At 29.0% G+C, this 128021-nt stretch overlaps 12 protein-coding genes and 1 long non-coding RNA gene across 20 annotated transcripts in view; 8 read left to right on the top strand and 5 right to left on the bottom strand.

Annotated features, from left to right (window-relative positions):
• Positions 1-6432: 6432 nt before the first annotated feature.
• On the top strand, positions 6433-26520 carry LOC105663371 (angiotensin-converting enzyme). The gene is made up of 9 exons (XM_012291865.2): positions 6433-6595; positions 17447-17807; positions 18464-18782; positions 21627-21851; positions 23462-23825; positions 24708-24869; positions 25577-25831; positions 25915-26090; positions 26262-26520. The coding sequence occupies exons 1-9, from the start codon at positions 6585-6587 to the stop codon at positions 26327-26329; spliced, it is 1941 nt and encodes a 646-aa protein (XP_012147255.1). The 5' UTR covers positions 6433-6584; the 3' UTR covers positions 26330-26520.
• Gnf1 (germ line transcription factor 1) lies at positions 26078-32319 on the bottom strand. 2 transcript variants are annotated; one of them, XM_012291866.2, is made up of 16 exons: positions 32138-32319; positions 31886-32014; positions 31617-31757; positions 31117-31219; positions 30662-31047; positions 30121-30300; positions 29615-30031; positions 29380-29542; positions 29091-29306; positions 28545-28771; positions 28129-28463; positions 27513-27731; positions 27272-27436; positions 27122-27197; positions 26708-26899; positions 26078-26627 (listed from the first exon to the last, which is right to left on the bottom strand). In XM_012291866.2, exons 1-16 carry the CDS (start codon positions 32144-32146, stop codon positions 26529-26531), a joined length of 3057 nt encoding a protein of 1018 aa, XP_012147256.1. In that variant the 5' UTR covers positions 32147-32319; the 3' UTR covers positions 26078-26528. The 2 variants fall into 2 exon arrangements, with proteins under 2 accessions (XP_012147256.1, XP_012147258.1); XM_012291868.2 differs by having other exon boundaries at positions 29636-30031; positions 32138-32318.
• Positions 32320-32642: 323 nt separating this feature from the next.
• Positions 32643-40760, top strand: LOC100876809 (RNA polymerase III subunit A). 3 transcript variants are annotated; one of them, XM_076536767.1, is made up of 21 exons: positions 32643-32914; positions 33165-33300; positions 33521-33670; positions 34205-34540; positions 34620-34952; positions 35036-35173; positions 35235-35432; positions 35511-35747; positions 35832-36165; positions 36232-36481; positions 37065-37294; positions 37372-37722; positions 37778-37946; positions 38605-38944; positions 39022-39209; positions 39285-39432; positions 39533-39685; positions 39753-39953; positions 40146-40280; positions 40387-40472; positions 40653-40760. In XM_076536767.1, exons 1-20 carry the CDS (start codon positions 32871-32873, stop codon positions 40468-40470), a joined length of 4155 nt encoding a protein of 1384 aa, XP_076392882.1. In that variant the 5' UTR covers positions 32643-32870; the 3' UTR covers positions 40471-40472; positions 40653-40760. The 3 variants fall into 3 exon arrangements, with proteins under 3 accessions (XP_076392882.1, XP_076392880.1, XP_076392885.1); XM_076536765.1 differs by lacking the exon at positions 40653-40760 and having other exon boundaries at positions 40387-40614; XM_076536770.1 differs by lacking the exon at positions 40653-40760 and having other exon boundaries at positions 32643-32968; positions 40387-40614.
• A 53-nt stretch (positions 40761-40813) lies between these two features.
• On the top strand, positions 40814-42050 carry LOC100874973 (parkin coregulated gene protein homolog). Its single transcript, XM_003706048.3, has 4 exons — positions 40814-40955; positions 41010-41328; positions 41404-41553; positions 41616-42050. The coding sequence occupies exons 1-4, from the start codon at positions 40851-40853 to the stop codon at positions 41774-41776; spliced, it is 735 nt and encodes a 244-aa protein (XP_003706096.1). The 5' UTR covers positions 40814-40850; the 3' UTR covers positions 41777-42050.
• GlnRS (Glutaminyl-tRNA synthetase) lies at positions 41850-45958 on the bottom strand. The gene is made up of 11 exons (XM_076536784.1): positions 45627-45958; positions 45392-45543; positions 44905-45209; positions 44437-44627; positions 43948-44206; positions 43579-43876; positions 43052-43431; positions 42660-42978; positions 42354-42574; positions 42082-42274; positions 41850-42016 (listed from the first exon to the last, which is right to left on the bottom strand). The coding sequence occupies exons 2-11, from the start codon at positions 45506-45508 to the stop codon at positions 41966-41968; spliced, it is 2334 nt and encodes a 777-aa protein (XP_076392899.1). The 5' UTR covers positions 45509-45543; positions 45627-45958; the 3' UTR covers positions 41850-41965.
• LOC100874750 (EEF1A lysine methyltransferase 1) lies at positions 45128-47188 on the top strand. Of its 3 annotated transcripts, none has more exons than XM_076536798.1 (5): positions 45128-45229; positions 46236-46374; positions 46519-46666; positions 46755-46964; positions 47040-47188. In XM_076536798.1, the coding sequence occupies exons 1-5, from the start codon at positions 45198-45200 to the stop codon at positions 47171-47173; spliced, it is 663 nt and encodes a 220-aa protein (XP_076392913.1). In that variant the 5' UTR covers positions 45128-45197; the 3' UTR covers positions 47174-47188. The 3 variants fall into 3 exon arrangements, with proteins under 3 accessions (XP_076392913.1, XP_076392912.1, XP_003706094.1); XM_076536797.1 differs by having other exon boundaries at positions 45192-45241; XM_003706046.3 differs by lacking the exon at positions 45128-45229 and having other exon boundaries at positions 46004-46374.
• Positions 47189-47335: 147 nt separating this feature from the next.
• On the bottom strand, positions 47336-48080 carry LOC105663370 (uncharacterized). Its single transcript, XR_001096852.2, has 2 exons — positions 47760-48080; positions 47336-47453 (listed from the first exon to the last, which is right to left on the bottom strand). It is a non-coding gene; the product is annotated as an uncharacterized LOC105663370 (long non-coding RNA).
• A 765-nt stretch (positions 48081-48845) lies between these two features.
• LOC100876700 (uncharacterized) lies at positions 48846-54788 on the top strand. Its single transcript, XM_012291860.2, has 7 exons — positions 48846-48980; positions 49617-49823; positions 49960-50013; positions 50207-50476; positions 50585-51386; positions 51464-51672; positions 51762-54788. Exons 2-7 carry the CDS (start codon positions 49728-49730, stop codon positions 51837-51839), a joined length of 1509 nt encoding a protein of 502 aa, XP_012147250.1. The 5' UTR covers positions 48846-48980; positions 49617-49727; the 3' UTR covers positions 51840-54788.
• A 462-nt stretch (positions 54789-55250) lies between these two features.
• On the bottom strand, positions 55251-56185 carry LOC100874635 (mitochondrial import inner membrane translocase subunit Tim13). The gene is made up of 3 exons (XM_003706045.3): positions 55949-56185; positions 55797-55865; positions 55251-55386 (listed from the first exon to the last, which is right to left on the bottom strand). The coding sequence occupies exons 1-3, from the start codon at positions 56051-56053 to the stop codon at positions 55288-55290; spliced, it is 273 nt and encodes a 90-aa protein (XP_003706093.1). The 5' UTR covers positions 56054-56185; the 3' UTR covers positions 55251-55287.
• Positions 56186-57121: 936 nt separating this feature from the next.
• Positions 57122-64491, top strand: LOC105663375 (uncharacterized). Its single transcript, XM_076528961.1, has 4 exons — positions 57122-57224; positions 57328-57660; positions 60629-62115; positions 64042-64491. Exons 1-4 carry the CDS (start codon positions 57122-57124, stop codon positions 64489-64491), a joined length of 2373 nt encoding a protein of 790 aa, XP_076385076.1.
• A 40-nt stretch (positions 64492-64531) lies between these two features.
• LOC100876590 (venom acid phosphatase Acph-1) lies at positions 64532-78206 on the bottom strand. The gene is made up of 7 exons (XM_003706061.3): positions 77583-78206; positions 77306-77431; positions 77093-77209; positions 73051-73264; positions 72752-72960; positions 69233-69574; positions 64532-65784 (listed from the first exon to the last, which is right to left on the bottom strand). The coding sequence occupies exons 2-7, from the start codon at positions 77387-77389 to the stop codon at positions 65515-65517; spliced, it is 1236 nt and encodes a 411-aa protein (XP_003706109.1). The 5' UTR covers positions 77390-77431; positions 77583-78206; the 3' UTR covers positions 64532-65514.
• Positions 78019-111543, top strand: Acph-1 (venom acid phosphatase). Of its 3 annotated transcripts, none has more exons than XM_076529410.1 (7): positions 78019-78037; positions 103531-103648; positions 105740-105850; positions 106783-107048; positions 108602-108885; positions 109224-109432; positions 110128-111543. In XM_076529410.1, the coding sequence occupies exons 2-7, from the start codon at positions 103547-103549 to the stop codon at positions 110362-110364; spliced, it is 1209 nt and encodes a 402-aa protein (XP_076385525.1). In that variant the 5' UTR covers positions 78019-78037; positions 103531-103546; the 3' UTR covers positions 110365-111543. The 3 variants fall into 3 exon arrangements, with proteins under 3 accessions (XP_076385525.1, XP_076385522.1, XP_076385518.1); XM_076529407.1 differs by lacking the exon at positions 78019-78037 and adding an exon at positions 99539-99676; XM_076529403.1 differs by lacking the exon at positions 78019-78037 and adding an exon at positions 101765-101993.
• A 13866-nt stretch (positions 111544-125409) lies between these two features.
• Positions 125410-128021, top strand: part of LOC100876254 (venom acid phosphatase Acph-1) — an 18696-nt gene continuing 16084 nt past the window's right edge. The window contains exon 1 of the mRNA XM_012291858.2: positions 125410-125548. Coding sequence (XP_012147248.1) covers positions 125469-125548 — 80 coding nt within the window. The 5' untranslated portion in view covers positions 125410-125468. The remainder of the gene's footprint in view (positions 125549-128021) is intronic.

Below are 128021 nucleotides of genomic sequence, written 5' to 3'. Positions count from 1 at the left end.
TTTGCAGCTTTTTATTTATTTATGCGTTAATAATTTATTGATACTTCGAACGTTTATAATTGTAAACAAACGTTTAGGGCGACTACCATTTTTATGGATTGTTAAATAATATTATTGACACTAAATAGCTATTAAATAATTCACAGTTATAATTTACGCTTACCATAATACAGCTGTATTATCATATTCTCGAAATATAAACAATGTTTGAAACAATTCGAATTTGACTTCCTACAATTAGTCGTATCAATATATGTCACTAGCAAAATATTTTATGAGGTACGTAAGCAAACTGTAGAAAATAAAGCAAAATACTACATACAAAAATATATAAATTTTGTAATTTCCAAACACTATTTGAATGACCACATTCTAAAAATTTTTAATTTAAAATCTTTGCTATCTTTAAATTTATAAATGTCAAACTAGTAAATTACTGAAGTACCAAATGATCGAACTACCAAATTATCTAATTATCACGTTATTAAATTAGTAGATTAATAGTTTACTAGAGTACTTCATTACTAGATTACTAGACTGTTAAATTACAAAATTGCTAGATTACTAGATTGCAATATTACTAGATTGCTATATTACTAGATTGCTATATTATTAGATTGCTATATTACTAGATTACTAGATTACTAGATTACTAGATTACTAGATTATTGGATTTCCAAAGCTCAAATTGCTTTATTTTTAAACTACTAAATTTTTTAATTATTATTGAGGTTTTACAAATTTCTAACTACTTTTAATTTGTTACAGAAATGTATATTAACCACTAACGATAGAACAATAGACGTTGTGTGGCACTTTTACTTATTAGAATTATTATACACAGTTGAGTTTAATATATTTTAGTTTATTAAACAAATTAAATATTTTGTTTCCCAAACTTAATATAAAAATGTTTATACAGTTCCTCTCTATATGAAAAACAGCTTCGACTTGGCGACAAATAAACTTAAAATACTTCTGGTTCGTTAAGGGCTAAAATGACAGTTGAATATGTTTCGACAAACTTTGATGACAAATAATGAATTTGTAACTTATTCACTCGTATCTTCGACTTGACACAAAGAGTTATTGAATTCAAGTAATTATTAAACTTAAAATAAAGAAATTTGTATAATTCAAGTACATTTGTTATTAACACTGTCTCCACTTTAAGCAATTCACTAAAAAGATACACACTGTAGAACAGTTTTTATCTAATTATTCTTCAATAATACGAATCCTACACTTGGGTGCGTGAGACAACATATGGAAATCTATACATATTTCGGACAGCGTTAACGATGTTGACTCAATACACTATTGGTAAACATTATAAATTGATTGCATTTTTAGCTAGCTAGCTAGTTAGCTATTATGAATAATACCATTACTGTTTCCTTTTGCAGTATGCAAGAAAGAATGCAAGAAAAAGAATGTTATGAGAACAGATTTCGAAATTTCATAAACACAACGACTTATTGCTTTTTTATGAAAAATACTATATTTGTTGATTTGCTGATTTCACAAGGATATACAATTACATAAGACCATTCCCGGGTTATTGACCATCCAGATATAAGACGAACACTACTACTCTTTTAATATTATTTAACTAAAAATTTCATATACAATGATTACTTTTATATTTATACTTAGATGTAAAACATCGACATAATTATTTCAAACAGTTATCATACATGAAAGATATTTTTTCAAGTAAATTTTTAACCATTTCTTCCCACATACTAACAAAACCGGTTTTTAATTATTTAACAGTCGATTCTTTTTTTGTTTTCTTTTTTTTAGATTTGACTCACTAACATTCTTCTATATAGTTACAATAAAATTTAAATTCAGAGAAAGCATTGGCTATTTTGAAATGTGAATAGTCGTGGGCTTTTACTGCGGCAATCAGAACTATTATCTTGTATACAGTGAGAGTAATATTTCATCATTTTCTTTAAAGATAATGGACAGAATGCAATTATAAATTTTTTTTGTTTTTCACTATCCATTATATATAATTTGGAATTTCTCAGATGCACCGAAAACTACTCATACTATCACATTACCTGCACTAAATATAATTATTTTATCATTTCCAAAAAACTAAACTAAATGCAGACTATATCAACAAATATTTATTCATAGTTTATATTTAAATCCAAATCTCTACAGTTTCAAATCTGAAATTTTTACAGCTTCCAAAATTTAAAATTTCCCTAATTCATAATAATTGAATTTCTAATTCCCAATTTTCAAATGTCCATAATATAAAATTTTTAATATTTATTTTTCCAAATTCCCGACTCTTAAATTCCTAAATTATTAGCTGCTCAAGTTTCCAAATTATCAGTTGTATTTTATAATCTTTAATTTTCAAATCTCCAATACTCCATAAATTGTCAATTACAAAATTCTAAAATTCCAATTTTTCATATTTTCCAATTCCAAAATTGTCAAATTTCTGAATTTCTAAGTCTGTAAAATCCTGCATTTCCAAATTCTACAACTTCTAAAACCTCTGAAGTTCAGATTCTCAAATTCCTCAGATCACAATTCCCCGAATCCTTAAGTTTAAAAAAAAGAACAACTAAAAGCGATTCAAATGTTATTATCAGCGTTAAAATCAAGATTTTTAAATTAATTAAGTAATGCAGCAGTAACTAGTTATTAAAAACAATTTTTGTTTTAATTAAATCATTCTCTATCAATAATTTGCTTAAAAAATAAATAGTTTTTCTAAGTGAATGTACATTATTATCCTACCTATAAATTGTATTTTTCAAGAAAACAGATAATTTATTATGTATGTCAAAATCTCTTCTCACAGAATTGCTCTTCTTGCATTGTTATGCGATACTATGAAGGAAAAGAAGCCATAATACAATTTATAACAGTAAGCTACCTAAAGATGTAGTGAACTTATAATTTCGACTATCAGAACTGATTTGAAGTGTTCGAAAAATTATTTAAATAGTTGAAGAGTAAGTATTTGATCAAATGAAAAACAAAAGACGAAATTATTTCATTTGAAATCCGAATGACAGTATAATATAAAACAAAAGAATGGAAAAAGAATGGATAAATACATATATAATTATTTCGAATAGCACGTAGTAAAATAATTAATATTGTAATCTTAACCCTTATTTTTCACATAGTTTATCTACTTAATTGCCAAGTTTAAGCACAAAGTTTTTTCGTACAAGATTCGGAAGCTCACTATCTCTTTCTAAACGAACAATACAACCCTGAATAAATGCAACCGGTGTATTACTTCGCAATTTTTTATTCAATTCCCGTAAGAAGAGCCCTTGAAACGAGCACGATCGAGGATGACACGTTCACGTAGAAATACACCGTGAAACCACTCGTTGGAAAAGAAATCGGAGGACGTTACCGTATAACCGGACAAGGACACTTAGATCCTACGAATCGGGAATGTAAAAAACTGGTCTCGGATGGCTGAATCGACAGTTATTAATACTAAACAACTGGGTTGTTAGTTTCGACTAGAGACAAGCAATCAAAATGGAATCATAAGACCTTGCAAAAACTCGAAATTTGTGTCCGCGTATTTGTTTGGTGCAATGTATCGACTCAAGGTTTGTGCTCGTCTTCCTTCACCTTGTGTTTATAAGTTCAACTTGAAGGATCAATTACGGCCAAGATAATGCCTCCATGAACATATTATTATGTCGCCAAACTGAACTGAGGTCGGGATAAATTTTACGAAGCTCGAGGCAGTCAAATCGACTATAATCGAATTTAATAGAGTCTTGCATTTCTCTGTACTACCAAGAAGGTGGAAAAAATAATAAAGTCATCCTGTGCATATCATTAATGATTTTAACGTTTGTTTGAATAAATCTAACGCATAACGCCCTCATAGATTTGATGATCTGTTGATTAATTTATTATAGCGTATATTTATTAAATATTGTTAATATTATTAATATTTATTGTATTAAAATAAGCATGTTTTGTATTCTATACATTTATGTTAATAATACCTACATAAAAATTTAATTCTACTTATTCAAAAACTCGTTGTAATATCAACATGATCTAAAATTGTAGGTATGTATAATAGACTTTTAACATTTTTATTTTCTTTTATTATACAGCAATAAAGAATTTATTATAATTAAAATATTTTCTCATTATATTATTTGAAAGTTGAAATTTTACCTTTTGGCATATACGTATTTATTTATAATTTTATATTGTCTAAATAGAAAAGAAATAGCAATTGTCTTAATTAAGAAATTGCAATTATCTTAACTACTTCTTTAATCGTTTCACCAATGTGACATTTATCTTTTATAACGGGAAAAATAATAAAAATCAATAGTTGAATCCCAACAATCTTCAAAAGAATAAAATACCGCCTGAGCGAGTTGTCATTACACTGGCATACTTTTATCTTCGTCTGCATTGTCGTGTAGCGATATCTAAATTTTGACTCTTTTTTTAAAAAAATATATCAATTCGTCCAAATTATTCGTAACATTTTTTAAATAAAGTACTTTTTCCAAAATATTCAAAATAACAATTGTAAAAATTATACAAAAATTAAAATGCAAAGTCACAAATGATATAAAGTACAACGTATTTACATCAATGAATCCTTTGAAAATTATTTGTTAGCAGTATATTATAGCCCAAACTAATACGGACATAACATTTTGTGATTTACAACTTTGTTCGTAATATACAATTAAAACCTGTACCTCTACAGAAACTGATCTACTTAATTAAAGTACTCAGTCTAAACTGTTCGAAAACCGATACTATTTATTACTTTGTTAATCTTCCACGTGACTACTCGAAATGCCAAAGACGTCTTTGAAAATGCTTATTGTTTTTCACTTCAGAACTTTCCTACCGTAAATAATTAAAGTATATCCCGCTAAGAAAAATTTAACCAATATGTATAAAGATATCAGGTATCAACAATAATTTAGGCAGCATTTTATTTTTTTAAAGACCGTTAGAATCTGACAGACAATTTGCATTATTTTTTCCGTTATATGCACATAATAACAAATTAATTTAAAAGAAAATCAAAATCTACGACGATGTCACACACAACAATACGTTAACCTTTGTGATAGACATTTTTAAATATTTGATTGAACTTTTAACATTTAGCACAATGATAACCTTATTATAGATCGTATGAATGCTGCTAAAATGTACCTACTACTAATGTGATTCAGAATATAAGACCTCCAAAGAAATCCAAAATGCATACAATTTTTATACTTTAACAAAATTAAATCTGTTATTTAAATTAAATTTACATTAGATTTGGCCGTAACTATTTAGATTACAACCTATGTGGACCTAATATTCTTTATGTGACGAGAGATACTATATGTGTAGGATATAGTATTTCGTATACCTCTTATTTAATATTTATAAATTATGTATAATATTATCAAATTAGTAAATTTTCAAATCTAAAAAACTTCTAAACTTACAAACGTACAAATTTTCATATTCCCACATTTTTTAAATCTCAAATTCACACGCTTTCAAATTTTCAACTCTCGATATCCGCATTTCTATGATCTTCAAATTTACAGATTTCTACAACATAAAATTTTAAGAACAATACGCTGAGGGAAAAACGCGTTTCGCTCGTTGCTTGAAGATTTCAAAATTTCTATATGGCTTAATGTTTCAGGAATTTTGGTATTTGAAGATTTACGTATTCGGAGACATAGGAATTTGGGAATCTAGAAATATAACAGTCAAACAATTTACGGACATATGTATTTGGTAAATCTGAATTTCGAAGATCGAGGGAATTGTGCATTAAGGCATTTGGTGATCGAGAAATTTGGAAATTTTAAGATCTAAAGAATTGAAAATTCCAAGACGATTTAAAGATTTAAAATCCTAATGAAGGTCTAAAAATTTGGAATCTAAAATCACTGAGACTAAATTTGGCTACCTTGGAATTGAGGAATCCAAGTATATGGATTTCTTGATCCTTGTTGATCCTTAAAGTCCTACGTATCCAAATTTTTATATTTCCATATTCACAAATAGATTTAGATTTAGTTGCAATATTTTTCATAATGACATTAGATTTATTCTTGAGCGTACATCCATAAAATGAATTTATAAATATGGTTTCCCTTGTTTTAGACTTTTCACAATAACTAGTAATAAAAATTGGAAAGTCCTGCAAGGGTCATCACAAAGACTTTTGTCCAGATAGATTGAAGGTCCGCTACACTATGTATTGTGGCAAGGAAAGAAAACAAAACCACAAAGGGTAAGACTGCTATTACAATGCGCGAGGATGACTCCGTCAATGCAAGCAACAGAACAAGTCCGTTGCGCGTAATGTCGTTCGGAGTCAGGGAAACACCGCAGGATAGAGTGGGGACCTTGCATAAAAGTTAGCGTATCAGCCTATTCGACATCACTTGGCGAGAGTTTGCCAACCAAGTGTATATCTCGATTGTACATGAAATCATCGGTATTTGGTTAGGCTCGTGAAAGTTGCTCCTTAATCGTCGATTGTTCCTTATTGATTCGTCGTACTTCAACCAACTCTGAAGGAAATGCTGTGCCCGTGAGTATCCAGAAACGTTTTTATTAGAATTTATCGTTTTAACAAATATCGTGCCGTGATCCTAGTGACTGTCACGATTACGGTCGAGATTTCCCTTTTTCTGTGACAATTGGAAATGAGCAAAAACCTTGCTCAGTTGGTTTCGTAACAGAATAGAGTCACGTTGACAGTTAACTGGCGGAGCCTTTGAGTCTTTAACGGATGTTTGTTAATTTATTAGGCTGTTAGTGCACAGTTAAGCAATCTCAATGCTTTGTATGGTTATAGAAGTTGCATACGGAGATTTTTACGTTATCATTATTTATTTAAGATTCCATTCAGCAACTTCTCTTGAGTTTGTAATTAGCAACCATTCATAGTAAAAATCGAACGCTGCATTTAGCTTTGTAATTTTGGCTAAACATTGAACTGCACGAATGTAACAGTTTTGTTACGTGCTTTATAATATTCCATGTATGTCATATTTAAAAGAAAATGTAAAAAGTAAATTTTATGTAAATAAATTTAAGTGTTTAAATATAAAACTAAATTGTGTCAAGTATCTAAGCTAAAATGAATAATTGCAGCGTCTTATACAAAACATGGCTCACACTCAAAATTGTACACCTATAAAACTGTTTGAAAGATTATTAACCTTAAACGATTTTGTAACTTTCGATAAGTGATTCTTATCTGTTAGATATGAAGTAGAGTGTTTTTAGTGGTGCACACAATTTTTGAGAAATTTAACTTTAAACAAAAATTGTACATTTTCAACTTTAAAAATGTTTCGTACTTTTGCAGTAACAAATATTCAGTCTTTTTTGACACAAAACAATTCTATAATAAAAGAAAATAATAAAGTCTTCTGAATAAAATAATAAAAATTACAATTACATTATGAACATCTAAATTTATTTAAGTAACGATCAAATTGAAAGGGACAACTAAAACGTGCCAATCTTTTTTGATGGTTGTTCAGATTATTTCAGGAACTAGGCGTTTAAGAGGAAATCTAACTATAGTACATAACAGAACAACATTTCTGTCAAAGGAAGATATAAAATCATGTTTCAATTACCTAACCGCGTGTCGTGTGTTTCGCTTTCAATACAGATACGAAGTACAGTGGCCGAATTATTATACTCAAAAACATCTTTTTAAAAATATGTAACGGACTCGGCTTTAATGAATTTAACATTATTACCGATATATTCTAAAATAAAAGGCGGGTGTGAATATAAGTGTATGTTAAGTATTTTTGTTCTTTGCCTCTGTTAGTGGTTGGATGTAAACCTTGACTTCAATTTAAGGGGGGCAATACCTTTAGACCGATGAAAATAAGCTGATTTTTATGAATTTTTTTTGTATAGGATATCTTTGTTTTGCGTTTTTGAAATTTCAGGTATAATTTATTATAATTATTGCCTATTACACAATATTTTTTGTTTTTAAATACATTTAAAAATGGCGGAATTGTAACAATCCTTTCTGGAAGTGTTTGGGCGCGTCTCGTGAATCGGTGTCGGTTCTAGCTTTAGATATATTGGTCTGAAACAAGTTTGCAGACAATGTTTCGAAAACTAACATTTACAGTTAGTAGATGAACCTCAGAAATGTGCAAAATGTGTAAAATTAAAAAAATGGCGCGCTTTTAAAGAAAAACTTTGAATTTTACTAAAAATTTCTGCAATATTTTGCAATAAAAAAGGACTTTAATGTTCAATTTATTTCATATGTTAGATACTATTGTCATGGATATGTGCAAAAAATTTGAGCACGATTGATAAACTAGTTTTTGAGTCATCAGCCACACCAATTGTAAAAATGTAGTTTTGAGAAAAACGCGTTTAAACTTTCAGTCCTCCGCACTGAACGCGTGAATACTCGCGACGCTAATCGGCCATAACTTCAAAAGGGCTTCGTATTTCACTTTAAAATTTTGAGACAATATTTTTAAGATGTTATACTAACATTTTATAGAAAAAAAAATTTTTCAAGATTCTAAAGGTATTGCCCCCCTTAAGCAACGGTTTACATGCTAAGTGCTGGATTTTTACGTAATTAGGGTTGTAAATAAAAAATTTGAGTAACAAAATATTAAATAATTGCAATTTCTCGCATAAGATAGTGTTCGACTTATATTTAGGTGCTCAATTTTTATTTGTAATTACATTTGTTATTGTTAAAAAATAATACATTGTAACAAAATATACAATAATTATATTGTACAAATAAGAATATATTATAAAATCAGAATAAAAATATCTGTTTTCATCCCACGATTAAAGTTATAAAATATGGAACTTTGTTTAACTATAAGAATTTGACCACATACACGACAGTATTTCTAAATATCGAAAGTCATGTTTACTGAGTATGTTTTGCAATTCCATTACCGTATATTATTCAAACATAATTTTATACCTTCTCTTCAAGTTTTTCTCAGCCCAAATGCTGTGCTATTGTGTGCTATAGTTAAATTCTCTCCTAAACTCCTAATTTCTGATACAAACCGAAAAAGTGTCAGCAAAGATTGGCACATTTGTAGTGTCGCTTTGAATTCGATTGTTATTCAAATAAATTTAGATGTTTATAATGTAATAATAATTTATATCATTTTGTTCAGGAGAGTTTATAGAACTCTTACATGTCAAAAAAGATTGAATAACTACTATTGCATAAGTACAATACAATTCCAAACTTAAAAACGTATAATTTTTGTTCAAATTTTAATTTCTCATTATGTGCAAAAACGGCTTATAAATTCAATTAAAAATAATTTATAATGCTCGATTATAAGAGGTTATAAAATCGTTATTGAAGCTTAGAAAATCAAAAAATTATTAAAATTAATAACTTTTTGAATAGTTTTTTTTATTTGTACAATTTTGAATATAAGGCATATTCCGTACACGCAATTGCAAGTGTGTAATACTTAACCAAATTTGGTTTCCTTTTTGCATAACAGCAAAATAAAAACTAGATATAATATTATGAAGTGAGCAACAAAGCTATTACAGTCACACAATTCGATTTTCAGCCAAAATTGATATAATCACTCTGCGAATAACTACATTCGAGACTATCATTTTTTGCTAGAAAATGAATTATTAAAGTTAAACTAATAAGAATTTTTAGTGAAGTTAAGCATTATTTCAATAAGTAATATTTTACCGTATTTGTCACTAATTTTAGGTTGCTTTATAATGTAATTTGAGCTTCCTAAGGAAAAATATGTAAACAAATCGTCAATTCAGTTGCCAACCTAAAATCAATTAATTAATACACAAATATTTGAATTTTTCTAAAAAATTAATTTTAAATAGCCTCCCCCTTTCGCTCCCTGTCCTTTCCTACATTTACCGGTCGGCGCGAGCCAAATGTAAACAAAGAATCGACACCTCGACTCGATAACTGCAACGCTTGGGACCCGATTATGTTGCAGTTATGCAGTCTTTATTCTATTATGAAATATTTGTTTACTATCATATAAAGTTAATACTTTATATTATTCAATAATTATTATTCAATAATTATTATTCAATAATTATTGAATTTCCAAATTTATTCAATAATTTGAATTTCCAAATTTATTTTTCTTGAAAACCCTAAAAATGGGCATATAAATATTTATCTAGTAAGACGTCAATATAATGTACATCCTTTGAAAAGTAGTACATAATTTCGCGTTATAGAGAATTGGCAGCTTTGGATCAATCCTTAATGTTGTTCAACATTAATCTGTATTAATGTGTATTGGGCTATTTTTAAATATTTTTTTTAACTCTGTCAATTTATTATAAAGTGTCGAAAAATTTATACAAATTCTTTTTTTGCGTTTTTTTCAATAAGGAACGCAAGGAGTCTAAAAAAAAATATAGTCATATTCTTTGAAGCTTCCCTTTTAAAATGTGCCTTTATATACTTCCGTTTCCAATAGGCGAGTCGTGTGCTTTGCTGTTATGATCGATTTTTTTATACCACTGGTCTCAAAGCAATACGAGAAGACTAAATGACCCTGTTCATACCTAGCAAAGTATGTTAGTACTTAGTTTTGGCGAATCACACATTTTTTATTAAATAGCTTCATTTATAGATATTGGTTCCTATATTTATTGCTTATATTCTACAAAAAAGGCATCATTACTTGATAGAATCAGCGAAAAAGTGGTGGTTTCTTTCTATCGCAAAGGGATAATGGTGGGTTGTGATCAAGAGTATGGGAAACATTGTGTGTAGTGGTCAAAAAAAAAATGATAACTATTTCATACACTAAGCACAGAGCCATCATTATCGTACGAGCAAGTCCTACTTTATTTTCTTTATTTGATAATGTCGCAAAGCTGTGAAAACAAAAGTTTAGACCCTGCTATCAGTATGTCTAATATATTCATTTTGTATTACATAATTAAATGTTACGTTCGAAAAAGATGATTCTGCCCACTCAAATAAATCATCAGGAGTGAGAAATTAATTTACTAACAGTCTTTATAAGCTAGCGTACATTGCAAGTCTTTTAATGCTCCCTTCAATACCATAACATGGCCTCCCTATCATGAGTTGTACAAGAATGCCATTTTGCAAAAATACCGAAATCGCTGAAATGATTAGTTGAATTAATAAAACTTTTTGGCTTTTATATTGCGTAGCTATCTCGTCAGACATGTTTTCTAGAACCTAATAACTTTTACGATTTTATTATTTTTAAACCAATAACCAAACAAACAGTTCACACTTATATCACTTTAAGATTAACACATTCACGCCGGGGCGAATATTAACATTTTTCTTCGTGGGGCGGGGCGACATTGTTACTCCTTTGAAGCTTCGAACGCGCTAAATACGAGATCGAAACAGTTTTGGAATGCTTATAAATAAATAATTGTTATCAATTTAAAATATTGAATGTTAATGCTTATAATACTCAATTTTTGTTTATAACGTTGACAAAAAATAAAATATACTTATTTTTTGAAAACCTACTTGTGATGCACGTCGCCCCACGGGACAATTAAGTGTGACCCACCAGTGGGTCACGCCGGCGTGAACGTGTTAAATCTAACATAACTATAAATATATCATTGGCCAAGAGTGAGTACTAATATACACTTCTAGGTATGAACAGGGTCATTTAGTCGTATACGAAGTTTCGTCGTATTGTATTGAAAACGGTGGTATAAAAAACCGATCACAATAGCGGAGCGCACGACTCGCCTACCTAAAACGGAAATATACCGCGTCCTTTTCCAATTTAGTGTGACAATTTTCGAGGCTCCATTCTTCTGAAGGACTCATTTTGATGAGGAAGTTTCAAAGAATATTACAAACAAATTGACGAAATGAGAAACAATATTTTATAACAGCCCAATTCTTTATGAATACAATAATAAAAATGTAGTTAAATCAAATGAATAGTATCTGAGAAAAAAATTCGTAAGTGAAGTCTGTTTTCACCAAAATACCCAAAAATTGCAAACTTTGAAGACTTGTAATTTCTGAACAAATTCGAATCCGACAAAATGATGACTTAAGCCACCTTTAATTTTATGTGGACTGTAACAAATTTTAATTAAAACAAAATCGCAAATGATGAGCTCAAAAAGTAATCGATTTTACATAGAATGACCCTATTTCCAATATGCTTATATTTAAAATAATTGCACATAATATGGAACGTTTGCTTTGAATAATTTATCCCAAATTAAAGAATGTTTTCTTCTCAACAAAATTAACATTAAAACACAACGAACTTAATAAATATTCGTAAGTTAACAGTTATCTATGCAGAACTTAAGGTCAAAAGCAGTGAATTAAAAAATAGTAGGTAATGTAAAACGAGTAAAAAATTTCAAAGGAAAACTTTGTTTTCATTGCAAAATAAGATTTCATTTTTGCTAGGAAAATAAATATTTTAATAAATAAATGAGAGAAATAAACAAATGTCTGCATCTTTTTTAAAATCATCTTATATGACATTATTTATAATGTACTTAGGATGATAAAAATATAATTCTATGTAATTTTAACAAGGAACATGTACTCAATATGAAGTACGTTCTACATTGTATATTACGTTAACTCACATATATACTACATACGTATTTTAACAGGAAAATATTAATTATCTTATGAAAAAACAATAGATGTAAAAAATAATGTAAACAAACACGTTTAGTAATGAATCATGCAGAAACTTTATAACTCTACCCTTATTAAAAAAATTAACTATTTAACTTACTTCTTAAAAATTGTTTAGTATGAAATATAATAATGCTTCGATTTCAACAACTCGTTTTCAATTGAAGCTCAAACGTTAATATTTTTGTTCACGTCTTTGTACATACCGAAATATTTTGCACAGATATTGCTGTTTGTTTACTGAAACATTGCGCATATTATATTAGGTACAGTTACCTATCACGTTGACGTTATTATTCTATCATATTAACTGTACCAAATGAAAATAATTGTACCTAAAATCACAATATTTGTACAGTGCAGGCAAAATATTTATAGAAAGTGACTTTTAATTATAACACAAGAACATTATTTTGAATTTTTTTTTAAAAAACTGAAGGATTATAAAAGGATATATATAGTATGAAATATTCCAAGTGATTCCATTTTGATGAATTATCGTACAGTTTCAAAAATAAAATCTTAGAAAACCGGCAAGCGTAATCTCTTCAGCATTTTGTGTCCGATAATTGAAAAGAAAATTATTTACACATTTTTACTTATTTTATATGCTTGAGTGTTTTGCTTGCGTTGTATTAATGTTATATAAAAGGTTACATACTTTATAGTCAAAGTCTTTTATTAAAATTATTGCACTTATTAGACTTAAGTGCAATAATTAAGTCTATATATACAAAAGCTAGACCAGTGTTCTAACTTTTGTATTTATTAACTGTAATGATACGTCTTAAATGAAACCAGTTCAATAGTTAGTTTTAATAGTTGTTTCAAATATTCCCAGCTCTGCCTTCTATGTCAACATTATCATATACGTCAGAAACACAGATTTCGTTATAATATCTCGTACACATAAGCAGAGATACATATTCAAAGAATTTATATACTGCGTATATGAGTATTTCTAATCAAAAATAAGTAAAAACAATTAAAATTATTAATAAATGTAAACATATTAGAATTTTAAATATTCAGATATAAAAAATCATAAACTACTGTGGATACAATTTTTTAAAATTATTATATGTGAAAAATAATATTTGAACAAGTAGTTTAAAAATTGTGCTATCTCGATATTATTCGAGTGTTAAAATTAAATTTTTTCTATCTTTTAATTATTGCAGTTTCATATGACTTTACAAATTTTTATCTAAAAACAATAATCAATAGATACATATTAAAATGTAAATTGATAAGGTAAATAAAACTTCTCGTTTATTTGTAAATCACGTTAACGTCATATCAGTTATATGAAACATTCCATGACAAAAATATAACACTATCAAGAGACAAGCAAATAATCGATAAATTCGATATGTAGTTAGATAAAATCTAATTGCAACATATCGGAAGATTAATACTTTTTTATAATAACACCGTTTTTTCTATTATTTTAACAAATATTTAAGTTCATTTTTATCGGTTTTTAAGTAAATATCGGTAACTCGTTTTTACGACTTATTGTAAATCTAAAAATTAGTGACCTTTATGTATGTAGATTTAATTTAACGAAAAGCGCAGTATATTTTATCATTAGAGTGTTATCGTTAGTTCTTGTTAATAAAAATTTATCTATACATATGTTGAACTTCAAAATATCGTAATGAATTACATGATAACTGTTTATCTAAACAGACAAATATTATACAACATTTTAAATAGAAAAAGGATGATATATTCAATGATTTTTTAAATGAAAAATTAGTTTTACTTAAGTTGACCATTGCAAATACAATTAAACATCAAAAAAGCATGATTTTCCAATATTTACAGTGTGCAAAAAATAGCTAAATTTTTTAAATAAAAAGTAATGAATTTTTGCTGCAGCTTCATCCGTCGCAATATAAGAAGAGTTCTCCATGTACAATTTAGGTTCGTGCACAGAGAATAGAAGCACAAAAGAAATTTTTTAATGTCATCACAGTTTTGTCAATCTATATGCATAAAAATTTGTTTCTTATTTCTACTTTACATCATAACGCTTTGTATTAGCTATCTACTTTTCGTTTCTATATAAATGCTTAAAAATCTGCGAGCAATACCATGTCTCGAAGTTATATACATTTTTGTGTGCATAGTTTTAATTCTCTAAAACAAGTCTGCAAGATTTATATCACTCCTCTTATCACGTTACACCACTATGTAGCCGCTCATTAGAAGCACTTAACTTTTAATTCAACCCTTTTATTATTGTAGGCGTATTGTACGTCGTTTATCTATCTTGTGTGTTCTTTGCTCGTTTTCTCCTTTCATTGTCCCTTAATTTCCTCTAATTTTTTAATCAATCTCCATGTATGTGTTGAATATTGTGAGCAATGAAAAATATACTTTATTTGTATGATAAAGTGCGTATATATCAAAAAGTTTTACGTCCGTAACAACGAAAGTGGATCAGTTATGACCTAGTCTTATAAAAGTACGGTGCTTCGATTAAAATTAAACATTTAAGTTTTTTAATAGAAGAGAGTCATTTACACTGTAGTTTGAAAGCTTGAAAGCAGTCATATAAACAGAATTATGAAACGATATGTTATATCTGCAATGGTTTTTTATTACAATAAAAATTTTGAAGAGAGTGATTCTACGAACTGAAACAGGTTATTAAAATTTTCTAAATAAAACGAAAAAAATGATAAAGGAAAAAATCGCATGGTGTAATATGTCCTAACTTCATATGACATTTTTTATATAAATTCATTTTACATATAAATTCATCGTCAAGCGCAATAGTACTTTATTCTTTGACGCAACCCATTTTTTTGTTAAAGCAATCCATTCTTTTTATCCTGCATATAAAAATATGAACCCCAAGTCATTGAAATGTCAATACTTCACAAGATATTTGATATTTAATGTCAGAAATGTATTTCATTACAATAAATGTTCGAATGTTCCACCACTGCATTCGAAGTATTTTCTGAAGCGTGTTTTATATTTTTCACTACACTCTTTAATTGATTTGTATTGATCATTCAAACGATGCATTTTGGTACGCTTCTTCAAGTCGCCAATCAATACGAAAGAACAAGAACTCACTTTATCTTTTAAAATGAGAAGAAGAAAAAAGATCAATGCATTTAAATTGTTCGATTGCAAATGAACTAAAGCATATATTGAAAAATATAAAAAAAAAAAACGAATTAGAAAATGTTTAGCATGTAATTATGAGACATTTAAACACCGTTTGTAATGAAATGATGTGTCTTACATAAAATGTTAGATATCTTGTAAAATATTGTCATTTCAATGTTTTTGAATTAGTACTTTTATACACACAATAATGAAAACGATCGATTGACAATAAAATTCAGTTGCATTAAAGAATAAAGTGCGCTTGACGTCTACATCGGTAGAATGATTTTTTCTTTTATCATTCTTTTCTATGTTTACTTGAATATACGTATACATGACATAACCAATTTAAGTAACAATAGAACTCATTATTATCAAATGTTTGCATGAGTAAAATAATCATCTTTATTTTTAATAATTTTCAAATAAATTTTGTGCATTATATTAATTGCGTTTTTATATAATTACTTCGTCTAACTGTTTCTCTTAAACTAAATAAAAGGAAACAACAGTGGTTGTTCACACATAAAATTAAAATATAAAATTTAACAAAATTTTATTTAGACAAATTACTCAAAATGTAAACGTTTTTTACAAGTAACCATTTTCAGTATATTAATAAAAGAATATTTATCGAACAAAAAGATATGATTGCTTCTCAACTTTTGAACGATAGTATATGTAAAAACACTATAATATCTAAAATCAGCTTAAAATTCAAAAAACGAAAATGAAATGAAGTATGAAATTATATTATAATACTTTTAAAATAACCGTCTACTCTGTAGATTAAATTTCATTTAATTCAAAATTGTTACATTTGTATATTTAGTTAAATAGGCCAAAATTATGTGTTAAATCTCATCGATCATTTTTGATGCAATATTTATACCTTAATAATAAGAAATTAGTATCATTATGACATGGTTATAGTAGAGCCCTTCAGGTTATGAAAAAGAAGTATTTTGTACATACCAAATGATGCGCGTCAAAAGTATAATAAAATATTTATGTTTATTGAAGGCCTTTGACAATAAGAAGTTTCACTACAGATCCTCATGGATATTTCAGACAACGATTTCTCTCATTTCTTAAACTGCAATTTCTTTTCTGCTTTCTAACTCATGGTAGACATTCTCTGAATTATGTACTCGTTAGAAAAATAAGTATAAGCAAACACAATAAAAGATCCTTAAAAAGTTACATCAAATTTATTTCACTTTCATAACTATACCTTTTTAATTATATTTAATTGTTTGTAGTCGTATTTATTTGTGGCTTATGTTATATATTATTGTTGGAAATTATTTAACGTTCAATACAAGTAATAATATTAAAAGGGTCATTTATCTATTTTATATTTAAAAAATCATTATATCCGTAAAATTCCTATATGTATAATGCTGACTCAAAATACTAAATATCGAAAACAGTTAAGTGCATAAATACGATCGCAAAGGGTTAGAGTTTCAGAAGATGAAGCAGTAAGATTGGTAATTTGGAAAATATTTCAAACTATAGAAACTAAAAAAATTGTCAAACAAAATTTACGCAATAATACTAAAAATATTACGTCACTATTTGCGTTATATTTGTACATAGATTGCTGGTCGCAGCCCTTGTAACGCTCGCGTTCGGAAATCCCACACCTCAGGATAATGGATCCAACGCTACAAAATCATCCGACGAGCAATTGGATTTAGCTAATGAATTCCTGGAACGGGTAGATAAAACATACGCGGAATGGAATAACAAGCAAACATTGGCAGATTGGGAATATGCGTCGAACTTGACCCAAGAAAACTTGGCGAAAAAGTTGAATGTGTCCTCCGAAGCGGCACGAGTCACTAAATCTATCTGGCAGGATGTGATCAAGTTCCCTTGGAGGGGTCTCAAGGATGAAAACACCAAAAGACTATTCTCGAAACTCAGCGTACTGGGCACCGCAGCACTTCCTGAAGATGTAATAATTTTTTCCGAACTTGTAAAATAGTTATCCTATCACTGATTATCCTATCACGAAATTTTTTCTATATAGGTATAGAATAGTCTGTTTTAAATTTTTCAAATCTTGCACAAAAGTGTGTTTAATATCATATACAGGATACGTATAAAACTATCAAAGGAAATATTGAATGTCAATGATACATTCACTTTCATTCTTTAGCGTAATTGTGTTTTGCATAAAACAAATATTATATCTCCCTTGTAGAAAATGTACATTTTGTATACATTGCACACATTTTAAACAATTACCTACGACATATTTATTCTGATGGATGGTTTAAAACATGCAGTTAAATATTATGGCCACAATACAACAATTTACCATTACTATTTCGAAAGTTATGAAAATAATATTTTTCTAATATAATAATTCTTTGAACTAAAACAAACATTTTATATAACATAAGAAAAAATTGTTCATAATCATAATCTTAACAACATATTTTTTCACTGAAATCCATGAATATTTCGACCCAAATTTAAAAGTAATCTTGCATTCACTGAAAGTAAAATTTCACAATAATTTTCTAAAAATGAATACTTTGCAAAATTTGAAATTTTGTTCATGTATGTATATTTTTTATTTTTATACATGCTTGAAATTTATTACAGTTGTTCCAAGAGTACGAAAAAATTATAAGTGACATGGAAAACATATACGCCACCGCGAAAATCTGTGATTATACAAATCGAACCAAATGTGATCTCGCTCTCGAGCCAGAACTTACGGAAATTTTAATGAAAAGCCGTGACCCCGAAGTACTGAAATATGTTTGGGTAGAATGGAGAAAAGCAACCGGTGAAAAAATCAAATCATTGTACACAAGATATGTAGAATTGAGTAATATGGCTGCTACGTTGAATAATTTCACTGACAACGCAGCCTACTGGATGAAAGATTATGAAGCTGATGACTTCCCTGAGCAAATTGGTAAGTAATATAATAAAATTTTTAATAATTAGACTGTTCAACTAGCCAGATAATAATGGTATCAAATAACATCTTCTGTTTGGTAAAATTCACTCAATACGAGACTGATTTTATATTTAAGCGTCAAATTGTTTAACAATTAAGATGTATAAGTTAGCACTTTTAAATGAATATTCTGCTAATACATTTGATATTTAGCGTAACAAATAGACATTTTTGTATAATAATATGTTATGAACAAAAAATAATTAATATTCTATTATGATTAAATTTCAAATATAGACTTGGCACAGAAATCTTTTATCGACAAGACAGACCAGATTGTCTTCACTTTCTTAAATGAGCTTTCATTTAATTTTTTTATACTTTCCTTTAAACTTCTTTTCTTTATTAAGACAAATTTTTCACGATACAGGACACAAGTACTTTGATTTGATAACTATGGTACAGTATTAAATGTACTTTCTATGACTCTAAAATGCTGGAATTTGTACTACTAAGTACGAAGTGTAAATTACAAGCAACAAATATATTGCTTTATAGTAATATGGAACACGTAGATTAATGACGATATAAAGTTTTGCTGTTTCTGTCCACCACAATGAATCTGTTATTTTGAAGTTCATTATTTGGTCAACAGATTTGAGACCATTTTAGAACACCATTATAGACAAATTTTTATAAAATATCTGAAGTTTTTCAGTCCTATTACTTTTAGTACCAAAATCTTCAAAAAAATTTACCACTGAACTGAGCAGGATTACCTTAAATATTGGTTCCAGGGAATTGAGCAAAATAATAATGAATACTTGTTTTAGATATGTTGTATTAATGACTTGTCGAAAAAGGATATTTTTTATTACAGACACTTTTATACAATAAAACCATTCCAAGTGTCTCTCTCATTTTCATTAGCACTTGTAAATTTTATACATCATACTGTTACAAAATGACATGTTTGTTTTAGATGTAGGCAATGAATGGTTTAAATAATACTTAATATTAAATTTTTAATAGAATTTATTTCTTCTATTCTAAAGTAAAATTGTAAAAAAAGTCACTATGAAATATTTAAACAGGAGTTAGAAAACTTCAACAAGATTAGTCTTCGTGTGAGAGTCCAAATCTTTATTTATTTTATTATTTATTTTCATATAATGCATTGTAATAAGTTTACAGATAACACTTTTTAAAGATACAAAACAAAAATTCATGTTGATGCCTTTTTTGTATTGAATACTGCTTTCCATACACTCTATCTGATAACAGGTATTATAAAATGTAACTAAAGGTAAGCTTTGCAAAATGTATATGCAGTGCTTATTTTAAATGCTTCTATAAAACTGTGGCATACAACTGTAATTTACTAGAAATTGTAAAAAAATTGTTAAAGTCATAAATATTACAATAATGTTTTTTCCTTTTCTAATATTTTGTTTATTTCTTGTAGAATTTGCATGTCCTTAGTGAAAGTATCAACCGTGAACTTATTATAGTGTAATGTGAAATATGTTTATAGTTTATGAATATAAATATATAATTTAAAAACAAATTGAAATAGATCAGTGGAGATTTGAACACCTGCATAAAAATAACATTATCATTGGTTTCGAATACTTGACTGATCACTACACAATCTCCTTACTACAAAATAAATTGTATAATAGAAAAGATAAAAAGATGACATTTTATATGCAAGTAATATAGAGGATACACTGTACTTTGTAAACATATATAGGTCAGGAAGTCAATTGTTTCTGTAATATAAACATTTCTATATGTTGGCGTTATGTTTGACATTCTTTTTCGAAATTGCATATGGGAAAACAAATAAGATGATCTCTCACTATAACCATTTAAATATATAATAAAAACCAATGTTAGTAATTTATTTGAATAAATGCGTCAGAATTTTTTTCTGCCCATATGTGAACATTATGGAATTTTGTAATTTCATTTTACACAAATGCAACTTCACCAATAAGTAAAATGCAACATATAAAATTCGAATTTGAAATACATTTTATGAATAACCATTATGGAAATTCTATTCTTGCTTGATTGCTCAGTTGGAGCGAGTGTTTACTTTCGTTGGATATGGTATAAATAGATTAACTACTCATGAAGTGTTCTCCAAATAAGAACAATACCGATTTTTATGACATCATATACTCTTCTTACACTACTTCGAGATGTTTTTTTTTTAATTCTTAAAGTGCGATTTATCGGACACAGATACAAATCTAGGTGTGCCAGAGTTTCAATGACTTGTTCTAAAGAACCTAATTCACAAAAACAGTGATGATTTTGAAACAGCGCATGAGAGGGAACCTTCCAATTAGAAAAGTTTTTCACGATATTGTTAAAGATGTTATACAACTAAAGCATTTTCATTGACTCGAGTATGCATTAAATGCAAACATGCCATTTTTTCATTAGAATAGTATGCTGACATTTTCAGCGTATTTATAATAGATTCACAATCATCAAATGACATCTGATTATGAATGAAATCTTTTATCATGGAATATGCATGGCAATAAAACAAAGCCATTCAGAACACGGATTATAAATAATGATGTGAATACTGTATGCAATGATAGAAATCAGTGAGTCAATCATAAAGCTTAGATACAAAAATGTTTATGCACTAAAAACGATTAACTTTTGATTTATGTTTACTAAAACTTTTTTCACCCAACATAGTGTATCCCGTGTATTATATAAATATTTAACAGTCTTTCCGGAATATCCTGTATACAATCTTCTTCTACAGTCATCACCTTATTTCTACATAAAGATTCATAAATTTAACTATTAATTTATAATTAAATACATTTATAGATGTACTCTGGGAACAATTGAAACCCCTCTATTTGCAAATACATGCGTACGTTCGACGAGAACTTCGCAAAAAGTATGGAGAAGACGTCGTTTCAAAGGATGGTCCTATTCCAGCACATTTATTAGGCAATATGTGGGCACAAGCTTGGAGTAATATCGCAGATTTTACAATTCCTTATCCAGGAAAACAACTGCCAGATGTCACTAACGCCATGATCAATCAAGGTTTGGTTCTATTTTAAACCATATGCAGAGTATCCCACACAATTGGGCCAAGGTACACTAGACTCTCGTTATGTTCGTATGCTTTACATTGCCGGTTGAATGAGTTCCTCTTCATACGGACTTTTATGCACATTAATGGCGCTCTTAGGATCAACATAACGAAAATCCATGAAAATAATTGCAAATCAAAGACTGATCCGTTTTTTTCTGATTTACAAATGCAATCACAAATACTTCGTTAGATGCTGAACGTTTAATTATCACGCGCTATATAATAGTGCGTTGTATAGTAACGGGTCAGATCACCGCATATTTTATAACAACGCATTATATACATGTGTAGGCATTAGATCGTCACGCATTAAATCATAATAGATCGCATAAATACACATTCAATCGCAATGTATTAAATCGATAGGCATTGTGTTGTATTGAGAAATAAAAAATAAACAATAAGTAAAGAACATCAATATTGGTAGCGCTATGTCAAATGTTACCTTGGAAGAAATTCATTTTAGTGCATGCTCTTGAAATATGTTTTCATTTTATTATCCTAAACAAATTTTTCCATATTATATGTCACCACCATTAGACTATAGTTTCAAAAATATGCAAAAATATATTTTCAGTGTAACAATTATTTACAAGAAGACTACAGATTTCGATAGTCAAATATGTTATCAAAGTGAATATCCTAAGTAAATTTTGCTTATACATGATGGGTTTCTAGTAATTCTTAATTACATGTTACACTAAATTTTAATCAAATTTACCTCATATTAACATAAAAATCGTGAATACGGTTCCACATATTCAAAAAACTAAAGTCGAGCAACAATTATGTATGTAGGATAAAATTAATTAAGATGTAGCTTTTAACAATATATTTTGTCTCGCAAAATAACACACTTAATTTTTGGGACAAGGTCTAATACTTTGAACTTTATAACCATGAGAGACCTGCTTATTTCTATTTTGATCTCAAAATGTAGAGTATTTTTATATTTAGTAACGAAAAATAGCATATTGTATTTTTTCGGTACGATAACAAACATATTTTAGTAGTATGTATCTATCGCGAAATATAATATGATTTAGTACTATTCTATTGTACCATATAATTGATATGGTACAAACATAAGTAACACGATAAAATAACTCTTTGCTTGTCAAAATATTATTTATTGACAAAACATACAAATTTGTTGTTTATAAGAACTACATATGTAGTAATATTTTATCCACATTTCCTGACATTGGCTTTCATACAAACACTTTTTATGAGCAGAATGCAGTATTTTACAAAATGACATAATTTTTTTATTCCCATCTTTCAATTGATTTCCCATCTAATCGCAGCCTATTTCTAAATCTAAAACGATTTTAACGAAAAAGCAATTCAATTTTTATTTAATAAATCTTTGAAAGTTAATTTTCTGATAAAATATGCTTTTTCACGTGACAAATTAAAATATGCCAGTTTCCGTAAGATAAATGAAACATTTTACATTTTGTAACGCATGATACTATGAAGGGTATCAAAATCGGAGAGAAAGACAAATCTCCAAATAATTAAACACTTTTATACGAAATTACTCACGATTACTTAGGATACAATGCCACAACGATCTTCCGTGTTGCTGAAGATTTCTTCACCTCGATAAACCTTACCGCAATGCCGGACTTGTTCTGGGAACGCTCAATTTTGGAGAAACCGAAAGATCGTGAACTGATCTGCCATGCGAGCGCTTGGGACTTTTACGACGGCAAAGATTTCAGGATCAAACAGTGTACACGGATCAATATGGAAGATCTCTTGACCGCACACCATGAGATGGGTCACATAGAATATTACTTACAATACAAAAATCAACCTACCGTTTTCAAGGAGGGTGCGAATCCTGGATTCCACGAGGCTGTCGGTGATGTCATAGCACTCAGTGCATCAACCCCAAGTCACCTGAAAAAGATCAAGTAAGATGAAGCATCTGTATAAAGTTCATATCATTTTATGAATTTTTATGAAGGAAACAAAATCATGAATGTAAGGATTTTAGTAATGGACAGACTATAAATCATATAAGTTAATTCTAAGAAGTTTGAACAATACTTTACAAAGTATAAAAATAATTGGAAATTTTTAAACTTTTGCAATTTGAATCGTTATTTAACACTGTTACTTAAGATTGTTGTATTTAACGGTTTTACATTTTGCATTGTTGTACTTAATCATATTACATTTTACATTGTTGTTGTATTTATTACTGTGCAACACTTTTAATCATAAGGTATGTTCAAAAAGTAATATTTGCAAGGTTTCCTTAATATTACCTGCATTAAGTGTCAAATTATATACTGATACTGTACTAATTTTCTTTCTTTTAAATATGATTTACTCTTTGACAGTAAATGTAGTAGTTAAATTTAAACAATACTTACCCAAATAATAAATGCAGCAGTTAAATATACCAAAATTGAATTTAATCATTGTTAATGGTTATAGCTTCTTAAAATAAAAGTAAACACATTTCCTAATACATATAATTTATACCTTATTTACAAGTATAAGGATCCTTATATCATTGGATCATTGTATTTCAGTCAAACAATTTAATTCTTTGCTCCATGTAGTTTGTGGCATCTGTATATCTTTTTATGAAAAAAAATGTAATTTTCGGAAAAGTTAAATTAAAAATGTAACAGTGAATATATTTCTTAATCTTCATCTTAAACATTCAAAACGTACATCGGAATATTCCAAAAATACAGAATTTTACTATATTTTGGAAAAACGTTTGTTTCTATACCAGTTTCTGTGTATAAATGCCATCAAATGAAAAAAAATGAATTTTTCAGTTTATTAGATGATGATTCGACTGACAGAGAAGCCAACATCAATCACCTATATCTCAAAGGACTAGATAAAATAGTCTTTTTACCATTTGCATATATGATGGACAAATGGCGTTGGAACGTATTCCAAGGAAAAGTTACTCCAGATAACTACAATTGTAACTGGTTAGTAAATAATATTAAACAGTAGTAAATTAAGTAAAAGAAATAATAAAAACATAATTGGATTGTTAAAGAATTATAAAAAATATTATAAAAACTTCTGTAACTAGAATCATTTGCACTTTAAATACCTGAATTTAGTTTTTCATATGAATCAAAATTAACAATTATATATATAGCAAGACTCCTTTGTTCGAAAACTTTTGTATTCTAAGAGCTTGTTTAGAAAATGATTATTTTTTATGACCAAGCAGCTTGTAATGGATTATTTTACAAAATTCTAAAAATTCGAAGTGCCTATGTATTAAAGTTCCTAAATTCCTAAGCCCACAAGTTCCATACCTCAAAAGCCCAAAGTTTCAAAGCTCTACAATTTTAAAATCCCAGACCTACAAAATTAAAAAATTCTATAGTGCTAAAGTTAAAAAATCTTAAAAATTAAAACTCCCAAAGTTGTAGGGTCCCAAAAATACCAAAATTCAAAAATTCTACAGTCTCAAAATTCCTACATTCCAAACACTTACAACTCTGACATTTCAAAACTCCGCGGTCCCTAGATCCCAAAATTGTATAGTTTACAATGTTTATTTTTTGACCTGTATTTATACAATCTTTTTGTTTAAAATATAATTGCCTATAAAATTCTGGAATTTTATGAATCTGTACTGGGTCAGGGAACTTGCATATTACCTTGATTTTTCAATTTTTAGGTGGGATCTTGCAGAAGCTTTCCAAGGTATCGAACCACCAGTAGATCGATCAGAAGACGACTTTGATCCCGGTGCGAAGTATCATATAATAGCAGATGTAGAATACATAAGGTATTACGTTAGTTTCGTCGTGCAATTCCAATTCCATAAAGCACTTTGCATAGAAGCAAAACAATACGATCCACAGAATCCAGACTCGAAACCATTGCATCAATGTGATATTTATAATAATAAAGCCGCAGGAAACCTGTTAAAGTAAGATATTCTATTCTTATTTTTATATAAGTGATTTATCGGGGAATGTTAAAGTTTATTGGAAATTTATCATTGCAATATAGATCTATGTTAGAACTCGGTTCCTCTAAACCTTGGCCAGATGCAATGGAAAAGATCACAGGTCAAAGAAATATGGATTCTGCTGGTTTGTTGGAATACTTTAAGCCGCTAACCGATTGGCTCACAGAGGAGAACAAAAAAACTGATGAATACATTGGATGGAAATCTAGAGCAAAACGTATGTATATGTATTTACGATAAAATACAAATTTCTATTATTCTGTAAATGTACAATTGTATAATTAAATAATATTTAGTATAAAAACATAACAGTCTGTTCCTACGCTTATGATATATTACATGCTAATCATTAAACATTCAATTTTATTTTAATTTTACTTATTTTCAGAATGTGTACAAACTAGATCAGAACTTGCAGTTGTTGAAACGACTGAAACAACTGAAGCTATTAAGTAGAAATAATTTTGTTTGAAAGTTTCTACTCGAAAGAAAAATATGTGTAAAATTCATTACGCGCGGAACATATCAAGGAAATTCATTTTATACACAATTAACGAGTCAAATTTATAAGTGACACGAATTCAATGTGAAATAAGCACATTTTGAAATACTGCATTATTTTTTAAATAAAATTCACATTCCACTGAGATTTGTATTACTTCCCTTTCCCTCTTCCTCTTCCACGTTTACTAGGCTTACTGTTAGTACTTTTATCCTTTGATTCTGTTTTCTTACTTGCGACCGGTTTCTTTGCCTAAAAGTGCAATTTAATCGATTAAAAAACGTACATTTCTATGAATATGTAATTTCATAGTAAAGAAATTGCTCAGTTACCTTAATCATCTTATCTGTTTCGACAGAATCATCACCTTCATCAGAATTTTCCCCTTCTGCTTCTTCTTCTTCTGCCTCTAAAGAACCCTCATCTTGCAAATTTGATGCTGCTTTCTTTTTTGATGTTCCACTTACTATATATGGCACAGCTACACAATTTTTATTATAGGCCTTTGTAAAAGCTGTTTTTATCTGCAACATAATTTTTACTGCATTATTTTACGTTTTTCATATTTAATCATTCATGACTAAATTAAATTGAAATAAATGTTTATAATAAAATAAACAATTAATACTACTAAAATAATGGTCTTTTAATCATTAATAGCGGAAAAATAGAGATATGCAAACTGCTTGCAATATCTCACAGCACCATGCTAATTTGCAAAAAACTAATCTAGATTTGTAGCGTACCTTACTATCTATAACTTGCATTGGATCTCTATCACCAGGCCATAAAGAAATTTCTATTAAAGAATCCAAGTCTTCCCTATTAACAATATAGATATAAACACTTAATACTTAGTATTTTCACAAAGTTATAAATTTCAATAGAAAATTAACCTTAATAAATGATAATGATTCATGACGTTTATTGATGTATCTACATCAGCAGTTGCTAAAGGCCTAACGATAGCATTTCTGAGAGGTTTGACATAATCTAAATTTATAGCTTCCTTACTCGCACCAGTAGTCAAACGCATATGGACAGTTATTTCCTGCATCAACCTGTAAATCATATTGTTAATAATTTCACTCATAAAGCAAACGAATAATAGAACAATAACACTGATTGTATCATTACCGATTAAATTTACCAGCTTTAGAGTTACGGCCAAGCCAAGCTGGAAAATTGATTTGACCACTAATACGACCAGACATTACTGTTCCAGGTATAACAGAAGAGAAACAAGCTTGTACTGGTAAAAGGGACCATGCATTGTTACTTCTTATAGATTTGTCAACAATATCTCCAATAGCTAAACTTTCAGCGCATTCTGCAACTCGTTCTAACACTTTATTTCTGCATAAATACAAAAGAAAATGACAATAAATAAAATTTATGTGCACTTGAGCATAAACAATATGATGTGTTCAAAAATTTCCTAAATTGTATCCTTCAAAATTATTATGTAAAATATACTTCGAGAAAATTATACATATATTTAAAAGCAGCGATTAATGAGAATAATATAATATAATAATTCTGAAATTTAGAAATTTTCAGATTTTTAAATTAAACAATTTGCAAATTAACGAATTTTTAATCGCAATATAAAATAATCTCTGCTTACATTGTTAATTACTACAATTCCGCTTATAGTAATATTATATGCAAACCAAGAATTAACTGCTTACTGCTTAAAAATACGATTCTACTTAAAAAAAAGTGTATAATTATTTATATTTCTTTTACGTACTTTGACACCTGAGGTGTGACCAGTAAATAATTTTCTTGTACAAATAATGGTGCAATGCTGTAATCATGGAAAAATAAATCACTTTTATCATGTATATTCATGTGCTTATGTTCGTCAGCAGAAAATACCATTCTCACAACATCCCAAGGGCCTAATTTGAGATCTTTATTTATATGTTTCTTCTGAGATTTTTCTTGAGAAGCTGTTTTATCAACAAATAGTGCTAAATGATTTATAACTTGTCGAATGTCTTGATTAGTTGATTCAATTAAACGATCAAGATCTTCTGTTGATATATTAATATGTTCTTTAAAGCAAATAGTTTTCATGGCTCCCTGTATAAAAAATTATATTCAATTAAAAATATATTCTGAACAACGAATTTAGCGATTAATTCAATTTAATATTTTTTTTACCCTAATTTGTTCTAATCTCGGTTTTGAAAATCGAAGATCATATGTGTAATTAGAAAGCGTCCTCATTTTAGGATTATTTCGATCATTGCATATACAAATAATAGGAATATCAGTAGATTTGATTAAATTAATTAGTTCTTGTAGACCGCCACGATCTTCATTACCAGCCATTCCGTCAACCTCATCCATTAACAAAACGTGGTTCGAGTTGGGCTTACTTTTGCTATCTGTAATATACAACAACTTAAAGATAAGTACAATTTCTTTAACATTTAAATAAATTGTACCTTTAAAATAATTTTATGAATGCAACCCAATATTTGTATTTATTATACAATAATGACTCTATAAATGTATTCCTTTCAATAAAGAAAATCAATTTTTTATATTGAGCATTAACGCTGTTTAAATTTATTTTTAACTTATTATATAAAATAAAATTTTATTAATCTATTTTATTGATACCATTCGTCATTAAAATGATTAAAATGGATTAATAAAATTTCATAAATTTTGGCAACTTCCAGCATGATTACGAATACATACCTGTAAAATAATCTTTTAGTGTAGTATTAGATAGAAGGTCTGATACTTCTTCTTTTAAAAGTTTCTTGCTTCTTGTGTCTGAAGCATTGAACTCTACTAGATCAAAACCTAATTCATTGCAAACAACTTGAGCAGTTGTTGTTTTTCCAATTCCAGGAGGACCTGATAATAATGCAGCTTTGAAGAAAGCTCCATCATCATTTTTTGCCCAAGGACCTGATTTAAATAAAATTGATTAAATAATTTTTGTTTATCTAATTAAAATTCTGCATAAGATTTAAAATCTTACTAGGTTTAGCGTGTTTAACTTGGCCACTTTGATTTTTATGCCAATTCAATAACCAATTATGTAATTTCTTAGCATTACTTTTATCTCCCTGTTGACCCAAAATTTGTTTCATAGATTTAGGTCTGTATTTTTCGACCAATGCTTGCGATACATTTCCATTTATCTAAAGTAAAACACAAATAACATAAATATTTATAAAATTACAGTTATCTATTTTACATTCAAATAATCTAACGTGTGAAATATCTTCTTTTACTTGTATATCCTTTATATAACTTGTTTCCTTTTTATCTTGTATAACTGATTTATCTTCCCTTGGCTGCTTTTTAATCGGAGATGGTGTTTTTACATGTTTAGTATGGTGTTCTTTTTTATGAGGTGATTTCTCTAATAATTTTTGTACGTCCTTTTCAGTACTTTTTTCTTTCTGAGGGGAACATACTGATTTTCCTACTTCTTCAGTTTTACCTTTTGCCTCTTTTGACGGTGAAGGAGACATATCTTCTGATTCTGCAGATTTCCGTTTAGTTTTATTTTTTGAACTCGCGCGATGAGAAGGATGAATTACATTATTAGCTTGACCAGCAGGCCTAGTACGAATCATTTCTAATAATTCATCCTCTGATATTTTTTCAATGTTTAAACTATTAATCTAAAAACATGTTTATGTTAGTTAATATAATTTATGATTTATGTCGTACAAGAATCAAAATGTTTAAATGTATTAATAATTATATTTACTTTTGCTAACTTTGATGCTCCAGGTTGATCACCTATTATAACATAATCAGTTTTCCTTGAAGGTTGATGTAAAATTCGTCCACCATATTTTTTTATAAGCTCTTCAGCTTCTTCCCTCTCTAAAGAATCCAAAACACCAGTTATTACAAAACTTAATCCTGCAAGACAATATTCAGCACCCTGAAATTTCAGTATATTTCTTAGAACATGTTTATTTATATTCATAAATAAAAGAGTGACCCCAAAAAATGGACTGTTTTTTGATATTTTAAATTACTAAATTGACATAAAAATCTGTACATCAAATATATACGTTGACGCATTAATAAATTTTAACTTCTTTGACTCCTCACATCTTAGAAATTAATTGTCAATTCAACTTGTGATGTTTTATTAAAAGATGATCATATTAAGCATAAAATTCAATTCTAAAATCATAATATCAAAAATGGGTGAAAAACCACCTTGTTTTTAAATCACTGTTTGTAAACCAAACAATCAGTTCCCTTATGTAATTATGCATACAATGTTTCTTACTTACAACAGGAATTTCTTTTGATCCTGGATTTCTGGCACCCCCTCTTTGAAGATATTGCTGATACATTTGAGCATGTTGTTTCCTTTTTTCAACTCTTTCCTCGTATACATCATGTACTTCTTTCTTTTTAGGAGATACTTTCTTTTCTATATGTTCAACTTCCATTTTAGAAATAGGTGATGTACTTTTAGGTCTTTTGGTGTGCTTAGATTTATTGCTACTTTCAGGAACAGTGTGCTTTATATCTTCATTCGAACTGTTACTAGAATGTTTTTTAGTCTTTGGTTTACTTTGTTTTTTATTTTTCTCTGGTGTTTTTTTCTTTTTAATATTTTCTTTATCTTTAACCAGAGTTTTTTTTGTGTTTTCATTGTTAGTATTACTTTCACCTAAATCAGAATGTATGTATTAACACAATGATTAATAATACATTAATAATACTTTCTATATGTCAATACCTTTATCCACCTTACTTTCTTTTACATATTTTCGTTCAATATCAGAGGTGTCTAACTGACACAAAGTAGCTTCAAAATCATCATCGTTGTGAGCCTTAGCTTCCTACAACATTAACCCTTGAATACTAAGGTGAATTTTAAAGACATTTTAGTAAAATAGAGCAAAATCTAACTAAATCCCGTTTCCTGCCATTTTAAAAAAAAATAAAAACCAGTTACTGTCTTGAAACTATTTGTGTTTATTTACACAAAGAATGATCATCAAGTTATATAATATATATATACATATAGTATCATCGTTAGGCAAAAAATCATTATTTGTTTCAAAGGAAATTTAATTCTTATTAAACTCTGCTTGTTTTTATTATAGTTTAGCTAACTCTTTATCAAAATTAAAAAAGAATACTATGAATACTATTACATTGAATATATTGAAATTAGATTGAAATGAGACTAACATGTGTTTTGCATTTTCTACTAATAATAGATTAATGTATTACCTCTTTTTGTAATTGTTTTGATATCTTAGGTGCTTCTTCTCTACTTATTGGCTTTTTACCAAATATATCACCAGGAGAAACGACTCGTGCCTCAGTATCAGAATCAGATTCTATAGCACTTTTCTTTAATGTTTTTGTTTTCTAAAACAGAATGTTACATATTATATTCTCTATGTTAGAAAGAAAAATTAGAAATATAAAATGTGTATTTTAAGAATGAAATATAATCTGAAATTTCGATCAGCCAAATTATGATAAAATATTAGAACCTTGGATGGTTTTATTGGAGATTTTGATTTTTCATCATCTTCATCCGACGAAATTAATCTTCTTTTCTTATTTTTTGACGAAGTAACACTGGAAGTCTTTTTAGCAGTCTGAAAATAGGATCTTATATCCTGAAAAAGATAATTGCGTTTTACAAAACTTATGATTTAAATACTAATAACAAATAACTTTAAAAAACATATCGGAGTAAAGAATATCTAACCTCGTTAACAACATATAACTTCACAACTTACCCTCGACATATTTCAAGTATAGTTAAATTTAATATAAGAGAAATATGTTTAATTATTGAATATCTATCTGGAAGAGATAAATATATAAGTACAATTAAAAATATTTTTACTTAATGTATATTTTTTATTTTTACTTGATATATGAATCAAACCGCGCTTTTGCGCATTCAATGGTATTGTTATACAGTTTCTCTAACCAATCAGTGCGACAGACGGACAAAATATTTTTGCGCATGAGCAGCCGTAATGACCAATTGCAGCAGCGTACTTATCGTTTGCCGAAAGTAGTAAGGTAGTACTACAAACACTAAAACTTTAACTTGATAGATATAAAACAAATTTGGTGAATTACAAAATTTGGTAAATTAATATTAATATTTACGCGTATTCATGCACATACATCTCCCGTAAATTACAACAAATTTTACAGAATTATCCACGGGCGATCAAGGAACATCTTTTTATTCATATATGTACTGCACTGATACTATTTTCGTAACGCGTGCGCAAATAAACCTGACGCATGCGCGAATTATCTGGTCTCTCACGCATTGCCAATCATTTTGATTTATAAACAATACAAACTTGTCAAATCCGAGATGGCACCACTAATAGAAAATAGCACGTGTTTGAAGAATTCTCTGAATTCTTTTAACTGTTTAGACAATTTTCATGAGATTAATTTATTTTAAATAAAAAATTGTATATTAAACGATAACTTTTAACCTTCAAAATGGTAAAAGAACAATTTAGAGAAACAGACGTAGCTCGTAAAATGTACGTATTTTATTTTAATTCGCTTAGAAGTTAACCTTATGTCTGCAAATTTACGTAAGTTAATATTAATTGTATTTTTGAAAACTGTAATACAAATTTTGTGGTACAGTTTCAATAGAATTTTCCTTTACATAATTTGTTTAAATTATTTTATTTGATTGGTATTTATTTTACAACATTGTAACTTTATATATTTAGTCAATAATTACTTTTAATCAATAGATTTTAAATATTTGTATATGCTAATTAGCTCTCATGTATCGTTTGGAGTGGACAGTCGTCACAACATGGAAAGGCAGGCTCATATGCATGTTGTGGCTAAAAATCTTTATAATCAAGATGTTGAACATACTCCAGTTCCATATGGTGTTCTTGACAGAAGAATGGTAATTATAAACAGATGATTGCAATTTTGAATTTCTAGATTTTCAGTTTTTGGTATATATAGACTGCAACATGCATTAGTTTAAGATAAATTTGCTTAAAACTTTAGCAGTGTTGCAATGAAAACTGTTATTTTTGTAGCTCACCATTTTCATAATACTGTTTGTGATATTCTCTATACTAATTATTATTAAAATAATAATAAAATAAACAAACTTCTAGGGAACTTGCAATAACACAACCAATTGTGCATCATGTGGTAAATCCTTGAATGAATGTATTGGACATTTTGGATATATCGATTTAGAATTACCTGTGTTCCATGTTGGTTATTTTAGATCGATTATTGGTATTCTACAGTCTATTTGCAAAGTACATTATTATTGATTTTATCTACATATACAATTGCATGTGTACTTATGTTAGTACTAAAATTTTCTAGGAATTCCAATTCTCTTTATCTAAAAATATCTATATTTAGACCTATTTAACTCATTGCAATAGTTTTCACTTGTTATGAAAAATTCTTAAGTTAAGAGGTGCTGAAATAAAAAACTCAAAAACTGCCATATATTTCATTATTAATAAGGTTTATGAAACTTAGGTTGGTTGAAAAATAAGTTGATTTTGCTAAATTTGTACTAATTAATACGTCAAAATATAAAATTAGCACTAAATTTAATAAGTTTGCTATTTTGACCTCTAATTGACAATTTGACATATTGTTGATCAATTTTTTTCAATATTTGATAGACAGTTTAGGCATAGTTCATGAAAAATGGAAATTGTGAGAATAAGCAGAAACAAAACTGGAATTCTTAAAAAGTTTCAGCATCAACATAAATATCAGTGTGATTGTATGTAACCTATTATTAATAATAATAATACTTGTATTCCAATTCATAGAATTGTGCTCATGTTATGTTATCTGAAGCAGACAAGAAGCATTATTTAACTAGAGTGTTAAATCCTAATTTGGGATACCTAACACGTAAAGCATTGCGTAAACAAATTTTAGAGAAAGCTAAAAAAACTACAGTTTGCCAAAATTGCGGAGATCTTAATGGAACTGTCAAAAAAGCTGGTTTACTTAAAATAGTTCATGAAAAGTATAAAGCTAAGAAAAAAATAGATGCTATTGTTCAACAAAAGTTGGCAGAGTATAATAATGTACTTGAAGATAATAAAGCATTAGAAGGAATACTTCAGAATGGGCTAGTTAATATATTAAATCCATTAGAGGTAAAAGTTGTCATTAGTTATAATTTATTAGTACAAAAATTAGTATAAAAACAATATAAAAATAATATTATAATTTAAGGTTCAAAGTATTTTGGAAAAAATACCAGAAAGTGATATTCCTTTATTAATGATGAATCCAGAGTGTGCATTGCCAAAAGATTTAATATTAACAAGAATTCCTGTTCCACCAATTTGCATTAGACCTAGTGTTGTGTCAGATTTAAAAGCTGGTACAACAGAGGATCATTTAACTATGAAACTATCAGAAATTGTTTTTATCAATGATGTTATTCAGAAACATAGACAAAGTGGTGCTAAAGTACAAATGTACAATGAAGATTGGGAATTTTTGCAATTACATTGTGCTCTTTACATAAATAGTGAAATGTCTGGTATTCCACTTAATATGCAAGTAAGTTTTTAGTGACATATTGCAGAATTACAAATTATACAATTTTCAATCCGTTATTATTAAAAAGCATTGAAATCTTCTAGCCAAAAAAATCTGGTAGAGGGTTAGTTCAAAGATTAAAAGGAAAACAAGGTCGTTTTCGTGGTAATTTATCTGGAAAACGTGTGGACTTCTCTAGTCGTACTGTTATTTCTCCAGATCCTAATCTTAGAATTGAACAAGTAAGTTTTAGTTGACATTTAAATAAATTATTAATATTACAATAACGTATTTTTTTATTAGGTTGGTGTACCTATTCATGTGGCAAAAATTTTAACATATCCTGAAAGAGTTAATCCTTCCAATATAGAATTAATGCGAAAACTGGTAAGAAATGGTCCAGATGTACATCCAGGTGCAAATTTTATACAACAAGGGAAAACGCAATTTAAAAAATATTTAAGATACGGAAATCGACAAAAGATAGCTCAGGATTTACAGGTAGTATTTTAGATTTTTTAAAGTTTAAAACTATGGTATACTTACAAAATAAGTAAATGTATTTATTTTAATATATAGTATGGTGATATCGTCGAAAGACATCTAAGAGATGACGATGTAGTATTATTTAATAGACAACCATCATTACATAAATTAAGTATTATGGCACATAAAGCGAAAGTACTAGAGCATAGAACATTTAGGTTTAACGAATGTGTTTGTACCCCTTATAATGCTGATTTTGATGGAGATGAAATGAATTTACATTTACCTCAAACAGAAGAAGCAAGAGCAGAAGCGTTAGTTTTAATGGGGGTAAAATGCAAATTATTTTATATTAACTATATTACATATAGTTATATACAAGAAAGGTATTATTTTGTACTTTTAATTTTTTAGAATAAATCAAATTTAGTTACACCTCGTAATGGAGAATTGTTAATAGCAGCAACACAGGATTTCATTACTGGTGGATATCTTTTAACTCAAAAGGACATGTTTTTAAATAAATCTCAAGCAAGTCAATTAGCAGGTTGTCTTTTAGCAGGCCTTGATATTGCTATGTCTATAGATTTACCTGAACCTGCTATATTAAAACCGACTGTGTTATGGACTGGAAAACAAATTTTTAGTTTAATTTTAAAACCTAATAAGATGTGTAATATCAGAGCTAATTTAAAAACCAAAGGAAGAGCTTATACCACAAATGAAGAATTATGTATTAATGATTCTTGTATGTACACAATTGATTACTTATGTTTTAAAATGGCAAAAGAATAATGAAAGTGAAAAATTCTAGATGTTATCATTCGGAATTCAGAACTATTAGCAGGATCTATGGACAAATCGACTTTGGGTTCAGGTTCAAAACAGAACATATTTTATATTTTATTGCGTGATTGGGGTGAAGATATTGCAACAACAGCAATGTGGCGATTGGCCAGAATGGCAAGTTTCTTTCTCATGAATAGAGGTTTTTCTATTGGAATTGGTGATGTTACACCTGGACAAGGATTACTTAAAGCTAAACAAGAACTTTTACATGCTGGGTAAAAAAATATTTAAATAACATAAAATAAAAATAGTTATAACATTTTTTAATTAAGTTTGTGTTTTTTACGTACTTGTTTAATGTTACATTCTATTATGTTTCACATTTAGCATAAGAAATCTATTTTACTTCTTACAGTGTTTTTTATCATTTAAAAATAACTAAATATTATTGAGTGTTTCTTATTCATTTATTATGTCTTACATAATGGTGTTAGTATTGTAGCGGTTGCGGACATCGTCCTTGTTTTTTAATTAACTAATTAATATTTGTGTATTCTATCCGGAGTTTGATTATCTGCGCTTATTCTTTTCTTGTAAATGTTATAGTTATGCTTATTAGGTGTATATTTTGTTCTTGTTTCATAAAGTATGTTAATTTTTCCATGATTTATTCCACTCTCTTTTTAATTATTTTTAATATGTTTCTCATCTTTTATGATTTAATTGATCGAGTTTGTCTGATCATCGTGTGTATTATAAAAACTAAAAACTAATTTGTTGCAGAACTAAACTATCGCTTTTATGCAAGTATTTCAATACTCTCAAATAAAATCACACGTTAAATTTGTTATGCTTTAGGTACTCTAAATGTACGGAGTACATTCATCAAATGGAAGAAGGACGTCTTGTATGTCAACCGGGGTGTACAGAAGAAGAAACTTTAGAAGCCATGATTTTAAAGGAGCTTTCAGTGATTCGTGACCATGCTGGTAAAGCATGCTTAAAAGAGCTTCATCCAAGCAATAGTCCATTGGTTATGGCTTTATCTGGCAGCAAAGGAAGTTTTATTAATATATCGCAAATGATTGGTATGATTAGTCTGGTGTAACAGAAATATTTGTGAAGGATTTATAGTATTTTTGTTCATTAATTTTCTTCTAATTAGCTTGTGTGGGTCAACAAGCTATTAGCGGTCATCGAGTACCAAATGGGTTTGAGGACAGAGCTTTACCACATTTTGAACGTCACTCGAAAATTCCTGCAGCAAAAGGTTTCGTGGAAAATTCATTTTATTCTGGTTTAACACCGACTGAATTTTTCTTTCATACAATGGGCGGAAGAGAAGGTCTTGTAGACACAGCAGTTAAAACTGCTGAAACTGGCTACATGCAGCGTAGATTAGTTAAAAGTTTAGAAGATTTGTGCCTTCATTACGATATGACAGTTCGTAACTCGGTAGGAGATATTGTACAAATATTATACGGCGGTGATGCTTTAGATCCTACATATATGGAAGGTAAGATATTGTTTTTGATATTAATAATAGAATACTAAGATAATAATTATAATAGGAAAAGATTGCCCCGTGGATTACAAGAGAGTGTTAGATCATGTAAGAGCAAAATCGCCATGTAAAAATGAACAGTCATTAGATGGTCCTAGTGTAATTACAGCGACAAATGAATTATTAAGTTCTGAAGAATATGAATGTCTCAGTAAGGAATTCAAACAGGAATTGGCGTAAGTAAAAGATTTACATACATTTCTCCATTCCACTTACAAAGAAACGTCATAGCTACGGAACAGTCAATTTTAATCAAACTTTTCTTTTCTTTTTTAAAATAAAACTAGAATAAGAATAAGCAAACCTGTATTCAAGCGTTTTTGGTAATATCCATTATTTTCAATAGTATTTAACATTTATTTTTCTGATATACTAATATACATTCTTAACAGCTATTGTAGTGAAATTTGTAAAATAACAAATTTATATTTCTGTGATTCAAGTATTCAAATCTTTCAGTTAACAAAATTTTTTTTTCCTGTTTTCTTAATTGAGTTCAAAATTTTTTCTTCTTTTTGAAACTCAAGTTTAATAAAAATTGAATAACTTTTTTATTCAAATACTAATTTACAAAATACGAAAGTTCAATGACATTGATAACAAAAAAGGGAAAGTATAATATAATTTTTATTAGTCATTTTACCTCCTTCGTTACTATAACCATTGTAACAATATTAAGAAAGTAGCAAGTCAAATTAAATTAAATATAAGATACGTTTATAAGCAGTAAATTTCTAGGTTCGTAAAAAAGAGTTTAATTTAAAAAAACGATTGCGCAGTTATCGTTTTTTTCATGTTAAATACTATAAAAATAATTTAATGTTGCTGTTGCAGAACATTCCTTAAAAGTATAGCACGTAAAATAGCACGTCTCCGACATAATGCTCCATCAAATATACCTGTAATTCTACAACTTGAACGACTTACAGTTTCTCAGTTAGTCGAATTCATTCACATTTGCAAAGAAAAATACATGAGAGCTAAAATAGAGCCAGGTACCGCTGTAGGTGCACTTGCTGCTCAAAGTATTGGAGAACCGGGTACTCAGATGACCTTGAAAACGTTCCATTTTGCTGGCGTAGCATCTATGAATATTACTCAAGGTGTACCACGTATTAAAGAGATCATTAATGCAAATCCAAAAATTAGTACTCCTATAATTACAGCAGCTTTAGTAAGTTAATTTTTCGCTTAAAGTTCATTGTATACCAGTATATTGTAAATAATGATATTTTCTAATGTTGATTTTAGGAAAATGATGTAGATCCAGAATATGCTAGGAGAGTTAAAGGTAGAATTGAAAAAACTACTTTGGGAGAAGTTACTGAATATATCGATGAAGTATATCTACCAGATGATTGTTTTTTATTGATAAAGTTAGATATCGACAGGATAAAATTGTTAAAATTAGAAGTAGACGTTAATTCGATTCGTTATTCGTACGTGTATAGATTTATATTTTTTCACAGCATTATACATATACTGTATAATTTAATTTTAATAACTTTATATAGCATTTGTACATCAAAGTTGAAGCTAAATCCAAAATTAGTAAATGTGAGAGGAGATTCTATTATCACTGTGAGTCCCAACAAAAATAAATACAGTATAAATTATGCCCTCACACAACTGAAAGAAACGATCCCGAATATTGTTGTAAAGGTAAAACAGTAATTGTTTTTATATAATAAACATTTTATGTAATAAAAACTTTAATTTTTCTAAAATTGTACTTAAATTTTTATTTTTATGCTATTTATAGGGTTTGCCATCAGTTTCTAGAGCTGTCATTCACAACGATGATTCAAGTGGTAAAACCAGGTATAAGCTGTTTGTTGAAGGAGATAATATGCGAGAAGTAATGGCCACTCTTGGTGTTTCGGGTAAAAAAACAACTTCAAACAATACAATAGAGGTAAGCAGAGAAATTAAAATTAAAATATTTGGCTAAAAAAACATACATATAATATAATGTTTTTTAGGTTTTCAAAACTCTAGGAATTGAAGCTGCAAGAGCAACTATAATGACAGAAATTAAATTAGTAATGGAAAATCATGGAATGAGTATTGACCGAAGACATCCAATGCTTGTGGCAGATTTGATGACTAGTAGAGGAGAAGTATTAGGTATTACAAGACAAGGTTTAGCAAAAATGAAAGAATCAGTCTTAAATTTAGCCTCGGTAGGTTTTCTTACATACTTTAGATCAGTGATGGGCTTATCAAGCGCTTATTAGAAAGATTACGGGAAAAATGTGTACAATCCTTAAATTTACCAATTTACGAACTTTCTTATATTCAAACGCTAATTTGTCCATCACTATTTTAGATATGTTGTACTTAGATAAAAATACTAATAGAAAATTATTTAATAGTTTGAGAAAACAGCCGATCATCTATTTGATGCAGCTTATTATGGACAAAAAGATGTTATCTGCGGTGTGTCTGAGTCAATTATAATGGGTATTCCAGTTCCATTAGGGACGGGAATTTTCAAATTACTTCACAAATATCCTTTGCAAACTTATTTTTTTAAATATAAAAACTTGATATATTTTTTAATTCAAATGTTACTAATATTTTGAAAAAAATTATTTTCCTTAATAATAAAATACAGCTGACAAAGAGGAACCACAAAAGAGAAATTTGATCTTTGATGATCCGCAGTATCACAAGAAGATTACAAAAACTACCGCGTAAATGTAAATTAATTGTTATCTATTTTGTAATTAAATATTTAATGTATGTACATATATAAGTGAAAGTAATATTTTATACTTCATAGTTTTCGTTCATTTAAAGTTTATTTATCCATTAAATTAAAAATATACTTTTGATGAAATATACGAGTTATTATAATTTATTAAATAAATCATTCACAGTTGCTAGGGAAACAAACTGTTTGATCCATATCTATTAAATATTGACTTCTTGTACTATGAAACGTTCAGAATGTAACATTAGTAAAGAAACGTCCTTTTTTGGTACAATTTGTTTTGCGTGAATGAAATTGTGTAATACATTTCACAATAATCAGTCACTTAAATATTTAAAATTTTCATAAGAATAAAAGCATCGGAATGGTAAATGAAACGGAATTTTGGACTGAAATTCGAAAAGATATACCACGATACAAGAAAAGGAAACCCCGAGTTGTTCCTGCATTTACTATTCAAGCTTTACAGGTAAAATATAAAAATACGTTTAATTAATTTTACATGTAATGATAATTTATTTAGGAGAACACTATAGTTGAAAAACCTCCTCGATGTAAATTATATAAACCTCAACCACCGAAACCATCAACTTTTCGAAAATTTTACGAATGGGGTGTGTTTCCACTTTCATTGGAAAAAGATATTCATGGTACGAAACTTAATTGGAAAGTCAATATCGAAGATTTAGATTTTCATCATTATTTGCCGCTGCTTTTTGACGGTTTAACAGAAACTGAGCAACCGTATAAATTTATAGTGGAACAAGGAATATCTGACATGTTAGAACATGGTGGTCCTAAAATTTTACCTGTTGTACCTCAATTAATAATTCCTATTAAAAGTAATTTTCCATTTTTTATTTTGTTCAAATAGTTTTATAACAATTCTGTGTATACATACAGAATGTTTATTTTAGAGGCTTTGAACACAAAAATGCCGGAAATTATTTGCACAACACTAAGAGCAATTCAAAAACTTGTACAATCAGCAGATTGTGTGGGAGAAGCTTTAGTGCCGTACTTTAGACAAATTTTACCAGTTCTTAATTTATTAAAAGACAGAAACGGTAAGATTTTAATTCACGTTTATATATTTATTTAAAAATTAAATAAAGTAAATCTGTTATAGTAAATCTTGGAGAAGGCATTGACTACTCACAGCAAAGAGGAGAAAATGTTGCAGATTTGATACAAGAAACTCTTGAAATGCTTGAAACATATGGCGGTGAAGATGCTTTTATAAACATTAAATATATGGTTCCTACATATGAATCATGTATGATGAATTGAACTGTATTTATTATCCACTTATTGTCTAATAGTATTATATCATTATATGATTAAGAAAAAGAAAAATGAAATCTATAATTTGCATTCTATAATTGCTATTTATAAATATTATATAAAATATTACAAAATCTGTAAAATATTATGAAACTAAATTGTTCATACATTGCATTCACAATATATTAAATTTATTTATATTTTTCCTGAATCCTCTTTGAGCGTTACCGTTCGGTTAAAAACAAGCTGTAATAAACAAAATAAACGGGTATAAATTGAATTTACTATAACTAACATTTGTTAATAATTACCTTCCCTGGTACTGAATCAGGATCTACAGAGAAAAAGCCAACACGTTCAAATTGGAATTTATCAAAAGGTTTTGCTAACTTTGCCAAACTTGCATCAGCATATCCAGTAATCTCTTTTTTACTATCAAGATTAACATCACTTAAGAAACCATTTGGTACTTCATGCGGATCTTCAGGGTTCTTATGTTTAAATCTAATAACCATACCACAAATATGTATAAAGTGTCGTAATATTTATGTTAATAGTACTGTTATATTAATATAATACTTACAAACGATCATATAATCTAACGAATGTTGATATAGGCTTCGAAACCCAGTGTATAAAAGCTTTAGGTTTATTAGTTTCAGAGATAGGTTCTTGTTCAACAATCAAATTTTCGATGTTACCGCTGCTATCTCTTACTATTTCTTTGATTCTTAATACCAGTCCTATATATTTTAAACCAACTGATTGATTTGGTGTTAAACGCCTAAAATCTTTTTCTGCTTTCTATAAACGTGATAAAGTTTTAATAAAATGATAATAAATAAGATTTATTTTAATAGGTTACTGAAAGAAAACTGTTATTATGTACCTCCTTAAAATCAGAACTTTCAATATACACAATTTCATCAAAAATAATTTCATGTTGGCCTTTTTCCGGTTCGTTAGGAAAATCAAAAACGTTTAATTTGATAGGATTTTTATGAGGAAAATTATTGATGGTTACTTTGATGGGGTCTAAAACGACCATATGTCGACTCGCAGTAAGATTTAAAACGTCTCGAACAGAAGCTTCTAAAACAGCTGGATCTACAACTGCTTGAGCACCGGTTACACCCATTTGTGCACAAAAATTATTTATAGCTTCTGGTGGAAAGCCTCGCCTACGAAGAGCTGTTAATGTAAATAATCTGAAAAAGTATAATAAATACTGAACATCAATAATATATAAAAAGTTAATATTCAAACAATATTGAAATATACCTAGGATCATCCCAGTCAGATACAATGCCTTCCTCAATCAACTTACTGATTTTCCTTTTAGAAACAACCGTGTAACTTACATTTAATCTACCATATTCCCACTGCACAGGGCAATAGATATCTAAGACATTACAAAGCCAATAATATGACGATCTCCGTGATTGAAATTCTTTTGTACAAAGAGAATGAGTTATGTTTTCTATACTATCGCATAAACAATGAGTAAAGTCATATGTGGGATAAATACACCACTGATCTCCTGTTCTGTGATGTGGAATATACTTTATCCTATATGCAACAGGATCTTGTTTTCCTTCTTCTAAGGTAACTTTCATACGTAACGTAGCTTCACCTTCTTCAAGTAATCCATCCTTCATATCCTATTTTATACAAATTATAAAATTAATATACATAATAATTCATCAAAGACGAAACATAATGTATATTAAATATTAACTTAATTTTTAATGTTTGTTTTTTATATTGAAATATAAAAATGTAATTTATTTGAAGAAGGAATTAATTACATTAAATAATTGCAAACTTTCTGAAACAGGCCTGTCACGCCAAGGACTTGGAGGTGGATTAAAACCTTTCATTTCCTCACTAGATTGATGACAAACGTATGCTAATCCTTTTTCTATAAGCTGAATAGCCCATTCATGTAGCTGTTGAAAATAATCGGATGAATGAGTAATTTTAGCAGGTTTATAACCAAGCCACTCCACCATTTCGCGTATTCCGATAAAAAACTTCTCTTCTTCCTTTTCTGGATTTGTATCATCATAACGTAAGTAACACATACCATTATGAGCAGCTGCATACCTGCAATGAAATCACTATTTATAATATTTTTTTAATAAACTTAAAAAATAATATTAAAATGACAAATATACCCAAAATTAATATTAATTGCTTTTGCATGACCAATATGCAAAATGCCATTAGGTTCTGGTGGAAATCTAGTTATCACTTTACCACCTGTTATTTTCAAATGTTCTTGAAGTAATTTATGTGTATTTGGTGTTACAACATATCCTTCGGTTTTATAATTTTCTCCTGGTTTATGAAAATGAACTTTAGTCTTCATTAATTCACTAATTGTTTGAGCACCTACTATTTTCTCATTTGTTAATGATACATTTTTCTGGTCCACTAGACAACAAAACAATCATAAATTTTTTATGATTAATTCATTTTTATCAATTAATGTAGACTTTCTTGAAGTATTCCCAAGAGGCATGAGACAATGATTAATACTCTGTTAAATTTTTATCTTGCTCAAAGGGAAGAAGCAGTCTTTTGAAGAAAGAGCTTATCATATATGTATTTTAGGATTAGGTTTCTTCTACTTGGGAAGACCTAAACTAAAACATAAAATTTACCTTTCTCTTTCTCTGGTGTTTTAGTTTTAGTTTGTTTTGTTGATTTAGGAGGTGGAGCAAGATCAGAGTCACATTTTGGACCCAGTAAGTCAAGCATTTGAACATCAAATTCATTTTTTATTGCTTTTCCATCTGCCCATTTCAAAGTACTACGTACTTGTTGCATCAATGGACCAACATTAAAGTGATATCTGCAAAATTGCATTTCATTTCATAAAATTGTTAAAATGTTTGAAACTATGTTAAAGTTTTAAATCATTGTACATTAAGATATGTTTAATTCAATTAGCACAATTTTGTCCCAAAAGTAATTGCTACTACCAAATTTTGCTACTCTGTAAATTATTAAAGAATATTTTGACAATTTGCAAAAAAATATTATTTAAAATGATAATTTTTTTAAGTTTAGTATAAAATAATACTAACTGTCAAAGTTATCCCAACTTGCAATAGTAATAAAGAATATACCTTTTCTCTAATATTTCTATTTTATGCGCATGTATAACTTTTTCCACTTCGTGTTCAATTTCTTCTGGAGATACAGTAATACCGATACCACATTGTTTTTCAAAATTAGAAATATCAACATTTTCCTTTATATGACTGAGTAGATAATTCAGACCAGCATCTACTCGTTGAATCGTGTCCAATTTCTTTTCAACTATATATTTTGTAAGAAATGGTAATTTGTCCGAAATTTGATTTTTAATTTTTGAAGCTAGATGATATAATAGAATACCAACTTCGGGGGAAATAGTTCCATGTATTTTGGCCTGAAAATACAGCACATATGGTACAATCAAATGTAACAAAATAATATTACATTTAACAAAATTACTTTCTATTCAAATCAATAACAAAAAGAAGGAAATTTCTAATGAATTTACTTTATTGAAAAAGATTAAATAATTGCATCATAAAAAATAATTCAAAGACGTTGAATCAATTTGCTAACCTCAGTTACGGCAAGTTTTAAATTACTGGAAACTTGTTTATTTTTTAGAGTTTCTTTAGCCTTCTGTTCACTGAGACCAATAGATTCAAACAATTTCACGTCATCTTCTGGTTTCATTGTAACACTTTCTTTCCTTCTGTTCAATTTATTTTCTGAAGCCGGTAACTTCTTACAATATTGTACAGTATAAAATAAAATATGTCTAGGTTAGGTTACATTAAAAGAAGATATATACCTTTCAACGTAATGGATTATTTTATATTTCTGAATTTTAAAGGTTATGTAATTCATTGTTATTAAGTTTTGAACTATATTGAGAAATTATATGCATCTTTGTTATTTCTGTACTGACAGAATATAACTTTCAGATTAACAATAGATATTATTAATTATATTTATTTAAAAATAGTTCATTGTTAAACTTTTACTATCATTAGTTTTACACATATTTATTAAATAGAATTAGATGCATTTTGAGCCAAACAGAACGATACAAAACACACAAAATGAATAAAAGTACATTGTCTAATGAGCATGATCTTTGATGAAACGATATCTATGTATAATTATTATTAATAAAATCAAATATCATGTATGTATAATATAAATATAATATATATTATACAAATTTTAATTACTTTTTTCAAAGTTAATTAAAATTTATATTATTAAATTGTACAGTTAAATAATATAAAATTGTTAAATTTACCAGTAATAAAATAGACAATAAATTTTGTTTTCAATATTTTGTACAATTCATGAATTTTTGTGATTAACTGTCACATTATAATTATATGTGGTTATATGTAATATAAATATAATAATCAATAAAAATGAGTGATAGCTCTGATGATGATCTACAATTGTGTCCTACAACACTTGCTGCTTTAAATGAATTTCTTCAAGAAAAAGAAGAAAGAGAAAATCAATTAAAGCAAAATTTAGAAAGTCAAACTTTAAATATTACTTTCGATGAAAATTGGGTAAGTCTTTTATGAATCTTTTCTAGTAGCAATATTTCTTATTTCTTATTATATTTGTGTACTAATACCATAATATAATATATGCTTGTTACTTTTGTATTATCTATCATTAATCTTTCTAATGTTACATTTTTTTAATTACAGCAATTAAGTCAGTTTTGGTATGATGATGAAACAATAAATACTCTTGTAAAAGGTGCTATAAATTCTACAATGAATAACGGAAAGATTGCTTTAATATCTTGTCCTACACTTTACAGTGCATTAAAAAAAAGTAGTAACAAACGACAAGGTACAAGTACAAATTATTTTTAATACTTAATATATTATATCAATATATCAAAACTTAGCTCATAATAATATCTTTATTTTATTAACAGTCATTCTTTTTGAATATGATGAACGTTTCAAGGTATTTGGATCTGACTTTGTTCCATACAACTATAAATATCCCTTAAATATACCTAGAGACATGTCAACTTTGTTTGATTTAGTCATAGCTGATCCACCATTTCTCTCTGATGAGTGCTTAACAAAAACTGCTGTTACAATAAAATTCTTAGCTAAAAAGAATATTATACTTTGTACAGGTATTTTTAATAAGTTTAAATTTTTTTCAAAATTTATTGCTAAAAATGATTTAATTATTTAAATTCATTTTGCAGGTGCTGTAATGAGTGAATTAGCAGAAAGATTATTAAATGTTAAAGTATGTAATTTTATACCACATCATCGAAATAATTTGGCTAATGAATTTTATTGTTATTCAAATTTTAATTTTGATAAAATGTTAAAATAAAGATACAAAAACGTATGTGTGAAGTTTAATATTGAAACTATTAAATTAACTAAATAATCAATCCTTAGATTTCTTATTTTATATTATAAGATTTAAAAAAATACTGTTCTTAAAATATATATTAAATTTTTATGAAGGTAAAGGATACAGAGAATAAAGATATAATAGATTAAGTTTTATCCTTTATTACTTAATTGTTTATATTTTTTTCGAAATGAGGATTTCTCACAAGTAGTGTATTCACTCTATAAATCCATTGGTCTTCTTTTTTTGGGGTTTTCTAAAAAATAATGTAAATTTGGGTTCTTTTGTTTCAATTAATAATTTAGAAAAGCGTATCAAAATGCATTATTTAAAAAATGTAAAAAAAAACATTAAAAAATGTTTAAAAACATATTAGAAAAAAAATATAAATATTTCGTAAAGTATTGGCATTTTAATGACCTTGATATAATACTTTCATACACAGCAATAAAAGGAACTGATCAATCTAATAAAAAAATGTGGAAAGTGTAATTGCACTTAGCGGATGTATTGGTGCTTCAATGTAAGAAATACGGTCATAAAAATTTAGAAAGTATTATACCATGATTTTCCTTTTCCTCAAGGTGTCCCTGAATCATTCTGCATTTACTTATGAATATTTATATTTCAAAATTTTAATGGGCTAATGACCATAGTAATCGACGCCCACAACATAATCAATCAATCAATCAAAATTTTAAATTACTGCCTTCTGTAGTATGCAATTTTTATAATTAGAAACTAAAAGATGTTGGTAATACTGATGCATCTGTAAAATGTTCAAGTATATAAAATAATAAATTTGATACCTGAATTTATGATATATTATGTTTAAATATTACAATATTTATTGCACATCAAACTCCATTTTACGTTAATTATATTATCGTTTAATGCGATAATTAATAAAAACGTTATAACAATATTTAAATGCGTTGCGTTTACAGTTAACGGTCTAGGGATTTTAGGATGTGGGTAAGTAACCTGTGGAGCGCTGAGATGCTCTGCTCGCGGTGTGTAGAAATAACTCGAACAGATTTGAGATGGAAAAAAAACTAAGTCCAACTATTTATTCAATAAATGATAAAGTACTTTTTACAAGAGCGAATTGGAGCGTATGAAATACAAAATTTGTCTACTCGTTCTGCGCTTGGCGGAGGAGATCTTCGGGTGATGCGGATCGATGCCCCTTCTTCGCTGGATCCTGGATCCTCCCTCAGGATCATCCCTTGTCCAATGGTGGAGGAGTCCACCCCGTCCGATGTGGGCCCCTTCTCTTAGCTGTGGTCCACCCTCAGCCGCGTGGTGGTGAAGGCTCTGCCAAGACGCGGGAACGTAATAGCGCACATGTGCTTAGGGAAAGTGTGGAATACAGAGAAGACGGAAAACAAACAAGTCCTTGTACTAGGCGAAAATTTACGACCCTCTTCGAGTGTATGAAAAGACAGGATATTCATGGAAGATCTCGTAGCTTTCAAGAACCGAACGCGACTTAGTCGAAAACAACGAATTCGATACGGTCCCTAATAAATTAATCCCTACAAACATTCGAAGTGAAGCTAAGTTTATTCTCTGGATTCCCAAACTTTTCCTAGCATGAACATCCACGTCGAGTGGCTTTAACAATATAAGCTTTGTCTATTGTACATGATCGCACGCTCAGATGGTTTAAATTTCGCTCTTAATTTATGGTCATCGATATAACAAAATACAGACGCGCTCTGTAAATATTCTCACGGCCGGGTCGCCATACTACATTAACTGTATTCAGGATGATAACCATGTAAGTACGCTCGCGTTACAAATGTATAGCTTGTTTGCCCGAAAGGACGTACTTGAGTCGCGCAACTCAAGTAACTTCAGTATGTTTCCCACCAGTTATTGTTGTTCCAATATCCTACGTTTTCAATTCATTCATCAGTTATACACATAGTAGACAAAACATGTATATCGATAAAAAGAAAATGTGATATTACGAGAAGTAAATACTTATAAAATAAAAGAGATTTTGTACAAAATTTTTATCTTCATAAAAGATTATAATACATCACATAATCAAGTTTATTTAGATTTTGTCTTATTTATTTTTATTTCTTTTTTGTATATATCTTTTTAATTCGATTTATGAATTTAATTAATTTCGTGCCATTCTTAATTATCAGATTAGTGTCTGACCACTTTTTTTTGCCACTCAACATTTACAAAACTTTTAACCCACTGGGTACATACGCACAACACTGTAAAAGTCATAAAGACGCCTGCGCGTTATCCTTAGTTACGAAGGATGCTCGAACCAATTAGAACAGACATGCGCAGAACTATACAAAAACTGGTCGGATAATGAGTATGTTCTCTTGGCGGGCGAAGTATATACAGCATTTTTTTCCTTTTTCAAAATTTCTACGTTTAAATTCCCTAGACAGCGAAAAAATAATCTCTAGATAAACATTTGTGGAAAGAAGACACGCGATGGAAAGCATAAATATTTACATTTCTTGAGTGTTTGCGAGAGTAATTTTTATTTATAATCATGATAGACGGCAATATTTCCATGGAGGAGGATACCGAATTACGAGATTTAGTGGTACAAACCCTTGAGAATAATGGTGTCCTGGCAAAAGTGCGGGTATGATATAAAAATATTTAAAACAATACACGTTTTCTGTAGGTTACACGAATCATATCAGAATTTTCGTTTATTAAAATTTTAATTTATTCTCCGTTTGATTTGTCTTGTCTTAAAATGTTTTATAATGTTATAGGCGGAACTCAGGGCAAGTGTGTTTTTAGCTTTAGAAGAACAGGAATCAGTTATGGTATGTCAAAATGTTTTATAATGGCATAACAACTTTCAGTACACATTATTACATATGTTTGTTTGTCAAAATATTTAGTTTTATTCTTAAAAGAAAAGTATATAATAATTAAATATAAGAAATAATATAAGAAAATATTGTTTATTTTGATAATATATATTATGATTTTTAAAGAGGGAAATTGATATTTCAGAATCCAGAACCACTCCTCAATAAAACTGTAAAGCAGTACCTGGCTAATTCGGAAGGAAAATTGTTGTTTTCCTTAGTTAGGGAGTTCCTAGAATATTTTGGTCTTGATTATACAATATCTGTATATGATCCAGAAACATACTTTGGAAAAGAATATAATTATGTTGGAAGAAATAAACTATGCGAAGAATTAGGTATTGAATCTAACGAACCATTACTTGGAGAAATTTTAAAGAATAGCATGAACAGTGCCTTTAATAATACACAAAAGGTATTTTCTTCTAGATTGTATATAACTTTAGTTTTTTTTTTAAATATAAAGTGTTATGTCTAATTGTGAGTCATGTTATCACTATTGCAATTATGAATATTATTACAGAATGAAACTAATAACAGCAGATTTAATAAAACAGATGAAACTGTTGCAAATATTGCTAATGCAACATTTGAAATTTCCATTCCAAAAGTAGTACACAATGAAACTGCATCATTATCAAATGATAATGATGTTTCAGATAAAATAGAGGGTGTTTCACAACAAAATTCAAAAGTTCCAATAAATATGACAATAATGGATCAAAGAAATGAAGAAACATCTACTAATGTTTCAATGGATGAATCAAATTATGAAAAACTGAATGATCATCTCAGGAATAATACAGCTTCTGAATACAATGAAAAGGATAGCGGAATTGATAATAAAGGGAACAATAATATACATTTTGATACACTCCCTGCAAGTCAAAATGGCACAAGTCTAGCGATGAATCATACAGAAAAGGAGACTGAAATAAATACATCCATCCAAACAAATTTATTAAATAAAACCGAGCCTTTAATTAAGTTTGATGAATCTATAGTTACTGAAGCGCAAATAAATCAAAATGAAAATATAAATAAGCAAAATAATATAAATAGTTTGGAATTACAAATAGCAAATAATGTACAAAATAAAAAGTCAGTTAATACTGGAAGCAGTTTTGGAAAAACTGTATACTTCGATGAAATTATTGTTGATGGGAAAAGAGAAAATATCAATGATGTATGTAATACAGAAACCTTTTTACAAGATTTACCATCGTTAGATAAAAAACCTCATTCTATACTTAGTGATCTCCCACCATTAAATGGTAAAAAAACTAATATTAGTGATCTAAAAGAATTAATGGATATTGGACTTGGTATGTTTGAATACATTTTTATAATTAGAATTAATCTTTTTATTAAGATGTATATAGTACCATTATGCAACTTTCAGGAACTGACGGTACAGATAACTATGAAGAAGATTTTGTTTCATCTGCATCTGGTAGTGCTTATGACCAAAGTCCTTCTAAGGATCATGAAAAAACAGATAGCCCAATAAAATTACAAACAAAAGATCGGGACAAAATTCAAAGTGCTCATAGCGAGGATATAAGTGAAGAAATAGAAGATATGGATGATATACTCAGCAGTACATCATGTGTGAGTAATTTTAGTATGAATTGAAAGTTCTTTCTTTAACATAATATTTTGTATACATTTTGAATATTGCACGTGTCATTCCATTTTAGCTTGAGGATATAAATATGGATAAAAATATATCAAGTTTTGCAACGGGTATTACAGCAAATTGTGCAAAAGAACTATAACTATAAATCACATTGTTACAGAGTTTCTGTAAGAGCTTTAAGATGCTATTTCTTTTACAATATTGAAATTTGGTATCCTATGATAGGGCAACAAGTATATTAATGCAAATTGTTGTGAATTCATGAATTTGCAGAGTTACTTTGGTTTCTGACATGGCACTGCCATTTGTGGCTCAATACTTATAAGTTTTCACATAAAAGACGTAGAAGGGAAATGTCTGAATATATATTTATAAGTGGTTATACCTTTTATACTTTATAACACTCTCTTAACAGAAATATAGTTTCATAAATTTTAAATTTTACTTTAACAGTATTTAGAAATCACAGTTCTTACATACTTAATAAATCTAGTATTGTGTTTCTAACATTTTTGCAAAAATTTTATACAGATTTTATAAAAAGGAATCAAACACTGTAAAATAAATTAAACTGCCATTGCTCTCTACAGAAAGATATATATAAATTCTATTATAATTTAAAGTATTTCAAGTAGAAATTTTCTAAAAGTTCTTAAAAAAGTATGCATCTGGATATAAATTATATGTGTATTAGTAAGCATTGTAAGCATCACTTTGTGAGTTATTAGAGAATAGTTACATAAATATTAAATAATTATATTATACAAAATTGGGCTAGTAACATTTTACAAATTAAATACTTAATTTTTTAATTCGGAACGCATAAATCTATTTTTATGTTGACAGTTCTATGAAATATCACTAACTAACTTATAGTCTTAAGATATTTTTATTGTAACCATTTTCAGACAAACTGCCTTCTACGTTATTCTATAAATACGCCTAGTATTATTACTATTAAAGCCAATTATCTCAATGTTAACGTACTTTAAGAAATGAAAATTAATCAGTTGCATTAATTGTTGTTGAACACTTAGTTATATTTTTCAAAAAGTTTTTGTAACATTATGTTATGTTTATTAGAATGATTCCTGTGTCTGATTTTATGACTGAAATGTCATTAATTACCTCATTTAACTAAAGTTACTGGTATAGTATTGATAGCAATATCAGTAAATCATCCGTCTAAAAATGGATTGCCTAAAAAGTACATCAAATTATTTTTTTCAAAGATAATGGTGCTAAATGCATAAAACTAAAGTTACTTATAAAGGTTAAAGTTACTCACTGGAAATTAGGTGCTAGTCTTTCTCTTGCATCTATGGTTTGTAATACTTACATGACTAATGAAAGCACTAAACTAAGTAATTCAATTTTTTTTGGGCAATCCAGTACCTTGATAAACATATTGATATAATATAATTATGTCCCATATAAGATGCAATAACTAAGTACAATTCACAATGGATCAACTGGATGCTTGACAAATCAAAATCTGTAACAAATGTACAGCCTGCTTCTTTCACAGAACTTTTTAGTAGCACATAAATAATGTAATATCAATAGGAAATATTGTAAATGATTCAAACAAAGAAATTTCATAGTCTAGTAATGATGTTTTAACAATTTTTATTGATAAAATTAATGCAACTATGATATTTAAATATTTTGTGCACTAAATAATTAGAAACTTTTAATTTTAGTTATAACAATAATATTTTTAATACAACAGGATTGTATTTATTTAGTATTGATGGAAGATAATTTCTTACTTCATGTTTATCTCTGATTTATTTGAAAAATCATTTGTTAATTCAAAATTTAAATCAACAAATCCATTATTAGTAACAGGAAGGAAACAATCAAATTTGGAATTTTTGCTTATGCAATATTACATATATATCTAGAGTGATGAAATCACTTAGTTTGAATCAACTTTTATCTCTGTGTATATATTAAAGCAGGTGTGTTCCTGACCAATCAACGTGGTTACATTTTAGTATCAATATAATATATAATTTTATAAAACCAATTTCAGGATAATACTGAACATTCCTAAACTTTATAAAATGTAAAACATAGATACATTCCATTGTTATTAAGATTATTGCATTTTTGTTGTATTGTTAGCATTAGCAAAAAATTTAAACAATAAGTATTTTTCATGATAAAATATGAGCAAACGAAGAGAGAGAGAGAGAGAGAGAGAGAGAGAGAGAGAGAGAGAGAGAGAAAATAATAATTTAAAGAATGTTCTACACTATCATGGTACATTAACAAATTTTATTTTACATTTTTATAAAGCAAGAAAGTGTTTCTGTAAACATTTCCACTGCAAGGTATACAAACATTTTTATACATATATAGTTTCAAAACGGGTTGCAATCAATTATAAATTGCTTGGTATACAATTACATATTCTGTGTGCAGTTTATTAGATACAGAAGTCTCGTTACATATATACATATTTTTTTTCAAATATGTAAGATATACCTATACCATGTGTTATAAGTATGAAATTTTTTATCTTATATGCCAAACATATAAGCGAATGCAGTACAAAAAAAGTTAGGAATATATTTTTTCAGATCAGAAAGGTTATTAACAAATTTGTTTTTTCATATAGATATATATATCTTTAAAGCTGTTTTTATAGTAAGAAAATACCCTAATTAATAACATCAATTTGTTATGTTACAAAAATATCTGTATTAATCTGTGCATACAATGATGGCACTTGATATATTGGTATTCAGTTTAATTATAAATTTTGCAACTGCTGGTATAAAATAGTTGTAATTACTGTTATTTACTAATTTATAGCATCACATTGAATGGATTAAGTATTAATGAATTACTCACAATATTTTTTCATAATGTCCTAGAAATTTACTTTTGTAACCACGTTGAAATATTGGTAGCTATATTGTGCCTTTTAGTGTGTATGAATAAGAAACAATGCAAGTGCATACTATGGAATTGCGGGATTTACAGAACACCTAAGTTACTTATTTATGATTTTGAAGTATGATGTAATGATATTCATGTATATGTTATTTATTTTATAAAGATTTTTCTCTTTTGCAAATATTGTTGTGTTTAATTACCCTCTTGTAATCCTAATTTATTATTATGACTTTAATAATTGATTTTTCTGTAACATTATAAAATACTTACATATATAATGTGCACAACACAGATTATAAATTTAATGTATTTTTTATTCATTATATGATATAAAGGTTTTATAAATGAATATTACAGTATTTTGTTATTGCACAGTATTCAAAATAGATTTTATTCAATTTTACATCTAAAAGCTATATAAATATTTAGTTTGTAACGAAAATTAATTTTGATTTAATGTCAATTTTAACTAGCACCTTTATATACAAAAGTACATAATATTTGTAAATGGTAGATGTATAATTAATTATTGTGTAATGATCTTATAATATATATATATATTTTCTTATGATAATTCTAAATATATTATAATCATTTTATTTAAAACTTTTTTGGAAAATAGCTGATACATAACTACAAAACATACAACCAAAAACAATTTATTTAAGAATTATACACTGTTACATTTTATTAAATTCTCTTTGTACTCTAGAACTATACGTTTTTAATACAAGATTATATGTTTCCATATATCGGTCCATACACATTGCTACACATTTCTGTAAGTAAATCAGAATGACTTACAAAATTTATATTAATTAACAATTCTGTTCACAAAATTACTTTTCACTTACTGAGTAAAACTTTAAAAGTCTATCTCAAAATTAAAATGCTACAAAAACACATGAAAGAATTTATATGCTATAAATATTAATAATAATATAACTTTATTTTTTAGAACCCTTATATTATATAAAATAGTATGAAATTTTCAAGTATTACTTCATTGTTTATATTTTAAAATATTGTTATATACTTATTATGCTTAAATAACTGTCAAAATACTGATAAAAATTAGAAAGTTTCGTATCCAAATAAGATTAAGAAATATTGGAGTTAGACTTTTAAAACTTTAAGCATAAAAGGTTAGATTTTAGTAAGGTTATCTCTTACAAATGGAAATGATTACCTGTTCGGAACTATCCAGCGAGATGCCAGGTTTGACTATACACTTTTTAAAGCACTTTTCTGTCATTTTCTGAAAATATAAGATGAAATATTTGCCGTTCATTCATCTTAAATATATATAATGAAAAAATAAATGTACTTCAGTGATCGTACCGAGAGCAACTCATGTGTAGTTGCAATTGCAACTTCTTGTTTGATTTGTTGCATAAGATCATTTTTTTCTTTATCTGATAAAGACTCGGATATAAATGAACTCATTTTTACAAGTAATTGTTAAATCTTTTTTTCTATAGTAATAAAATCAAAATCACTTTATACCATTAATGTTCCTAACCAACCTATCTTAACCGGTCCGTTCGATAAACCGGAAGCACGTGAAGCTGCATTATAAAATGCGATTTACAACGAAGCGTTTTTGAAAACTACAGAGGGTATTTGAAGGGTTGATTGATAAGTGTGACTAATTTCAGGCAACATCTTTAGAGTTCATTATTAGATTTTCGAATTTGTAAATCTACATATTTGCAAATTTTTAGAAAATGAATTGTCAGAAGTTCAAATTTTCAAAATTCCAAGTCTCCGTAGGCTTTTATTCTTTTTATAATCTTTTATTATTATGAATACAGTTATTCATTATGGTTTATTTCTTATTTCCTTTGAGACCATGATTACATATACTGATAATGAATAAGAATGATGTTGGGAATATATTTAAAAAAAAATTTCACATGTAATTGCTTTATTTAATAATGTATTTACTGCTAGCATTATAGATTTTTTAATAAAGGAGTTGTCACTCAACCGTTCTCTTTTTTAAGAGAACCAAGAAAGTAAAAGTAAAAAGTAGTAATCACATGTAAATTTGCCCTAGTCAAAGAATTCATCTCCCGATCTGGTGCGCATATTTTACGCGCAACAGAACGCATAAAACAGGTTAAATAGTATCATCTTTGTTAACGATAATTATTTTTAAGAAACGTAAAATACACGCTTTAAAATAAATATTATTAAGTTATAATTTTATGTATATTTTTGTTATCAGCAAATCTAATACAAATAAATAGCAATTCCGATTCAAAATATTAAATTTATATCTAGCGCGTAGAATTTACTCGCTTGCGTTATTAGACGCCTTTCTCTTTGTAAGTTTGAGACATGCTGTTTCAGATTTGATTATACCGCTCTCGTGAAACGTAGTATATAAATTTGAATCCAATACTTATTTTTTGTAGTTTAAAGAAAATGAGTTATATATGAACTTACATTTAACAAGCAAGTATATTTACTTTAACAATATTGATCAATAATCTTGTAGTTTTAATAGAAATGAATAACGTTGATACAAACGATAAACAAATAAACATTCATACTAGAATTCGGAATAAATTACTTTTTCAATTACACCAAGCGTACCAGAAAAATTTGCATTGTTAGTCATCTAATATAGGTTGTTGAATAGTTATAAAATATTAGATGCAGTACATGTAGTTATTTATACAGTAATATATTTCTATAATTAATTAATAATATAGATGACTCTCTGTATAATGCATCGAAAGATAACGAAGATTTATGTTCACCTGATATCGAGGATCTTGTACTGGAAATGAACGAAAAGAAATTAAGCAATTTTGAGAAAAACAATGATATGATTTGTTATCGATGCAAGCACCTTATAAATGTACCATCAAACCTTTTTGAAGTTTCGGAAAAGTTAGCAAATTACGCAGAAGAGTATGAAGCTGATTTAAATTTTGTGCAAGCTATAGTATGGTTAAAATCAGCTATAAGATCTATGAAAGATGTTTCCATTGAGCAGTATTATTTAATATTTCATAAACAGTGGAATAACATTCAAAACACAAGTAATCAAATTTTTTAAATATTTTTTACCAAATATTTGTCTCATGGTTAGTATTTTTTTGACATCAAGATAATACTTCTAATATATTGAAAATTTAATACTTTCAGTCAACTTTCGTTGAACTACAAAAAGTAAAAAATTATAAATTCACTTTGTTTTTAGCAAATCTACTGTTATGGATAATACTTTTGCTTTCTTGCAGTATGAAATGGGAATGTAAGAAAGACACTGGTATCAAGAAAGATTTTGTAATTTTTACATACATAATGAATTGTTATCTGTTTTATGGAAAATACTATTTGTGGTACAGGCAAAAATAGAAATTTACTTAGTTACTAAATACATAAATGTTTTTTTTAATAAGCTTAGAGATTACAATAGAAATTGTTTTTAATAATTAATTACTGCTCCATTAAAAGTAATAACTGACAAATTCAGATATTAATGCTTTTAACAAGGTTTCTATTAAATTAATATTAATTTTATTTTATACGTTAACAATTATTGTTTTTCATTCTTAAACAGTTGAATATATTTTGTTTTTTTTTCATAAAAGCTGTTCACAAATATTTTGTATACATACGCACTGATATTCATTCTCGAATAACATGTCGGCCATTTGTAAATTTGGATATTGTGATTCTTAAAGGCACGTTGTGTAAAAGTAGTATGTTGAATAGGAATTCTGTTAAAATATGATCATAAGATAAGAGAGCACATGCGATTATAACAAACTTTGATGTCTTATGCTATTTATTCTTGCAACTGGAAGTTTTTAAAATATATTGAGAACATTCCACACCATTACATTGCCTGCTGCAAAATTATACGTTGGACGATTTTTCTTTTCTTTTCGAATATTGCATTGATGAGAATTAAAGTCATCTGAACCATCTTAACCAAATTTTGTTTTTTGCGAGCAATCTAGAAAATCGTTAATTCAAGTTGAAAATATGTATATTTCTTCAACGCCTAATTCCAACACAGGTAATGTAATGATATGGGGAACTTTGAGTGTACATATTTTGTACATATATAATAATACAAATTATTTCAATTTAACTATAGCTAAATTACTATTTAAGCTATGAAAGAAACCAGCCATAAAAGATTACAGTATTTAAATTTTGAAACGGCCGACATGTTTTTTGGATAAATATCGTTGAAAATATATGGAGGATATTAGTGAATAGGATTTACGAAAAGAATAAAGAAATATTCTATTGTTGAATAATTGAAAATTGTAACTGTTAAAATATGAGAAGAAATTGATACAAATTTAATTAGAAACTCATTAAGGGCATTAAAATCTGAACTTTGCAGTGGCTTAATCATAATAGGTTAATCGCACTTATTAGCTACAACCAATTTTTACTGTAATTAATCAGTAAGTGGTTTTCTTGTACATAAATGAGTTTAGGATCGTTCCTGACGGAGGTGCACAAGGAATTACAGCACCCGGGCAGCCTAAATCTATGATCGATCCTTTATATTATATGTAAAATTGTGGTTAATAAGAATAATAAATACAACTTTTTTATGATTATTGACGTTTCAGCTTCTTGGCATAATTAAATTATGTTTATATACAGCTGAAAATATACGTGCATACTCAACGGCAAGTAAAACTATAACTGTTTTGTGTATCTTGACACATTAAGGACCGCTCATGAGTTTTCTCGTGTTTCGCGTTCCGTCTGTTACTGATGTTTTACACAATATCATACTTTAAAAAAGTACTAGAAACTTCGGTGAAATTTATTTTTAAATAAAATTTTTTAATAATTATTATAAGACAATTTTTTTTAATAATACGTAAAGTGCATCCTATTTTACAATTTCTGAAAATTTCGTACAAATTAATTTTTTAAGTAAAAAAGTTATAATAATTATTAAAAAACATAATTTTTTTTAATAATACCTAAAATGCATCTTATTGTACAATTTCTGAAAGTTTCACAAAAATTGCTTCATAAATAACAAAGTTATGATGATTTTAGAACGTACAAGTTTGCCTAAAAACGTGCGGTCCCAGGCGTATGTCATACAGATTTCTTTGCGGTCCTTAATGTGTTAAGTGGGTAGGAAACATCATTTTAACCTCTAATTTTCGTATAGGCGATAAAATTTGTTATATGCCAGGAGACTATAAATATATTTAAAATATTTAGTTGTTATAACGCTAAGGTAAAATTTAATTTCAATTTTTATCCAACTTACAATACAGCTATGTACGAAAACAATCTATTTTGCCTTCATTATATTTAATACTAATAGTTGTCCTTATAATAAGTATACGTGAAATAAAATATTCATGTCAAATTTCCATCTTAGAAAACTTCGTCTTATCGTATGAAAATAAAAATTAAAAAATGTTTCTTTTGCATAATAACTATTTGAAACTATGTATATATATCGACGTTTTTCATCTATGTAGGAATAGAGAAATAAATATTGTATTTTAAATTCTTAATTAAATAATGGATAAAAGTTAAATGAGCTTCAGTGTTGGTTTCGCATCAAGATAACCAACTGCAGGAACGGTCTTGTATAAACTTATTTTTCTGTACAAACCTAGGAACCAATTACCCTCAAAAAAGCAATAATTTATTGTATATATAAAAAGTGCGATATTTTTCTGATAATATTGTTGTTATATCCTTCTATAACATTGCAACTGGGAAAAGCAATAGTACTTACATCCATAATAGTAAAAAGTGCGATATTTTTCTGATAATATTGTTGTTATATCCTTCTATAATATTGGAACTGGGAGAAGCAATAGTATATCCATAATAGTAAACTAAATAAAGATGAACAACGTTATAATTTTGATTAAGTAGTGTATTTACACTTTGAGAATGAGTGGTTTATCGATATGAAATCGGTTAACTCGTTACAGCTCAATGTTGAATTAAAGTTTGATTACAACTAATGTTATACTCAAAATTGTAGCAAATCATTTGTAGGAGAGGATTCTGAGCACCAAATAATAACTGCTGGAACAGATGATCAAGAAAACAGTGGAGCTTCTGACAGTGATTCAGAGTACCACAACAACATCGATTTATTATCCAATGTAAAATCAACAGAAATACTTGATTTGTCACAATCTGGCCATCGACAACAATCAAAATCAGATGACAGAGTTTCCATTGGAAACAGTTCTTCAACCTTTTACTCTCCCTCAAATTCTGAAAAATCCTTGAATACTCAAAACTTTACACGGAACGAACCAATTTTGAAATGTCGCATAATTGCAGATTCGGATGAAACACATTCATCGATTTCAGACATGTTTAGTGATTCTGTAGATAATAAAGTTAATAATAACTCAACGTGGAATAAAGATCAAAAGTTGCACAAAATTAATCTTATTGTTGATAACTCAATAGAAGAACTTTCATTGCTGTCGCAGAACAATATAAATTTGCAAAAGGAGTTCCTAGAACCGGAACATAACCTTGTTGTCGCTTCCAATGAAAATAATTCTTCTTTGACATCTGATTCCACCATATTTGATGGAGAATGTTCTTTTCAAAGACAAGATTCCGATTGCTTATGTGGTAATGATCACGAATGTGTTTTCGAGTCATGTAAACAAATAAATATACAACAGTCACAAGTGTCTGATTCAAATTTACATAATAAAAATTATTCTCTTTCTTTGAATCAGATTGATAATGATATTATTAATTCCCTCCAAAAAGACAGTGCTTATGACACGTGTCAGCTGCACGCGGAATGTACTCCCTTAAATGATATTCTTCAAAACGAAGATAGTAATATTTTATTTAATCAGGAGATCGCCGTTATTACTCCTTATCGAAAAGACAATAGCGTGCACAATACGGATGATTTGGAAAATATTACTACAAACGTGATTGATAGAGACTGGATTTCTGGCGAATATAACTTATCTGGTCATTATAGAAATGATGAAAATATAAATCAGATTAAATCCCATTGCGCTGGAAATCAAGATATGCTATCGTGCTCAGAGAATGAATATTCACAAAAGGAAATAGATATAAGCGAAGACAAAGAACATGAATCAGGTAACAATAAGAAAAAAAGATTGCAAGTTACGCATGAAATGGAAGGAGAAATACCAGAGACGAAAAAGAGATTTCTTGAGAGAGATTTAAAAGAAAAAGAAGAAAAAAAGATTTCTTCCGAGTGGTTGAGATTTACGTTGAATGCTTTACATGCCGATGATGTAGCTTTTCAATCGGTGACGGTGATTCTTTCAGTTTTGCAAAATGAAAAAATAGCTAAGCAGTATATGAAAAAGAAATGTTGGAAGAACACTTTGGAGGAACAGGCAGTAGATGCAGTATTAAGTTTCTGTGAAGTTTTTGAAGCTGAAAATAAGACAACTGCGTGCACACAAGAAATAATACAGGCGGTAACAAACACGCTAAATAAAAGTATAGAAAATACTGAATTGAATCAGGTGAATTTATGAACTTATTAAAAAGAATATTATCAGTTTAGGGAAAGTAGGATATTTTCGCAGAATAATTCTTACTACGCTGTATTTTTGTTTGAGTTGTTATTTCAGCGTTTTAAATAGTTTGTCAGAAGTCCTCCTCGATGTGATTCCTCTTAAACCTTTGATTGAATGTTACAAAAATCGTTTTTTGTGAATGTTTTATTATTCATCAATTTTATGACAAAAATAGTTATAAAGCTTTGGAAGTTATTTATAAAAGTGGTCGTATGAATGTTTTTTCTAGGAATAACCATTTATACATACATGTATGTATTGATGGTTCCAATTTTCATACTTTTGACATTAATCATGATTTTTGAACCGTATTATTGAGCGCTATTTTTAACGTGATATTACCTTTAGGATTATTCCGTGATGTTCTTTTAAATACAAAAAAAATTATGGTTATTTCTCATTTTGAAGATTTTTTGTTGGCTTGATAGTGTTTATGATTGCGCATAACTTTTGGAAGGTCTCTTTTAAAACATGACATGAATAAGTACATCAGGTACTAGTATATCAAGTAAGTATGTACTAGTATTCTAACACACAACGTTATATTGATTTCTTTTTTCTCGAACTAAATCAGCGCCATTAGTATAAAGTGCGTTGCAGTTTTGCATCATCAAATTTTCAAATAAATTGCAATAAAAGATAATTTGATGTAAGATTATGCCTTATCATATATATATAAGAATTGTTCATCATCCTCGATGCGGAAAACTTAGACCGTAATGGATAATTCTTTCCACGTTTTTACTCTTCGGACTTACCACTGGGACCGTAGACTCCCGGCAATAGGTTTCGGCAGGCAGAGTCAAATATGCGGCACTTGCCGCAACGATAAGACCGTTTTTATGACTTACTACTCAAATTGAGACGTCTCTGATAAAAATCAGTAAATGTCTAGGTGTTATATCTTGAAAACTAATAAAAATCGTGTAAATACATTAAATCTTAATAAATTCATTTTGGAAAGCACTATCGCGTGATCGAAATAAAATATATAGTTCCATTTAAAAAACGAAATTTTACCGTCATATCTTTTATATTAATGACATTAAGAAAATTTTCTTTACACCAAAACATAGAGCCCTTTTATCCTGCAATTTTCATATAAGCACTTTTTCGTGTCATCAATAGTTCGTGAAATATCGCACTGTCACACTTAGGCGTTTTTTTTTGTTTTATGGAAGAGAGAAATCCTTGATGAACACCTGGAAAGATAGTCCAGGTAGTGTGAGAATCTCACCTACGGCGCCCACCTAGTATGGACAGTTTCAGCGCCTACCCACTAAAACTCTCTCCCTCCGACAAGCTCCCTCATCAGTTGAACATGGGGGACACACTTGTTAGGCGTGGACACCCTGTATATAACTAATAATTATTATTTATCTTTGTTTCATTCACAAAAAATATTTTTATTTATGTTCAATACGTGCTTCAACTTTAGTAATCCATCCTCAATCTTCGAAATTAATCATTTTTAGTTGTAAAATATGATATTTCAAAAACGGTTATTTCTACTAAAAAACTTTATAGAGCCCTTTTTGTAGTGAACTTACTGAGTTATAAATTTTATAATATCAATTTTTGTCATAGAACTGGTAGATAAAAATATGATATGATGAACTGGTTTTTTTAGGTTTTAATCGTGTTTAAACTTTTTAATTTCTTCAGAAGTTAATTTCCTGGGAATTATTCCGCAAATTGACTGTTTAATTTCTCAACGCTTTAAAATGTTTCATAGTTAGTAAATAAATTATAGCTAGTAAATAAATATTTTGTTTATATTTATTTATAGTTAGTAAATAAATTTACATATTACATTATAATTATCTTAAATTACATTATAATTCTTGTTAAAAATTATTTTCTTGTATCTAGGTTACAATACTCACCTATCACGTATCCATTATCTTAGAGTTATGCAATTCTGCAAAAATTTGCACTGAAACAATTAATTATTTAATCGACAAACTAAAATCTTACGAAAGTATTTTAATTGGTCTGACGAAAAGCAACAAAGCTGATGTGTATGATACAATTAACCAATTACATATTCTATTGTATGCTTTGAATATTTGTTTACAAAAATATTGGCTGATATTTCTGAATGAAGAGCACAGTCAGTTTGTGGAGGAAACGGTACTCTCTATTACTGATTTATGGAAAAAACAATTAACATGCGAAGATGTAATAATAGAGGATAAGGCAGAAATTAGAGAACGGAGATGGTTAATAGTTTTAAATGATTTCATGGTGATTTCCGTGGAAAATTGTAGTCTATTTGTGGACAAGTTGCAGATGTTAATCAATTTAATTACACGTAGATAAGTAACGTAACTTTTAATCACAATGGTATATTTACAATATTATGTAAAATTTTAATACATCGCGCACAGAATATTCTTTTATCTACTCTTTGTACATTATAATAAATAAACGATCATATAATACATCTCTAAAATGTATACTATACATAGACATACATATATAATATTATTTTCGTTCTCCTTCCATCGCATCATCATGTAAGTACGACTTATCGTTAGCCAGTATGTGAAGATAACGTGTGCTTGAAGACAATTAATATTTTCAATATTTCCGAATTGTTAATAGATATTAATAAAAATTTTCAAATAGATTAATTCGAAATTTAAAAATTCAAATTACTAAATTCCGAAGTTAACATATTGCTGAATTCTTAAATTCCAAAATTGACAGATTTTTCAAATTTTCAAGTTCTAACATTCCCAAATTTGTAATTTTTTAAATTTCAAATGTCAAACCTTTCATATTCTCATATGTTGGAGTAACTCAATTTCCAAATTTACAAAATCACAAATATTCAAATTTCTAAATAAAAAATTTTTTATTTTTTTAATTTATATATTTCTATATATTGAATCCTCATATTCCCAAATCCTGAAATTCTCAAATTTTCAAATTCAAAATTTTTCGAATTTCCGGATTTTTAAATTTCTAAATTCTCCATTGATATACGTCTATTATTAATATGTATAACAGACTTGCTCCAGTTTCTTCCTGAGTTTTCGAAAGATCAAAAATAAGTGATGAGATATTTTTTTTCTGTTTATGCTCAATTTATCCTTAAGTAGAAATGTACACAAGTTTTCTTAATATGTTATAGCACCTTTTTGTGTACTTATACTAACCTTGAATTGTTATAAAAATTATTGAAATTTCAATTAGTGAAATGTATATTTTACAAGACTAGTGTGTAAAATTTAAATATATACATACATTTTTAATGCGATCACAAAGGGTCGTTTTTGAATTTTTCTTTTAAAAATGTTTAAAAATTAATTAGATTAATCTAACAGTTGATAGAATTGATTAAAATATAAATAAAGTAACTATTAGTAACAAACTAATCATAATACTTTTTAATTTATACGATGTAGTACTACTATACATCGCACTATCAATTATTACAAAATTATGTTGATCTGCAAATTCGATCTTCTTCCAATGACATAATGTATGCTCATTTTGTGGCAACAGATCGAATATTGAATCTAAAAATATTTTCATCGGACAGATTTTCGTGCAGTTATTTAACTTTAAAGGTATAGTCTCTCCTTCCACTCCTGTGTAGTAATTAATCTGAAATGATAATGATTTATTTGTAAATATTCGAAGTGAAACTTTTCTCGATTTTAAGACAGCTTTTGCTCTTTCAATTTTTGGTTGGGGAACTCGAAATTTGCTTACCACAACTATCTTCGTCTTATTTTTTTAAATTTCCAAAATAAGTTTCCAAATTAAAAAATCTTCAAATTCCAAATTGCTAAATTAAAAAATTTTCCAGTTTGCACCAAAATAAATTTTTAAGATTCCGAATGTTTAAATTTTCGATTTTCTAAATTCTAAAATTTGTTCAATTTCGTACATTTCTAAATTTGTTAATTTTATATTTTCCAAATTTTTAATTATTCAATTTCCAAATCTCAAATTTCTAAATTTTGCAATTTGTAAATTTTCAAATTGCCAAATATTAACATGTTCAAATTTTTGAAATCCCAAATTAGAAAAATTATAATTTTGGTGTTTTACTTTGAAAGTATGTAAAAAAATCTAAAAATTTCTTAATTTCTAAATGTGAAATCTTGCCAATCGATAGTTAAGGAGTGGTGTGGACTCTTTCTCATATTTAGCCGTTTATTTTGAAAGTAGGACAATTCCATTTTTTGTTATTGTGAGATATTTATGCAGTTGCGTTTCAATATATTTAAAAATATTGGTTACCATGAATAGACAGATTTATTGTATTTTGTAGTGGTAGATAATGCATGTTTATAACCCAATAATGTTTGAAATGTTAGCTAAAAGAAATAAAGGTTTTGTTATACCCAAGTGCATTTGCCACATTTTCAAAATGATTAAATTATTGTAATTGTTAATGAAACGGATAATATTTCAGTTGTTCCGACATTTTTTCTCTTTATTTCTTTGAATCATTTTGATCTGTATTGTCTTCATATTCAGACTCTGTCTTCAAGATTCTTTTTTTATTACTACTTCTTAAGGGTCCCATTTCGATAAATATAATAAAAATAATAGTATTCCTTAGAAGTGAAAATTTTATTTGTTACGGATAGAACTGGCCAATTGAGACATTTCAGAGCATGGAATGAAAATTTAAAGATAAACATAAGATTTAATGAATTTAGCGGGGTTTTCGGGGACGACTGGTCAAAAGCAGCAGGCATGGCGAGTTTCCATGTCTCGAAGCCCTACGTGCACGGGGAAACCTGTGGCCGTATTCGTCGAACACCATGAGTGTCTCGGCATGAAAAACACCATCGTAGCACCGGGGGTAACCAATCCGCCCGGGAGTGGTGGTGCTCACCAAAACACCGAGGGCCACTCCGCTCGGGAGAGGTGAGAACCCGGGCGGGGGCGAGCTTGCTTGCCCCGCGTTCCGGCTAGCTGTCTGCGGGATCGGTCGCACTCGAAGACGATAGATAATTAATTTTTCTAAGAAATGTACACGTGCGTGGTGCACGTGGCAGTGGCACGTGGCAAAAGTGGCACGTGGCACATGCTCTGAAATTCCGAGAAAAATGCCAATTAATAAGTATTTGATCCACCGCAAAATGCCGGCGAACCCAGGTGCGCACTTCGGCAGAAAAGAAAGGCACTCCTCGGCGACGTCGCCTGATGCGTAATTTTCGAGAAACGAGTACAAAGGCGCGGACCGCTCCGTTTGACGGCGGATACCGGCAAGTGCCGGCGCGACATCGGTATCGGTGCGCGGCGTGGCGGCGCGGCGGCTCGGCCGCAAAGGGCGGGCGGCATCGCGAGGATCGGTCGTAGATGGATGACCGCGAAGCCAAGGTCGACGGAGGGCACGTGGCAGATTTCGAAGAAATCGGGTGGTTGCTAGGAGACGTCGCAGGGGAGTGAAACGTATAAAATAAGCGAGGGCACCGGGCCCGCGCTTCATTTCCTTCATTCTCTTATATTTGTTGCTACGCGCTTCATTCTTTATATTTGTCGTTACGAGACTTCTCTTATAATTTGTCGCTACGGACTTCTCTACTTCCAGATTTATTTCGTATTTGGCATTACGGATTATACTTTATATCTTGTTGTTACGGGACGTACTCGTTTGTAATTACGGACCTTACTTATATTTTGCAAAGACTTTCGTTGCGGGATCAAGTATTTAGGCATTGGATTGTAATATTGATGTCACTCGCAGACTGAATTATAATACGTGTGTTATATAATAATCGAAATAAACTGTGCGTATTCACCGTCGGAAAAATTGAGTTGTTCTGATACATTATTGGAGTAGCGTTATTACCCAGAAAAATATTTTTATTTTGTTATTATTACCTGTCAATTTCACTTTCAGATGCATCACAGTTATAAGTATCGTTGAAATTTTTTTGAACAAAAAGATGTATTATTCAATCTTTCGAATAAAACAAATTGCAATTCGTAAATAATTTTCAAATGATAGTGAAAATGTTAAAGGATCAAATTGTTGTCAAAACCAAAATCGTGTTGACTTTTTAGATTGATCTGCATCACATTCTCACATACTATATTAAGGTTACTTATACCACTAATATTATACAATTTGTAAGTTTTTGCAGTATTGGCATATTACGAAGGTTTACCTTAGTCAAATTTCACTACTTGCAAAATATATACATTTTTCCAATACCGTTAATCAGTCAAACTTCCATCGCTCAAATATAAGGGAAGTTTAATTATTTTAATTATAGATTCTATACGGATAAAAATATCATATTAACTTTTATTTGTTACTATGATCTCCTTTTTTCAGAGATGGACTTGCCCTACTTTTAAAATAAACGGCTAATATATCACGATTTTAATCAGTCGATTGTGGATAAGAGAAACCGTGAATACGGAAGTTCTGTTTTATAAACTACATATTATGACTTGCTATGGAAATCAGAATAATCCATCGCATGGTATACAGAGTAAATAAAATTATGTTTCCGAATAACTTTAAAAATTTAATAGAATACATAATTAATGAAGAATAAAAATTATAAAGATTAATACATTATTTTCTGATAAAAGCATGTATAACTTTCTAATTCATGGAAACATAAGGGATTTAAAAACTAACAATGATTAAATAATTCTGAAAAATAATTCCCTATTTAAAATAAGTTTTTTGAAGTAACACCTTCTGTTCACTTATTTAGAGGTGTCAATAATAAAGATTCATAATTAATAAATTTCATATGATCTCTAGCTATCGAATATTATCTCGAGTGCAAAGAGTATTATTGTCAAATAGAAATACAATTGTTATTATCAGGTATCATTAATAAAAAAATATGTGAGATATTACATTCTTTAAAATCATTTTTTGATTTAAAATAATTATTCTAGAAAATAATTTTTTGAAATTATTTTTTATTTTATGATAAAATTTTGCTTTAAAGATTTTATAATATGTTCTTAACGAGTATTTAATTCAATTTAATTTGTTAAAAGATGTATTCCTGATTATTCTGAAAATTAATTCGAATGGTTTAATTAAATAATAATGACCAGAACTTACCTTCATACCGTAGGTTTCAGTTTCATTATCAAAATACATTTCGAATATTATCGAGGCAGCCTCGTTAGGAATATGTGGCGACCACAAATCCAAACTTTTCAAAACACCTATAATGTTCCTCTCGTTTCCACTGTACATCATGAGCTTTCTTTTTTTCGATATTTTTCCACTAATATACGACAATGAATTTGTTAAAATTTCTTTCAAGATCGTCCCTCCGTTTAATTGTTTTTGCAGAAGAGTTTGCGAAAGGAGGTCATACTCCAACAAGGACACGTTATACATCTCTCCATGGGGAAATACGTCACTCGCCCAATATGGAAGCGTCTGATTCAGATCTGCCTGTTGTTAATATTCATTTTCACTTAAATTTTTAAATAGCAAAATATATTGCAGAAGATTACAAATTATTATACGTATAAATAGATCACTTTTTAAATCAAAATTTGAATTTTGTTAACATAATTGAGTCAGAATTCAGTGAGAATGACTCTGTGATCATTAAACTATTATCCAACTTGTATCTACTAATTGAATGTTAGTGTAATTTTCTACTAGGCATGGTTCGCAGTACTGATTGATAACTACTTGTGAGAGCACAGTACACAAACTGGTACAAGTGCAACATATTTGTGGGCATTGATAAATAGAACATTTTGTATATGAAAACTGTTTATATTCAAATCTTTAAATTTCTATATTTTTAAATTTCCATGTTTCTATATCTTCAAATTTTCAAACTCTTAAACTTCTACATTTACTTCTACGTCCACACTTCTAAATTTCTAAATTTATATAAGCTCAAATTTCTAATTCTTACATTTTTAAATCTTTAGAGTTAAAAATTTGGATAGTTTTGTAAGTTTAAAATTTTTTAATTTAAAAATACAGTAGGGAAATCGTGCTATATGAAATTTTTCTCACGTACGGTATACATTGTATAATCTAAAGTAACATATTTGAAGTGATTATTGCTGTATCCAATTTTATTTTCTATGTTATATCGAATAGAACGGTATTTTAAAAATAAGTGGTATACAGGGTGTTACCTGTAACGCTACTCACGATTTTTTTCCCACTTGCAGCCACCTTACGAAAAAATGTTTAGGACAATATTTGCAGGGTGTGAAGTGCACAATAGATATTAGTAAAGCAAATTTTTAAAACAGTTTGTTCTCTTGGCAAAGTCAAGGTTGGGTTTTTTAAATAGGAACATACATTTTTTTTTATTCATAGCTTTAGAGGACATCGAGACGAATTCAAAACATATATTACATGATATTTTTATTAACATATTACTCGATTTACAGAAGTGGAAATGTTAAGTAGTTAGCTTTTGACTTTGGTAGTGTAACCATTATTTGGTTCCAAAGAGATTACTGAATGTAAACACGCGACTAGAATGTAAGAAACATACACTTTAATTACATGTTCAAAATGTATGCCGTCTTCCATCGCGTAATATTCCGGTCTTTTACTTCACATTTCCACTTCTGTAAATCGTGTAATATGTTAGTAAAAATATCATGTAATATATGTTTTGAATTCGTCTCGATGTCCTCTAAAGCTATGAATAAAAAAAAATGTATGTTCCTATTTAAAAAACCCAAGGTGACCTTGACTTTGCCAAGAGAACAAACTGTTTTAAAAATTTGCTTTACTAATATCTATTGTGCACTTCACACCCTGCAAATATTGTCCTAAACATTTTTTCGTAAGGTGGCTGCAAGTGGGAGAAAAATCGTGAGTAGCGTTACAGGTAACACCCTGTATATACGTAGTTGATTCAAGAAAAAAGTATTATGAATGGATATAATAATATTTTATTTCATTCAAATTTAATAAAAATGTAATTATATAAATTTATACGATAAGGAAAATATTATAATGCCCCACTAAAAGCAGATTTTAATTCTTAACTGCAAATAATTCGTATGTTTTATTATTTCGTTTGAAGAATCGTGTTATATGAAAATGGCAAACTCAATTTCTTTGGCGTGTTATAGAAATTCGCGTTGTTGGAACTTGCGTTATATGCGAATCTACTGTATTGTGCTTGGATAATTTGGAAATTTAAAGACTTGAAATTTGTATTTGTATAAATTCTATGAGCTTCCAAACACTCAACTTTCTTTTGGATATTTTCTATATTTGTAAGTTTCTATTTTGAAAATTGCGAAATTAAATTTAGGGCTATAGAAGTTTGAAAATTAAAGAGTGTGTATCGATAATATACGTTGCATTCTATTTTAATCGATTTTATGGCTTCACGCTTTATTCGTATTACCAATAATAATCTGGACGACATTAACGATTTATCGATAAGATATCGATAAGATATCAGTAACCAATAGTAACATAGTCAGTGCAATGAAAAAGTAGTTTCGTGTGATTTCAGTAATCTGTTACTGAAGAAGATTCGAATTGCTACTTGCTTATGACAAAGTTATACGAGTTGAACAAAATAGTGAAAGTACTTTTTATATCAGATCTTAGTCCAATAGAATTAAGCAAAATAGTTTCAAAGAAATATTCTACTTCACTCTCTTGTTGTTTCTATGCATTGTAAACGCATAGAACCATTCTTTTTAAAAAAAGTAGACTCTGTATGGTTTATTTTGTCTCCTCTTCATGCGAATATTTTTATATTACTATTAGCTAGTTTTATATTATATAGAAAATAATTGTAGTTTAAATTTTAATGAAGAAATTTCAGTATCATTTTTTTATGTTACATTGTTCTAGAAATATTAATTTATCATTAAAATGGCAACAATTTCCAGTGAAATCATCACTTCCACTTGTGGATTAAATTCAATTGCGGCCCAACGCAATATTATCAAAGTGTGGTATGTGTGTGTGTATGTACTATGTAATTGTATGATCGACATGGGTGCATAATATGAATGAAACTTGCGTATGGTATGATTGAAGTTTGCATGTAATGAAGGTTGCTAGAAGATTGTAAGATTGTCTTTTTGGTGTGATCGAATGTTTTGGGAGCAAAGAAAAAAGAGCATTGCTTCGTGAGAGATTGTGAGATAAAGACGCGAGAAATTTGTAATTCGTGAAGTTCCATTTGTGTTGCATTTAATTAATTATAACTAATCATACTTTGCTAATAAGCTTCATTAATCTTTCTAATTATTAAATATTATTCTACAATATTAACAAAGAATTTTCTAAATTGACAAAGTTCTCATTATTTTATCCAACTTTATTGGCGTTTTATTAAAAAATATTTTTATTATTGACGTTTTATTAAAAAATTAGTATTCAAATAAGTTTAATGTAGAGAAAGAATCCTGGAATTAATCTATTTGTTAAAGTATACGATGCAATCCTCGTTAAAATACATAATGTTACCTATATTAATTTAGGAAATATTTGCATGAAAAGGAAATAAAACAATATTGTACTATTGCACTATAACGTACAAAATTTTTCCACTATTTTTGTCAACCGTCGTATTTTCGAGTGTGAGTTATTAATTAAAAATGACCATCAAATATATCTTACTTGCGTTTCAAGAACAGCATATAATAAAGCCACTTGAGACGGCTGGCTAATTTCCATACCAGTGTATCGAGACAAAGCCTCGAACAAAGTTGAATGATCCTTTATTGTTGCTCGCACTTGATCCATATTCAACACTTTCATCGTTTCAGAAGCAAAACTTGGACAATACATTCCGAGTAACAGAGTATCTTTGCACATGGACACGTAATCTACAAGGCAATATCGAACAATGTGAACATTCTTTAACATTCCTCGCGTTTTCTTTTCGAATTCCTCTCGTATCAACATTCTTTACTGACCTGTTGGTATCGGCTGCCAGTTTATATCGTTATTCCATTTCTGAATCTCCGTCGGAGGCCAAAGACCTGCATTCACTAATTGGCCAGACATCATCGATAACGGATAATCAGCAGTTTGCATTTTCATCGTTTTTTCCATATATATGCCACCCAAAAATTCATTGTAAACCTCACGTAAATGAGCTCCTAGGTTGTACATGTTAAGCATACCAGCCTGTTGAATAAAATTAACCCATTAAATTCTAAAGATTGAAGATACATAAATTATTGTCAAGATAATACCTACAGCAGGATTTGTGTATTCACGAGAGATCGATTTCAAGATCTTCCATGGATACAAAATCCATGAATATAGATTAGTGTCAAGACAATAACTGCAATAGGATTCGAGGGAGATCGATTTCAAGGACATTTGCAGGTACCGAAATCCATGAAGATAGCAAATTTTTACGCATATACACAACTACATTTATACATATACTTGCGTTCTTATTAAACATTTTTAAAGTTTTATATTCTAAAACATCCAACTAATACATTCTAAAATTCTCAAAATCCTACAATTACGTTCTATAAATTTTAAAGTCTTCAATTTGTTATATTGTAAATTTTCAAAAATACTCAAGTTTCTAAATTTTAAAAGTTTCGAATTTTCAAATTTCCGTCTTCTCACATTTTCAAATTAGAAAATTCCTAGCTTTTTACATTTTCAAATTTCAAAATACCCAACTTCTTACATTTGCAAATTTCAACAGTTCAAATATAAAACTTCCTAAATTCGAAATTTCTAAAGTTTTATGTTTCTAAATTCGAAATTTCTAAAGTTTTATGTTTCTAAATTCGAAATTTCTAAAGTTTTATGCTTCTTAATTCTTAAATTTCTAAATTTTCAAATATTCAAATTGGAAACGTAAAACTTCTCAAGTTTCCAAATAAAAACTAAAAATCTTTTATTTTAAAAATATTAGCTGCACAACTGATGGTGCTGCGGGAATATTTTTCTGAAAGACATAGCTTACGCTTAGAAGCTGTAGTACTAATAGTTCAATTAAAATATTCTATCTGTCCATATATTTCATATATAAGTATACTTTACTATATAATATATTATATAAAATAAAATACATACGTCTGTGTATAAATAATATACTTATATATAAAATTACAAATATAAGCTGTAAATATTTTATATATGTATAAATATATACATATAAATATATTTTTATTTATCTCGTATATATTTCATATTTAAGTAAATATTCAAGAAGTTAAAGCTGGAAGATTTAGATGTGTGTATATTTAAATATTTGAACATTTGAATATTTGAAAATCCAAACATTTGAAAATTTCTAAATTTAATCATTTATAAATCTATAAGTTAGTAAGTTGAATTTGTTAAATTAATGAATTTAAAAATTTGAATATATGTAAATTTTAAAATCCTTCAATTGTGAAACATAAAAGTTTGTTAATTTAATAATTTATAAATTTGAAAGTGTAAAAATGTCTATATTTCTGAATCTAAAAATTTGGCAATTTCAAAACATTAAAAATGTTGTAAATTTGTAAACGTAAAATTTATTATGATTAAAACTCTTTTAAGTAAATAATTTATTGATACTACAAATTGTTTTAATTAATAGTTTATTAATAGTAACCATTCTTCAAATTAAAAGTTTATTTATTTCTAATCATGAATATTTGTAAATTAAAAACTTTGATAATTGAGAAATTCCAAAATTTTTTAATCGAGAACTTGAAATTTAACAATTTTAAATTTGAAAATTTGCTGTTTCGAAAATATGAATCACGATGTTTAATTAAGCAAATCTATTTCTTTACCATTGGATTATACAAAATTTTGTGTTGAATATAATTTAAACTACTAAATAAAAATTCGACATAAATTTATAAGGTGATAGTGTCACTAATCGCAAAGTCTCATATTATTATTTACTTAACAAATATTTATGATATGCGATTAATGCGTAGTAATCGCGTTGAGATGAGTGGTAGTTTCCCTCGTTTTACATAGCCATTTTGCCGAAGGATGCTGCCATTACTCACTATTATATGTACATATACTCCATCGTAAATGTTAATGTCCGATTACGCAATATCACGTACTTTATACTTAATGGTAAATGTATCCATTGTCGATGTTAAATATCCCATTACACAATATCACATGCTTGATTATTTATTGATACTTAATGTTGCAATGACCGATCCGCTTCTCGATCCAACTGGATCTAGTAACGATTGTGTTAATGCAAATAAGTATTTTACATACGAGTATACACATGTACTTACATGCAAGGTGTTTCAGTAATTCCGTTAGAAGGAGATGTCTCTGTTATTTTTAACGAAACAGGAAAATGGCCTCAACTATTATGTCATGTCAATAAAATTATACTGGGATGCCAAATTGTTATACTCAAAAGATTTCTTTTTAAAAATATGCGACAGTCGCGACATTATTTTGTTCAACAGTGTTATTGACACTTGATATGTATTAAAATACAAGGCGGGTGTGAATATAAGTGTATGTTAAGTATTCTATGTTTCGTTCTCCTGTTAGCCGTTAAATTAAAATCTTAACTTCATTTTAATGATTGCAACTTCATCATTTATATATATCTTAACTTCATTCATTTATGATTGTAAGTAAAAAATAGGAAGTAACGAAATATTAATTAATTGTATTTACTTGTTAATTAAATAATTAAGTTAGCTTGTATATTTGATTAATCTACAACTTTTAGTTTTAATTACATGTATTATCGTCAAAAAATGGTAACAAAAATTGATCACTTTTAGATGTCATCATCTGCGATTTTGCTCTAATCGAAATACTGTAGTCCGTGTGAAATTAGGAGGGGTTTGAGTCATCATTCTGCCGGTTTCGAATTTATTAAGAAATAACAAGCTTTCAAATTTAACAATTTTTACCCATTTTTGCGAAAATAGGCTTCACTTATGAATTTTTTTCTCAGAAACTACTCAACTGATTTAACTAAATTTTCTTTTGTTTTATTTATAAAAGACTGGGCTATTTTAAAATATTTTTTTTAATTCCGTCCATTTGTTATAAAATGTTGCAAAATTTAAACAGTTCTTTTTTGCGTTTTTTCAATAAGGGGCGTAAAGGGTAAAAAAAAATATGATGATTTTCTTTGAAGCTTCCCCTTCAAAATGAGCCCTTCAGTACGATGGAGACTCAAAAAATGACGTTATGATCGGTTGTTTCATGCCACTGGACCCAAAGCTGTGCGCGCACCGACCCATCTGTTTTATTCCAAGGTTATAAATTCTTAAACTTTGTTTAAATGTAATAATTTGATTTTGATTTTGTCAATTGGATTAATAGCAAAATATATGTGCTAATATTGTACACATACACAGGTAGTATGTCATAGCTAATACCTTTTGTTAAATACATATAGAGGAAATACAGATGGTTTGAAGAATATAATGCAGACTATGTTTTCAGCTAGGAAAGGTGTAGGCAAAATTCAATATGATGTTAAATTCTCCCAAAGTTATAGCTCACTCAATATAGGTTTGTACAATCATAACCCGTTTGGTAATATGTAGTTCGTTCAATATTGGCTCGTACGATTAGGATTCATTTCATAAGGGCCTACTAAATATCGACCCATTCTATTAATTTAAGCAGGCAATCATTGCATGTCATATTTACGATAGTCTACAGTCTAAGGTATGGAACACTACAGATATTTTTTATAATTTGTGCCGGTCTTGTTAAATATGTTATTTAGTTATAACATAGCATTATACAAAACGCAATAAAAGAAAAGATTAATACTTTTCACTCTTTCTATAATAATTGAAATACTTTTCTAAGCTAAATCAAACAATTTGTTTTCTTTGAAGCATATACTGTAAACTTATAATTTTTACGTTTACAATTTTATTTGTCCAATATCAAACGTCTTTATTACCTCGAAAATGTTTTCAGAAATCAGTATTAAATGTTTTTTAATGATACTTGTATAGTTATTTAATTTTGTCAACTTACGTTGGGCATGCTGCGGGGAGCGTTGATAAAGTGTTCGTATGTTAAACTGGTTGGTGAATCCGTAACATTACTGCTTATGAGATCCAGAATTGGGGCATACGTTTTATGAGCAAATACCTGTAAAATTTATTCCCGAAATTTTTATTGCTCGAACAGAGAACAGTTAAATATTATTTATATTCGAATACAAGTAAGATTTTATGTTGCACTTACAACTTGTAATAACTGTAATTCTGGGATGCACTCAACCACCGTCAAGGCACAAAACACGTTCGTCATATGCAAAACCGTTTTCATTCTTGATTCTTCTTATTTTTGTAATGCAACGATGAGAAGATTCTAAAAATAAATTCAACCTCAATCAATGTGGAATGCATTCGACGGAAATTTCACTTTTGTTTTCACACAGAACTTTATCGTAAATAAAAACCAAAATGTGTGAATTAATCACGAAAAGAACGTTCAAGTTTGACTTAGAATCTGCACTTACTTCCGTTCTTTAACAGAGCAACATTGCTTGTGTACACAGTTACACGAATACAAAAATTTGATAGGGTAAATTTAATCGTGATCCCTCGAACGAAAGAAATGCCACGGAGTAATGAAGACGACACCTGTACCAACTTCCCAAGTAACCGCATCCTAGAGTCTTCTTCTCAGTCTGACGATAACAATCAGATAAAATATTTCTTGAGATGTCTACCGAGTGTTCGTGTATCAGTTGTGTTTAATTTAATCGGTAACCTTCGTGCAAAATCGTCGGTTTATCAAAGGTAGCGATCTTCTGGACTTTGTGTAATTCCTAGCTATCAGTTCGTTTCCACTATAGAACTTCGTAATCAAAAGATCACGGATCTTATAAAATGTTCTTGAAAGCGTTCTCAGTCGAGATTGTTTAGGCCAACGACACTCTGAACCCCCGGTTTACGGAAGACATCAATCAGGGTAAGATTACTTCAAACCATTCATTATTTCCTCTACGCGTTAACTTTTCCAAGTTTAGAATTTTACCCTTTCAATATTCTTATTTATTTGATAATTTATTTTTAATTTGGCATGTTCAAGTTTATAATATTTGTTTAACGTTATATGGAATACGGTATTAATTTATTGTATAACAAGTTACTTTTCAAATGGTAATATGTGATATAAAAACCTATTTTGCTTACCTAGTGACTTTTATTTCAAATAATTATTCTAAAAATTTGTTACATCTTCTTAATAACTTCAGTGACTTTCAAAGATGTAACAAGTTATAGGTGATTCTATCACATTGTTAAATTCGAATGATTTTTGTAATTTCCTGGTTGATTTAATTTCATACGTAATTAAATTTTTGTTTAATATTATACAATTTTTATCAATGGTTGAAGCTTGCAAAATTTGACACACAATAAGTTATTATTGGTGATCATTCGAAATTTAATGTACTTCTATATTTAATGTACTTCTATATTTAATAATAGACAATTCCTTTTTAAATGATTTTGAAAATCGAAGCATCTGGTATATGATGAGTTATTATTGGTGATTGTTTGAAATTGTTAAACGCAAATATATCATTTCAATTTAGGAAAGTTGTGAAATTTAAAAATAGTCGACAAAGAAATAGATCTAACTTATTCTTTCGTTTTTATTTTATTTGATTATTTCCCGGATTTTTTTAACTGTCAGTTGTCTTCGATGATGTTAAAACATTTGTAGCTTCAAGTGTATAATAAGTTATGGTTAATGTTCATATTAAAATCGCCAATTTCAGACAGTTTTGTAAATTTGGTTTATATAAATTTATGTACAATTGTGATGTAACAACAGACTACTTTTGACAACTTGAATGCGATGAATTATTATTGGTGATTTTTGAAAATTGTTTTTAGCTGATTTTCTGGTAGGTTCAGATTTACGGTTTTCGTTCAGTCCTATAAAATCTTGTTTCATTAATAAATAATTTCTCTTCACATATTTTTGGAGAACTTGCATGATTTGACATACACCTGGTGATCATAATGAACAAAGTGATGTTTATTGTGATTTTAATTTGTAATACTCAGCATAGAATGTATGTAAATTATTCTTCAGTAAAAACCTATTTCATTCAAATGAAAATTTTAATTAATTATTTTAGAATTGTTGAAATTTCCAAAATACTTCATGAACTTCAATCAAGATATCAATTTTAATGATTATTAAACAATCGTAGTTTCAAGTTTTATAGGTTGCTATTGATGATCGTATCAAATTGTTAAATTTAAAGAACTTTTTCAGTTTAATGAGTTCAGATTTATGACGTGTATTTAGATACTATTGTATAATCTTGACATATTGATAGACAATTAGTTTTTTAAAAGCAGCTGGTACATATTATAACATATTGTTATAATAGTCGATAGCAAAAGTCAATAACTTATGATCGTTTAAAATCGTTAGATGATTTTTACAAGATTATGGAATTTTATTTTTTCAATCTTTGATAGACAAAGGAGATTGATATGACAACCAAACGCAATCATTTTCAGTCATAAATGAAATGTTATTGTACTATAGTCTGAAGACTAAATTGGAAACATTGTACGATATGTGTAATAAATTTAAAAATACGTAATTAAGGTTCCTAAAACAATTTCCATTACTAATATTTTTTGGTGAATAGAATATTTTTAATCAATATATTATGAATCTTGCTTTAAATATATTATGAAATGCTTCAAAATATACTAAAAAGTGGAAAATGTAATAAAGAATAGAGAATATAAAGAACAGTTCTATTTTATCTCTAAGCTGTATAAAGAAATCTTCCACGTTTAATATTTTTTATTTTCGTAAATGTATCAAAATGATTGCACTCATTAGGTTATGCAAGATGTAATAGACAATTTCATTTTTAGGAAGTAACATAAGACTTAGAAATTTATTTTATTAGGACGCTGTCTGATTTTTGCATGCATATTGATTATTGCGGAAATTAATTAATCTACAATGATTTTGAAAGATTTGTAACTCCAGACAAATAAAATGAATCATCGTCAATAACCGTTCGAAATTGTTTAATTTTTTATCAATTTTTATCTTGTTAATTCTTTAGCAAGTCAAGTTTTGAAATATTTATAATGTTTTATTGACGCTTAATTTCACACAATAAATTTTTCCATAAATTGGTACAATACCGGTTATTACCGATTATTACACTTCTTATTTGTTATATTCTTTATATTTCAATTCCTTCCTATTTTTCGTTATTCTCGTTAAACATTTTATAGCAATCATAACTTTGTTGTAATATCAAATAGGGACGTATTTCCGATTTTGAAAGAGAAGAAAAGATTTCTTTTCTTAACTTATTTTGTAGTGATTTATTTACGTTTATATTTTGAAATATTTCAATGAGAGACAATTTGTTATTTTCACATACAAATTTCTAAAATATGATGAGGTACAATATGATCGAACGATAAATCTCCTTTTTGTCAAATAAAATAGATAAAGATATACATGAAAATATTAAAGGTTTACACATTTTTTATAATTTTATCAAAGGTAGTTCTGATCAACGATATTACTCGCCAAAGAATAAAATAAAACAACTATCAGATAAAGGTTCTTTCATTAAAAAGATTTTACAAAAGTACTTGAGTGAAGATCGAGATAAATTGCATCATATACACTTGATTATTCGTGGAACAAATCAATGTTTTTAATCTTAACAATTTCTTTCTTTTTAGTACTTTAACGTCACGTATTATCGTCACCTACCGACTGCAGTTGCGTAGAAATGATTAATTTAAAAAAATAGTAGTTCTTGGTAGATTAATCACATTACTGGTAACTAATAATGTGTTACGCAATTTTTGTCAATTTGTGTCTTCTTTTTGATTTGTGTCAATATTTTTTACCGAGCAAAAACTGTTTCGTAATCCTTCAGTTATTTTTATTTTACTTTTATTTTGTCTTTCCTATGTTCTTTTTTTCTGTTGTCCTGTACATTTAAGAAGAATCAAACATTTTGGAAAAATATTTTACAGAGATTAACTCATTTCAAAGTAATATGTGTTATATATTTTTTAACACTTTGATTGTCTTCTCACTTATACGAGGTGTGACACAAAAGTAACGAGACTAGTCCAATAAATCATTGTACCTTCAGAATCAGTTCTCCGTGACATTATCACCTTCAAAGTAGTCCCCTTCACCATTCACACACTTTTGCATTCGGTGCTGCCATTGCTGGTAACAGTTCTGGAACGTGGTTTTTGGAAGTCCTTTCGGGAGATTCTCCGTTTCTGCCTGAACCTCTTCAACTGAGGTGAAATGGGTTCCCATTAAGCAAAATTTAACTTTAGGAAATAAAAGAAAGTCGCATGGAGTCAAATCAGGTGAATAAGGAGGATGCCCCATCACAGTAACATTTTTACTGGTCAGAAACTGCTTGGCAGATAGTACCGTGTGAGCGGGTGCATTGTCCTGGTGCAACAGCCATCCATCGCTTCACAACTGTGGCCTTTTTTTCCTAATTTTTTCACGAAGTCTTTTTAGTAGTTCAATGTAATAGTGTTAGTTAACAGTCTGACCACTGGGAAACCACTCAATCATTACAATTCCATTAATGTCGAATTTTGATTTTGACATGCGTGCTTTTTTGGGTTTTGGGGATCCTGAAGATTTCCACTGCATCGACTGGCGCTTACTTTGTGGATCATAGGTAAAAATCCATGTCTCATCACATATTACAAAAGAGTTCAACAAATTTTACAAGAAACTTGATGTTTATTCGCTGTTCGGTTTTTACGTTAGACATTTTTCCGGCAGAATGCAATTGCACGTGTTCACTAAATAACGCAATACTTCCAAATGGTATGACCGATTCAATCGAAATTGGCAACATGGATAGAGGAGGTATGTGGGATGATGCCACAAAAACAATTGCTGCCAATTACATTGTTTTTTCAAGCTACAGACGTAGTCTCGTTACTTTTGTGTCACACCTTGTATGTGGGTGACGTTTAAATTTTCATACGAATCTATCACCTATGTTATTCAGAGTTCAGAACACTTATTTAATTGGAAATACTGAGTTAACTACTTCGAACTATGAACAATAAATACAACAAACTGTTGTGGAAATATTTCGCCAAATTTAAAAAAAATATAAATATTACATTATAAAATTTTCAGTCGTATTAGTGTCAACAGTGAACGTGACAATCTACAATAATTATTTTAAATTACTTAGAAATTTATTTCACAATAATACATTCTGTAAATACACTAATACATAATATAATAATAATAATTACCAATAACCAATTTGCACGTCAATCACTATAATAGTTCTACCATAATCACAAATTAATTGTTGTTCTTTCTTGGACAATCACTATTTAGTAAAAAGGTTATTGTGACATTTCATGCTCCCCTTTATATATTTTATAATTTAAACACTTTTAAGCGAAATAACTTTGTTGAAGTAATAATCTATAATATTTCCAATTTATTGATACATGAATCATAATAAAATATAGTTGTATTCAAATAAAAAGTATCTGAGCTATTGAAATATGATTATACATATTTCATTATTTTAGAATAGCATTATATTATACTTTTCGTTCTTCTAAGAAAAGGGTCAATTATTGTACAGGAATTCATATTTGTATATAGTATTATTTCTATTCACTGTAATACGTACTAATTATAATCTATGAAATACTTATTTTGTGGTGCATACGAGGAAATTCTTCTCAATATGATCTCATTACTAGGATCCCTTTTGATATAAACAAGGAAACTATTGTAGTTATGCGGATACCCGAGATTATGAGCTCAAATTATGCCGGAAATATCGTAAAAGCTAGCGATATGTAGATACTAGGATGTGTGTGTACCCGAGATAATATCAAGTGACACCGAGCGAAAAGAAGATATGAACACTCGATTGCAATGTACCCTTCCTTTAACAAAATGAAAGGATAATAGCTTTCTTTTAAGGAAATTTAGGAATGTAGAAATTTAAGAATTTTAACTTTGAAACTTTAGGGATTTAGCAACTTAGAAGTTTAAAAAATGTAGTGCGGAACGTATACAATAGTTAACGCGGTAAAATATTTAGTTAACGATATGCAAGTTATACAGAAAATTTTTGTATGCATTATGTCATAATATTGTTGTAAATGTGTATCAATTTTGAAAAAAGGAAGAAGTGAAAGATATTACAATGGTCTTGTTTGGAAATTAAAGCAGTATAGTCTAATAGTAGGTAACTTAAAAAATCATCATAATTTTCTTTTCAAGAATAGAATGATTATATTATATAAATGTACATTATAAAAATTATATGATTATTTAAATGTAATCATAGGTACTATCATCCGTATAACCTTCGCATAATTTTACGTATAATGATTAAGAATTTCCTTCCAAAATTATTATTCCTATTTATTAGTTTACAAACGTGATCTTCAGACAAAGTATCTTTTTATTACGCTGATTATGTTCTTTCCTTTCGGATTAAGATATTTGAAAGACTTAAATACTTTACTTCAGTACGTTAGATTTTAGAAGTTTAGAATCTTAGGAATTGGAGAGTTTGGTACTTCGGAACTTTCAAACTTCGCAATTTTACAATTATTGAATTTCAGAATTTTGGAATTTAAGAATTTCGTAATGTTGGAATTTTTAGACCTCCGAACTTCAAAATTTTGGGATCTCGGCATTTTGAAATTTTATTATTCTGGAATTTCAATATTTTTGGACATTTTAAAATTGAGATTTTGGAATTTTGGAACTTGAAACTTTGGAGCTTGGGGCTTTTGAGATTTTGGAACTTTTAGGATTTAAGACATTGGATACTTCACAATTTTTTAATTTTAATATTTCGAAACATTGGAACGTCGGAACTTGAATATTTAACATTTGAAATTTTTTAATTTTAGGACTTCGAAAATTCAAAATCTTTTATTTCTAGTGCTTTGTAACTTTTAGACTGAAACTTAGATTTTGGCACCTTGAAACTGTAGGATTTTAGTATTTTGGTACTTTAAAATTTCAGAACTTTAGGATTCTCAGATTTTACATGTCCAAAATTTTGTGACCACGGTGTATTAATATGATCCATAGTAAATCCGACAAGAAATTTTTATAATGTTCCTCTTTCCCCAATGCTGTTTAATGTTGTTGACGTCATAATGTTATAACATTAAAAACTTAATAAACGCATGGGAAGAGTACGTGTTTTTCAATTTCAAAAATATAAAGTCGTTATTAATTATATGCTCTTTTATGTAATGTAATCTCTATGAGCTTCAAAATGTTAGATGCCACCACGACATTCAAAGACTTTTATATAATAGTGTTTTATGTAAAATAGACTTTTATGTAAAAGACTTTTGTTGTAATATGTAGAGAAAGGTGTACATCGACATGCACGTTATTTAAATAACACTTATGGTATTTCTAGTTTAAGGTTTGATGAAAATGCTAGCAGAAATGGGTATCGATTTCATCGATACGTTTGATACAAAATGACTGTTTTGTTTGTGGAATACACTAACGATGTTACGAGTATGTTGTTCATTAGAGGATATGCAGTTTTCAACATCTGCCACTTTCCTTTTATACAGACCTATACCATGCTACTTTGTTGGCTACGTACGTATGCCACTTTTCTTCTTATATAGAAGACGTTTTCTCTTATATAGATCGTATTCAAGCAAAAGTTGTACGAAAGCTGAAAATTACAGAATCTTCATAATATAAGCAATCGAAACGTTTAGTACCAATTTGGATGTGAATGAAATACTCGTTAATGTGCAATATTATGCTGTAAATTGAAGAACTCATAAGTCTGTGTTAACAATATATATGAAATATTAATGTATAGTATAGTCTTGTTATATTGCCACAGGTAAATCTGTAGGAAGAAACAAGTCTTGCAATTGGTAATATATTCAATTGATTGAAATGTTGACTTCTTCGACACTGCTACGGTGAATTCGTGTTCACAACAATAATTCGAAAGCATGAATATCATGCGTGAAAATTGGTGGCGAAATGGGATTATAACATGAGTCTACTGTAGTTATTGTCATGAAACTGATTTTAGACTGTTGTCAAAAATATTCAAAATCAATATTTAAACAGTAATAATTTAATATTTTCTGAAACATCGAGTTCACGTTTATTATTTTTATAAGAATGGAAAAATAATAATTTTCATTGATAGTAGATATTATACATATGTATTAGGCAGTTTTTATTATGCACAGTGCTGTTTAAAAGTTTGAGAACAATTAAAGAAAATTTTAAGAAATATATTACACACTATGTATTACAGCGAAAATATTATGTATTGTGGATGTGTATATGTTCATATGTTATACGAATCAACTTAAAAGTACAATAACAATTTCTGCATCATTAAAATGATCTCCATTTCTTTTAATAACCTCTGACAAGAGCAAGTTCTGAGTATTCCATTATTTAATTTTTTCAAGTATTGTATAAGTATAAGTATTTTGTTATTATTCCGTTTAAAACGTAAAAGAAATAGAATATACGCATACACGAAACTAATTGTAAGCAAAGGAATTTGTAAAACGCTAAATGAGAAATCAGTTATTTTTCTATAAACTGGTTAAAATATTTAATAAACTTTTACAAATGGTCATTCACGTACTAACAATAAACTACTTTTTTAACAAAAATATGGCTGCATTCAAACTTTTGAACAGTAATATAGAAAATAGTTTTTTATTATGTTTATAGTAGAATTTAGGTGATTTTGAAGCAAAACACACGAAAATAGTGCGCATTGTTTAGTGGTAAGCTTAATCCATCATATCTCTGAACATTCAAATATTCGAATATCATAATCGCTTCAGGGAAATGAGATTAACGTAAAAGTCAGTAATAAGAATGTTTTTCGCAGATGGCAAAAGTGATAAGCGATAAATATTAGGAAAGATTATTGTGCTAATCGTCACTCCAACTTTTGTAAACTAATTTTACAAGTATCAGCAAAACGTGAATGGATCATTATCAACGTACTGATGGAACATAACGCATAATTATTATAATCGTTTCCGGAAAAAGCATGGACGTAAAAATGGAGAAATGTTAGAAAATTACTATTTTACTAATCGATAATCCAATATTTTTATGTTAATTTTATCAAAACCATCAAAATAAGCTAATCGTCTTATTAATGTATCACCAGAATGTAACGTGAACATCTTATCAGTGACAAATTTTAAGCTTAATGCTTCTTTCTGTTAACGTGATAACATTCTTCACCACGTGCGAAGCATGCACTGAACGTTTTATATAACAATGTACACCTTCCTTGTGTACTCTTCTAGATTAAGGAAAGTAGTCTAGTCATCTTGTTCTCGATCACATTACGTCAAATGAGAAATTCCCTGATTCATTTTAACGATAGATAAAACATTTTGTACTGGTTGCAATGACGGTTGCGTTTAATCATGATACGTGAGTAATTATTGTGAAATATTTTTCATGCATCCATTTACGTGATCTTTTTATCATAATTGTCCTATCATTGAGTAATTGCATGGAATAATAAGTGGTACTAACTTTTTATGGTTTTATACATCATCTCTTTTTCATACACATGTTTCCTTACATATATCAATTTTCACTGTCGCATTCAACGTGTATGTAATATGACAATATTCATTTGAAAATATTAACGAGAATATTAATTATTCTACTTTCAGTGAATATAGATGCAAAAGTATTTATTTATTTTATTTGGCCCTATGGATTTAGCTTTTAACTCATTATTACAAATTTAGTATATATTATCTTTATTGAATTATACGACTTAAGTGTTGTATACCATTGTTTGTTTAAATCGTTAAAATTAATATTAATTCACAAAAAAACAGGCCACTTGTTTAAATACCGGAAGGCGTTCATTGAAATATGTAATAAGTAACGCGTTAACAAAAAAGAATTTATTTACAAGAACAAGATAAGAATTGTAAATATACCGTCGTATTTATTGGAATCTAAAAATAATGAAAATAGATACTGATTGCGATTTATATCTCTTACGCACTTTACTCGGAAACTATTGTATAAATTGAGCTTTTGGATTTATCTGCGAAATTTAAAATATGTACATTGTTATGTACGATAACGTATTGACTACCATTTCTCATTCTTTCTTTTATTGTTATATCTTTTAGTTGTACCAAATAAATTATACCAAATTAATTATATCAAATTTATGGTGTTTACATATGGTGATCTCTTATATTAATTAACACGTTAATTCGCATTAATTGTTATGTATGGTTTTTAACGTAGTACAACTTGTACTGTAATTCCATTGAAATTTAAAGTGTTTTATGATATAATATTAAATAAATCCCTTAATTATAATTCTGTCAATGATTTACGAAAAAATTTACATTTAAAATTTAAAATTTAAATTTATTTATTAAATTTACAGTTTAAATGTAAACAAAAGATAGCAGAATTTACAAGGAGAAAATTCTAACTGCTGTTTGCAGATTTTAAAAACTTTCCAAAAGTTTTTAAGCTATGTGCTTTGAAATAATTTATAAAATCAATTAATAAGTTATTCTGTTGTTTCTAATAGTTCAACAAAGAAGCTTTTCAAATAAATGTGGATTAATATCAAATGAAGAATTTGATACGTGATTGATATATGATTTAAGGTGTGAGACGAGTTATAAAAAATATCATTCTTCTATGAAAAAAACAAGAATCACTTTGTTTATTTTAAACATTATACATTTCATTATTATACTGTTAAACCATAATGATAAGTGAATGGTCTTTAGGCCAATGAGAACTAATGGTGCAGTAACATATTTTATTTCAATTAGCTAATACTATAATACTGTGATTTGTTATCCTACAACTTAGTCCATAATTTTCAAAATAAATTTTTATAATTGCATAATTATTTTTAAAAGTGTTTAATTGAATTCTTGTTTCTGCAACACATAGTTATGTGTTTTGGATTTGAATATGCAGTTTATGTCAAGACAATGCACATTTATGTAGATGAAAGTATATTTTTTAAAATTCTTTTTGCAGTCATGATTGATACATATTTGTGTGTATACCAGATGCACGAATAGAAATGTGTGAATGGATTCCAAAATGTCGTAAAATTATTTCAGTATTGTACCATTTATTACTGATTTGTTACGACTATGATGTATTCCACATAAACGTTGATAAGGTATATTATTGTAACAAATTTTTTGTTTTTGGATGTACTTATTCAGATATCGTCCCGAAAATGAACTAAAGAAACTAAATCTCGCAATCGTAATACGTAATGGTACAGTTATGGAAACAGGTTCATTTCTTAAAGAAACGTTAATATTATCTATATTTACGTATGGGTGATGTAGATAATAATTGAAAAAACCCATTAAATTATTTTAATGTCAAATAATTAATATGAAATATGATATTGTATCATTAAATTTACCTTTCTTTTCTAATTAAAACTTATGTAATGAAAATATATTATGTTGTTTAAAAAGTACAAATAAACTCTTTTTTTTTATTAATTCTCTTCATTTAAAATCAATGGGCTTATGTTTCAAATATTTTATTGTTGAACTAGTAAAAATAGTATTAAAAATAGTTTTAATATCGTCGCGACCGATGCATGGATCATGTTACAAATAAAAAGCAATAAAATTTAATAAAACTATAAAAATGATAAAAGCAGGATTGTTTTGTAATGTAAACAGCTTTTTCTCGATTTTATAGCTTTTTATGCAGATAAATATAAATTGAAAAATAGAATCGATAAGAGCTTTGTTGCTTCATATTTATCTTACTAACATTTACTTCAGGCGAAATTCGTATGAGAATAACGTTTATTTACTCTTATCGTGTACTGTTAGATTATTTGATAAAAATGATTGCAATGAAAGTAAGTGTAAACACATATCTTTAATGTTTGAGCTCGCACTTAATAATCTCCGAATTGCATCGCAAATTACATATCAAATAATTGCAGAGGTAATATCCAGTTACAATTGACATATTATAACGAAAACATTTAACTTTATATGCGATAAAACAACACTTCGTATATTTTATGCGGAATTTTCAAAACATGAACGTTTTACGCACATTTCACCATCATTATTATTTACAAGTACTATCCCATTTTTATTTGCGTATGTAGAAGACACAAAGTATTAATCGCGTGTTTTATGGTCTGTTGAATCTGCGGTAGATATTCTCTTTCAATAGTTCGCTTTCTTCTTTATCACTATAGTCTTGATCATGGCAATATAATGGAAGCTATTGTATATAAATATTTCATCAATATCATTAATACACAGTAATTAGACATTCAGTTAACAGCATAATATTGCAAATTAACGAATGTTTAATTCCAGATTTCATATTTCAAATTGGTACTGAACCTTTCGTTTGTTTATGTTATAAAGATTCTGCAATTTCCGATTTTCCTACATCTTTTGTTTCACTATTCTACATGTGTAGGAAAAAGTGATAGGTGATAAAAATTGCATATCCTCTAATGAATAATATAACGCTGTAAATGTAATTCATAAACGGAGCAACCATATTGTATTAAACGTTTCGATGAAATCGATAATCATTTCTGTTAGCATTTTTATCAAACCTTAAACTTGAAATAAGTAAACCATAAGTGTTATTTAAATACTGTGCATATCAAATATTCATAACAGATGATATATGCCTTTCTCTACACGTTACAATACATTGCAACATGAAAGTTTTATTTCAATTACATGTACTGAAAATTTAATTTTTTTTTTTATATTAACTGAAGTTCTTATATTTTAATTTATGTAATGTAATATGTAATAATAGCAGTAATAATTTATTCTATTTAACTAATAAAAACATCTGAAACTAGTTTTATAAAAAGGTAGAAATATTTAGAATAAGTTTTATATAAATTAATCGATTGTTGCAATACTATATGTAAATTGGGCTCAAGTTCTGAGAGATCAAACGTGTTTAAAATCTTCCACTAGCTTGGTTTGAAATAACTTGCTTAATCGATGATGTTGCATCATTTTAAAACATTCTATCTGCTATAATTTGTCTTGAATGCACATACATAACACTCTTCGTCTATTATATGTATATTAACATATACATATAGTTCATTTGTATGTTCATTGTAATCTTAAAATCCATTGAATCAATTCTAGCAAACCTTTGAATATTTGTTTTCTTCTTATATCTGAAGTGATATTTATTAAGTATATATGCTTTTATAATTCATTACCATTAAACGAAAAGTGGATTGTGAAATTAAAACGTGACACTGTGACCAAAGATGCTATTGGCAAGCAGTATTCAAAACAGTATTAAATTATTCCGCTGGAATTATGTGCCACAAATGTTAATTATATATCAAAATAATGTATATAACAACACATTGATAAAATTCAAAATTTGAAGAAAGACATACATATTCCTAATTCTGTAATGAAAAAAGTGGTAAAAAGAATATAAAAAATATCTAAAAGTATATGAATGTTTGTCTCACAAGCAATTATATATGAAACTTACAGGAACTGAAAATGCACAAAATCAAATCATCTGGATACCTAACGACAATGAAACTAAAAATGTAATTATACAGAAGTACTACGAAATTTAATCATGAAAATATGAAATTTTGTAATTGATTTTTAATAATAGTGACTTCTGCTCTGATTCTACAAAGTCCAACAATAGGTGTGAGTACATATAACTAAAAATTTGTGTCTATGAATTTTCGATGAACAAAATATAACCATTCTCAATATAGTTAGTAATTAACAAGTTAATGTTATAAAATAACGACATTAAACTTAATAGGCAATTTGATCACTAACTAAAATTTTATTAGTACACAAAAAATTATCTATTACGATCTTGAAAATAAGACGAAGGTAATCCTACTTCTTAATACTCAGTGTTTCAACTAATAAATAAATCATATATAGACTACAAGAGTTCTTATAAGATCAATGTCATACCTTTTTTCCCTGACACGTGATTTTCTTTCACAATGTGTGTACATTGCAGTTTCGAGTTTACATACATCCATTTTAATTACTCATAATGACTCTTCCACACACTGGGATATCAAAAATATACATGTTAAATAATTTTAAAAACTGTCAGAAAATAATACTTATGCAGGGTATGCCAATAAAATAAATACACAATTTATTATTGTATAAATCAATAGGTATGACGTACAATTGTATTATATTATAATACAGCTTAAAAATTATAAATGTTCAAATTGGTCATCATCAATATCAAAATGACCTGGATATATTTGCTTTCATTCTCATGATCGATATTAATATTTATGTATGTGGACGTCCCAAACGAGTCCTCAAAATAGAAATTTTACATAATTAAAAAAAAAAAGGATTAATATTTGTAAATTTAGTTACATCAAAATTTTTTCTTGAAGACTCGTTGTGAACTTTACATATGTATACATTTTATTTTCACATTCTTCATATTTCGAAAATATGTAAATTTAGAAGTTTTAACAGTTAACATCGAAAACTGTTTATTTACGGATGCCGCTATACATATAGAATAACTATTGTACATTTCATATCATGCATCTAATTTAAAAAACTTATAACTTAAAACTTTTAAACTTAGAATAAAAGCGTGGTTTCTTGTACAACTACTATTAAAATATGATGAAAGATGTTTGTGTGCTAATACAGAAAAAAAATTACTAGTGCTTGCAAAAATAGTTACTAATACGAAGTATGTAGAAAATTTTGTAATGAAACAGAGAATTCATTATTTTGATTAACAATGAATATTTATTTAAACAAATAAACAACTAAATAATACAAATTATGTGTAGTTTACACATAAGTATATTGTTTGTACTGTTTATCTCTATTTTATGTTTGTATTTCCTCGTGTTTTTTGTAGTAATTGTTAGAAGTGTCTATAATACGGGACTGTAAAATATTTTTCAAACCGTAGAAAAATTTAGATCAGTATTACCTTAAATTAAAATTATAACTAATATAAGAGTACTTTGAAAGATTCTATTTTGACAAAAATTAGCAAATAGTTTGAAACTTTCGTCCGATAATGAAAATAAATTAAAACGGAGTCTTTTGGAGTGTACAATAACTTTTGAGACTGACTGTACCTATAAGCTGATCTCTTGATCGATCGTAAACTATCAATCACATCGGAATAATGTATTACTTAATCGTTGTTCATTATTTCAATCGCATTATGTAATAACAGGCAAACGAAATCACAGAAACGGACTAAGTTTTCTTATAAATTCTCGGCTTATCTTTTAGTAATCTTTCGTGAGGCGAGCATCGTTTGTAAGGAGCTGCAGATTTTATGGTTTAACGATTTGACCAATCACCTGGCTACAATTATAAGATTTTATTTTTTCCATGCTTATAAAGAAGCGTACGAACAGGGAGCATACTTCGAGGCACCTTGAAATATTCAATGAGTCGACCAAAATTATTCATTTCTCGTGATATCATTCGTAATGTGGAAAGTTAACAGTTTTCTCACTTTACTTCATTTTTATTTATATCGTGAACAATAGTGATATACAGTTTAGAAGATATCGTAAACAAACGAAGGCAAATTCGGAGGTAACTTATATAATATTGTTGGATTGTTATCAAAGCTAGTGACTTTTTGTAAATGAAAGAAAATTGCGGATGTTGAATCGATTTATTCAAGTATCGATTTTTGATCGATTTCTTTTGTTCAATATTGAAATCGACATAGTGCATTCATAATGTATTTAAGAATTTAATGTTGATTACCTTCGCTTTTAAAAATTTTCGACATCGAAATCTAAAATTCTTCAATCTGTCGATTTTCAAATTTTAAATCTTTAAATTTGTAATTTTTATAACAAATAATATAACATGAAGTAACATTTATTTTTTTGTGAAAATTGGAAAAAATATATAAGTAATCTTGTTTAAATATACCGTAATGCATACATATATTTTCTATATGTTCAATTATTTATTTTTTATAATTAATTGATTCCTTTTCATATTTAACCGGAAATTAATAAACGAAGACTTGATGTCAGTAATTAACTGTTATTAGTAAGTACTTTCTAAATTTATTCTGTAATTATAGATTAGTCATAAAACTGGCTATGTCGAAGTGCTCTGCTATTAAAATTGCTCGTGTTCAAGGATCGTTATCAAAAGATTCTATGTTGAATAATGTTCATTTATATTTCAAAAATTACACGAATAACTAGTTTTAATTTTTGTGTAATTTTTTCAATAGATATTAGTATTATTATATAGATATTATAGATATTAGTATTAGTATTATATTTTGCAAAAAATATATTAAGTATTCAAGGACTGAACTCCATAAATAATGAATTTTTACAAGTTTCAATTTCGATAACTCTCTTTTTTCCTTTATCTAATGCGCATAAAGATAGTTATAAAGATAACAAAGTAGCATTTTGAAATATATATTGTTTTGCTAAAAAACAAAACTTAGATAACCTTGAGATTTTTGGTCAATGCATTTTTCAATGTCATTGGTAACAATAAATGTATTGAGGATGATTTAGGTAAATGGGACACCCCGTATAACGCACATGTTATTTGTCAAGAAGAATAACGCAATAAGCTGTGTAGCACGATGAACTGCAATATCGTAATTTATATTTTGATGTGAAAATTTGTAGTATCTATTAATTATAATAATTAAAGAAAAAGAATTCAAAGCTTTATGTTTGGTAATAATAACAACTGATTGAAAATTTGCTTGTGAAACAAACTAAACTTTAATGTGTTATTTGGAAATTTGGGGAAATTACGATTTAGAAATTTTGAGAGTTTGGAAATTTTCAAATTTTCAAATTTGCATCTTCTAGTCTACTGGAATTTAGAAGGCGAAAAATTTAGAAATTTGGAAACTTACACATTTCGGAATTTGTTAATATGGATATCTAAAATAAATTCATAGATATTTAAATTTTTAGAAATTTGAAATAAAGTAAAAGTAACGATACCAATCCCCAAGGAAATGTAATAAGTTAGGAACGACTATAAAATGATAAACTCGATCAACATTCGAATTCTTGGAACATTTCCGTGAAAATAAGTGTTTGTGACGTCAATTGGGAATATTTCGTGAACAAATATTTCAAACAAACGAAGTTATCTGATATATTTATCAAAATTTTGCATGCTCTAATTAATAAAAGAATTGCATATTCATGGTATACCATGATAAATACTGTTTGATGTAACTATTGAATCAAGGTTTTTCTATTTTAATATAACTATGAAAAGCCAACGACAATCCATTTTTTTCACAGCATGTTATCCTACATAATAAATATATATACAACAGTCTTCTGACATTCTTGTCCTATCACCATTCAGTACTGACAATGCTCACTCAACAAATACCTGTTAAGAACATTCCTTTCTTAAGTAGATGTATTATTGACACACGTACATTTATTCTACTCATATAATACTCATATTGCATATAAGTAGCAATCTAAATAAATGAAGTTGTATGACCTTTTTATTTCAAAATATAAAGTGTAATGGTCGTTGGATTTTAATAGCTGTTACAAAGTAATAAATTAATTTTGTCACATCTTTTACCACATTACTATCATATTACTCTCACGAATACGTTACTGTTTGTATTCGTGAAAAGAGGTTGCTTAAAAATCCAGTTTATTCACAATTTTAAGGAAACAATTGTTAGTACATAACAATCTGTGTTATATATATTATCTAGAATTGCTTTTACTCTCATATAATTTATAACAATGATCATTGAACGGTGTTTAGTATATGAAATCATTTTGTGGAATGCTTATTTAAAAAAAGAAATGATATTTCATATGCACCAATTGAATATGTATGTAATATTGTTATCTGATACAACCTTTATATTGTCTTGCGTACATTATATTATTTATATTCTTTTCCATTACGAAATTATATTACGTATAATTATATGTATAGCGCGTTAAATTGCAGCAAGCAATTATTTTGTAATATATAAATTCAGTAATAAAACGAACTGAATTCTAACCTACTTTGTATGACATAAGTTTATTCATATTAATAATTTCTTCAAATTAGCAGGAGTTGAGAAAAAATAGAGTTTCAGACCATTTTAATTACTTATAGTCTTTTTATAAATACGTGTAAAGAAGTGTTTATAAAAGTTGTATTGTACGGAAAGGGTCATAAAATACCACTGGAATGTTTTGTAGATAAAAGATTTTTACACGTTTCAAAGCAATTTTCTTCTTACTACAACTATGTTTTTATTGTATATTTCAAATCTTCAAAACGTTATATATATGTAAAGAGGCATTGCCATGGAAAATGAAACAAATCAACAATTTGTGAAATATTCGAAACTACATATATAATACACCAGTAACATTTAAGCAATTTTTAAACATTAATGTTGAATATCTTATCATGCTGAATATTTTGAAACATCCATCGATTAAAAGATTATTTTTTTATTCTACAATTATTTTAATTCCATTTAAAATTACATTTTTTTTATGTATATCTCTGAAAGTAACGGACATGACCAAAATTCATGGCTTACCGTACATGCAGCTGTAATGAGAAAGCGAACAAACAATATCTCTAAAGACATTAAATCGTGTATTTAATAAACCAACATTTAGTAGGGCGTTCGCGACAATAAGAACCACTGTTTTTTTTGCAATTAAAAGTAGAGAAAAAATTATGCTGTAATTTATTAACGTCACGATAACCCACGTCAACTGTTTATATTTACATTATTTTTCGAGAAATAAAGCTAACCTTTAATTTTTTAAATGGAATATTCTAGATTCCTTAATATATAAAAACGTGTATCATTAATGTGTATGACTAGGATCTTTAAGGTCATGAATGGTCAGATATAAAAGAGACAAATTGTATAATAATATAATATTGTATTATTGTATTATTACAGTATGCTGTCACTACAAATTAACAGAATATATAATTCTGTTCACTTCCTTTAAAAATACATTTCTGAGCTCTATTGATTATAATCAATAAAGAAATGTACTTATAATACTTTGTATTAATGTTGCACTGTATATGGATATATATGCTTCTTTTATAGTAGTTTGAAAATGATATAAATCTCTTTGTGGTGTGGTATAAACAATATCTTTAACAAATGGAGGATTCTTGTTGGCCAAATGGGCATATGAAGTATTCACATGCCCATCTATTTCTTATTGAACATATTGTTTATAAAACTTGTTACTAGTTTACGTCTATAAAGGTGAGGTCTTTTGGTAAGCAATAGATATCTGGTATGAGAAACGGTAGTAAACATTTTCAATGATCCTGAAATTCATTATTTAAAAATTTTAGACAGATTTTATCATTTAAAATGTCAATAAAAAAGTACTGACCAACTAATATGTTATCAACATTTCCATACTAAACATTTGTCCTAAATTACTTAAAAATTTTGTCTTAAATTGTTTTAAATTGCGGTATGTAGTCCTATCAATTTGTTATAACATACTAGTAAATACAATATAACAAAATATTTAGTGGGTTTTTCATTTATATCTATACAAAACCTCGAAGGTCATGGACATAAATGAATTCGTTCTAATACACGTTTTCAGATGACATTAATGCAAATATGACAAATTGATGTAGATCACTATATTGTTATTAAAATATGATTCAACTGTTTCCTTTTCCACTTTTTTAAAACCATGCAATATACAAAAAAACATGGTCCAATTTTCGTATAACTTCAGATAATCGTAGTTTTGTGAAACATTGTTGAAGTTCAAAACATTTGTTATACTTTTGAAGCTTATAATCGATACTTTAATTCTTTCGTTGCAGCAGAACTATCTGTACACCATCGATGAATATGTAATGTCATAGTTCCATTAATGCACGCTGTATACTGTATATGGGATTGAAATGTCGCATTTTCAGATTTCCTTTACTTCATTAAATATATTTGATAAGGCTAATCCACGACTCAAGTAAAAGAAATGTTATAATAACATTATTAAATGCATCAATAAATACAACTTTTTCAGACTTCTTGTTTTCATTATAATGTTATTGTTGCATAATACTTGTTGTACAATATCCACAAACAATAAATTAACAGAGGAATAAATACGATTCACTAGTACCAAATATTTTATCCTGAATGTTAATTTGGTACGTGGTACTCATGTGAATGGGAGCTAATACTGAGTTAACTAATACTAATTGTAAGCATGACTGGATATAAACGGCTGTCGCCATTATGAACCATTTTGTGTATGTTAGACATAAACGATACTTAGTGTAAAAAATCTTTCATTCGATTTTGAACATATGCTTCTCTCTCATTAGTTTCTAATCAAAAGTAAAAACATTATATATTTGCAAAAACTTTCATTGTTTCACGCATTGTTTGGGATTAGATGAATTTTGCTGACAAACCTCACGAAGTTCATTACAACATATGGATTTTTCCGTGTAAATTTAAATAGAAATATATTACATGAGAAAATTACTCATACACTTTTGCTTGATTACCGTCAGAATTAACATTATGGACTTCCTTCGTCTATTTAAAATCTGGGATTCATTTATTTCCCTTAATAAGCGTCCAGATAAACTCTCAAATTATGCATACAAATTACGTTGTATTTAACTATCAGTTAAATGACCATTAGTATGTATCAGTTATTTAACTTTCGAACACATTCACTATTTGGCTCTCTTTCTTTAACGCACACAATTCGTTTATTTGAAAAATTTTGTTTCGTCACAGTTAATTCGATTTTATTTTCTAGGGATTAACTAATTACCGCAATATTTTTTTAAATATAATTCAATACATATTCACTTTTCGAAATAAATTTTGCGTAATGTATATAATAAAGTTAATCATTATCCTCCAAAAGTGAAACAGTATAGAAATATTATATCAGCATAATGCAACAAGGAAATTTAGTGGATTGAATCATTATAAATACTTCCCGATTCGTGTACCATTAATCCGTATTCAGTAATTAAATGTAAATTATGTGGCATTGAAATGTATAATACTTGTTACACACAGGGAATATCAGTCTACGAATCACTGGTTTTCTAGAAAAATGACATAAATATGAAAAATACATTTTTCAGGAAACCCATTTGAAACTTATTGCAACAGAGAATGCTTAAAACATTCTTGCAAGTTTAATGGAAGTATAATGATAATTAATCAGCGTTTTTGATTGTTGATAATTAAAGATAAATGTTTTATGTCTTTTCCTTATTTTTGTTTCAATTTTCTATAAAAGATATTGATCAATCAAAATGTTTCTTGAAATGAAAAATTATTATTTATTAAATTATTGAGTATATCTTATTTATTAGGAAATCAATTTATTAGATATGAAAAGAATATGAAAAATTTGGATCTATACATTGAAAAATCTGTACATTCAAAAGTTTAGTAACATAAAAATATTACATTTATAAGTTCGAAAAAATAAAAGTTTTTTATTTCCAAGAACTTTGCAGAAGACTTAAGAGACAATATTTCAAGAAAATCCGTAAATGATTAATCTAATATTACACTTAAAGGAAACTACGGAAACGGAAATTTCACACAGAAATTATATGCATTCTGAAATAGTTGTACAGTCATAGTACTGGAAATAATTCATGCTTTTTGTGGAAACAGTGGCATTGCCCTAATGGACGTCATGATGTTAAAAACCCACATAGATTGCTAAAAAATTAATACTATGTACACTTATTTTTCACAAATTAACTATCATAGTAGAAATAAATAATTATAGTCAGTTTGTAGGATACATGGTAAGGGGAATTATTAAAAATTAGAAAAATGAAACATAAATAATAAATTTGATGCAAATTATAGTCACTGTAGGTGTTTATACATGGTATGCTCCGAAAGTAATGCAAATGATTTTTTTTAAAGGAATTTATTGCACCAATTCTTACAAATACTCAAAATTCTTCAAAGTACTTCCCTTGGGCTTGTACACATTTTTGCCAGCGACTCTGCCATGAACGGTACGCGTCCTGGAATGCGTTTTCCGCAACCACTTTTAGGGCCTCAGTCGCGACCGCTTGGATGTCTTTTATCGACGAGAAACGCATTCCTTTCAGAGGTGTCTTGATCCGGGGGAACAAAAAAAATCTGCCGGTGCCAGGTCAGGACTATAGGGGGGTTGGGGAAGCGTTATCACCTTGTTTTGGGTCAGAAACTCACGTACTCGCAGCGCGTTGTGGCAAGGCGCGTTGCTGTGATGCACTATCCAGGTAGCGGAGATGTGTTTTCTCGTCCTGCTTATCCTTTTTCGCAGTCTTTCCAGCACAACCACGTAGTAGGCGGTGTTAACTATCTGTTCTTCAGAAAGAAATTCTTTATGGACTGTTTGACGGACTGTTTTGCTGGTTGGTGGCCGCTTTGGGCGTTGATCGTTGTGAACCTCTTCCCGCTCTGCCTTAAAGGCTTTTAACCACCTCGAAACTTGTGAGTACGACAGAACAGAGTCCCCATAAGCCTCACGAATCATTTTAGTTGTCTCCTCAAGAGATTTGTTTAGTTTAGCACAAAAGCTTTATCGCGTAACGTTGTTCCGATCGTCGACGCTACTTTTTCCGTGACACGGTCACCAAACAGGGGGTCACAAAAATTCACGTCCTGTCCCTTTCACAGCTCGGAGAGCCTTGGGACCGGGTTCGTTAGAAAGCTTAGCCCCCCCCCCCCCCCCCCCCCCCCCCCGAGATCCCATCCCCCTCCGACCAACAGGAGCGGCACAGGGATTTCGTTTGCATTACTTTTGGAACACACCATGTATAATACATATGTAGGATATACTATATAACTATCGCCACCATCTTCAGATATTTCCAGTAGTTTAGCAGAAAAACTTTTGCAACAACAATTAATAAGTTTAAATTCTAGAAAAGGAAGTTTCAAAAAGTATATTTTATACTTATATTTTTATAAGAGAAATGAGCTTTGTGTTTTTCGTTTATAATTTTTACTATTATACTGTTACACTATCTACTGCACTTACTACATACTATTATCTAATCTATTATAACGTAGAAACGTTAACTAAAGACATAAAAATATTACCATATTGTACAGGTTGTTCATTTTTCTACGAACTTTTGCTTTTCTTACATTTAAAACTTTACATCTCTTTGCACGTGTAATTTGATGCAAATAATTTTCACATTTTTAAATGCACTTCAAGGTTGTTGCCCTTGTTAAACACGTTTTGTTTAAAGTTACTACATTATGAAATTAAAAATACATAGTGCCGTTTGACAAAATCGAAACGATTAATCGAGCTTTCTTAATTTTGATAAAAATTACAAATTTCTGGAAATATTTTTAAAGCAACGTACAAACAACTTAAAACTGATCAACTTCTAATCGGAACATTTTTTGTTAAGTCACCAAAGTAGCTGAAAATCGTAACATTGTATACCCTATATACTCTATAGGGCAGTGTTACTCAACCTTTCTTAAATTGTGACATTTTTTCATGATATTGAAATACCCTGCAACTTATCATTCTTTAATCAAGTAAGGTAAATATAATTCAAATAAAACGAGACGTTAAAACTATACAGAATTTTCTAAATGTAATTCTACATTTATGATATTTAAAAGAATATATGAATCCGCAACGAAAAATTTATGAGAAATTAATGTTACATTATTTCATTGCACCTGTTGCAAATATGCAAGATAAAAAAATATATTATAAAATTCTGGTATGTTATCAAACTTTTTAACTAATAAGATTACGGAAAATATTTCTCTTTTTTTCCAACAATAATTGGTTGTCCTTTATAAAATGGTACTCAGCAATATTAGGTATAGCACTATCTATTAAGTAAACTTTTGAAATAGAATATATTTGTTTATACAGTAACTTATAAAAGTGTTTCTTGCAAGTGATACTTTTACTTAAGAATGTTATTTGAATCAATATTGCTTATAAGAACTTAAAAACTTATTCTTTTCTCCAAAATTAAAAACATCGTACAGTAAAGGGTTAATGTAATATTGTAATGTAATATAGTAATAGTCACATTGAAAGGAATAAAAGTAAAAATCTTCAATTGAAAATAACCGTGATAGCTCGCAAAGAGGTAATCCCCTTGGAGGTTAGGTTTATACATACGTTAGGAACCATTGCTATACACAATAGATGTAAACAACAATTATAATATTAACATCGATGCAATTGTTCAAAATGTTAAAACAATCTGACGCGTAAATATTCATGTCGTTAATGACTTCTATTTGTCATAGAGAACTAGGAAAAAGATAAAGGAATGCTACAAAATTACAGTAGGAAACTAAATATTATCGTATGTATTTAATATGGTCGTGGTTAAAGAGAGGAGTGCGGAAACGGCAATAATCGGTAGGAAATTGTGTTATTTTCATAACGTATGCACTCATAATAACCAAGATAATGTATTAATTTTGTGGAAACAACGTCATCGTCCCAACGAACGTCATTGTAATCAAAAACCCTTGAAAAGTTTCCTTATCGTTTAGTATGTAATTGTATTATGAAAGCTCGTGCGCGTTTCGCGGGGGTTAGGAATGGGGACTTCCATTTCGTGTTCTACGGCATATTCTAATGATACCGAAACCGACAATTGAGAAACCATTCTAGGGAAAGACATATTCGTTTGACGTGTTACTCTCCTTTAAAATCATTTGCACATAGGCAACATGGCCAGTATCTCAGTGGATGGTCTCACAATCGGCACTTCAGTATTATTAATTGCCTGCTACACAGTAGAACAACGATACCGTAAGTGAACCGTAAAAAAGTAATAAAAAATTACGATAAAATCATATTACAAAAGAATATACTACGATTGTAGAGTATCTTACAATTTTTCTTTTTTAGCGATAATTTACATATGGAGAACATAAAACGTTGGGGGCATAGAATGACAAGAAAAACTGAACCGCTAATACACAAAGTTATTATTTAAGAGCATTTCAACATAAAATTGTAACATTCGTAAATGATTTTATGAAATTTAAAATTATTTAATTGTTGTCGCAAATCTCCAAATTATATTATTCATTTTTAATAGTCAAATAAACGAATATAAAATTTGTTAATTATTAAATTTCAAATTGCAGAATCATTAGATTATAAAATTTTAAATTATAGAATATTAAATTACGAAACTTTTGATTATTTAATATTAATTATTAATTTTTAAATTGTTAATCATATATTATTGATTTCGAAATCACTCGATGTTAAATTATTCAATTCTAAATTATTAAGTCACTAAATTTCTGAGTGTTAATTCATTAAATTACTAAACTTTAAATTGTTTACTTTAGACTATTAAACCTTATTCTAGTAATTTTTGAATGACTAAAGTTAAAAATGTGCACTTCTTAATTATTAAATTACTAAATTGTAAATTATTGAATTTTAAATTATTATTCTTAAGCCAGTAAATTTTAAGCTACTAAATTCTACAGTATTAAATTTTCATAATATTTCTGAAATATAAAATATACAATTAAAGTAACATTGCAATTTAAAATACAAAGTAAAAATATAAAATGCGTATTTTTGAAGATATCAAAATGACTAAGTCAGAAATAAATTAAACTGAGAACAATTAAATTAAATGTTTAATAATTTCTTAAATTGAAATAATTACGTTATACAGGTAGAGTAGTTTACCCGTTGTCGAATATGCGAATAAGTAAATGATACTAATTAAGAATGATGATTTTATTAGTTCGGTTTTGTTTATCGTGCATTTATTTCATTCCTGACAGTGACTTCGCAAGATTTAGTAAAATGGTTATTCAATTGTTCAATTTGAAACTTACCTAATAAGATTAACCGTTGGAATTCTTGATAACGATTTTCTTATTCAAAATGCAGGAAGATTAATTACTATTAGTAGTATCATGCAATATACTGGCGTTCGTTAATCTATTGCCCCGCGTTCGTTGCATCTAATATGCAAATGAGGACCGCGTTTGCATAAAACAATATGCATAAAACTGTACTTAATTGCGACAACCAATGTTTTATGTTGCACTTACGGCTGCAATTTACAACACATTTTTCAGGGACAGTTATTACAGATTGAATACTTGAAGTTGTCAATAGTGATTATTCTAATTGGCAAAATATCCAATTTTAAATCCAATTAATTAATAATAACTGCTCGGAATAATTCAAATGAAAAAATATTTAAATGGACTAATTTAGAGATTGTAATTAAAAATTGAATCATGTTCGTTGTTAAATTACTAAATTGAAAATCTCTAATGTTTTTATGTTAACACATATGTTATATTTTCAGGCAATACACCCGCAAGATGATGTCGCCCAATCGTACCTTGTTAATGTGTGCAATCATTGGTTTAGCTGTGATAATTTGTGTCACAACTGTTGAAGCAGAACTTCAACTTGTGACCGTGGTAAGAATTACTACTATTTATATTATATGTATATTTGTAACTATAAAGCGTTGACTGCCATGGGGGTCACAGGTGATCGGCACCACAAATTCAAGGTAGCTGAATAATTAACCCATTAATTCTCAGAACTGGAAAATACAGGTTGTCTTACATAAGTTTAGTATCTAAATGATTTTCACTGCTATTAAAGATAGAAAAATATAACCAATTGGATTTTGTGCTATATCAGAAAATATGTTAGTGGTAACAAAAAAGGTAATTCGAAAGTCATTATGAATGACATTTCAAGATTAGTGTTATTTTGTCAGAAAACGAATCAGATATCAGATTTAAGTAACATTTTATTGTCTTTTAATGCCAAAATAATGGTATATATAAATATTTTATCTTCAATATTTTTCAAGAAAAGAAGAGAACTTTTTATTTTTCAAATATAACTAGTGCAATTAGTAACACGTTTTACTTTGTTATATCACTGTTGACAAATTTGCATGAAACGTCACACACAAGATAATCCATATCTATGGATACATCTACATTATTAATTCATTCCAGAATGGAAATCGATAAGATATATATCCGTCATTATACATATAACATGTCTATTTTCCTTATTTCACCAACACAAAGCGTTAGTTAAAATGATACAACATATTATATCTCCTTAATTTTTGCTGAAAATCAAACTATGTGATGTGACGATTTTGTAATACATATAATATTCTACCTCTATTATTGTTTGCTTTTATATAAAAAAGAAATGATTGGCTTGACATCTATGAAAGACTACGTCTAATTAAAATTTGTTTAATAAGTTATTCATGTTTTCGATTTTGTACTCTTCAATACGCGATTCTTATAGATTTTTATGCGCTGAATTCGAAATTGCAAACTACTTTATTCAGATTTAAAATAAAAATGCTTTTCAGCTGTAAATTGTTTTATGATGTTAGTTTACTGACATGAAATAATTCTATAAATAATTGTGAACAAAATAATGTTATTAGACTACATTTACTACAATGTACATATATTACAAAACAGTTAATAGATTAGAAATATTTAAATAAATGAGTGTGTCTAAACATTTAAATAAATGAATATACTTAAGTATTTAAATAAAACAAAATTCAGTTTCTTTTTTGCATAATGGCAATAACATAGATATAATATTATTGTTTGTGTTATAAAGATATAATATTATATTTGTATATCGTAACTGTTAACGAAAGTTAAGAAGATACAGTGTGATGTACAAAAATTGATATTAACTTTATATACAAAACTTATGAAGCGTTGATATTATTACAGTAATAATTATCATATAATTTATATTATTAATGTCATTATAAAAATAATTGTTATGATTAATTTATTGATACTTCGTCGATTTACTATATTCAGCAACGGAAAAGTAAATTTTTCTTTAGTACCAAGTTTATATTTAGGATTTAGTCGTACTGGAATCTAAGAATATGGGTATTTGAAACTTTCAAAACTTGTTTTTTGGAAAATTTTTTGGAAAACCTTCGATATTGAATATTTGCAAATTAGAAAATTTGCAAGTTTTGATCAGTCAAAAGATTAGAACTTTGCTAATTCAGGGATTTGGGATATGAATTATTTTGATTATTATTGTTATTATTTTAAAATGTTGAAATCTGAGAATATAATATGAGAACTTGAAAATTAAAAAATTTGAATATTTAAAAATTTAGAAATTTGGGAATTTAGAAATTCAGGAATTTTAGCATGTATTTACTTAAAAGCACAGATTCTATTTACATATCATCTAAAAAATAGAAACATATTACGACTAACATTATTTTAAAAGCTACAAAGCATTAATAAACAAAATTGTCTTAAAAACAATAGAAATCTGCATAATATAACAATACGTTCATTTTTGCCAAGGTGGTCAACGTGTTACGTGAAAATCATATTTTTTTTTCAGATGTAAAATTTAATTCTACCGATACTCAATAAAGTGAAAATCATCGTTCATTTTAAACGTTTTGAAAAATCTTAGTTAATATAATATACCAACGTAACGAGTCTTGATTCTTATGCATAATTCGCACAATTTCACAGTTGTTTAGACACGGTGATAGAACGCCTGATGACACTGATAATGAGAAGTATCCAAATGACCCATATCTCAACTCCGATTTCTATCCAATGGGCCGTGGACAATTAACTAATGTAAGTATTTATGATTGTATTTTTGTTCAAAAGCATTGTACTGTAATTTATTATACTCATTGTTAACTATTTTTAACTCAGAAACTTCATTTAGTAGTATAATTTAGTATTTTTCTGGAAAAAAGGAGTTAGTTTACGCAAGCTATTTTAGTACAAAAGTACTTTAACAGTCATTATTTTAAAAATCCTAAGTATTGTACAAGTGGTGGTACAATCAGATAAAGACAAAAATATTGAAAACGTAAAATAAAATTCTTCTTTATAATGCTTGGCTTTTAAAAAAAATGAGCTCGAAAATTTGTTCATATAGTTGTAAAAAAAATATTTGCGGCAAGCAAGACGAAATTGTCGAAATTGTCGAAATTTTAAAAACAAAAGTTTTTTGTTAATTTAACTGTTAATAGGCATTATAATTATTAATATCGCCAAAATATCTGCCATTATTTTCATTAATATTGTTGATATACGTGCTAATTTCATTATGGCATAATAAATTTAGTCGAAAATATAATAAATAAATTATAAATTATACATAAGTAATAACATCATAAAGAACTAACAAAATTATTTTAAAAAAATAACAATTTTCGAAATATAATAAATTCTCGTTATACTACTGCCTTCACCCGGATTTTCCTTGCAAATAATGGTGCTATAGCGTGTCTAAATTCACAAAGTTTGCAATATCAACAAAAAGAAGGTTCTTCAGCTAATTCAATTAATGTCATGAATTTTTTACTCTTACAATTTTGTCTGCGACGATGTAACAAGAGCCTACTGTATTACGTGTTATAAAATTTTATATATAACTGAAACGTATTACTAATAAAATAATTGTTAAGTAGAATATTGATTACAATTTGTACATTATGAAACGTTGATTATGATTGTACATTATAAAGTTCTTAATAAAAATGTTTCATAAATTTTAGCAAGGTAAACGGCGGGAATACACCCTTGGAAAATTTCTACGAATGAAATATGGAAGATTTTTGGGAGACATTTACACGCCAGATACAGCTAATTGCCTTAGTTCAGACTATGACAGAACGAAAATGTCACTGCAACTAGTGCTGGCAGGACTGTTTCCACCAAACAAAGAACAAAAATGGAATGCGATGTTAAATTGGCAACCAATTCCAGCAAATTATGTGCGACGCTTCGAAGACAACTTCTTTCTTGGAGAAGAATGTCCTATGTAAGTATAAAATTCGTTTTATGTTTAAGGAATGCAGAAAAGGGGAAGAGTTACAGACAGCATTGTAACATTAAGTAACAACGTAAAAAAGAAGTTGGGAATATTACAATTATACTACAGATGTTGCCACTCCAAATTAAGCTCCTTATAAATCAAATTAATTCTTTTTTCTCATTCAGTTTTCTACAAAAAAATTCGCTCTTTTAGAGACCAATTTCACCTTTCTGAAAATCAAATTCATTTCATACATAACTTAAAAGAAGATGTACAATGTCATTTTATTATTTTGATTTTTGAGTTTGAACATATAGAACTAAGCAAACTTTCGTTTGCAAATGGATTAAATAAATTACGAATAATATTAAAACGTTCATTATAAATTGATAAATTGTAAGCACTACATTTTCCTCGGAATGTCCCAGGAACAAGGCAAAAATTATTCATCGACAGTTATTCCTCGCAAACGATAGTGCGATAAAGAATTTATACTTCCTTTTATGTGACTGTGTCAAAGGTTAGGGAATGAAATGTTTTCTTAATTGCTGTAGTAAATATTCATCGTATAGAGTAACATGAAGATAATTGTATTAATGTCCGCTAATTTCCAATATTTATCGTAAATTTTTTTAAAGATTACTACAGAGATTGAACAAATATAATGTGAAGGAAGCATGGTTCACGTGTAAAAGCAACGTAGGCTTCCTTCTAATAAGAACACAAATTTTTCAATTTTTCAATATTTCAATTTGCGATTTAAATTTTTCAATTTTAATAGTTACAAATTTTTTAATTTGTAAGTTAGTAAACCCCCACATTCTCAAATTTATAATTTTTTAAATCTTCAAATTTCTTGTTTACAACACTTCTATGTTTCAAGTTCCTCAAATTTAAAAATTCAAAATCGTTACATTTCTAGATTTCTACATATCTAAATTCTCAAAACTTTAAATCTGCAAAAGTCTCAGATAATCAACGAGTTCTTCTTCTTCGTTATCATATTTTTCCTCAGGAAACTAAATTTGCTTCCGACGGTAACATGTTCCATCTTGTATACATATATACGTGTTTCGACAGAAAAATAATAATTATAGCCAGAAAATAAATTTAGTAGTCTTTGAGCACTCAAAAACAAACACGTTTAATGATGAGTCATGCAAAAATAATGTTTTATGGTTTACCTATATTAAAAAATTCAATAATTTAACTTGCCTTTTAATAACTTTCAAAACACGCTAATGCTTCGTATTCAACGATGCACTTTCAACTGAAGCTGAAATGTTAATATGATTATTTTCATTTTGCAACGAAATACTTTCTGTAAAACTTAAGCTAAGTAAAGTTAAATCGTAAGAAAAAAGAAATATAGCTACCCGAAAGGTTGCAACATGAAACTAGTCTATTAAAAGTACTGTGCTATTAAAGTTATTAACTACAGCTACTGCATCTATCATATTTACTAATTTTTTAACTTTTGACGTTGGTTGTCGCAATGTAACGGTCTTAAAACAAAACTATTTTTTCAAGAATACAGATAACGTTATCTTCGTTTTTAGGTATTTAAATGAATACGATAAGGTACTGAGGTCAGTGCAAGGACAGCAAGGACTTTCCCGATACAGCGAGTTCATGAAAAATTTAACTGCATGGACTGGAAAGAATATAACTACGCCATGGGATATGTATTACATGTACCATACATTAATGGCTGAATATTCTCTTGGTCTCACTTTACCAGATTGGGCATATACAGTGTTCCCAAACGGTGAATTATGGAACGGAACAGTATACGCGTACGATGCTGCCTGTGCAACTACTTTACTGCAAAGACTAAGTGGAGGTAAGATTATAATCCATTACTTTCCTTTTCTGTTCCCTTTTCTTGATTATTCTTTATCGCGACACATAATTGACCTCGCTTCTCTGAATTATCAATTAAATGTCAAATTTAAGTCATTCTCAATTCTTAAATTTTGATTAAGTATAATAACACTGTACAATAGCCAACTGATTTCGTAACGGCTACTATGAAATTCTTACAAAAAATCCAAAAAAAGTCAAAATTTGTTGTACAGTGTAATTAGTCTAATTATCCTACAATTGTATTTGATTAGTTTGATTAGTTTAGGCATGTCTACACATTTTGAATTTTATTCACAATTTGAATATCACATTTAGGGCCGTATCTTCGGGACGTCACGAAAATAATGTTAAACGTTATAACTGGCAAACCGGGGAACGAAAAGAAGATACATCTATACAGTGGACACGAAAGTAACATTGCTGCTGTAATGCACTGCCTTCAAGTATACTATCCTCATGTTCCTGAATATTCCAGTGCCCTGATACTGGAACTTCATAAAATAGAGTACGACTACTATGTGAAGGTATGTAACAATGTATTAACGTACAATTTTAATCTGCCTTTTCGTGTTAGAATTAATTTCTCAAATAGTAAGAGAAAGGTATCTTCAAATTTTCAAAACTACCCGTTCAAAAATCGTCAAATTTACGAATTCCGTAATTTATAAATGATTAAATTTATAAAAGTTTAGGTTTTGTAATTTTCAAATCTCCAAATTCTAATACCTCATAATTTGTAAATCTCAAAATCTCTAAATTTCCAAATTCTGCAAAAACAATATTTTCATATTCTTAAATTTTAAGATTTTCAATTTCTCAAATTTTCGAGTTTCTAAATTTCCAGAGTTTAATGACTCAAAATTTTTAAATCTTGAAATCTCTAAATTTTTTAATTCTTAAATACCCTGACACCAAACTCTCAAAATTTCCAACTTTTCAAAAACCTAAATTTTAAAATGCCTAAATTCTAAGATACTCAAATTTTTATATTCCCTTTCTAAATTTCTAAATTCAAAAATTTTCAATATCAAAATACTGGGCTATTCTCTATTTTATTGTATGATTCAGTGCAGTGACTTGAGATTATCAATATTTATTCTGCAATTTATAACATGTTAATATTTTTTTAATAAACCTTTTTATAAGAATAAAAAGTGGTACTAATTTAAATAAACCAATTAGCACAAAAACCTAAATATGTTTTTATTTACACTTACAGGTCATAAACTACTTGGGAATACCATCGAAGGGAGTAGAACTTCAACTACCCGGTTGTGATAAACTGTGTCCATTCGATACATATTTGGAATTGATAGAAGATGTACTTCCATCCGATGATGAATTGATATGTGACAAGGGTCTGACTAATGATTACGCTAATACCAGGTCTGAAAATGAACGCGATTCAATGAAATACAACTTAATCAGGACTGCAAGAGCATACGGAAATGAGTAATCAACAGTTCAGTGTCACAAAATTAATCAAGTAACCTGTCAACTGGGTAATTTTTCGATGAACAGACAGTCATTCATTCTAATTTTTATCGAAGGAATTTAATAAAAACAAATAATTGCTCCTAACACAGATCTAACTTGAACATGCTTAATAAATCAATACTGTGAACATTTGAATGATGTAATAATCGTACAGCAACTACTGTTTAACAAATTTCTATACTAAATTTTTGTTTTGTTTAATATTTTAGTGTTTTTATCGTTCTTTTTAAAAGCTTAACGACTTTCAAATCTTTAACTCTTGCTCGTCAAATTGTGGGTTGATTCTGATCTAGAGTTTTAAAAATGTATAATAATGTCTAGACCAAAGTTAGTTGCTTATTTATTAATAGAGGGATTTCATATATCAGAAAATAAAATTAAAATAAAATAAAATTTTCGCTGTATTAACGATTCATATTTGAAGGGTTAATTAAGAAATACAGTTTTATATGTTGATAAAATTATTTTAAAATTTATTTTCTGATAAATGACACGGTATCCATCTATCTAAGGGTTTAATTTTGCATGTTCATCATTCAAATGACGAACTAGACCATCTTCCCAGTTTACAGGTTGAATATGGGTATAAATGTGAATTGCATTTGTGCGAATTGAACAGATGCGGCGAAAAATTGAAACAAAGCACATAAATAATGTAAAATAGTTATTTTAACGTATTTTTATGCGCAGCATGTAAGGTGGAACATAATTCTAAAGTCTTCAACATATTCTTTTCACAATTTTGATATTATGTTATAAGGAAATTAAATGTGAGGAATGTAATTTGTATTTTGATTGTGAAACGTGTTTTTGTAATACAATTATTTAAGTTTATAATACTTTGCATGGAGAATCTTCATCATCTGTGAGATTCCGAATTGAACTGAATGAAGTATGTATTGAAATTTGTTTCAATTTACAAATGATGATAGTACACGTGTGATTAATTTGTATTTATACGGTTTATAGTACTTAACGCAGGATTGCTTTAATAAGTTATTTATTTTTTAATTAAAATAGCGGTCAATATATTTGTACCGTCCTTTTATGCCGGGAAAGTGTGCAATATTCATTATTTATATTTATGAAATAAAATTGTATAGAAGTAATGAAACTAAAGCTTTAAGTAATCGTTAAATTTTGTTTTGTGTATTTATTAACTGACCTTCCCAGTCTTGGTAGGATACATACATCCAATGAATACTTGTGATCCTACGCCGAACATACAGTGGCGGCCATACATATACTTACGTACGCTTACTAGAAATAAATATTATTTCCTCTACACTTATACGTTACACGAGTATATGAAAATCAATTATATTTTTTATAGACCTACAATATGCATAATAAGATTTCAAAATAGCTTTCTTTAATTTGCTATAATCAAAAAGTTTTTCATATTTTTATGACGAAGTGTCAAGTTTTCTGCGGACACATACTTAAGTACACATCGAAACACCTATACTTTCAAATGTTTATTTAACTTATAATTATAATACATTAATATTTCGTATGTAGACCCTTATTTTTTATAACTGCAGCACACCTTCGAGGTATGGATTCGATAAGTCGAACACATCTGTTAGCAGGTATCGAATTCCATGCTTCCTGTACAATAGTGTACAATTCATCAATATTTTTAGGTTTCTGCTTTTGTACATGTTTGTCGACATCAATCCACAGCATTTCGATTGGATTCAGATCCGGAGATTGTGCTGGCCAGTTCATTACGCGAATATTGTTGTCACTCAAAAATGTCTTAACGACTTTAGCGGAATGTTTTGGATCATTATCCGCTTGGTAGACCCATTCCTGTGGCATGTATTCTTCGGCGAATGGTAGTAATACGTTTTTTACAATATCCAAATATGCGTATCTGTCCATGATTCCAGTTGTGCGATGAATAGGACCAATACTTCTTACTATCATAGCCCCTCAAACGAGTACCGACCCACCACCACCTTTTACAATCGGTTTAATACAATTTTTATGAAATTCTTCTCCTTTGCAACATCTCACGTATACTTTGCCATCAGATCCAAATCGATTAAATTTCGATTCATCTGTAAAAATTACTCTGGACCACTACTGAGGTGTCCAGTTTAAATGATCTTTCGCAAAAGCAATCCTAGCCCGACGATTTTTTTCTGAAATGAGCAGTTTCTCTTTGGCAACGCGTCCGTATAGTTGAAACTCATTAAGTCTTCGCTGGACAGTTCTAACACTTATTTTTTTATGGAGATCTGCTGCTATTTCTTTGTGGGTGGCAACTGCAGTTTTGAATCTGTTCGCTTCAAATAATCGGTGAATCTTGCGATCTGTTCTTTGATCAGTTTTTCGAGGTCTCGCTTTACGAGGAATGTTGTCTGGTGTTCCATGAAGGACAATATGTTGTATAGCTTGATGGCAAGCCATAACAGAAATCTCTAATTTCTCGGAAATCTTTCGGTACGACATTCCATTCTTCCGAAGCTTATTTTGCGCCGCCTCCGAAAAGGTTGAAATGTATTTAATATACTACCTAACGAGTAAATAGGTTTCATTCATATCTGTTACGTAATTGTATGATTGAATGAAATAGAAATTATTTTATACTTTTTAGTGCATTTCGAAGTCAGTGTATTTTTTTTCTTAAAATTATTTTATCCATTGATAAAATAATAATTTCTTTCATTATGTATGTTTTATTATTTATATAATGACCCTTAAGGTTTTGTCAATTAATTAACTATTTAATAATCAAAAGTATGTACCTTCTATTTATTACTAGATGTAGATTTGATCACACAAGATAGGAAAATTTGATGACCACAGTTTTCTAAATCAAATAACTAAAATAGTTGCAAATATAAGTTTTCATGAAAATGAAAGTTACAAAATTTTAAATGTTTTAGGCATAATTGGTTATAAGACAAAAGCTCTGAAACATAGAATTTATTTCAAGGATTAAGAGTGGAACATGTCTTTACATAGTATATACAATTTTTTGTGTTGTACGCAAAACAATTTATTTTTACGTGAAACTATTCAATTAGGCGATCAGGAGTAACTCTGTTCTCTCCCATTCGATTGGGATCCAGGTATTACATGCGAATTCTCCATATCAAACGGGCGACCAGGAATAACCTCACGAATTCTTCTTTTTAACATACGGGCGTCCAGGAGATGCTCTGTCCTTTCTTGACCGACAGACCACCAGAAATGTTCACCACGAACAAGCTCTGGTACTCTCCCCTATTCTCCAGGCAGGCGTCCAGGTATTTTCGCTGAACTCTCCTGCCGGAGCCCCTAATTTAATTCAAGAACACCCGTTGGTTGTTTTATACATGCCGGTTGTTATCCGCAGCCGCCGTTATCAACAGGCTCGTTATCAAGTTCGCTTTACGCGGCTTCGCGTAAAAAACACGCCTCACCTTTTGATCATTCGTGGACTTTCGATGTCCTAGAATTTTCTCAACGCTATATAATATTTGATTTGCGATTATTCTTGAATCGTGTGGATTTATAATTTATTCATTTAATATTTTATCGGAAATTACAGGATTGAACATTTTGGTCTTCTTAGTGATTTTTTATCACTCGCGTTTTATATGATTCTTCTTCTCGCTTGCTACAATGTATATATTTTTTATTCAAATTTGAAATGCGTAGAATTAGAATTGAAATCGCTTCCCATAACTTCGCGTACCCTGTATAATATTTTGTTTGACTTTAAATGTTCTTAATTTTCAAGTTAAAAGAATTATCTATTCAGCGTGAAATAACTTTATCGGCAGCTTTTCGGATGAATTTTACTTTCAAATCGAAATGTATCTTAAATACATGTAAGGTATTTATCAGGTTGACTGTAGTATAGGAAAATTTGATCATTCGACCAAATATTTTAGTTTATATAGTATTCGAATATCCTTTAATGCATTCAACTTAAAAAGTCTTATAATAATTATTTAGAGTGTTATGAAAAAATGAAGAATTTAGCAGTAACTTCAGAAGAAAAGAAAAATAGATGGACGATGCATTTATTACTTGCGTACCGATGAAGTAAATATTTTTGACATTTAAAACTACAGATTACTGTATAGATTCAAGATTAAAAATACACTATGTTCCTGTGCTATTACAGTAGTGTGGAGTGTGGAATTGATTGTAAATAGTTTTGAATGTTGTGTTCGAGAGTTATCGATATGATTAACAAATTGATAGCAAGACAAAGAAACGCTGAGAAAAAAAACGACAGTTCGTTGACGAGTTTCAGACATGAAAGACGTTTCGAGAAAGTTGGCGAAATTTAAAGAAACGAATAGAAATAGCGATTGAGCATATATAAATTCCGTTTAAAAATAGTTAATTAAATGTATTGTTGTTATTAGTGTTCGTTTTGTTGCTTAAAATAAATAGTTTTGTGTGTTTTATTTAAACCTTTGATTTTATTCCCACAGTAGTGTTACTTTCTCTTGAGCGATGTAAACGCGTATTATACTACACCATGTTTCAGATGAAATGAAAGAAGATTTTTAAATGATAATTATAATTACTGGATAAAACGTGTGAGGATGATCGTCTGACCTCGATGATTTCCAGACCTTACACCCACGAACTTTTATTTAGAAGAATATGATAAAGAAAAGATTTACAATGAACATATGTAAAGTGAAAACCAATAATGCAAGTAATTAATTATACATTTAAGGAACAGAAAATTAAAAACACGTTACCGAGGATACCTGCTTCGATAATTATGCGGCCATAACTAAAAAGTAAAATTTTTCCATTGAAAATTTTTTTCCTGTTTTTCTTCCAAGCCATGCCGCGCTGGTGCAAATACTGTTTACAAATACAATACACATTCACATCACTCGACAAAAGATAACATTGTTACAACAGTAAAGAAATGCAAAGGATATTCAAACTTGAATTTCTTAAAATCTATGTCAAAAATAAAAAAATTTATTCTGCACTAATCACATCTCTCATTTTCCCATAGGGAATAAAATTGCGCCCGTTTTTATTATTTGATGCCGCCCTGTATTACTATATTCCAAACATTACCTATAAAATCAGGAAAAGAAGAAATATAATAAAAGTACTAAAAATACTTGTAGTTATGTATGCCTTTTCATCAACGACCTCACAAACCACTTATATGAATATTTTTAATTAGCAATTACCATAGAAAACAATATAGTAATTTGTAGAATAATGTTTATTTAAGCTATGTATGTTCGTTATTACAAAATAGTAGTAGCAGAAATGTTACTTCTAAAACAGGTAATTGGGCAATTTCTCGTCATAACTGTTATCATTCTAATAAGCATGACACGTGTGGATTTTCAAAACACAGCCCATCAAGTATTCTCAATTCTATTCCTAAGCCGAAATCGAAATAATGGATTGTTTTAAATTGTTTATTATTCTTATTTCACAAATAATACGAGATACCTAATTTTATTTTGTGTTTAATTCAAATAAATCATTTTTAGATCATTTAAATGAATTTAACATAAAATCCGTTATTTATTTATGTCAAGAGCGCAGTTATTTACGACAAGGAAGGATCCTTTGCCGATTTCGAATTTCTAATTTTTATTTCAACATTTATGCTCAAAGAAAAAAACTAAATTACGGTCCAGGATTTACTTCCCTTTCACAGTCGTCGGTAATAGACATACCATAAACGATAGGCAAAAATATTCAAGCGGTACATACTACCTGCATGCGAACTTAGGTTTTTCCACAACACGTACCCAGAAGAAAGAGCAGAACAACCTCCGACATCATCCACAAATTATGATTGGACAGTGATATTTCCCCACCTTAATTTTAGTTATCACCTCCGAACACGCGCCCACAACCGAACATTTATAAAAAGCACAAATCGATAGTTTTAAAACAAAATTTTTGTAACAACAGACAACCAAACATCAAATAAATCAGTTATTGTAGAAAGGCAAAGTTAGCATTTGCTCCATCATTAAAAATTCTGTACATCAGTACATACGAATTTAACAATTTAACACAGAATATAGGAATTTGTATACTTTGCGTTTGCTTTTCGTTGTAAGTAGTGAAGTAAGTACATAGTAAGTAAAGTAGTAGATCAATCATTTATCAAGTGAAAATAATCTCTATACAGAAACAGTTTCTATTTATTTTACTTTTAATGCAGATAAATCTTGAGAATATTTTAAAAATTATTTTATTAAATAAAATAAAAAATAAAGTGCGAAATTGTTTTGTTTAAAAAATCAAAATAAACCAGGTAAAATAATATACACATTATTTTAACGATTATTTTTCAAACAATTAAACTACTGAACCTCATTTAGCTTAACCAGGATACATATGTAATTTTAAAAATTAGCAGAAACATTTTGTATTTAAAATACAGAGTGTTCATAGATTTACTACCTAACGTATTTTGCATAAACAGTAAGAAATTCAAAACAATGGAAATAGAAAAGGTTTTTAAATTCTTTACTGGCAACACGCGGACATGCAACACCTTATACAGGGTGTCCGCGCCAAAGTGTGACAGTGCGATATTTCATGAACTATTGATGTCACGAAAAAGTAACATCAATGAAAAGTGTTTATACGGAAATTGCAGGGTAAAAGGGGCTCTATGTTTTGGCGTAAACAAAATTTTTGTAATGTTATTAATGTAAAAGATATGATGGACATTAGACATTACGCTCTAAGTTTTCTACATCGAGGATGATGGACAATTCTTTCCACGTTTCGTACTCTTCGGACTTACCGCTGGGACCGTAGACCCTCGGTTATCAGTTTCGGCAGCCAGAGTCAAACCCGCGATACTTACCACAACAATAAGACCGTTTTTATGACTTACCACTCAAATCGTGACGTTTCTGCTGAAAATCAGTAAATTTCTAAGCGTTATATCTCGAAAACTAATAAAAGTCAGGTAAGTACATAAAACCTTGATGAATTCGTCTTGAAAAGCACTATTGGCTGATCGAGAAAAAATATATAGTTCCATTTAAAAAACGGAACTTCACCATCATATCTTTTACATTAATAACATTAAACAAATTTTGTTTATGCCAAAATATAGAGCCCCTTTTACCCTGCAATTTCCGTATAAACACTTTTTCGTGACATCAATAGTTCATGAAATATCACGCTGTCACACTTTAGCGCGGATGTATGTAGTTGCATAAAATGCTATGCATAGACTTTATTATATCATAAGCGTGTGTCAAAGCGAGTTCAACCATGAGTCATACGATAGCTTTTAGGTCAACCCAAGGTCAAAAACAAAAGAAATAATTCAAATATTTCGTATTACTATTACTTACCAATATTTCTCATTAATATTTTTATATTTCGTGTTCAATGTGACTTCTATTAGCTAGAATACACATTTGATAGTTTTATATGATCCAGCCGAAATTGTTACTATTTTTATTGCAAAATGTACAAAATTATTTCATAATTATTTTACAAGGCGTTTAGTGATATTCTAGTGCGATATACGGTTATTCGAGACAAGAAAAATTAGATATGGTGCGTATTTATTACGAATGCGATAAAAATAAAGGACGGAGTAAAGTAATGTTAAGGACTATGGATTATGCAATGAAATATTACCGGTGATACATTAACCCATTCGAGACGATGATTTTTTTCGAACACGGTTCCCAAGAGCGAAATTTTTTTTTCTTTGTATTTTACATGTAAGAAAGGCTTCAGATAATTTTTAGATTTTTTGGTACACAGTAAAACCAATGCCAAATTTTGTTTTCCTGTACTTTACAGAGTTCATTAGTTCCAGAAAAATTTTATTTCGACGACTAGTTTACTCAGAATAACTGATTTGCACATTACTGTTATTGCACACACGGTGTGCAGGATGTCTTATAGTCTCGGAAATCCATTGCACACACGGTGTACAATCGGTCTCGAATGGGTTAAACTCGTGATATGCAGAGGTAAAAATTACACGCAGTGTGCAGTCGTCGCGTCCATTCGATCCGCGTGACCGCCCGGAAGAAAAGAAGGATTCGAGAAGGCTGCAGCGACACGCACATAAAAAAACAATGGAACAACGCGATATCGATATAATTAACCACACGGTGATTGCCGCGTATTTCGAATGAACATACTACATAATAAGTAAAGTATTGGGAAGAATTTCCAAATAAAGAGATACCAAGTGAAAACCAGTTTGTTTTAATGGCGAAACATCTTAGTGAAACACGTAGAAAATAACGAAAACATTTATTAACTTGGTAAGACATAGAAAAAATTATTAAGATATAAGCTGAATGGTAGTGTCTATTTTTCTACGGCTACATTTTCTTCACGAACGCAGCAATGCATTTTAAATATTCCCTTTATATTCTTTTCTTATTTATATGAATTCCTTGGCACATTTCGGATAAAAAAGTGTTAAGATAAAACGTTTAAAACACCAATATTTCTTGAGACATATTACAGTTTTCACATTTTACAGTTAAAGTCATGTACTTACTTTGTCGAAGAAGATATTGAAACGTTCCATTGTCACATAATAAGCATTTCATACAACGTTCTTACGTGTATGTTTTTCATAATGAGTATATGATCATTGCTTATGTTTGAGCAATGTATGTTAATTCTTTTATATCTTTCACAGAAGCAGTTGCGAATGTGTGAATTGTGTGTAAGCGCGTATCTTCCACGAAACGTTTAACATATCAAACATGAGAGATATCACACGAATGTACATTTTTTAAATATTATACCTTAATACTTTATTATGTAAAATACGCTCAGCAGTTAATATCAGTAAGAAAAGAAGTGCAATTCCCTTTGAAAGGCAAGTATATAACTATCCACTCATTTACAGGATATTTTATTTACATGATTTCGCTTTTACGCATTTTTAAAATAATGTATTATAAAAGAAACTGGCAACAGTAAACATTATGACAACACCAACGGTAAGGGTAGAATTTTTATTTCTTATTCATATTTTTAATATTTTGTCATGAAATTTTTACGAATAAATTTTTATTAATACATTTTCCTGATTGAAATGAGACGAGACACTATTTAATTTGAACTATATTTACTGGTTTAATTAACAATAATTTCGATATACATGGTTTTCTGAAGAACCCATTATTATCAATGTAAATCGTAGGATAACGTATTTGTGCTTTTGGATAGTTTAAAAATAGATATTATTATTCTATGCAACTTTTATCTACACCGTTTTATTTTTATAATTCTTCCCAAATGTAAGATATAACATATGCCAATCAATACTGCCAATTTCTGGGAGAAAGAATAATACATATAAGAAGTCCGTTCCAGAAGATTAAGTGTTAATACTTCTATTATAATAATATAAATACACATATGCATAATATAACAAAATTGTATATAAAACTTATTTTGATACTGGTAAAATAAATTGTGCAAATGTAACAAATTAGTATTTATAATTTTTTGCAGTATGGTTTTCAAGAACTTTTTTTTCAAGATTTTTTGAACTTTAAATTCTGTTTTTATTTTTAATTGATTAAAGAACAATCAAAATTGAAGAAAATTAACTATAATTACATTAAGGATAGGATTTCACAGAATTAATGGCAAAAAGCGGCATATTCTATAGGTAATAAGTACGTAAAATTGTCTCATAGATATGCACCTAAAAATACACTATTTACAAAATAACTAAAACTAATTGTGTTATTTTTGGGTATGCTCCGTTTCAAATACACTAGTCAAAAAAATGAAGGGAACAGAAAAATCCCTTAAATTTTTAGGTCATTTTCAAATTGCTCTGCCTCCGTTGAAATTCATCACAGAAGACATCCAGAATAGTCATTTTGAAGCTTCAGATCTCTAGCTTTCGACCCTTTATCTCAACAATTTTTTGAGCCCATTATTATTAACAAAATATATAAAAAATCGCGATGAAAAAATTTTTTTTCTTTTTTTTAAAGCTTGCAAAGCTCCCTATAATTTGCCTATAAGTTCCTCCCCCTATAATTTGCACGTCCATGAAGTTCGTTTAGACGATCGGTCGCTAAGTTATGAGCTACCAAAGCCGAAATGACGCTTTTTCCCACTATCGAACAGAAATTGTAAATACGGTTCCAGAAAACGGAGAATACACCCTTTAAGAAGGCTATATCAGTTTTTGATTAGATGTTTTTTTTTATGCTTAATATTGATGTAAAAAACGTCAAAAAACGGCGTTTTTTCCTCAAATTACAAAAGTTACGGTATCTTTATAAATAAGTATTGTAATGATTTTGCCTAGGTTTTCTTTTAGCTCATATTGCCCACAAAATGTGTGCGAAGTTTCAAATGGCTCCGATTCTTTGTTCCCTAAGAAAAGATGTATCAAACTTTGAAATTTGAACGAAAAGTGTTAAGGAAGCGTCATTATTGCTCCTATCCGCGACTAATCCGTTTGTTCGGTAAAAAAGTTTGTGTCTCTGCATTTACCGATACTTTTGCTGAATTTTTAAAGAATGCTTTGGTCTGAGAAGGTCGGATTTACGCTTCCTCTTGTGTGTGTGAGTTCGTGCGTATGTGTGCCGTGTATATGCAGGTACATGAACGTGGGAGCGCGCAGGTATGTGCGCCTGCAGCAATGTTTGCGCGGGTGAGTGTAATTTTGTTTTTTCAATAAAAATTCGAGGACTTGTAAATTTAATATCGAGTATTACCACCACGGTTGTTAATTACATCTTGCAAACGTTCGCGCATATTAATGCATCGCCGTAACATGGCTTGGGGAATTTGGTTCCAAATTTGAAGAAGCGTATTTTCCAGCGCACGTAAATTCCGTAAATGCGGATAGTCCGTTCGAATAGCAAGCCGGTATATCAATGAAATTTTAAGTCCGCATGTCTTACCTATACGTGAATACACTTGAAACCGATTTAGATTAGTCCAAGACAATGCTCGACCACATACAGCGAACGTTTCAAAACGGTTCCTGTCGCAACATCGAATTAACCCTTTCGCTTCGGCAGTCCGGTCCGCCGAAGTGTCGTCACCGTACGGAAGCACGCGCCAGAAATGTGCACAGTGCGCGTGGTTTTTGTATATACATTTTTTAAGTCTTAAATAATTACTATGCTTAATAAAACAATTGTTGCTCTAATATAGTATGTATTCCTCACATTTTAAGATGAAAACAGTTAAACAAAATTATATTCGTTACTCTAAAGACATTAGACTAATTACAGTTGACAAATTCTTAGCTATTTACATATTTAGAATTTTTTATTCTTAAAAAAAGAATAATACCTTGAGCCGATCTATTCTTAATTTTTATAGAACACGATATGTATTCGTAGAAAAATGAATATAATCCACAAGATCCGATATACATATATTTTGGATGCGGTTTTGATATAACACCAAAGAGTAGGTGTACTTTATTGATATATTGGATTAATCGAATATATCAATAAAGTACACCTACTCTTTGGTGTTTGATATATTGGATTAATCGAATATATCAATAAAATCAGTTCAAAACGTTCTGCCGATAACGAAAAATTTGTCATTGACCACAGATGGTACTTGTATACACATCATGTGGATGCCGGATATATCCAGCGCTCGTACGCACAGGTCACCGTGTGGATGCCGGATATATCCGGCGCTCGTACGCACAAGTCGCCGCGCGGATGCCGGATATATCCGGCGCTCGAAGCGAAAGGGTTAATACGCCACCAGAGCCAGCAATAAGCCCAGATCTCAATCCAATTGAGCACGTTTGGGATATGATGGGGCGTCGATTGCGAAGTAGTATATTAAATACATTTCAACCTTTTCGGAGGCGGCGCATAATTAGAAGATTTTCTAAAACCTGTCAACCTTTGGACAGCCGAACATAAGCAAAGCTTGTATAGCTATTTTTTTTCTATACATATAACTCGACAACACGCCGCGAAGTAGGTGTTAGTGACTATCTAGATTCATAGAGTATTCGACGGAAAGACTCGATCGCCGCATATACTATAAAGATAGAGCCCATCTGCCGCAAATTTGGTAATTCCCACGTCGTGGGCTCCGTTTATAGGTTCTTAGATCCATGGCTTCCACACGCGAACGAAGTCGATTCAATTTCATTTATATCTGAAACGTTGCGAAATGAAGATGCAGTCGTTACATTTACGTATATTACCAGATATATTTATAATGGTTCGTATTCTTCCTCAGGATTAATTAATTTCCAATACGCGATACCACAATCAACTGGTTATTGGCAGCAACGTTTACTGAGGTATTTTTAATTTTGCGCCGCCTCCGAAAAGGTTGAAATGTATTTAATATACTACCTAACGAGTAAATAGGTTTCATTCATATCTGTTACGTAATTGTATGATTGAATGAAATAGAAATTACTTCATTAGGAAATAGAAATTATTTTATACTTTTTAGTGCATTTCGAAGTCGGCGTATTTCTTTTCTTAAAATTATTTTATAAATCAAAGTGAAGTATTATTAATCTTGCAGGCAGTTATTTAATCAGCAATTATCCAGTACCGCGTTCGGCATCCGGCAGTCTACAAACTATTACTAATCCGTAACGTAATATAATGGTCCGCAAAAAATCTTCATAATAAATAAATATATGAGTGTATCATTCTCAATGCTTACATTAATTCGTATTTTTAAAAATTATGTTAGTAGTACGTGAAATTTTAAATTGTGAATTTATCATTCGCAATATCTAAAGGGTTGCCATCCGTTAATTTAGTAGACAATTATCTAGTATTGTAGCGTACAGGAATAATTGTAAAGTGCGACAAATAAATTAATTGTATTCAAAGAGAAATCAGACAAGAAAATCCTTAGAATTCCCTTGCGAAATATAATAGAATAGATGGAAATAATATTTAGCGTCGAGAACATTCGAGAAAAGCGAATACTTCAGACTAATCGAAAATTCTGTCGCGATGCGAGAGTTCGTAGGCCGCTCAGCGGAGCGAGAGGCAAGGCGCGACCCGCGAGCCGCGAGCAGCGATCGCGGAACTTGGCGACGCGTTGTTGATAGCTCGGCCGCAGGATAGCAACCGGCCTATATAAAATAGAGTCGCGCGCCCGGAACGGGCCTATTTGGCAGTCTGGGAGAGAGGACGAGGTAAGTACCATCGGCCGCTCTCGGACTAGCCTAGGGACTCCGGCAGGAGAGACCGGCGAAAATACCTGGTCGCCTGCTGGAGAAGGAACTTAGCTGTTAGGGGCTCCGGCAGGAGAGTTCGGCGACCAATACCTGGACGCCTGCTCGGAGAATAGCTGTTAGGGAACTCCGGCAGGAGAGTTCGGCGACCAATACCTGGACGTCTGCTCGGAGAATAGCTGTTAGGGAACTCCGGCAGGAGAGTTCGGCGATCAATACCTGGACGCCTGCTCGGAGAATAGCTGTTAGGGACTCCGGCAGGAAAGTTCGGCGACCAATACCTGGACGCCTGCTCGGAGAGTAGCTGGTAGGGAACTCCGGCAGGAGAGTTCGGCGACCAATACCTGGACGCCTGCTCGGAGAGTAGCTAGTAGGAAACTCCGGCAGGAGAGTTCGGCGATAATACCTGGACGCCTGCCCGGAGAGTAGAAGTAGAGGAAGCTCCAGCAGGAGAGTTCGGCGAAACACTCCTGGACGCCTGCTTGGAGCAGAGTAAAGAGAGACTCCGGCGGGAGAGTTCGGCGATAATACCTGGACGCCCGACCGGAGGTAAAGGTTTAAGACCCCGGCAGGAGAGTACGGCGAACCCCTCCTGGACGCCTGCCGTGGGGTAAAGTTTAAGAGACTCCGGTGGGAGAGTTCGGCGATAATTCCTGGACGCCCACCCGGAGATAACTGTTGATACCCAGGCAGGAGAGTACGGCGAAACCCTCCTGGACGCCTGCCTGGTGAATAGGGGGAGAGTACGGGAGTTTGTTCCTGGACACTCGGTCGACATGGAGAGTTCGGCGAATATTCCTGGACGCCTGTCGACTGAGAGAGGACAGAGCATCTCCTGGACGCCCCAGGTAAAGTACAGGAGAGTACGGGACAAAACTACTGGTCGCCCGTTCGGAATGGAGAGTTCGGAGAGAATACCTGGACGCCATTCGAACGGGAGAGAACAGAGTTACTCCTGGACGCCTGGTTGACGAAAGGAAAAGATTAGATAGAGAGTAAAATATAGGGAAGGAAAGAGAAAGAGAGAGAGAGAGAGAGAGTTATGTAATCGTAGGTTCTTTACGTGCATTGCGAAAGAAAATTTGTAACTCCGTTAATTCTTGTATGCCTCTCCTAATATCCTTGAATAAATATTCCTATTTTCCAGAATTCCTGATTTCCTTACGATTTCCTACTGTCCGAATATCCTAACCTGTGAATAAGATGGCTACAGTATACGATTACCTACTAGACAATTGTTTATTAATGAAATACCATTACGCCATATTCCTTTAAAGACATTTTTGTCTGATACTCTTAGAAACTTATTTTCCTAAAACAATCATTTTATGAAACAAATGCTTATTATCCTTTTCTTAACCTGATAAAATGTTTATAAACGCGCCAATGCTTTTGGCCAAACATATCCATCATTAAATGCTTTTTGAAACATTTTCGTCAAACATACCCGTCCGTTTATCAGTATTTTTATTAATGGTTCTAAATGAAGTAGTAATCGTACAAGGGCTTAAACATAAGTTTTTCGCATATAACAAGTTAAAGAAGTAAACATAATTTCCATATTAATTCTTTTTCACTATCTGAGTTCAACGGACACAAGATTACAAGTTGAGAAGTTCGTTTAAATTTATATATGAGATTCAATCACATCGTGAAACATGGTTTCACTGAAGCTACTGAATAAGAGGATGACGTGACATTTTTTCCCACGTTAATCTCCTTCATTTCTATTATTCATGACTCAATATTACTTCACTTCTTAGTGTAACTGATTCGACCGCTGTCTCATGTTTCACTTTAAAACGTGACTGTTTGGTTTTGAATTCATTTATAAAACTTGTATTTTGGCAGCTGTCTTATCATTGTAGTGTAGTTACGGTTTTTTCAGTTTATTGAAATGCATGACGCACCAGCATTGCGGATATTTCAACGTGCTCGAATATGAACAGTTTGAGCACGTTCGTCGACGCATGTGTAACAGGTGAGTCTCTGTGTCTCTTGAATCGGTTAATCAGTAGAATTAGTTTTTTTTCATGCATTGGTGACAAAATACAATATAGAATAATATATTATATCAAACTACAGCTGCGACAAATAAATCAAAATATAAATAAAATTTTTCATATGTTGATTTAACCCTTTGGCTGTAACGCGTATTAAAAGTAAAATAAAAGAATTTATTTTCTAAATTAAATAATTTAGATTGTAGAATTAATTAGATGTACGTATACGACTTTCATACATATTAATAAATATGTGAAAGCGTGTCCGCGTTTCAAAAAAAGGATCAATGCAGGTTATCATTCTTTGCAAGTTTATCTATAGCTTCACGATTTTTTAAATGGCTTTTATTCTAACTACAGTTTTATTAAGTTATTTGGAAAATGCGTATCATTTTAGATACAACTTTATCATTAAATAATATAAAGGAATCCAATTTATCACAGTTATAAGCCAAAAATTATGATTTTTGGTCATTTATGATTCATAGCTACATTTACCGATTGCCATGAACTTTTCAAAGTGCATTTAACTCTCGCATACTAAAAGTAGTTTGTATATTTACATCATTAACTAAAATAAAAAGATTTCAAAAACTGTTCTTTCCCGTTGTTGTTACGACTCAAACAAATTACACTTTTTCAAAACAGCATCTAATAAACTAATTTTTCTAATTGTTTAAACAGTTTAAATCGTTTGGCACAATTTCAGAAAAAGTTTTACTGTTTTAAAAATTCGCTTAATGTATCTATTATGTACTCGCTGTATAAATATTCGGTCAGCGCATATGAAATGTCACATTTTCAAATTATGATCATATGCACCGCTCTTAAAATGAAAACGAAACTGTGTTGACTCATTATAAAATTGCTTTTATACTGTTGCAAAATTCCTTCAAGGCTGCGGTTACAGGATACAATAGAAGCATTTTCTGGTAAACTAACATTCTGTCGAATACATCAGAATAATTGTGTAATAAGTTCATATGAATTCATACTTCACACGTTTCGGAAAATATCATGAGACTACAGAACTATGAAGCATTATGAATTATGATAAATTTTCTAATTGGATTCTGATGCCGAACATAATACTGTAATAATTGAAATATAAATCAATGCAACATAAAGTAAAAAAAAAACTTAATGGCTTTTATGTTTTGTCTCGGATGACTTCCATGCTCACTGTACAGTTTTTATTGATGGAGTTGTTATGAATGTTACCTTGATTTCTTTTCATACTTTCACTGTTACCGATGTCACATACTTTATCTTCCACTAATTGTTTTGATAATACTGCTGATGTAATTTTTTTGCGCACAAAAATTCCCTATATAAAGACCAACGATTAAAAAAAAAGCTTCCACTTATCTCCTTTAATTCCGAAGATATTCCCAAAAGAATGATTTCAGCCCTTAACTTTGAGGGCTATTTTTACTCCTTCAATGTGAACGATGACCGATAAAATAAAATACGTGCCAAATATTTTCTTGAGAACTATCTTTCACATAAGTTTCACTAAAATCGGTGTGTCCCGGTTCGATATGTTTCTTTGTCAGTAATCAACAAAACATGCAGAAATGAACTTATTACGAATTTCAGTACTATTTTTAACCGACTTCAAAAAAGGAGGAGGTTACTCAATTCGATCAGTATATTTTTTATTTTTCTATGTGTGCCCGCCGATTACGCCTGGCTGGATGAACCGATCGGAACGAAACCTTTTGCATTTGGTAGGTTCTGACTCCCCATTGGTACCATTATCAAAAAATTTTTCATTTTTTAATTGTAAAGTATTGTTATTGCAAAAAAACCGGCAACTTTTGAAATAAACTTTTCTCGATTTTAGTGCGTTTTTAATATCTTATCACGGACATGATTCTGAACAATTTTGTTCATATGCAAATTTCGCGAAAAGGTTTAGTTTTCGAGAATTAGCGAAAAATTGTTGAAAAGTTTTGAAATCAACTTTGGACGATTTTCATGTTCTTTTAATATGTTATCAGGGGCACGATTCTGAACAACTTTTTCCTTATCCGCAATTAAGGGGAAGCTTTAGTTTTCGAGTTATTAGCGAAGACTATTATTACTAATGTATTGAATTCTACGTATGCCTCCGTGTATCTGGTGGTGTATGAGTCAACATGCAGTCGATGATTTTCTACTGTTTCTACAAACACGTCTTGTCGGTCGATAAAAAGCGTGAAATAAAATAATTTTTAGAAAAAAAATACGCCGACTTCGAAATGCACTAAAAAGTATAAAATAATTTCTATTTCCTAATGAAGTAATTTCTATTTCATTCAATCATACAATTACGTAACAGATATGAATGAAACCTATTTACTCGTTAGGTAGTATATTAAATACATTTCAACCTTTTCGAAGAAGCAAAATCGCTTCTTTCTGTTTATCTTGTTTACGTATGGCTTTCTTCGTACAACTCGGCCATTG

This window comes from Megachile rotundata, chromosome 1 (genome assembly GCF_050947335.1).
Source record: "Megachile rotundata isolate GNS110a chromosome 1, iyMegRotu1, whole genome shotgun sequence".
Lineage (NCBI taxonomy): Eukaryota > Metazoa > Arthropoda > Insecta > Hymenoptera > Megachilidae > Megachile > Megachile rotundata.
The sequence above is the reverse complement of the archived record's forward strand: the minus strand, read 5'-3'. Positions and strand labels throughout refer to the sequence as shown.

Excerpts from the sequence above, each read along its gene's own strand:
- LOC105663371 (XM_012291865.2), top strand. Across the intron at positions 24,870-25,576 it reads GATAACTACAATTGTAACTG|GTGGGATCTTGCAGAAGCTT; the intron begins GTTAGTAAATAA and ends TTCAATTTTTAG. Across the intron at positions 26,091-26,261 it reads ATGGAAATCTAGAGCAAAAC|AATGTGTACAAACTAGATCA; the intron begins GTATGTATATGT and ends ACTTATTTTCAG.
- Gnf1 (XM_012291866.2), bottom strand. Across the intron at positions 30,032-30,120 it reads GAGCATCAAAGTTAGCAAAA|ATTAATAGTTTAAACATTGA; the intron begins GTAAATATAATT and ends ACATGTTTTTAG. Across the intron at positions 26,628-26,707 it reads AAACAGATAAGATGATTAAG|GCAAAGAAACCGGTCGCAAG; the intron begins GTAACTGAGCAA and ends TTGCACTTTTAG.
- LOC100876809 (XM_076536767.1), top strand. The coding sequence starts at position 32,871 with ATGGTAAAAGAACAATTTAGAGAAACAGACGTAGCTCGTAAAAT. Across the intron at positions 33,301-33,520 it reads GTGTTCTTGACAGAAGAATG|GGAACTTGCAATAACACAAC; the intron begins GTAATTATAAAC and ends ACAAACTTCTAG. Across the intron at positions 40,281-40,386 it reads TTTTCAAATTACTTCACAAA|GCTGACAAAGAGGAACCACA; the intron begins TATCCTTTGCAA and ends TAATAAAATACA.
- LOC100874973 (XM_003706048.3), top strand. The coding sequence starts at position 40,851 with ATGGTAAATGAAACGGAATTTTGGACTGAAATTCGAAAAGATATACCA. Across the intron at positions 40,956-41,009 it reads TTACTATTCAAGCTTTACAG|GAGAACACTATAGTTGAAAA; the intron begins GTAAAATATAAA and ends TAATTTATTTAG. Across the intron at positions 41,554-41,615 it reads TTTATTAAAAGACAGAAACG|TAAATCTTGGAGAAGGCATT; the intron begins GTAAGATTTTAA and ends AATCTGTTATAG.
- LOC100874750 (XM_076536797.1), top strand. The coding sequence starts at position 45,198 with ATGTATTTTGGCCTGAAAATACAGCACATATGGTACAATCAAAT. Across the intron at positions 45,242-46,235 it reads CACATATGGTACAATCAAAT|CTCTGATGATGATCTACAAT; the intron begins GTAACAAAATAA and ends AATGAGTGATAG. Across the intron at positions 46,375-46,518 it reads TTACTTTCGATGAAAATTGG|CAATTAAGTCAGTTTTGGTA; the intron begins GTAAGTCTTTTA and ends TTTTAATTACAG.
- GlnRS (XM_076536784.1), bottom strand. The coding sequence starts at position 45,508 with ATGAAACCAGAAGATGACGTGAAATTGTTTGAATCTATTGGTCTCAGT. Across the intron at positions 44,628-44,904 it reads ATAGAAATATTAGAGAAAAG|ATATCACTTTAATGTTGGTC; the intron begins GTATATTCTTTA and ends GCAATTTTGCAG. Across the intron at positions 42,017-42,081 it reads CTGATTCAGTACCAGGGAAG|CTTGTTTTTAACCGAACGGT; the intron begins GTAATTATTAAC and ends TGTTTATTACAG.
- LOC100876700 (XM_012291860.2), top strand. The coding sequence starts at position 49,728 with ATGATAGACGGCAATATTTCCATGGAGGAGGATACCGAATTACGAGAT. Across the intron at positions 49,824-49,959 it reads GTGTCCTGGCAAAAGTGCGG|GCGGAACTCAGGGCAAGTGT; the intron begins GTATGATATAAA and ends ATAATGTTATAG. Across the intron at positions 51,387-51,463 it reads ATTAATGGATATTGGACTTG|GAACTGACGGTACAGATAAC; the intron begins GTATGTTTGAAT and ends TGCAACTTTCAG.
- LOC100874635 (XM_003706045.3), bottom strand. The coding sequence starts at position 56,053 with ATGAGTTCATTTATATCCGAGTCTTTATCAGATAAAGAAAAAAATGAT. Across the intron at positions 55,866-55,948 it reads CTACACATGAGTTGCTCTCG|AAAATGACAGAAAAGTGCTT; the intron begins GTACGATCACTG and ends TTATATTTTCAG. Across the intron at positions 55,387-55,796 it reads CGCTGGATAGTTCCGAACAG|AAATGTGTAGCAATGTGTAT; the intron begins GTAATCATTTCC and ends ATTTACTTACAG.
- LOC105663375 (XM_076528961.1), top strand. The coding sequence starts at position 57,122 with ATGAATAACGTTGATACAAACGATAAACAAATAAACATTCATACTAGA. Across the intron at positions 57,661-60,628 it reads GAATAACATTCAAAACACAA|GAGAGGATTCTGAGCACCAA; the intron begins GTAATCAAATTT and ends AATCATTTGTAG. Across the intron at positions 62,116-64,041 it reads AAAATACTGAATTGAATCAG|GTTACAATACTCACCTATCA; the intron begins GTGAATTTATGA and ends TCTTGTATCTAG.
- LOC100876590 (XM_003706061.3), bottom strand. The coding sequence starts at position 77,389 with ATGAAAACGGTTTTGCATATGACGAACGTGTTTTGTGCCTTGACGGTG. Across the intron at positions 72,961-73,050 it reads CTGGCAGCCGATACCAACAG|ATTACGTGTCCATGTGCAAA; the intron begins GTCAGTAAAGAA and ends ATTGCCTTGTAG. Across the intron at positions 65,785-69,232 it reads CTGAAACCTACGGTATGAAG|ATTAATTACTACACAGGAGT; the intron begins GTAAGTTCTGGT and ends TTATCATTTCAG.
- Acph-1 (XM_076529410.1), top strand. The coding sequence starts at position 103,547 with ATGATGTCGCCCAATCGTACCTTGTTAATGTGTGCAATCATTGGTTTA. Across the intron at positions 103,649-105,739 it reads AACTTCAACTTGTGACCGTG|TTGTTTAGACACGGTGATAG; the intron begins GTAAGAATTACT and ends ACAATTTCACAG. Across the intron at positions 107,049-108,601 it reads CTTGGAGAAGAATGTCCTAT|GTATTTAAATGAATACGATA; the intron begins GTAAGTATAAAA and ends CTTCGTTTTTAG.